Below are 140,224 nucleotides of genomic sequence, written 5' to 3'. Positions count from 1 at the left end.
TCTTGGTGGCCTTAAATACTCCTCACTGGCTAATGACTCACACCTGGCAGCCCTCGAGTCATTAGAGGCAGGGGTGTCAAATTTACGGCCCGCGGGCCGGAACCGGCCCCCAAGGAGGTTCGATCAGGCCCGCAGGATCATTTGAAAGTGGAAAAAATGCATCAAAGACATGGAATTCATATTTTGAATTCGCTGCAATTCACGGATTATCCGCTAAGGGGCGCACTCTTTCCATCAGAGTAGAAGACAAGCTGCATCACTGAGACAGAAACTTTCTTCATTACACATTTCAAATCACTCTCCTTAGTTTGTAAAGTGCACGCAAAGATTACATTTTGATTTTATATGCGTATGTGTAAGTGGTTTAAAAATTCCTTTCATTAAAAGTCTCTTTTAATCTTAAAGTGCATGACTATATTTTTCAGTACCAATTCAAGTTTTGTGCCTTTGTACAATCAGTGGGATCCGTTGCAATGCCTATTTGTGAATGATAAAAGTCAATTGCACATTTATCTAAGGAAATATGACGTGTTTCATGAAAGGATAGTTCATTCCATTTCCATATTTTCCTAATGTTCTTGTGCTTCTTTACACCAAAACAAAGGAAAGACATGATATTTGGGTTATTTATAGCAGAGCATGGTATCATTTTAATGGTCCGGCCCACTTGACATCTCCCTAGGCCGCCGTATGTGGCCCACCATGCCAAATGACTTTGACAGCCCTGCATTAGAGGCAGGACCTGTGGTTGGGTGGCGGGCGCAACCAGCCACCAATCTCGTCTGGGGCCTGACACACATGTTTATGAACACATTGCTCGGGACATCCTAGCTGTCTTGGAGTAAAACTGCAGCACATTTTCAAAATAAAGGGCTGGCGGAAAAGTTAGACACGGAGCAAAAATGTTCCACTTGGAGCAGGTGCAGGATTGCCTGCGGTTACCGTCGAACGAAACGTCGAGGGTTAGTAGTGTTTTTAGTTGTCATTTGTCTGAATGTGGGAACCCTGCTTGATGCCATCTTGTGGATTGTTGACAAACCATCTGTTGGGACCACGTCATAGGTGCAGACCCGCTTGGCAAAAAAAATACAACACCAGTCGGTGCTGGAGCGTACGGTCATGCAACTACATGACCAGCTAACGTCGACCGTGGGCGTCCGCTTGGAGCAGGTGCAGGATTGCCTGCGGTTACCGTCGAACGAAACGTCGAGGGTTAGTAGTGTTTTTAGTTGTCATTTGTCTGAATGTGGGAACCCTGCTTGATTGATGACCTACTATGGACTGGAAAAATGACGCCATCTGACGTTCTCAGGTTCGCAGGATGGTGACCACGTTGCAGCGCAGGTTTGCTGCTCTCCACGCCAGCCACAAGACGGAACTCAGGTTCTTGTTTAAGGAATTTAATCCAAACAGTGATGCGACAACATCAGTCAATGTCGACCGTGGGCGTCCGTTTGGAGCAGGTGCTGGATTGCCTGCGGTTACCGTCGAACAAAACGTCTAGGGTTAGTAGTGTTTTTAGTTGTCATTTGTCTGAATGTGGGAACCCTGCTTGATGCCATCTTGTGGATTGTTGACAAACCATCTGTTGGGACCACGTCATAGGTGCAGACCCGCTTGAAGGAGCCAATCCGGCACCAGTCGGTGGTGCAGCGTACGGTCATGCAACTACATGACCAGCTAACGTCGACCGTGGGCGTCCGCTTGGAGCAGGTGCAGGATTGCCTGCGGTTACCGTCGAACGAAACGTCGAGGGTTAGTAGTGTTTTTAGTTGTCATTTGTCTGAATGTGGGAACCCTGCTTGATTGATGACCTACTATGGACTGGAAAAATGACGCCATCTGACGTTCAGGTTCGCAGGATGGTGACCACGTTGCAGCGCAGGTTTGCTGCTCTCCACGCCAGCCACAAGACGGAACTCAGGTTCTTGTTTAAGGAATTTAATCCAAACAGTGATGCGACAACATCAGTCAATGTCGACCGTGGGCGTCCGTTTGGAGCAGGTGCTGGATTGCCTGCGGTTACCGTCGAACAAAACGTCTAGGGTTAGTAGTGTTTTTAGTTGTCATTTGTCTGAATGTGGGAACCCTGCTTGATGCCATCTTGTGGATTGTTGACAAACCATCTGTTGGGACCACGTCATAGGTGCAGACCCGCTTGGAGGAGCCAATCCGGCACCAGTCGGTGGTGCAGCGTACGGTGATGCAACAACATCACCAGCTAACGGAGACCGTGGGCGTCCGCTTAGAGCAGGTGCAGGATTGCCTGCGGTTACCGTCGAACGAAACGTCGAGGGTTAGTAGTGGTTTTAGTTGTCATTTGTCTGAATGTGGGAACCCTGCTTGATTGATGACCTACTATGGACTGGAAAAATGACGCCATCTGACGTTCTCAGGCTCACAAGATGGTGGCGAAGTTGCAGCGCCAGTTTGCTACTCTGAAAAACAGGCAGAAGACGGAACTCCGGTCATTGTTTGAGGAACAATAACCTAAAATCCAAACTGGCGCACACGGGCGGAGGAGGTATGTCGTCGAGCATTAGAATTCGAATCCACTGGCTTAGACCTTCATTTCAAAGTCAAGTTGCGAAACCACTTCCGGATCCAATTCATCAAACATGGCTGAAAGTGCAAGATAGCCAGCCTCTCTGAACACAGCTCTGCATCAAACCAATCGAGCCAGGAGTGGAGTGGAGTGGAGTGTTGTGTTATGTCCGGTTGTTCTGGTGTTGCAATAAACTACACATGTGTGACCTCGGGTCATTTCCTGAAGCGCTGATGAAGTGTTTTGGGAAATGTGGGAGCGAACAGAGTTCCAGCAAGTCCAGGTACCCTAGGTTCTCCTCCTTTTGTTTCATCTCCTAAGGAATGTGCACCCCAACTAGTCTTTTTCTCTTTTGTTTTCTTCCGCAGGCATTACTTGCTGCTGTCGTCCGACTCTCCCTCGCTGGACGGCTCAGCCGAATTGAGCATAGTGGAGACCAACGAGTTTGCCATCGTCACCATAATGTCATTGCCGCTCACACGGGCCCCGGTCGAGCAAGTCCACGAAGATTACGTGGGGGACTTCGTGACTTTGCTCCAGGTGATGAGTGATTCAACTGTCTCATCCTCTTTTGGCTCATGCGGGCGGGGGGCAACAGCATCTGCATTGTACCACATGTTTATCAACATTGTTCTTTTTGGTTAAAAGGATCACTTTGTGACATTAGTGGATGTGACGGATCATTCGTTCATGTTTTCCTGCCGTCTTTGCCAAGAGGACTTCCCGAGGTCTGTCTGGGAAGAATTGACCAGCATTGCATTCCATTCCATTCCATTCAGTGTGTCATTTTAAAACACCTTGATTTGATTTTTGTGTGCAGTTTCAAAGCGAGGTATCTCCTTCATGCTCAATTCGGCTCATTTCCTGAAGCACTGATGAATGCTTTTGGGAAATGTAGGAGCGAGCAGAGTTCCAGCGAGTCCAGGTACCCTAGCTTCTCCTCCTTTTGTTTCATCTCCTAAGGAATGTGCACCCCAACAAGTCTTTTTCTCTTTCGTTTTGTTCCGCAGGTATGACTTGGTGCTGTCATCCGACTCTCCCTCGCTGGACGGCTCAGCCCAATTGAGCCTAATGATGACCAACTAGGTTGCCATTGTCACCATATTGTCATTGCCGCTCACACGGGCCCCGGTCGAGCAAGTCCACGAAGATTACGTGGGGGACTTTGTGACTTTGCTCCAGGTGATGCGTGATTCAACTGTCTCATCCTCTTTTGGCTCATGCGGGCGGGTGGGCAACAGCACCTGCATTGTACCACATGTTCATTAACATTGTTCTTTTTGGTTAAAGGATCTCATTGTGACATTGGTGGATGTGACGGATCATTCGTTCATGTTTTCCTGCTGTCTTTGCCAAGAGGACTCCCGAGGTCTGTCTGGGAAGAATTGACCAGCATTGCATTCCATTCCATTCAGTGTGTCATTTTAAAACACCTTGATTTGATTTTTGTGTGCAGTTTAAAAGCGAGGTATGGCCTTCAAGCTCAATTCGAGTCATTTCCTGAAGCCCTGATCAAGTATTTTGAGAAATGTGGGAGCGCGCAGAGTTCCAGCGAGTCCAGGTACCCTAGGTTCTCCTCCTTTTGTTTCATCTCCTAAGGAATGTGCACCCCAACAAGTCTTTTTCTCTTTTGTTTTCTTCCGCAGGTATGACTTGGTGCTCTCGTCCGACTCTCCCTCGCTGGACGGCTCAGCCCAATTGAGCATAGTGGAGACCGACGAGTTGTTCTGCATCACCAAATTATCTTTGACGCTCACACGGGCCACGGTCGAGCAGGTCAATAAATACGTGGGGGACCTCGTGACTTTGCTCCAGGTGATGCGTGATTCAACTTTCTCATCCTCTTTTGGCTCATGCAGGCGGGCGGGCAACAGCACCTGCATTGTACCACATTGTTATGATCGGGGGTCACGTTCCTCCGAAGTCCAAGCATGGCGACCACCTGCGAGTCACCTTGCCGCTGCCCTCGTTGTCTTTCTAGTTGGCTGTCGATCCGGATGGCCAATTCCACGAGCGCGTCGAGGGACCCTGGTTCCTCTCGGATCGCCAGCTCCTCCCGCATCTCCACATTCAGCCGTCGTGGAGGGAGGGCGGAGTCATTAAAGGCACTCTTGGCGGCTAAGATGCGGAATTCGACCCAGTCTTTTGCCACGCTCCGGACGCCTTGTCTGAGAGCTCTTAAGCGCCCACCGGCTGGTCGAAGATCTTTCGCATCTCTGCGGTCAATAAGTCGTAGGAGGTACAAATGCGGGAGCCCCTCTCCCATTCGGCGCTCGCCCAGGCTAGGGCCTCATCACGAAGGCAGCCGATCAGGTAAGCGATCTTGGCTCGGTCCGAGGTGTGGGTGAGGCTCGGTTGTTCAAACACCAACTGCCATTGAACCAGGAAGCGCCGGCATGCGCCGAGATCTCCACCGTAGGGGGGCCTTAGGTCCCTGTTGCGGCGATATCGGTGTTACCAGGGGAGCGGCTGGGGTTAGCTGTGCACTTGGTGAATGAGGCAAAGAATTGAGTAGTGCTCGTATGTCATCCAGGGGTCTCAGCCATGCTCGATACCTTAGAACAGAGGTACGCAATAGCTTGGGTATGCTGTTCCACCACCTGCCAAATTGGGTCGGAGGGGGCCTGGCCTGCGCCCGCGGGGTCCATGTTAGAGGATCGTGCTGTTTTGATTGGGGGTGGAAGAGCCCAAAGCAGGCGAGGGCTGGGAGTCTGCTTCTCCAATCTTGATTAGAATGATCCAAGTGAAAGGCCAGGCACCAGAGGGGATGGCGTCGGGATGGCGTCGGCGTGTCGTTAGGCGTATCCGTGGTCGTGGAGGCCGAGCGTAGTCGGAATCCTGGGAGCAAAACAAGAGGTCTTAAATCAACAAAGGCAGGCGAGAAAATACAAGCAGGTACGTACCTCACTGTGAGCAGATCAGACGATCCCGCAGTGTGGTCCTGTTCTTGGTGGCCTTAAATACTCCTCACTGGCTAATGACTCACACCTGGCAGCCCTCGAGTCATTAGAGGCAGGGGTGTCAAATTTACGGCCCGCGGGCCGGAACCGGCCCCCAAGGAGGTTCGATCAGGCCCGCAGGATCATTTGAAAGTGGAAAAAATGCATCAAAGACATGGAATTCATATTTTGAATTCGCTGCAATTCACGGATTATCCGCTAAGGGGCGCACTCTTTCCATCAGAGTAGAAGACAAGCTGCATCACTGAGACAGAAACTTTCTTCATTACACATTTCAAATCACTCTCCTTAGTTTGTAAAGTGCACGCAAAGATTACATTTTGATTTTATATGCGTATGTGTAAGTGGTTTAAAAATTCCTTTCATTAAAAGTCTCTTTTAATCTTAAAGTGCATGACTATATTTTTCAGTACCAATTCAAGTTTTGTGCCTTTGTACAATCAGTGGGATCCGTTGCAATGCCTATTTGTGAATGATAAAAGTCAATTGCACATTTATCTAAGGAAATATGACGTGTTTCATGAAAGGATAGTTCATTCCATTTCCATATTTTCCTAATGTTCTTGTGCTTCTTTACACCAAAACAAAGGAAAGACATGATATTTGGGTTATTTATAGCAGAGCATGGTATCATTTTAATGGTCCGGCCCACTTGACATCTCCCTAGGCCGCCGTATGTGGCCCACCATGCCAAATGACTTTGACAGCCCTGCATTAGAGGCAGGACCTGTGGTTGGGTGGCGGGCGCAACCAGCCACCAATCTCGTCTGGGGCCTGACACACATGTTTATGAACACATTGCTCGGGACATCCTAGCTGTCTTGGAGTAAAACTGCAGCACATTTTCAAAATAAGGGCTGGCGGAAAAGTTAGACACGGAGCAAAAATGTTCCACTTGGAGCAGGTGCAGGATTGCCTGCGGTTACCGTCGAACGAAACGTCGAGGGTTAGTAGTGTTTTTAGTTGTCATTTGTCTGAATGTGGGAACCCTGCTTGATGCTATCTTGTGGATTGTTGACAAACCATCTGTTGGGACCACGTCATAGGTGCAGACCCGCTTGGCAAAAAAAATACAACACCAGTCGGTGCTGGAGCGTACGGTCATGCAACTACATGACCAGCTAACGTCGACCGTGGGCGTCCGCTTGGAGCAGGTGCAGGATTGCCTGCGGTTACCGTCGAACGAAACGTCGAGGGTTAGTAGTGTTTTTAGTTGTCATTTGTCTGAATGTGGGAACCCTGCTTGATTGATGACCTACTATGGACTGGAAAAATGACGCCATCTGACGTTCTCAGGTTCGCAGGATGGTGACCACGTTGCAGCGCAGGTTTGCTGCTCTCCACGCCAGCCACAAGACGGAACTCAGGTTCTTGTTTAAGGAATTTAATCCAAACAGTGATGCGACAACATCAGTCAATGTCGACCGTGGGCGTCCGTTTGGAGCAGGTGCTGGATTGCCTGCGGTTACCGTCGAACAAAACGTCTAGGGTTAGTAGTGTTTTTAGTTGTCATTTGTCTGAATGTGGGAACCCTGCTTGATGCCATCTTGTGGATTGTTGACAAACCATCTGTTGGGACCACGTCATAGGTGCAGACCCGCTTGAAGGAGCCAATCCGGCACCAGTCGGTGGTGCAGCGTACGGTCATGCAACTACATGACCAGCTAACGTCGACCGTGGGCGTCCGCTTGGAGCAGGTGCAGGATTGCCTGCGGTTACCGTCGAACGAAACGTCGAGGGTTAGTAGTGTTTTTAGTTGTCATTTGTCTGAATGTGGGAACCCTGCTTGATTGATGACCTACTATGGACTGGAAAAATGACGCCATCTGACGTTCTCAGGTTCGCAGGATGGTGACCACGTTGCAGCGCAGGTTTGCTGCTCTCCACGCCAGCCACAAGACGGAACTCAGGTTCTTGTTTAAGGAATTTAATCCAAACAGTGATGCGACAACATCAGTCAATGTCGACCGTGGGCGTCCGTTTGGAGCAGGTGCTGGATTGCCTGCGGTTACCGTCGAACAAAACGTCTAGGGTTAGTAGTGTTTTTAGTTGTCATTTGTCTGAATGTGGGAACCCTGCTTGATGCCATCTTGTGGATTGTTGACAAACCATCTGTTGGGACCACGTCATAGGTGCAGACCCGCTTGGAGGAGCCAATCCGGCACCAGTCGGTGGTGCAGCGTACGGTGATGCAACAACATCACCAGCTAACGGAGACCGTGGGCGTCCGCTTAGAGCAGGTGCAGGATTGCCTGCGGTTACCGTCGAACGAAACGTCGAGGGTTAGTAGTGGTTTTAGTTGTCATTTGTCTGAATGTGGGAACCCTGCTTGATTGATGACCTACTATGGACTGGAAAAATGACGCCATCTGACGTTCTCAGGCTCACAAGATGGTGGCGAAGTTGCAGCGCCAGTTTGCTACTCTGAAAAACAGGCAGAAGACGGAACTCCGGTCATTGTTTGAGGAACAATAACCTAAAATCCAAACTGGCGCACACGGGCGGAGGAGGTATGTCGTCGAGCATTAGAATTCGAATCCACTGGCTTAGACCTTCATTTCAAAGTCAAGTTGCGAAACCACTTCCGGATCCAATTCATCAAACATGGCTGAAAGTGCAAGATAGCCAGCCTCTCTGAACACAGCTCTGCATCAAACCAATCGAGCCAGGAGTGGAGTGGAGTGGAGTGTTGTGTTATGTCCGGTTGTTCTGGTGTTGCAATAAACTACACATGTGTGACCTCGGGTCATTTCCTGAAGCACTGATGAATGCTTTTGGGAAATGTAGGAGCGAGCAGAGTTCCAGCGAGTCCAGGTACCCTAGCTTCTCCTCCTTTTGTTTCATCTCCTAAGGAATGTGCACCCCAACAAGTCTTTTTCTCTTTCGTTTTGTTCCGCAGGTATGACTTGGTGCTGTCATCTGACTCTCCCTCGCTGGACGGCTCAGCCCAATTGAGCATGGTGGCGACCGACGAGGTTGCCATCGTCACCATAATGTCATTGCCGCTCACACGGGCCCCGGTCGAGCAAGTCCACGAAGATTACCTGGGGGACTTCGTGACTTTGCTCCAGGTGATGCGTGATTCAACTGTCTCATCCTCTTTTGGCTCATGCGGGCGGGGGGCAACAGCACCTGCATTGGACCACATGTTCATTAACATTGTTCTTTTTGCTTTAAGGATCTCATTGTTAAATTAGACGATGACATGGATCATTCGTTCATGTTTTCCTGCCGTCTTTGCCAAGAGGACTTCCCGAGGTCTGTCTGGGAAGAATTGACCAGCATTGCATTCCATTCCATTCAGTGTGTCATTTTAAAACACCTTGATTTGATTTTTGTGTGCAGTTTCAAAGCGAGGTATCTCCTTCATGCTCAATTCGGCTCATTTCCTGAAGCACTGATGAATGCTTTTGGGAAATGTAGGAGCGAGCAGAGTTCCAGCGAGTCCAGGTACCCTAGCTTCTCCTCCTTTTGTTTCATCTCCTAAGGAATGTGCACCCCAACAAGTCTTTTTCTCTTTCGTTTTGTTCCGCAGGTATGACTTGGTGCTGTCATCCGACTCTCCCTCGCTGGACGGCTCAGCCCAATTGAGCCTAATGATGACCAACGAGGTTGCCATCGTCACCATATTGTCATTGCCGCTCACACGGGCCCCGGTCGAGCAAGTCCACGAAGATTACGTGGGGGACTTTGTGACTTTGCTCCAGGTGATGCGTGATTCAACTGTCTCATCCTCTTTTGGCTCATGCGGGCGGGTGGGCAACAGCACCTGCATTGTACCACATGTTCATTAACATTGTTCTTTTTGGTTAAAGGATCTCATTGTGACATTGGTGGATGTGACGGATCATTCGTTCATGTTTTCCTGCTGTCTTTGCCAAGAGGACTCCCGAGGTCTGTCTGGGAAGAATTGACCAGCATTGCATTCCATTCCATTCAGTGTGTCATTTTAAAACACCTTGATTTGATTTTTGTGTGCAGTTTAAAAGCGAGGTATGGCCTTCAAGCTCAATTCGAGTCATTTCCTGAAGCCCTGATCAAGTATTTTGAGAAATGTGGGAGCGCGCAGAGTTCCAGCGAGTCCAGGTACCCTAGGTTCTCCTCCTTTTGTTTCATCTCCTAAGGAATGTGCACCCCAACAAGTCTTTTTCTCTTTTGTTTTCTTCCGCAGGTATGACTTGGTGCTCTCGTCCGACTCTCCCTCGCTGGACGGCTCAGCCCAATTGAGCATAGTGGAGACCGACGAGTTGTTCTGCATCACCAAATTATCTTTGACGCTCACACGGGCCACGGTCGAGCAGGTCAATAAATACGTGGGGGACCTCGTGACTTTGCTCCAGGTGATGCGTGATTCAACTGTCTCATCCTCTTTTGGCTCATGCAGGCGGGCGGGCAACAGCACCTGCATTGTACCACATTGTTATGATCGGGGGTCACGTTCCTCCGAAGTCCAAGCATGGCGACCACCTGCGAGTCACCTTGCCGCTGCCCTCGTTGTCTTTCTAGTTGGCTGTCGATCCGGATGGCCAATTCCACGAGCGCGTCGAGGGACCCTGGTTCCTCTCGGATCGCCAGCTCCTCCCGCATCTCCACATTCAGCCGTCGTGGAGGGAGGGCGGAGTCATTAAAGGCACTCTCGGCGGCTAAGATGCGGAATTCGACCCAGTCTTTTGCCACGCTCCGGACGCCTTGTCTGAGAGCTCTTAAGCGCCCACCGGCTGGTCGAAGATCTTTCGCATCTCTGCGGTCAATAAGTCGTAGGAGGTACAAATGCGGGAGCCCCTCTCCCATTCGGCGCTCGCCCAGGCTAGGGCCTCATCACGAAGGCAGCCGATCAGGTAAGCGATCTTGGCTCGGTCCGAGGTGTGGGTGAGGCTCGGTTGTTCAAACACCAACTGCCATTGAACCAGGAAGCGCCGGCATGCGCCGAGATCTCCACCGTAGGGGGGCCTTAGGTCCCTGTTGCGGCGATATCGGTGTTACCAGGGGAGCGGCTGGGGTTAGCTGTGCACTTGGTGAATGAGGCAAAGAATTGAGTAGTGCTCGTATGTCATCCAGGGGTCTCAGCCATGCTCGATACCTTAGAACAGAGGTACGCAATAGCTTGGGTATGCTGTTCCACCACCTGCCAAATTGGGTCGGAGGGGGCCTGGCCTGCGCCCGCGGGGTCCATGTTAGAGGATCGTGCTGTTTTGATTGGGGGTGGAAGAGCCCAAAGCAGGCGAGGGCTGGGAGTCTGCTTCTCCAATCTTGATTAGAATGATCCAAGTGAAAGGCCAGGCACCAGAGGGGATGGCGTCGGGATGGCGTCGGCGTGTCGTTAGGCGTATCCGTGGTCGTGGAGGCCGAGCGTAGTCGGAATCCTGGGAGCAAAACAAGAGGTCTTAAATCAACAAAGGCAGGCGAGAAAATACAAGCAGGTACGTACCTCACTGTGAGCAGATCAGACGATCCCGCAGTGTGGTCCTGTTCTTGGTGGCCTTAAATACTCCTCACTGGCTAATGACTCACACCTGGCAGCCCTCGAGTCATTAGAGGCAGGGGTGTCAAATTTACGGCCCGCGGGCCGGAACCGGCCCCCAAGGAGGTTCGATCAGGCCCGCAGGATCATTTGAAAGTGGAAAAAATGCATCAAAGACATGGAATTCATATTTTGAATTCGCTGCAATTCACGGATTATCCGCTAAGAGGCGCACTCTTTCCATCAGAGTAGAAGACAAGCTGCATCACTGAGACAGAAACTTTCTTCATTACACATTTCAAATCACTCTCCTTAGTTTGTAAAGTGCACGCAAAGATTACATTTTGATTTTATATGCGTATGTGTAAGTGGTTTAAAAATTCCTTTCATTAAAAGTCTCTTTTAATCTTAAAGTGCATGACTATATTTTTCAGTACCAATTCAAGTTTTGTGCCTTTGTACAATCAGTGGGATCCGTTGCAATGCCTATTTGTGAATGATAAAAGTCAATTGCACATTTATCTAAGGAAATATGACGTGTTTCATGAAAGGATAGTTCATTCCATTTCCATATTTTCCTAATGTTCTTGTGCTTCTTTACACCAAAACAAAGGAAAGACATGATATTTGGGTTATTTATAGCAGAGCATGGTATCATTTTAATGGTCCGGCCCACTTGACATCTCCCTAGGCCGCCGTATGTGGCCCACCATGCCAAATGACTTTGACAGCCCTGCATTAGAGGCAGGACCTGTGGTTGGGTGGCGGGCGCAACCAGCCACCAATCTCGTCTGGGGCCTGACACACATGTTTATGAACACATTGCTCGGGACATCCTAGCTGTCTTGGAGTAAAACTGCAGCACATTTTCAAAATAAGGGCTGGCGGAAAAGTTAGACACGGAGCAAAAATGTTCCACTTGGAGCAGGTGCAGGATTGCCTGCGGTTACCGTCGAACGAAACGTCGAGGGTTAGTAGTGTTTTTAGTTGTCATTTGTCTGAATGTGGGAACCCTGCTTGATGCCATCTTGTGGATTGTTGACAAACCATCTGTTGGGACCACGTCATAGGTGCAGACCCGCTTGGCAAAAAAAATACAACACCAGTCGGTGCTGGAGCGTACGGTCATGCAACTACATGACCAGCTAACGTCGACCGTGGGCGTCCGCTTGGAGCAGGTGCAGGATTGCCTGCGGTTACCGTCGAACGAAACGTCGAGGGTTAGTAGTGTTTTTAGTTGTCATTTGTCTGAATGTGGGAACCCTGCTTGATTGATGACCTACTATGGACTGGAAAAATGACGCCATCTGACGTTCTCAGGTTCGCAGGATGGTGACCACGTTGCAGCGCAGGTTTGCTGCTCTCCACGCCAGCCACAAGACGGAACTCAGGTTCTTGTTTAAGGAATTTAATCCAAACAGTGATGCGACAACATCAGTCAATGTCGACCGTGGGCGTCCGTTTGGAGCAGGTGCTGGATTGCCTGCGGTTACCGTCGAACAAAACGTCTAGGGTTAGTAGTGTTTTTAGTTGTCATTTGTCTGAATGTGGGAACCCTGCTTGATGCCATCTTGTGGATTGTTGACAAACCATCTGTTGGGACCACGTCATAGGTGCAGACCCGCTTGAAGGAGCCAATCCGGCACCAGTCGGTGGTGCAGCGTACGGTCATGCAACTACATGACCAGCTAACGTCGACCGTGGGCGTCCGCTTGGAGCAGGTGCAGGATTGCCTGCGGTTACCGTCGAACGAAACGTCGAGGGTTAGTAGTGTTTTTAGTTGTCATTTGTCTGAATGTGGGAACCCTGCTTGATTGATGACCTACTATGGACTGGAAAAATGACGCCATCTGACGTTCTCAGGTTCGCAGGATGGTGACCACGTTGCAGCGCAGGTTTGCTGCTCTCCACGCCAGCCACAAGACGGAACTCAGGTTCTTGTTTAAGGAATTTAATCCAAACAGTGATGCGACAACATCAGTCAATGTCGACCGTGGGCGTCCGTTTGGAGCAGGTGCTGGATTGCCTGCGGTTACCGTCGAACAAAACGTCTAGGGTTAGTAGTGTTTTTAGTTGTCATTTGTCTGAATGTGGGAACCCTGCTTGATGCCATCTTGTGGATTGTTGACAAACCATCTGTTGGGACCACGTCATAGGTGCAGACCCGCTTGGAGGAGCCAATCCGGCACCAGTCGGTGGTGCAGCGTACGGTGATGCAACAACATCACCAGCTAACGGAGACCGTGGGCGTCCGCTTAGAGCAGGTGCAGGATTGCCTGCGGTTACCGTCGAACGAAACGTCGAGGGTTAGTAGTGGTTTTAGTTGTCATTTGTCTGAATGTGGGAACCCTGCTTGATTGATGACCTACTATGGACTGGAAAAATGACGCCATCTGACGTTCTCAGGCTCACAAGATGGTGGCGAAGTTGCAGCGCCAGTTTGCTACTCTGAAAAACAGGCAGAAGACGGAACTCCGGTCATTGTTTGAGGAACAATAACCTAAAATCCAAACTGGCGCACACGGGCGGAGGAGGTATGTCGTCGAGCATTAGAATTCGAATCCACTGGCTTAGACCTTCATTTCAAAGTCAAGTTGCGAAACCACTTCCGGATCCAATTCATCAAACATGGCTGAAAGTGCAAGATAGCCAGCCTCTCTGAACACAGCTCTGCATCAAACCAATCGAGCCAGGAGTGGAGTGGAGTGTTGTGTTATGTCCGGTTGTTCTGGTGTTGCAATAAACTACACATGTGTGACCTCGGGTCATTTCCTGAAGCGCTGATGAAGTGTTTTGGGAAATGTGGGAGCGAACAGAGTTCCAGCAAGTCCAGGTACCCTAGGTTCTCCTCCTTTTGTTTCATCTCCTAAGGAATGTGCACCCCAACTAGTCTTTTTCTCTTTTGTTTTCTTCCGCAGGCATTACTTGCTGCTGTCGTCCGACTCTCCCTCGCTGGACGGCTCAGCCGAATTGAGCATAGTGGAGACCAACGAGTTTGCCATCGTCACCATAATGTCATTGCCGCTCACACGGGCCCCGGTCGAGCAAGTCCACGAAGATTACGTGGGGGACTTCGTGACTTTGCTCCAGGTGATGAGTGATTCAACTGTCTCATCCTCTTTTGGCTCATGCGGGCGGGGGGCAACAGCATCTGCATTGTACCACATGTTTATCAACATTGTTCTTTTTGGTTAAAAGGATCACGTTGTGACATTAGTGGATGTGACGGATCATTCGTTCATGTTTTCCTGCCGTCTTTGCCAAGAGGACTTCCCGAGGTCTGTCTGGGAAGAATTGACCAGCATTGCATTCCATTCCATTCCATTCAGTGTGTCATTTTAAAACACCTTGATTTGATTTTTGTGTGCAGTTTCAAAGCGAGGTATCTCCTTCATGCTCAATTCGGCTCATTTCCTGAAGCACTGATGAATGCTTTTGGGAAATGTAGGAGCGAGCAGAGTTCCAGCGAGTCCAGGTACCCTAGCTTCTCCTCCTTTTGTTTCATCTCCTAAGGAATGTGCACCCCAACAAGTCTTTTTCTCTTTCGTTTTGTTCCGCAGGTATGACTTGGTGCTGTCATCTGACTCTCCCTCGCTGGACGGCTCAGCCCAATTGAGCATGGTGGCGACCGACGAGGTTGCCATCGTCACCATAATGTCATTGCCGCTCACACGGGCCCCGGTCGAGCAAGTCCACGAAGATTACCTGGGGGACTTCGTGACTTTGCTCCAGGTGATGCGTGATTCAACTGTCTCATCCTCTTTTGGCTCATGCGGGCGGGGGGCAACAGCACCTGCATTGGACCACATGTTCATTAACATTGTTCTTTTTGCTTTAAGGATCTCATTGTTAAATTAGACGATGACATGGATCATTCGTTCATGTTTTCCTGCCGTCTTTGCCAAGAGGACTTCCCGAGGTCTGTCTGGGAAGAATTGACCAGCATTGCATTCCATTCCATTCAGTGTGTCATTTTAAAACACCTTGATTTGATTTTTGTGTGCAGTTTCAAAGCGAGGTATCTCCTTCATGCTCAATTCGGCTCATTTCCTGAAGCACTGATGAATGCTTTTGGGAAATGTAGGAGCGAGCAGAGTTCCAGCGAGTCCAGGTACCCTAGCTTCTCCTCCTTTTGTTTCATCTCCTAAGGAATGTGCACCCCAACAAGTCTTTTTCTCTTTCGTTTTGTTCCGCAGGTATGACTTGGTGCTGTCATCCGACTCTCCCTCGCTGGACGGCTCAGCCCAATTGAGCCTAATGATGACCAACGAGGTTGCCATCGTCACCATATTGTCATTGCCGCTCACACGGGCCCCGGTCGAGCAAGTCCACGAAGATTACGTGGGGGACTTTGTGACTTTGCTCCAGGTGATGCGTGATTCAACTGTCTCATCCTCTTTTGGCTCATGCGGGCGGGTGGGCAACAGCACCTGCATTGTACCACATGTTCATTAACATTGTTCTTTTTGGTTAAAGGATCTCATTGTGACATTGGTGGATGTGACGGATCATTCGTTCATGTTTTCCTGCTGTCTTTGCCAAGAGGACTCCCGAGGTCTGTCTGGGAAGAATTGACCAGCATTGCATTCCATTCCATTCAGTGTGTCATTTTAAAACACCTTGATTTGATTTTTGTGTGCAGTTTAAAAGCGAGGTATGGCCTTCAAGCTCAATTCGAGTCATTTCCTGAAGCCCTGATCAAGTATTTTGAGAAATGTGGGAGCGCGCAGAGTTCCAGCGAGTCCAGGTACCCTAGGTTCTCCTCCTTTTGTTTCATCTCCTAAGGAATGTGCACCCCAACAAGTCTTTTTCTCTTTTGTTTTCTTCCGCAGGTATGACTTGGTGCTCTCGTCCGACTCTCCCTCGCTGGACGGCTCAGCCCAATTGAGCATAGTGGAGACCGACGAGTTGTTCTGCATCACCAAATTATCTTTGACGCTCACACGGGCCACGGTCGAGCAGGTCAATAAATACGTGGGGGACCTCGTGACTTTGCTCCAGGTGATGCGTGATTCAACTGTCTCATCCTCTTTTGGCTCATGCAGGCGGGCGGGCAACAGCACCTGCATTGTACCACATTGTTATGATCGGGGGTCACGTTCCTCCGAAGTCCAAGCATGGCGACCACCTGCGAGTCACCTTGCCGCTGCCCTCGTTGTCTTTCTAGTTGGCTGTCGATCCGGATGGCCAATTCCACGAGCGCGTCGAGGGACCCTGGTTCCTCTCGGATCGCCAGCTCCTCCCGCATCTCCACATTCAGCCGTCGTGGAGGGAGGGCGGAGTCATTAAAGGCACTCTCGGCGGCTAAGATGCGGAATTCGACCCAGTCTTTTGCCACGCTCCGGACGCCTTGTCTGAGAGCTCTTAAGCGCCCACCGGCTGGTCGAAGATCTTTCGCATCTCTGCGGTCAATAAGTCGTAGGAGGTACAAATGCGGGAGCCCCTCTCCCATTCGGCGCTCGCCCAGGCTAGGGCCTCATCACGAAGGCAGCCGATCAGGTAAGCGATCTTGGCTCGGTCCGAGGTGTGGGTGAGGCTCGGTTGTTCAAACACCAACTGCCATTGAACCAGGAAGCGCCGGCATGCGCCGAGATCTCCACCGTAGGGGGGCCTTAGGTCCCTGTTGCGGCGATATCGGTGTTACCAGGGGAGCGGCTGGGGTTAGCTGTGCACTTGGTGAATGAGGCAAAGAATTGAGTAGTGCTCGTATGTCATCCAGGGGTCTCAGCCATGCTCGATACCTTAGAACAGAGGTACGCAATAGCTTGGGTATGCTGTTCCACCACCTGCCAAATTGGGTCGGAAGGGGCCTGGCCTGCGCCCGCGGGGTCCATGTTAGAGGATCGTGCTGTTTTGATTGGGGGTGGAAGAGCCCAAAGCAGGCGAGGGCTGGGAGTCTGCTTCTCCAATCTTGATTAGAATGATCCAAGTGAAAGGCCAGGCACCAGAGGGGATGGCGTGGGGATGGCGTCGGGATGGCGTCGGCGTGTCGTTAGGCGTATCCGTGGTCGTGGAGGCCGAGCGTAGTCGGAATCCTGGGAGCAAAACAAGAGGTCTTAAATCAACAAAGGCAGGCGAGAAAATACAAGCAGGTACGTACCTCACTGTGAGCAGATCAGACGATCCCGCAGTGTGGTCCTGTTCTTGGTGGCCTTAAATACTCCTCACTGGCTAATGACTCACACCTGGCAGCCCTCGAGTCATTAGAGGCAGGGGTGTCAAATTTACGGCCCGCGGGCCGGAACCGGCCCCCAAGGAGGTTCGATCAGGCCCGCAGGATCATTTGAAAGTGGAAAAAATGCATCAAAGACATGGAATTCATATTTTGAATTCGCTGCAATTCACGGATTATCCGCTAAGGGGCGCACTCTTTCCATCAGAGTAGAAGACAAGCTGCATCACTGAGACAGAAACTTTCTTCATTACACATTTCAAATCACTCTCCTTAGTTTGTAAAGTGCACGCAAAGATTACATTTTGATTTTATATGCGTATGTGTAAGTGGTTTAAAAATTCCTTTCATTAAAAGTCTCTTTTAATCTTAAAGTGCATGACTATATTTTTCAGTACCAATTCAAGTTTTGTGCCTTTGTACAATCAGTGGGATCCGTTGCAATGCCTATTTGTGAATGATAAAAGTCAATTGCACATTTATCTAAGGAAATATGACGTGTTTCATGAAAGGATAGTTCATTCCATTTCCATATTTTCCTAATGTTCTTGTGCTTCTTTACACCAAAACAAAGGAAAGACATGATATTTGGGTTATTTATAGCAGAGCATGGTATCATTTTAATGGTCCGGCCCACTTGACATCTCCCTAGGCCGCCGTATGTGGCCCACCATGCCAAATGACTTTGACAGCCCTGCATTAGAGGCAGGACCTGTGGTTGGGTGGCGGGCGCAACCAGCCACCAATCTCGTCTGGGGCCTGACACACATGTTTATGAACACATTGCTCGGGACATCCTAGCTGTCTTGGAGTAAAACTGCAGCACATTTTCAAAATAAGGGCTGGCGGAAAAGTTAGACACGGAGCAAAAATGTTCCACTTGGAGCAGGTGCAGGATTGCCTGCGGTTACCGTCGAACGAAACGTCGAGGGTTAGTAGTGTTTTTAGTTGTCATTTGTCTGAATGTGGGAACCCTGCTTGATGCTATCTTGTGGATTGTTGACAAACCATCTGTTGGGACCACGTCATAGGTGCAGACCCGCTTGGCAAAAAAAATACAACACCAGTCGGTGCTGGAGCGTACGGTCATGCAACTACATGACCAGCTAACGTCGACCGTGGGCGTCCGCTTGGAGCAGGTGCAGGATTGCCTGCGGTTACCGTCGAACGAAACGTCGAGGGTTAGTAGTGTTTTTAGTTGTCATTTGTCTGAATGTGGGAACCCTGCTTGATTGATGACCTACTATGGACTGGAAAAATGACGCCATCTGACGTTCTCAGGTTCGCAGGATGGTGACCACGTTGCAGCGCAGGTTTGCTGCTCTCCACGCCAGCCACAAGACGGAACTCAGGTTCTTGTTTAAGGAATTTAATCCAAACAGTGATGCGACAACATCAGTCAATGTCGACCGTGGGCGTCCGTTTGGAGCAGGTGCTGGATTGCCTGCGGTTACCGTCGAACAAAACGTCTAGGGTTAGTAGTGTTTTTAGTTGTCATTTGTCTGAATGTGGGAACCCTGCTTGATGCCATCTTGTGGATTGTTGACAAACCATCTGTTGGGACCACGTCATAGGTGCAGACCCGCTTGGAGGAGCCAATCCGGCACCAGTCGGTGGTGCAGCGTACGGTGATGCAACAACATCACCAGCTAACGGAGACCGTGGGCGTCCGCTTAGAGCAGGTGCAGGATTGCCTGCGGTTACCGTCGAACGAAACGTCGAGGGTTAGTAGTGGTTTTAGTTGTCATTTGTCTGAATGTGGGAACCCTGCTTGATTGATGACCTACTATGGACTGGAAAAATGACGCCATCTGACGTTCTCAGGCTCACAAGATGGTGGCGAAGTTGCAGCGCCAGTTTGCTACTCTGAAAAACAGGCAGAAGACGGAACTCCGGTCATTGTTTGAGGAACAATAACCTAAAATCCAAACTGGCGCACACGGGCGGAGGAGGTATGTCGTCGAGCATTAGAATTCGAATCCACTGGCTTAGACCTTCATTTCAAAGTCAAGTTGCGAAACCACTTCCGGATCCAATTCATCAAACATGGCTGAAAGTGCAAGATAGCCAGCCTCTCTGAACACAGCTCTGCATCAAACCAATCGAGCCAGGAGTGGAGTGGAGTGGAGTGTTGTGTTATGTCCGGTTGTTCTGGTGTTGCAATAAACTACGCATGTGTGACCTCGGGTCATTTCCTGAAGCGCTGATGAAGTGTTTTGGGAAATGTGGGAGCGAACAGAGTTCCAGCAAGTCCAGGTACCCTAGGTTCTCCTCCTTTTGTTTCATCTCCTAAGGAATGTGCACCCCAACTAGTCTTTTTCTCTTTTGTTTTCTTCCGCAGGCATTACTTGCTGCTGTCGTCCGACTCTCCCTCGCTGGACGGCTCAGCCGAATTGAGCATAGTGGAGACCAACGAGTTTGCCATCGTCACCATAATGTCATTGCCGCTCACACGGGCCCCGGTCGAGCAAGTCCACGAAGATTACGTGGGGGACTTCGTGACTTTGCTCCAGGTGATGAGTGATTCAACTGTCTCATCCTCTTTTGGCTCATGCGGGCGGGGGGCAACAGCATCTGCATTGTACCACATGTTTATCAACATTGTTCTTTTTGGTTAAAAGGATCACGTTGTGACATTAGTGGATGTGACGGATCATTCGTTCATGTTTTCCTGCCGTCTTTGCCAAGAGGACTTCCCGAGGTCTGTCTGGGAAGAATTGACCAGCATTGCATTCCATTCCATTCAGTGTGTCATTTTAAAACACCTTGATTTGATTTTTGTGTGCAGTTTCAAAGCGAGGTATCTCCTTCATGCTCAATTCGGCTCATTTCCTGAAGCACTGATGAATGCTTTTGGGAAATGTAGGAGCGAGCAGAGTTCCAGCGAGTCCAGGTACCCTAGCTTCTCCTCCTTTTGTTTCATCTCCTAAGGAATGTGCACCCCAACAAGTCTTTTTCTCTTTCGTTTTGTTCCGCAGGTATGACTTGGTGCTGTCATCCGACTCTCCCTAGCTGGACGGCTCAGCCCAATTGAGCCTAATGATGACCAACGAGGTTGCCATCGTCACCATATTGTCATTGCCGCTCACACGGGCCCCGGTCGAGCAAGTCCACGAAGATTACGTGGGGGACTTTGTGACTTTGCTCCAGGTGATGCGTGATTCAACTGTCTCATCCTCTTTTGGCTCATGCGGGCGGGTGGGCAACAGCACCTGCATTGTACCACATGTTCATTAACATTGTTCTTTTTGGTTAAAGGATCTCATTGTGACATTGGTGGATGTGACGGATCATTCGTTCATGTTTTCCTGCTGTCTTTGCCAAGAGGACTCCCGAGGTCTGTCTGGGAAGAATTGACCAGCATTGCATTCCATTCCATTCAGTGTGTCATTTTAAAACACCTTGATTTGATTTTTGTGTGCAGTTTAAAAGCGAGGTATGGCCTTCAAGCTCAATTCGAGTCATTTCCTGAAGCCCTGATCAAGTATTTTGAGGAATGTGGGAGCGCGCAGAGTTCCAGCGAGTCCAGGTACCCTAGGTTCTCCTCCTTTTGTTTCATCTCCTAAGGAATGTGCACCCCAACAAGTCTTTTTCTCTTTTGTTTTCTTCCGCAGGTATGACTTGGTGCTCTCGTCCGACTCTCCCTCGCTGGACGGCTCAGCCCAATTGAGCATAGTGGAGACCGACGAGTTGTTCTGCATCACCAAATTATCTTTGACGCTCACACGGGCCACGGTCGAGCAGGTCAATAAATACGTGGGGGACCTCGTGACTTTGCTCCAGGTGATGCGTGATTCAACTGTCTCATCCTCTTTTGGCTCATGCAGGCGGGCGGGCAACAGCACCTGCATTGTACCACATTGTTATGATCGGGGGTCACGTTCCTCCGAAGTCCAAGCATGGCGACCACCTGCGAGTCACCTTGCCGCTGCCCTCGTTGTCTTTCTAGTTGGCTGTCGATCCGGATGGCCAATTCCACGAGCGCGTCGAGGGACCCTGGTTCCTCTCGGATCGCCAGCTCCTCCCGCATCTCCACATTCAGCCGTCGTGGAGGGAGGGCGGAGTCATTAAAGGCACTCTTGGCGGCTAAGATGCGGAATTCGACCCAGTCTTTTGCCACGCTCCGGACGCCTTGTCTGAGAGCTCTTAAGCGCCCACCGGCTGGTCGAAGATCTTTCGCATCTCTGCGGTCAATAAGTCGTAGGAGGTACAAATGCGGGAGCCCCTCTCCCATTCGGCGCTCGCCCAGGCTAGGGCCTCATCACGAAGGCAGCCGATCAGGTAAGCGATCTTGGCTCGGTCCGAGGTGTGGGTGAGGCTCGGTTGTTCAAACACCAACTGCCATTGAACCAGGAAGCGCCGGCATGCGCCGAGATCTCCACCGTAGGGGGGCCTTAGGTCCCTGTTGCGGCGATATCGGTGTTACCAGGGGAGCGGCTGGGGTTAGCTGTGCACTTGGTGAATGAGGCAAAGAATTGAGTAGTGCTCGTATGTCATCCAGGGGTCTCAGCCATGCTCGATACCTTAGAACAGAGGTACGCAATAGCTTGGGTATGCTGTTCCACCACCTGCCAAATTGGGTCGGAGGGGGCCTGGCCTGCGCCCGCGGGGTCCATGTTAGAGGATCGTGCTGTTTTGATTGGGGGTGGAAGAGCCCAAAGCAGGCGAGGGCTGGGAGTCTGCTTCTCCAATCTTGATTAGAATGATCCAAGTGAAAGGCCAGGCACCAGAGGGGATGGCGTCGGGATGGCGTCGGCGTGTCGTTAGGCGTATCCGTGGTCGTGGAGGCCGAGCGTAGTCGGAATCCTGGGAGCAAAACAAGAGGTCTTAAATCAACGAAGGCAGGCGAGAAAATACAAGCAGGTACGTACCTCACTGTGAGCAGATCAGACGATCCCGCAGTGTGGTCCTGTTCTTGGTGGCCTTAAATACTCCTCACTGGCTAATGACTCACACCTGGCAGCCCTCGAGTCATTAGAGGCAGGGGTGTCAAATTTACGGCCCGCGGGCCGGAACCGGCCCCCAAGGAGGTTCGATCAGGCCCGCAGGATCATTTGAAAGTGGAAAAAATGCATCAAAGACATGGAATTCATATTTTGAATTCGCTGCAATTCACGGATTATCCGCTAAGGGGCGCACTCTTTCCATCAGAGTAGAAGACAAGCTGCATCACTGAGACAGAAACTTTCTTCATTACACATTTCAAATCACTCTCCTTAGTTTGTAAAGTGCACGCAAAGATTACATTTTGATTTTATATGCGTATGTGTAAGTGGTTTAAAAATTCCTTTCATTAAAAGTCTCTTTTAATCTTAAAGTGCATGACTATATTTTTCAGTACCAATTCAAGTTTTGTGCCTTTGTACAATCAGTGGGATCCGTTGCAATGCCTATTTGTGAATGATAAAAGTCAATTGCACATTTATCTAAGGAAATATGACGTGTTTCATGAAAGGATAGTTCATTCCATTTCCATATTTTCCTAATGTTCTTGTGCTTCTTTACACCAAAACAAAGGAAAGACATGATATTTGGGTTATTTATAGCAGAGCATGGTATCATTTTAATGGTCCGGCCCACTTGACATCTCCCTAGGCCGCCGTATGTGGCCCACCATGCCAAATGACTTTGACAGCCCTGCATTAGAGGCAGGACCTGTGGTTGGGTGGCGGGCGCAACCAGCCACCAATCTCGTCTGGGGCCTGACACACATGTTTATGAACACATTGCTCGGGACATCCTAGCTGTCTTGGAGTAAAACTGCAGCACATTTTCAAAATAAGGGCTGGCGGAAAAGTTAGACACGGAGCAAAAATGTTCCACTTGGAGCAGGTGCAGGATTGCCTGCGGTTACCGTCGAACGAAACGTCGAGGGTTAGTAGTGTTTTTAGTTGTCATTTGTCTGAATGTGGGAACCCTGCTTGATGCCATCTTGTGGATTGTTGACAAACCATCTGTTGGGACCACGTCATAGGTGCAGACCCGCTTGGCAAAAAAAATACAACACCAGTCGGTGCTGGAGCGTACGGTCATGCAACTACATGACCAGCTAACGTCGACCGTGGGCGTCCGCTTGGAGCAGGTGCAGGATTGCCTGCGGTTACCGTCGAACGAAACGTCGAGGGTTAGTAGTGTTTTTAGTTGTCATTTGTCTGAATGTGGGAACCCTGCTTGATTGATGACCTACTATGGACTGGAAAAATGACGCCATCTGACGTTCTCAGGTTCGCAGGATGGTGACCACGTTGCAGCGCAGGTTTGCTGCTCTCCACGCCAGCCACAAGACGGAACTCAGGTTCTTGTTTAAGGAATTTAATCCAAACAGTGATGCGACAACATCAGTCAATGTCGACCGTGGGCGTCCGTTTGGAGCAGGTGCTGGATTGCCTGCGGTTACCGTCGAACAAAACGTCTAGGGTTAGTAGTGTTTTTAGTTGTCATTTGTCTGAATGTGGGAACCCTGCTTGATGCCATCTTGTGGATTGTTGACAAACCATCTGTTGGGACCACGTCATAGGTGCAGACCCGCTTGAAGGAGCCAATCCGGCACCAGTCGGTGGTGCAGCGTACGGTCATGCAACTACATGACCAGCTAACGTCGACCGTGGGCGTCCGCTTGGAGCAGGTGCAGGATTGCCTGCGGTTACCGTCGAACGAAACGTCGAGGGTTAGTAGTGTTTTTAGTTGTCATTTGTCTGAATGTGGGAACCCTGCTTGATTGATGACCTACTATGGACTGGAAAAATGACGCCATCTGACATTCTCAGGTTCGCAGGATGGTGACCACGTTGCAGCGCAGGTTTGCTGCTCTCCACGCCAGCCACAAGACGGAACTCAGGTTCTTGTTTAAGGAATTTAATCCAAACAGTGATGCGACAACATCAGTCAATGTCGACCGTGGGCGTCCGTTTGGAGCAGGTGCTGGATTGCCTGCGGTTACCGTCGAACAAAACGTCTAGGGTTAGTAGTGTTTTTAGTTGTCATTTGTCTGAATGTGGGAACCCTGCTTGATGCCATCTTGTGGATTGTTGACAAACCATCTGTTGGGACCACGTCATAGGTGCAGACCCGCTTGGAGGAGCCAATCCGGCACCAGTCGGTGGTGCAGCGTACGGTGATGCAACAACATCACCAGCTAACGGAGACCGTGGGCGTCCGCTTAGAGCAGGTGCAGGATTGCCTGCGGTTACCGTCGAACGAAACGTCGAGGGTTAGTAGTGGTTTTAGTTGTCATTTGTCTGAATGTGGGAACCCTGCTTGATTGATGACCTACTATGGACTGGAAAAATGACGCCATCTGACGTTCTCAGGCTCACAAGATGGTGGCGAAGTTGCAGCGCCAGTTTGCTACTCTGAAAAACAGGCAGAAGACGGAACTCCGGTCATTGTTTGAGGAACAATAACCTAAAATCCAAACTGGCGCACACGGGCGGAGGAGGTATGTCGTCGAGCATTAGAATTCGAATCCACTGGCTTAGACCTTCATTTCAAAGTCAAGTTGCGAAACCACTTCCGGATCCAATTCATCAAACATGGCTGAAAGTGCAAGATAGCCAGCCTCTCTGAACACAGCTCTGCATCAAACCAATCGAGCCAGGAGTGGAGTGGAGTGGAGTGTTGTGTTATGTCCGGTTGTTCTGGTGTTGCAATAAACTACACATGTGTGACCTCGGGTCATTTCCTGAAGCGCTGATGAAGTGTTTTGGGAAATGTGGGAGCGAACAGAGTTCCAGCAAGTCCAGGTACCCTAGGTTCTCCTCCTTTTGTTTCATCTCCTAAGGAATGTGCACCCCAACTAGTCTTTTTCTCTTTTGTTTTCTTCCGCAGGCATTACTTGCTGCTGTCGTCCGACTCTCCCTCGCTGGACGGCTCAGCCGAATTGAGCATAGTGGAGACCAACGAGTTTGCCATCGTCACCATAATGTCATTGCCGCTCACACGGGCCCCGGTCGAGCAAGTCCACGAAGATTACGTGGGGGACTTCGTGACTTTGCTCCAGGTGATGAGTGATTCAACTGTCTCATCCTCTTTTGGCTCATGCGGGCGGGGGGCAACAGCATCTGCATTGTACCACATGTTTATCAACATTGTTCTTTTTGGTTAAAAGGATCACGTTGTGACATTAGTGGATGTGACGGATCATTCGTTCATGTTTTCCTGCCGTCTTTGCCAAGAGGACTTCCCGAGGTCTGTCTGGGAAGAATTGACCAGCATTGCATTCCATTCCATTCCATTCAGTGTGTCATTTTAAAACACCTTGATTTGATTTTTGTGTGCAGTTTCAAAGCGAGGTATCTCCTTCATGCTCAATTCGGCTCATTTCCTGAAGCACTGATGAATGCTTTTGGGAAATGTAGGAGCGAGCAGAGTTCCAGCGAGTCCAGGTACCCTAGCTTCTCCTCCTTTTGTTTCATCTCCTAAGGAATGTGCACCCCAACAAGTCTTTTTCTCTTTCGTTTTGTTCCGCAGGTATGACTTGGTGCTGTCATCTGACTCTCCCTCGCTGGACGGCTCAGCCCAATTGAGCATGGTGGCGACCGACGAGGTTGCCATCGTCACCATAATGTCATTGCCGCTCACACGGGCCCCGGTCGAGCAAGTCCACGAAGATTACCTGGGGGACTTCGTGACTTTGCTCCAGGTGATGCGTGATTCAACTGTCTCATCCTCTTTTGGCTCATGCGGGCGGGGGGCAACAGCACCTGCATTGGACCACATGTTCATTAACATTGTTCTTTTTGCTTTAAGGATCTCATTGTTAAATTAGACGATGACATGGATCATTCGTTCATGTTTTCCTGCCGTCTTTGCCAAGAGGACTTCCCGAGGTCTGTCTGGGAAGAATTGACCAGCATTGCATTCCATTCCATTCAGTGTGTCATTTTAAAACACCTTGATTTGATTTTTGTGTGCAGTTTCAAAGCGAGGTATCTCCTTCATGCTCAATTCGGCTCATTTCCTGAAGCACTGATGAATGCTTTTGGGAAATGTAGGAGCGAGCAGAGTTCCAGCGAGTCCAGGTACCCTAGCTTCTCCTCCTTTTGTTTCATCTCCTAAGGAATGTGCACCCCAACAAGTCTTTTTCTCTTTCGTTTTGTTCCGCAGGTATGACTTGGTGCTGTCATCCGACTCTCCCTCGCTGGACGGCTCAGCCCAATTGAGCCTAATGATGACCAACGAGGTTGCCATCGTCACCATATTGTCATTGCCGCTCACACGGGCCCCGGTCGAGCAAGTCCACGAAGATTACGTGGGGGACTTTGTGACTTTGCTCCAGGTGATGCGTGATTCAACTGTCTCATCCTCTTTTGGCTCATGCGGGCGGGTGGGCAACAGCACCTGCATTGTACCACATGTTCATTAACATTGTTCTTTTTGGTTAAAGGATCTCATTGTGACATTGGTGGATGTGACGGATCATTCGTTCATGTTTTCCTGCTGTCTTTGCCAAGAGGACTCCCGAGGTCTGTCTGGGAAGAATTGACCAGCATTGCATTCCATTCCATTCAGTGTGTCATTTTAAAACACCTTGATTTGATTTTTGTGTGCAGTTTAAAAGCGAGGTATGGCCTTCAAGCTCAATTCGAGTCATTTCCTGAAGCCCTGATCAAGTATTTTGAGAAATGTGGGAGCGCGCAGAGTTCCAGCGAGTCCAGGTACCCTAGGTTCTCCTCCTTTTGTTTCATCTCCTAAGGAATGTGCACCCCAACAAGTCTTTTTCTCTTTTGTTTTCTTCCGCAGGTATGACTTGGTGCTCTCGTCCGACTCTCCCTCGCTGGACGGCTCAGCCCAATTGAGCATAGTGGAGACCGACGAGTTGTTCTGCATCACCAAATTATCTTTGACGCTCACACGGGCCACGGTCGAGCAGGTCAATAAATACGTGGGGGACCTCGTGACTTTGCTCCAGGTGATGCGTGATTCAACTGTCTCATCCTCTTTTGGCTCATGCAGGCGGGCGGGCAACAGCACCTGCATTGTACCACATTGTTATGATCGGGGGTCACGTTCCTCCGAAGTCCAAGCATGGCGACCACCTGCGAGTCACCTTGCCGCTGCCCTCGTTGTCTTTCTAGTTGGCTGTCGATCCGGATGGCCAATTCCACGAGCGCGTCGAGGGACCCTGGTTCCTCTCGGATCGCCAGCTCCTCCCGCATCTCCACATTCAGCCGTCGTGGAGGGAGGGCGGAGTCATTAAAGGCACTCTCGGCGGCTAAGATGCGGAATTCGACCCAGTCTTTTGCCACGCTCCGGACGCCTTGTCTGAGAGCTCTTAAGCGCCCACCGGCTGGTCGAAGATCTTTCGCATCTCTGCGGTCAATAAGTCGTAGGAGGTACAAATGCGGGAGCCCCTCTCCCATTCGGCGCTCGCCCAGGCTAGGGCCTCATCACGAAGGCAGCCGATCAGGTAAGCGATCTTGGCTCGGTCCGAGGTGTGGGTGAGGCTCGGTTGTTCAAACACCAACTGCCATTGAACCAGGAAGCGCCGGCATGCGCCGAGATCTCCACCGTAGGGGGGCCTTAGGTCCCTGTTGCGGCGATATCGGTGTTACCAGGGGAGCGGCTGGGGTTAGCTGTGCACTTGGTGAATGAGGCAAAGAATTGAGTAGTGCTCGTATGTCATCCAGGGGTCTCAGCCATGCTCGATACCTTAGAACAGAGGTACGCAATAGCTTGGGTATGCTGTTCCACCACCTGCCAAATTGGGTCGGAGGGGGCCTGGCCTGCGCCCGCGGGGTCCATGTTAGAGGATCGTGCTGTTTTGATTGGGGGTGGAAGAGCCCAAAGCAGGCGAGGGCTGGGAGTCTGCTTCTCCAATCTTGATTAGAATGATCCAAGTGAAAGGCCAGGCACCAGAGGGGATGGCGTGGGGATGGCGTCGGGATGGCGTCGGCGTGTCGTTAGGCGTATCCGTGGTCGTGGAGGCCGAGCGTAGTCGGAATCCTGGGAGCAAAACAAGAGGTCTTAAATCAACGAAGGCAGGCGAGAAAATACAAGCAGGTACGTACCTCACTGTGAGCAGATCAGACGATCCCGCAGTGTGGTCCTGTTCTTGGTGGCCTTAAATACTCCTCACTGGCTAATGACTCACACCTGGCAGCCCTCGAGTCATTAGAGGCAGGGGTGTCAAATTTACGGCCCGCGGGCCGGAACCGGCCCCCAAGGAGGTTCGATCAGGCCCGCAGGATCATTTGAAAGTGGAAAAAATGCATCAAAGACATGGAATTCATATTTTGAATTCGCTGCAATTCACGGATTATCCGCTAAGGGGCGCACTCTTTCCATCAGAGTAGAAGACAAGCTGCATCACTGAGACAGAAACTTTCTTCATTACACATTTCAAATCACTCTCCTTAGTTTGTAAAGTGCACGCAAAGATTACATTTTGATTTTATATGCGTATGTGTAAGTGGTTTAAAAATTCCTTTCATTAAAAGTCTCTTTTAATCTTAAAGTGCATGACTATATTTTTCAGTACCAATTCAAGTTTTGTGCCTTTGTACAATCAGTGGGATCCGTTGCAATGCCTATTTGTGAATGATAAAAGTCAATTGCACATTTATCTAAGGAAATATGACGTGTTTCATGAAAGGATAGTTCATTCCATTTCCATATTTTCCTAATGTTCTTGTGCTTCTTTACACCAAAACAAAGGAAAGACATGATATTTGGGTTATTTATAGCAGAGCATGGTATCATTTTAATGGTCCGGCCCACTTGACATCTCCCTAGGCCGCCGTATGTGGCCCACCATGCCAAATGACTTTGACAGCCCTGCATTAGAGGCAGGACCTGTGGTTGGGTGGCGGGCGCAACCAGCCACCAATCTCGTCTGGGGCCTGACACACATGTTTATGAACACATTGCTCGGGACATCCTAGCTGTCTTGGAGTAAAACTGCAGCACATTTTCAAAATAAAGGGCTGGCGGAAAAGTTAGACACGGAGCAAAAATGTTCCACTTGGAGCAGGTGCAGGATTGCCTGCGGTTACCGTCGAACGAAACGTCGAGGGTTAGTAGTGTTTTTAGTTGTCATTTGTCTGAATGTGGGAACCCTGCTTGATGCCATCTTGTGGATTGTTGACAAACCATCTGTTGGGACCACGTCATAGGTGCAGACCCGCTTGGCAAAAAAAATACAACACCAGTCGGTGCTGGAGCGTACGGTCATGCAACTACATGACCAGCTAACGTCGACCGTGGGCGTCCGCTTGGAGCAGGTGCAGGATTGCCTGCGGTTACCGTCGAACGAAACGTCGAGGGTTAGTAGTGTTTTTAGTTGTCATTTGTCTGAATGTGGGAACCCTGCTTGATTGATGACCTACTATGGACTGGAAAAATGACGCCATCTGACGTTCTCAGGTTCGCAGGATGGTGACCACGTTGCAGCGCAGGTTTGCTGCTCTCCACGCCAGCCACAAGACGGAACTCAGGTTCTTGTTTAAGGAATTTAATCCAAACAGTGATGCGACAACATCAGTCAATGTCGACCGTGGGCGTCCGTTTGGAGCAGGTGCTGGATTGCCTGCGGTTACCGTCGAACAAAACGTCTAGGGTTAGTAGTGTTTTTAGTTGTCATTTGTCTGAATGTGGGAACCCTGCTTGATGCCATCTTGTGGATTGTTGACAAACCATCTGTTGGGACCACGTCATAGGTGCAGACCCGCTTGAAGGAGCCAATCCGGCACCAGTCGGTGGTGCAGCGTACGGTCATGCAACTACATGACCAGCTAACGTCGACCGTGGGCGTCCGCTTGGAGCAGGTGCAGGATTGCCTGCGGTTACCGTCGAACGAAACGTCGAGGGTTAGTAGTGTTTTTAGTTGTCATTTGTCTGAATGTGGGAACCCTGCTTGATTGATGACCTACTATGGACTGGAAAAATGACGCCATCTGACGTTCTCAGGTTCGCAGGATGGTGACCACGTTGCAGCGCAGGTTTGCTGCTCTCCACGCCAGCCACAAGACGGAACTCAGGTTCTTGTTTAAGGAATTTAATCCAAACAGTGATGCGACAACATCAGTCAATGTCGACCGTGGGCGTCCGTTTGGAGCAGGTGCTGGATTGCCTGCGGTTACCGTCGAACAAAACGTCTAGGGTTAGTAGTGTTTTTAGTTGTCATTTGTCTGAATGTGGGAACCCTGCTTGATGCCATCTTGTGGATTGTTGACAAACCATCTGTTGGGACCACGTCATAGGTGCAGACCCGCTTGAAGGAGCCAATCCGGCACCAGTCGGTGGTGCAGCGTACGGTCATGCAACTACATGACCAGCTAACGTCGACCGTGGGCGTCCGCTTGGAGCAGGTGCAGGATTGCCTGCGGTTACCGTCGAACGAAACGTCGAGGGTTAGTAGTGTTTTTAGTTGTCATTTGTCTGAATGTGGGAACCCTGCTTGATTGATGACCTACTATGGACTGGAAAAATGACGCCATCTGACGTTCTCAGGTTCGCAGGATGGTGACCACGTTGCAGCGCAGGTTTGCTGCTCTCCACGCCAGCCACAAGACGGAACTCAGGTTCTTGTTTAAGGAATTTAATCCAAACAGTGATGCGACAACATCAGTCAATGTCGACCGTGGGCGTCCGTTTGGAGCAGGTGCTGGATTGCCTGCGGTTACCGTCGAACAAAACGTCTAGGGTTAGTAGTGTTTTTAGTTGTCATTTGTCTGAATGTGGGAACCCTGCTTGATGCCATCTTGTGGATTGTTGACAAACCATCTGTTGGGACCACGTCATAGGTGCAGACCCGCTTGGAGGAGCCAATCCGGCACCAGTCGGTGGTGCAGCGTACGGTGATGCAACAACATCACCAGCTAACGGAGACCGTGGGCGTCCGCTTAGAGCAGGTGCAGGATTGCCTGCGGTTACCGTCGAACGAAACGTCGAGGGTTAGTAGTGGTTTTAGTTGTCATTTGTCTGAATGTGGGAACCCTGCTTGATTGATGACCTACTATGGACTGGAAAAATGACGCCATCTGACGTTCTCAGGCTCACAAGATGGTGGCGAAGTTGCAGCGCCAGTTTGCTACTCTGAAAAACAGGCAGAAGACGGAACTCCGGTCATTGTTTGAGGAACAATAACCTAAAATCCAAACTGGCGCACACGGGCGGAGGAGGTATGTCGTCTAGCATTAGAATTCGAATCCACTGGCTTAGACCTTCATTTCAAAGTCAAGTTGCGAAACCACTTCCGGATCCAATTCATCAAACATGGCTGAAAGTGCAAGATAGCCAGCCTCTCTGAACACAGCTCTGCATCAAACCAATCGAGCCAGGAGTGGAGTGGAGTGGAGTGTTGTGTTGTGTCCGGTTGTTCTGGTGTTGCAATAAACTACACATGTGTGACCTCGGGTCATTTCCTGAAGCGCTGATGAAGTGTTTTGGGAAATGTGGGAGCGAACAGAGTTCCAGCAAGTCCAGGTACCCTAGGTTCTCCTCCTTTTGTTTCATCTCCTAAGGAATGTGCACCCCAACTAGTCTTTTTCTCTTTTGTTTTCTTCCGCAGGCATTACTTGCTGCTGTCGTCCGACTCTCCCTCGCTGGACGGCTCAGCCGAATTGAGCATAGTGGAGACCAACGAGTTTGCCATCGTCACCATAATGTCATTGCCGCTCACACGGGCCCCGGTCGAGCAAGTCCACGAAGATTACGTGGGGGACTTCGTGACTTTGCTCCAGGTGATGAGTGATTCAACTGTCTCATCCTCTTTTGGCTCATGCGGGCGGGGGGCAACAGCATCTGCATTGTACCACATGTTTATCAACATTGTTCTTTTTGGTTAAAAGGATCACGTTGTGACATTAGTGGATGTGACGGATCATTCGTTCATGTTTTCCTGCCGTCTTTGCCAAGAGGACTTCCCGAGGTCTGTCTGGGAAGAATTGACCAGCATTGCATTCCATTCCATTCCATTCAGTGTGTCATTTTAAAACACCTTGATTTGATTTTTGTGTGCAGTTTCAAAGCGAGGTATCTCCTTCATGCTCAATTCGGCTCATTTCCTGAAGCACTGATGAATGCTTTTGGGAAATGTAGGAGCGAGCAGAGTTCCAGCGAGTCCAGGTACCCTAGCTTCTCCTCCTTTTGTTTCATCTCCTAAGGAATGTGCACCCCAACAAGTCTTTTTCTCTTTCGTTTTGTTCCGCAGGTATGACTTGGTGCTGTCATCCGACTCTCCCTCGCTGGACGGCTCAGCCGAATTGAGCATAGTGGAGACCAACGAGTTTGCCATCGTCACCATAATGTCATTGCCGCTCACACGGGCCCCGGTCGAGCAAGTCCACGAAGATTACGTGGGGGACTTCGTGACTTTGCTCCAGGTGATGAGTGATTCAACTGTCTCATCCTCTTTTGGCTCATGCGGGCGGGGGGCAACAGCATCTGCATTGTACCACATGTTTATCAACATTGTTCTTTTTGGTTAAAAGGATCACGTTGTGACATTAGTGGATGTGACGGATCATTCGTTCATGTTTTCCTGCCGTCTTTGCCAAGAGGACTTCCCGAGGTCTGTCTGGGAAGAATTGACCAGCATTGCATTCCATTCCATTCAGTGTGTCATTTTAAAACACCTTGATTTGATTTTTGTGTGCAGTTTCAAAGCGAGGTATCTCCTTCATGCTCAATTCGGCTCATTTCCTGAAGCACTGATGAATGCTTTTGGGAAATGTAGGAGCGAGCAGAGTTCCAGCGAGTCCAGGTACCCTAGCTTCTCCTCCTTTTGTTTCATCTCCTAAGGAATGTGCACCCCAACAAGTCTTTTTCTCTTTCGTTTTGTTCCGCAGGTATGACTTGGTGCTGTCATCCGACTCTCCCTCGCTGGACGGCTCAGCCCAATTGAGCCTAATGATGACCAACGAGGTTGCCATCGTCACCATATTGTCATTGCCGCTCACACGGGCCCCGGTCGAGCAAGTCCACGAAGATTACGTGGGGGACTTTGTGACTTTGCTCCAGGTGATGCGTGATTCAACTGTCTCATCCTCTTTTGGCTCATGCGGGCGGGTGGGCAACAGCACCTGCATTGTACCACATGTTCATTAACATTGTTCTTTTTGGTTAAAGGATCTCATTGTGACATTGGTGGATGTGACGGATCATTCGTTCATGTTTTCCTGCTGTCTTTGCCAAGAGGACTCCCGAGGTCTGTCTGGGAAGAATTGACCAGCATTGCATTCCATTCCATTCAGTGTGTCATTTTAAAACACCTTGATTTGATTTTTGTGTGCAGTTTAAAAGCGAGGTATGGCCTTCAAGCTCAATTCGAGTCATTTCCTGAAGCCCTGATCAAGTATTTTGAGAAATGTGGGAGCGCGCAGAGTTCCAGCGAGTCCAGGTACCCTAGGTTCTCCTCCTTTTGTTTCATCTCCTAAGGAATGTGCACCCCAACAAGTCTTTTTCTCTTTTGTTTTCTTCCGCAGGTATGACTTGGTGCTCTCGTCCGACTCTCCCTCGCTGGACGGCTCAGCCCAATTGAGCATAGTGGAGACCGACGAGTTGTTCTGCATCACCAAATTATCTTTGACGCTCACACGGGCCACGGTCGAGCAGGTCAATAAATACGTGGGGGACCTCGTGACTTTGCTCCAGGTGATGCGTGATTCAACTGTCTCATCCTCTTTTGGCTCATGCAGGCGGGCGGGCAACAGCACCTGCATTGTACCACATTGTTATGATCGGGGGTCACGTTCCTCCGAAGTCCAAGCATGGCGACCACCTGCGAGTCACCTTGCCGCTGCCCTCGTTGTCTTTCTAGTTGGCTGTCGATCCGGATGGCCAATTCCACGAGCGCGTCGAGGGACCCTGGTTCCTCTCGGATCGCCAGCTCCTCCCGCATCTCCACATTCAGCCGTCGTGGAGGGAGGGCGGAGTCATTAAAGGCACTCTCGGCGGCTAAGATGCGGAATTCGACCCAGTCTTTTGCCACGCTCCGGACGCCTTGTCTGAGAGCTCTTAAGCGCCCACCGGCTGGTCGAAGATCTTTCGCATCTCTGCGGTCAATAAGTCGTAGGAGGTACAAATGCGGGAGCCCCTCTCCCATTCGGCGCTCGCCCAGGCTAGGGCCTCATCACGAAGGCAGCCGATCAGGTAAGCGATCTTGGCTCGGTCCGAGGTGTGGGTGAGGCTCGGTTGTTCAAACACCAACTGCCATTGAACCAGGAAGCGCCGGCATGCGCCGAGATCTCCACCGTAGGGGGGCCTTAGGTCCCTGTTGCGGCGATATCGGTGTTACCAGGGGAGCGGCTGGGGTTAGCTGTGCACTTGGTGAATGAGGCAAAGAATTGAGTAGTGCTCGTATGTCATCCAGGGGTCTCAGCCATGCTCGATACCTTAGAACAGAGGTACGCAATAGCTTGGGTATGCTGTTCCACCACCTGCCAAATTGGGTCGGAGGGGGCCTGGCCTGCGCCCGCGGGGTCCATGTTAGAGGATCGTGCTGTTTTGATTGGGGGTGGAAGAGCCCAAAGCAGGCGAGGGCTGGGAGTCTGCTTCTCCAATCTTGATTAGAATGATCCAAGTGAAAGGCCAGGCACCAGAGGGGATGGCGTGGGGATGGCGTCGGGATGGCGTCGGCGTGTCGTTAGGCGTATCCGTGGTCGTGGAGGCCGAGCGTAGTCGGAATCCTGGGAGCAAAACAAGAGGTCTTAAATCAACGAAGGCAGGCGAGAAAATACAAGCAGGTACGTACCTCACTGTGAGCAGATCAGACGATCCCGCAGTGTGGTCCTGTTCTTGGTGGCCTTAAATACTCCTCACTGGCTAATGACTCACACCTGGCAGCCCTCGAGTCATTAGAGGCAGGGGTGTCAAATTTACGGCCCGCGGGCCGGAACCGGCCCCCAAGGAGGTTCGATCAGGCCCGCAGGATCATTTGAAAGTGGAAAAAATGCATCAAAGACATGGAATTCATATTTTGAATTCGCTGCAATTCACGGATTATCCGCTAAGGGGCGCACTCTTTCCATCAGAGTAGAAGACAAGCTGCATCACTGAGACAGAAACTTTCTTCATTACACATTTCAAATCACTCTCCTTAGTTTGTAAAGTGCACGCAAAGATTACATTTTGATTTTATATGCGTATGTGTAAGTGGTTTAAAAATTCCTTTCATTAAAAGTCTCTTTTAATCTTAAAGTGCATGACTATATTTTTCAGTACCAATTCAAGTTTTGTGCCTTTGTACAATCAGTGGGATCCGTTGCAATGCCTATTTGTGAATGATAAAAGTCAATTGCACATTTATCTAAGGAAATATGAGATGTTTCATGAAAGGATAGTTCATTCCATTTCCATATTTTCCTAATGTTCTTGTGCTTCTTTACACCAAAACAAAGGAAAGACATGATATTTGGGTTATTTATAGCAGAGCATGGTATCATTTTAATGGTCCGGCCCACTTGACATCTCCCTAGGCCGCCGTATGTGGCCCACCATGCCAAATGACTTTGACAGCCCTGCATTAGAGGCAGGACCTGTGGTTGGGTGGCGGGCGCAACCAGCCACCAATCTCGTCTGGGGCCTGACACACATGTTTATGAACACATTGCTCGGGACATCCTAGCTGTCTTGGAGTAAAACTGCAGCACATTTTCAAAATAAGGGCTGGCGGAAAAGTTAGACACGGAGCAAAAATGTTCCACTGTGAGAGTGAAAGATCCACACCACAACAGACCGACACACACAAAAAACACACAAATAAAACCACATTATTCACCTTGACTACTGTCTATGTACATTGCTTACTGACACTGTCTATATTTCTATAGTGAAAAGGGCAGTAGTGACTGACGCGCGGGTGCATGTCAGGCTCAAAGCCTGACACCATTAGCAATCGACAATCATGTTTTTGTCTGCTACCAGTGACCGACCGAGACTATCCGGATCAGAGCCAAACTTTCTTCAGGTTTAGCGTTATCAAGGTAGTGTTTTAGTCGTGCCTTGTCTTTCTTGTCATTTGGATTCTTCTTATTATTATTATCATTAATGTTGTAATAACAATAAAATCGGATTATTATCAATGCTTTTCTCAATTGTTGTCTTTTTTATGGTACAAATAAATACATAGTATTATTGTGTATTACTTTTTCAATGTCATTTGACTAAATTGCAAGATCAATCATCCATTCTGGTTAGTCGTAGTGATACATTGTGAACTTGTTTGCAAACTCCCAACAAAACCGCTAGGAGGAGACAAAGAAGAGAAACACGAAGAAGAAGAAGAAGAAGAAGAAGAAGAAGAAGAAGAAGAAGAAGAAGAAGAAGAAGAAGAAGAAGACGAAGAAGAAGTGGAAGCGCTTAAATTTCAACTGGCATTTCTCACGTGGACCTTGGACGAGTCACACATTTTTCCCGCAATGGCGTCAAGTCAGGAGCAGTCCACAAAAGTTATGGAAGTCACCGTTAGGTCTCAAGGCTGCAACGACAGGTAATCGGAAAAAAAAGCATACTTGTTGAGGTCCTTATTGTTGTTTTAGCAAAGATAGTCAAGTTTTGACCTGTCAATTTAGTCCCCGGGGCTATTTTACCGTTAAGAATTCTGTGTCTAAGTAATGGCGGTGACTATTCCCCGCATACCTGTCAACTTATACGTTTTCCCCTTATTTTATACGTTTTTTGATCATTTCAAATTGTGTACGCCGTATAACAACTTTTGTACGGGATTTTTTTTTAAGTACGTTTTTTGTAAAACGGATCTCGTTTGACGCATTTCGGCTGTAATCCGGATCGTCTCGGTCACTGGTAGCAGACGAAAACGCCATCGTCAACTGCTAATATTGTCATGCTTTAAGCATGATATGCACACACGCATTCCCCTTTCACACGAAACAGGAAATGATGAAATCATTTCCTGTTTCGTTATTTAAGGAGCTATGGGTCCGAATACATTCACGGTCGCGTCACGACAACGCGGCGCGACCATAACACTTTTACGTGCACCCTAGTATGTGAGTAAATATGTGCCGCGTTGCATTTGTACGCTTTTCTATTGCTTAATACGGGGGATTCCAATCATTAATAATAATAATAATCATAATAATAATCGGCCATAGGCCATGTCGTCATTACCACAACACAAAAGCCTACTTGTCATCACACGCAGAAACTCGGTAACCTTTCAATTTCTTGGACTATTTAACCGTTAAGAATTCTTTGTCTAGTCTAATTCTAGTCAAAGGTATTAGTAGACAACAAAATACTGACACATTTAACATTTGTGGCTGGTCAATTCGATGCCAATTTCAAAATGTCTACATGTCTGCAGAAGTTGCTTGTATCAACCCTGAAAACAGTCCTTTATACTTACAGAACAAAACAACTCCGCATCACCATGGGACTTCAGCCGAGCACAAGTGATCCTCAAAAACACGTGAGTACAGCATTTTTTTTTCAAATCTATCAAAAATCCTGTGCTTTACTGTCTTCATGTTAAATAAAAGTGCCATGAGAAAAGTCTTCATTGTTGAGAATGAGTGACATTGCAACCTCAATTTAAACCATCGATGTCTTGTGGCCAAATTTGTGTTACACATGGAAATAGCATGTACAGACGCTCCCCTACTTACGAACGAAGGAGTTAGGTTCCGAGCGGTTGTTCATAAGTTGAAATAGTTGGTAAGTTGATTCAGTGCTATATTTTGTATTATCATTTATCTTTAAGGCCGATATAAGTATATTGAAGGTAAATATAAGTGCATTTGTATGTTTAAGGCTTGTATAAGTAACACGCATTGGTTTGTACTGAAAAAAAAAACATTTAATAAAATGAAGAGAATATGTACACTACTGTATAGAGAGAAATGTATGTATTAGAAAGTGGCCGAAAGAAGCGAGCTAACGACGATTGCACCGTTTTCTTCTTTTTTTCATCATAAATGATGCGGTAGCACTGTATGGCATCATTCAATTGATTTGCAAACTTTGTGCAACGTTCAATATTTGGGTCCTGCTGCTCCATCTTTCTGTTTATAAATGGTACTGACGGTCGGTGGAACGATTCAAGTTGTATTCCCGTGCAACGCTCACCACTTTCTCACGCGCATCAAGCTTCGTTATTATTGCCACTGGTTTCAAATGAAATGGCTTGCATCTCCTTCACTAGAAGCCTTTCGCTTTTCACCAACCATATTGAATAATGGCTGCACGAGATATTTCATGATAAAAATGAAAAAGGTTCTTTGCGCACTGGAGATATGTCACGCACTTGCGCAACTTGCGCACTGCAACGAACTGGGCAGAGGAAGGTGGATGCTGGGTGAGCCGAGCGCTCTCAGCGCCAGGCGTCGTCGGTATTAGCGGCGGAAAGAAGCACTACTCGGAAAAAGGCGCGCAATACAAAATCGAAGTGACTCACATTTTTCGACATAAACGCAATTTGCAGACATGTTCGTATGTACCGTTGTTCGTAAGTCGAATGTTCGTAAGTAGGGGAGCGTCTGTACTGTATCATTATTATTTATTTTTAATCATTACTCAAACATTTTGCAAATAAAATTAGAATTCTTCTTGGACATAAAATGTGTGTTGGCTTTCTGGGAGTGGTAAGCAATGTGTCTATTGATTGACCTTTTCTTTTTGCTTTAAGGATCTCCTTGTTACATTAGCCGATGACACGGATCGTTCTTTCCTGTTTGCCTGCCGTCTTTGCCAAGAGGACTTCCCGAGGTCTGTCTGGGAAGAATTGACCAGCATTGCATTCCATTCAGTGTGTCATTTTAAAACACCTTGATTTTATTTTTGTGTGCAGTTTGAAAGAGAGGTATGGCCTTCATGCGCAATTCGGCTCATTTCCTGAAGCGCTGATGAAGGCTTTTGGGAAATGTGGGAGCAAACAGAGTTCCAGCGAGTCCAGGTACCCTAGCTTCTCCTCCTTTTGTTTCATCTCCTAAGGAATGTGCACCCCAACAAGTATTTTTCTCTTTCGTTTTGTTCCGCAGGTATGAGTTGGTGCTGTCGTCCGACTCTCCCTCGCTGGACGGCTCGGCTGAATTGAGCCTAATGAAGACCGACGAGTTTGCCAGCGGCACCATATTGTCATTGCCGTTCACACGGGCCAAGGTCGAGGAGGTCAAAGAAGAATATGTGGGCGACCTTGTGACTTTGCTCCAGGTGATGCTTGATTCAACTGTCTCATCCTCTTTTGGCTCATGCGGGCGGGCGGGCAACAGCACCTGCATTGGACCACATGTTCATGAACACATTGCTCGGGACACCCTAGCTGGCTTGGAGTGAAACTGCAGCACATTTTCAAAATAAGGGCTGGCGTTTTTTACAAATAACGGCCCTTTTTTAAAAACCATTTTTTTCTCGCACAAAAGTTGTTATACGGCGTACACCATTTAAAATGATTACAAAAGGTATAAAACACTGGGAAAATGTATCACTTGACATGTATGATGTTGTCTTTATGTCACAGGCAGAAACAGAAAGGCTGCAGGTTCAATTGGCGAAGACACAGGAGGATTTAGAACAGGTGGGTTTTTATGTCCACTGTCAAGATACCAAATTGGAATGAACCTTTAACATTGCCCAGAGAAGATGAGGATGAGATTTTGTTTCTAGTCCATGTCCTAATGTGCCATTAGATGCTTTCTGAGAAGACCGAAGAGTTGGCGCTTCTGCGCTCGGAATCGAGAAGTCAAACCAGTTCGCTATCGCTAGTCTTAGACGTGCAGTTTTAGCACCTATCCCTAATTCCTTAACTCCGTCTGGTCCCGTCGAACAAACTCAGACAGTAAACCTTTTGTTCATTGTCATCGAGTTAACAACCATAGTTTTACTCCTACAGTGGTAATACTATATCCAAATGAAACAGCTACAACAAAATGAATGAATCAAATGTCCTATTGGTCATTAGCGAGCCGTCCATCATTGCGACGAGCTGCGGACTAAATTTGAGCACTCGGCTGTGGTAAGGCCCTGCTCGATGCCGTCTTGTGGATTGCTGACAAACCATCTGTTGGGACCACGTCATAGGTGCAGACCCGCTTGGAGGAGCGAATCCAGCACCAGTCGGTGGTGCAGCGTACGGTGATGCGACAACATCACCAGCTAACGTCGACCGTGGGCGTCCGCTTAGAGCACGTGCTGGATTGCCTGCGGTTACCGTCTCACGAAACGTCGTGGGTTAGTAGTGTTTTTAGTTGTCATTTGTCTGAATGTGGGAACCCTGCTTGATTGATGACCTACTATGGACTGGAAAAATGACGCCATCTGACGTTCTCAGGTTCGCAGGATGGTGTTGACGTTGAAACGCAGGTTTACTGCTGTCCACTCCAGGCAGAAGACGGAGCTCAGGTTATTGTTTCAGGAACAATAACCTAAAATCCAAACTGGCGCACACGGACGGAGGAGGAGGTATGTCATCGAGCATTAGAATTCGAATCCACTGGCTTAGACCTTCATTTCAAATTCAACAAGTTGCCAAACCACTTCCGCCGGATCCAATTCATTTCATAACCAGTGCTAGCTACCTCTGTACTTTTTGTATACGACGACAATGCCCTTGTTTTATCGAGTCAAATACTCATGTGATTGGACACCGCTTGATTGGACGCCTGGCGCCAAAGTCAGTTCAGTTGAGTAGCGAGCGACTTACGACTTCATCTGAAGTCTTCCAACGGCCATGTTGGATGGGGCAACGTTCCCATTCATGAAATTGCATCAAAATCTGCTTCAATCAATCAAACTCAAACTCATTTCTCAACCGCTGTTGGCGTGGGACGTCCAATTTGGAGTCAGATGCTTGCCCGTTTTGGATGATTTTAGTCTGTTTTTCTTTCTTTTCTTTTTTTTCTTCCGCAGACGAATGGCAGCTGATCTTCGGCGACCCCACCAAGTTCGGCTTGGGTCTCTTCTCGGTTTGCTTCGACGTGCTCTTTGTGGTTCAGCATTACTGCCTGTACCGCTCGCCTTACCAGGAGATCCGACAGTGCCGGTGAAGCCCCGCCCCCTGACCTCCTCGCATTTGAAGGCTAAAAAAAAAAACTTGATTTTTCTATTTCCTCCTGCACGTATGTAGCCACGCACATTCTGTAAATACACTGAAAAATGAATCAAATCGGTAATGGGAATGAACTTTTTTTTTGGTGTGGATTCTGAAGAATTGCTCCCCTTTATGAAATAAATATGATTATGAGATAAATTGGCCATTCCTTGCCAAAAACGTGGTTTTCCCCCTTCCCCGTTTTTCTTTCGAACATGAAAAATGTTTTCTCCAGAAAAGTGTCAACAACAAACCACCGTCGAGCCGTCAATCAAAACACGTCCACCTAATGCTGGCACTTCCGGTGCTCATCCGTTAGAGGGCGCTACAGGACCCGTTTGGCCTCTTCTTCCTCCTCCTGATGATGATGATGATGATGATGATGATGATGATGATGATGATGAGAAGGAGGGGGCGGTGTCAAACGCTCTTCTTGCACTTCAAGCAGGACAAAGCCCGCTCGTCGTCAATCCCTCGACTGGTCGCTCACGTGGATCGTCATGCTTGGTCTCGTCTGCGTCATTTTCTCAGGTGACTTTATTTTTTTTGCCTTCGTGTTTACATTTTTAAATGACACCGAATCAGGGCTTTTTCCTTCTTCCTTTTTATCCTTTCAAAAATGTACTTGACGCAATTATTATTGGCAGAAGGATTCCTCTCAGGAAAAAAAAAAAAAAAAACAATTCTAAAGACTCATTTGACAGCCAGAGACGTCCAAGCCATCGGGCGTGGGCGGGCGGCGGGGAATAAATGGCATGTTTATAAAACCGGCCACCCTCCCCCGTTCGATATGAAGAAACATTTCTGGCGCCCTACCTAGTAAATGCCCTCCGGTCGGCCATCTTGGTAGGGGCGACGTTCCCATGCATTGTCATTCAAATCAAGTCATAACAAGCTTCTTTGATGCGGTTAGAGGGTGCTAGACTCCCGATCCAATTGACGTGGGAGGGCAAAAACAATGTTCGTTTGCTGCAGCAAGGGGGCCACACAAACTGAGCCAGAATGGCCACAAGGGGGCAGCATACCACACGAGCTGGGCCAAAATGGCCACAAGGGGGCAGCAAGGTGACTACACAAGCTAAGCCAAAATGTCCACAAGGGGGTGGTGAGGTGACCACATGAGCTAAGCCAAAATGACCACAACGGGGCAGCCAGGGGACGACACGCGCTGAGCCAAAATGGCCACAAAGGGACCACACGAGCTGAGAAAAAATGGCCACAAATGGACCATATGAGCTGAGCCAAAATGGCCACAAGAGGGAAGCAAGGTGACTACACGAAATGAGCCAAAGTGGCCAGAAGAGAGCAGCAAGGGGACCACACGAGCTGAGCCAAAATGGCCGCAAGGGAACCATACAAGCTGAGCCATAATGGCAACAAGGGGGCAGCAAAGGGACCACACGAGCTGAGTCAAAATGGCCGCAAAGAACCATATGAGTTGAGCCAAAATGGCCACAAGGGGGAAGGGGACCACACGAGCGGAGCCAAAATGGCCACACGGGGGCAGCAAAGGGACCATACGAGCTGAGCCAAAATGGCCACAAGGGGGCAGCAGGGCAACATTAATCAATTAGAAGAACTTTACTTTTGACAACTTGAAAGATGGCGTCCACACGTTGGATTCTGGGATACGCAATGCATTCTGGGATATGTGATGCATTCTGGGATATGTGATGCATTCTGGGATGCCAAATTGGCCGCAAGGGAACCATACAAGCTGGGCCAAATGGCCACAAGGGGACCACACGAGCTGTGCCAAAATGGCCGCAAGGGAACCATACGACTTGAGCCAAAATGGCCGCAAAGAAACCATACGACTTGAGCCAAAATGGCTGCAAGGAAACCATACGAGCTGAGCCAAAATGGCCACAAGACCACACAAGCCTAGCCAAAATGGCCGCAAGAAATCCATACGAGTTGAGCCAAAATGGCCGCAAGGAAACCATACGTACGAGCTGAGCCAAAATGGCGACAAGACTACACAAGGGGGCAGCCAGGGGACCACACGAGCCGAGCCAAAATGGCCACAAGACTACACAAGGGGGCAGCCTGGGGGCCACACGAGCCGAGCCAAAATGGCCACAAAGGGACCAAGCGCTGAGCCAAAATGGCCACAAAGGGACCAAGCGCTGAGCCAAAATGGCCACAAGAGGGAAATAAGGTAACCACACGAACTTAGCCAAATATGCCGCAAGGGAACCATACAAGCTGAGCCAAATGGCCACAAGGGGACCACACAAGCTGTGCCAAAATGGCCGCAAGGGAACCATACGACTTGAGCCAAAATGGCCGCAAGGAAACCATACGACTTGAGCCAAAATGCCCGCAAGGAAACCATACGAACTGAGCCAAAATGGCCACAAGACCACACAAGCCTAGCCAAAATGGCCACAAGACCACACAAGCCTAGCCATAATGGCCGCAAGAAAACCATACGAGTTGAGCCAAAATGGCCGCAAGGAAACCATACGTACGAGCTGAGCCAAAATGGCCACAAGACCACACGAGCCTAGCCAAAATGGCCACAAGGAGGCAGCCAGGGGACCACACGAGCCGAGCCAAAATGGCCACAAAGGGACCAAGCGCTGAGCAAAAATGGCTACAAAGGGACCAAGCACTGAGCTAAAATGGCCACAAATGGACCACATGAGTTGAGACAAAATGGCCACAAAGGGACCACAAGAGCAGGGCCAAAATGGCCACAAGAGGGAAGCAAGGTGACCACACGAACTAAGCCAAAGTGGCCAGAAAGGGACAGCAAGGGGACCACACAAGCTGAGCTAAAATGGCCACAAAGGAACTCTATAATTGAGCCAAAATGGCCACAAGAGGGAAATAAGGTAACCACACGAACTGAGCCAAAATGGCCACAGCGGGACCACACGGGCTGAGCCAAAATGGCCACAAGGGGGGGGGGGGTAGCCACACGAACTTAGCCAAATTGGCCGCAAGGGAACCATACGAGCTGAGCCAAATGGCCACAAGGGGACCATACGTCTTGAGCCAAAATGGCCGCAAGGGAACCATACGACTTGAGCCAAAATGGCCGCAAGGAAACCATACGACTTGAGCCAAAATGCCCGCAAGGAAACCATTCGAGCTGAGCCAAAATGGCCGCAAGACCACACGAGCCTAGCCAAAATGGCCACAAGGGGGTAGAAAGGGGACCACAAGAGCGGAGCCAAAATTGCCACAAGGGAACTATACGAGCGGAGCCAAAATGGCCACAAGGGGACCACACGAGCTGAGCCAAAATGGCTACAAGGGGACCACACGAGTTGAGCCAAAATGGCCACAAGAGGGAAATAAGGTGACCACACAAACTGAGCCAAAATGGCCACAAGGGGACCACACGAGCTAAGCCAAAATGGCCACAAGGGGGAAAAATGTGAGCACATGAACTGAGCCAAAATGGCCGCAAAGGGAAGCAAGGTGACCACACAAACTGAGCCAAAATTGCCACAAGGGGGAAATAAGGTGACCACGATTTGAGCCAAAGTGGCCGCAAGGGGAGCACACAAACAGAGCCAAAATGGCCACAAGGGGGAAGAAAGGTGACCACACGAACTGAGCCAAAATGGCGGCAAAGGGACCACACGAGCTGAACCAAAATTGCCAGGAGTTGAGCCAGAATGGCAACAAGAGGGCCACAAGTGGAACACACGAGCTGAACCAAAATTGCCAGGAGTTGAGCCAGAATGGCAACAAGAGGGCCACAAGTGGAACACACGAGCTTAGCCAAAATGGCCGCAAGGGAACCACACGAGGGTTAACCCTTACCCTAACACTAATCAATTACTATGAAGACCCGAATAATAGTAGGCACTGGAATAATAGTAGGGAGTGGAAAATTCCAAATGAATTAATAATAGTAGGCACCGGAATAATAGTAGGCAGTGGAAAATTTCAAAAATAATGAATATTAGTAGGCACGAGATAATTAGTGTCTAAACAGATTCAATGCATAGAATTAAAGCTATGATGGAATATTTATTATAAAATCATAACAAGGACAATATTATTATTTTAATCAACAGTTTACTAGTAGCATGAAACAAAATAATATGTTTAAATTCCACAATTAGCTACAAATTAAAGTCATGATGATCGATTACATACTATGCGCACACGCATTCCCCTTTCACACGAAACAGGAAATGATTAAATCATTTCCTGTTTCGTTATTTAAGCAACTATGAGTCATAGCGCTTGGGTTCGAATACATTCACGGTCGCGTCACGACAACGCGGCGCGACCATAACACTTTTACGTGCACCCTATGTGAGTAAATATGTGCCGCGTTGCATTTGTACGGTTTTCTATTGCTTAATACGGGGAATTCCAATCATTAATACGGGGAGGAATTGGCCCAGGTTGACAGGTATGACATTGTAATTATGTATATTGCAACTCTACCAGTGGCAATTGCACGTTCTTACTAGTACTAGTACGTTAGTAAAAACAGCACGTGTGCTTTACACGTAGAAAGTTAATGACATAGAACAATGTTGCTGCTGCACAGACTTAATTGAGGCAAAAATTAATAATCGTAGGCACCCGAATAAGAATCGTAGGCATGCGAAAATTTGAGTTGAAAAAATAATCGTAGGCATACGATTATTCGGGTCTTCATATTACAAGAAGTAACTTACTTTTGACGACTTCAACGATGGCATCCACACGTTGCATTGTGGGATACATTATGCATTCTTTGATATGTGATGCATTCTGGGAGTGCATGTCGTCACACGTCGTCAGTTGGACCCATAGGTGACGTGATTAAGGGTCGGTAGAAGAACCTGTAAACAAACCGTGTTTACCATCCTATTTAGAGCTGCGGTACTTTTTACTTTGAAAAAATTACAAGGCACACCAACATTTGAAAATCTTACAAATTAAAATTAACAATGTCACTCTTTAAACCTTTATCAACAAGAATTAAATAAACCCTCCAAAAAATATTTCAAATTCAAATGTTCACAGTGAGCATTGTCACAAAAAGTTGCACCCAATACCACGACAAGGGACCTGTGCCTAAATAGCCACAAGGTGGCAGCAAGAGACCATATGACCTTAGCCTAAATGGCCAATGGCAATAAATATACTGCAATAATTTTCTACCAATTATTTATTGCGGACCGCTGTGAAGGACTTATCGCCTATCCTAACCCTACCAACCCCATGATCAGATAGTAACAGGCACTAAACTTCAGTAAGAGATTTCAAATATGGCTCAAACTTTTAAGTTACTTTTTATAATAAATAATTCATAACAGCACCTAATACCACGACAAGGAAAAACAGCAACCAAACGAAATGTCTTTGAAAGGACACCTACGTCTAATATGAGTGAATAAAACATCTAATATTCGCCACTTTGAACACATGAATTTGCATTAGACGACAGCTTGAGACGAATTCAAAGATGGGGTCCACACGTGAGGTTGATTAAGGGACTGCCGAAGCACCTGTAGACTTAACAGCTTTTTTCCATAACTATTTGAACTGCGGTAGTTTTTACTTTGAAAAAAATTACAGGTGACACTGACCATAGTCGCAAAAAGTTGTACCCAATACCACAAGGAAAAAGACCAACCAAACAAAACGGAATTTCTTTAAAACGTCTAATATAAGTAAATAAACGAGCCAATAGTCGCCACTTTGAACAAAACTTGAGTCTTACGGGGTTTGGAACGTTAACATTTATTTCAACAATTTCGACGAAGGGTCACAATGAATAGTTATAATAAACTAGTTTCAGCAAAATACTATCGCCAAATAAGCGTGCAAGAATACGCCAAAACGGAGAAAAACAATCAATTACAAGACACTTACATTCTGCGACTGCTAGAGACGGCGTTCGACTTGTAAAATGGCGTCCCCCACGTGGCGGCTTGCCTTTGTTCGACAAGGAAACGCACAACGCGCATGCGCGGGCAAAAAGAGGGCTTTCTGGGTAATGAAATATACTTGTGCACACAACACCGCCCAATTTTACTTCTATTAAACACATGTTATCACTATTAAAACACTAGATATGTGTTACTTTGTTAATAGATGGCGAATTAGAAGAAATAAAACTTTTTTTTCCAATCCGATATCCTGTTTTTGGTGTTTTTTCAGAGAGTGGGAAAGAATTAACTCCCCCCTCTCTCTGTCCGTCTCTCTATCGCTTCCCCCTTCGAAATCCGTATAATTTTAGTACTATTAAAGACATTTTAGTAATATTAAACCACTAGTTATGTGTTTCTTTGTTGATAGATGGCGAATTAAAAACATTTTTTTCCAATACAATATCCTGTTTTTGGTGTTTTTTCAGAGGGTTGGAACGAATTAACTTTTTTTTAATTGTCGCCACTTTGAACAATACTTAAGTCTCACGCGGACGTCCGGAATGCTAACATTTAATTTGACGTCAATCACGCCTATAAAAAAGTTTCAGGTTAAAATGCTGCTAAAGCCGAATGAACGTCCCACAAAACGCAAAAAAAGAGAGAGAAAAATCAATTGCAAGGAGAAAATGACCATACTTCAAAGCCAAACGCTGACCAGACATGGAGGCCATGTCGTCAATACATTAACTACTAGAGCCATGACTAGGGCAACATTGCAACTGCGGCGCACGTACAACACAAAGATAAAAATAGCCAACTTTAGAGTTATTATGAATGGAATGTACTCACGTTCTTTCACTGACGCACAGTCCACATTCTCGCGACATACAGGAAGCTTATTGCGTTCACCTTAAAAATACTCCGTTTTTCAAAATAAAAATACTTTTATGCGGTTGTTTAATTTCTCGCCAGATTTGAGACAGGTTCACAGTTGTACGCCGTAGGGGCTTTATCTTAAATTTAACGTGCAAATAGTATCACAACATTGCCCCTCTTAAACAAGTATAATTACGATGTTTAGCGATACCATTTAATGAGATATCTTCCCCACATCCATCAGAAATCTAAACTCGCGCTAACATAACACACATTCCCCTCTGCGGTGTATGAACAGATGTTTGGTTGGTGATCTGCCTCCTACTAGCTGACTGAGGAAAGGTAAGTGGAAGACAGTGAGAGGTAAGCGAGAGGTAAGCGACCTGTATCCTCAATAATAATAATAATAATAATAATAATCGGACATAGGCCCTGTCGTCATTATCACAACCCAGCAGCAGATTGAAGAGGATAGTCCAAGGTGGGCTACAACAGCCCACAACAACAGCGGAATGACAAATTACAAGTCCGTAACTTACACTTATTAGGTCTTTTGCCGATTAAACGTAGCTTATGGAGAAGCACCATCAATTTCGTCACACGCAGTTTCTGCGTGTGATGACAAGTAGGCTTTTGTGTTGTGATAATGACGACAGGGCCTATGTCCGATTATCTATATATTCTCAATTTTGATGACGTGCACCAAAAAGGTATCAGACTTTAAATACGATCCGTACATTTTGGTTGCTTGTTTATAAATTGAAGAGTTCAAAAATTGTGTTGACAGTAACACACTTCAACATCGCGGTAAAAATAAAAAATAAAATTAAAAAGACGTTTTGTTAACTCTCTCTTTCTCTCTCTCTCAGACCAAAGTGGGCATTAATTTGAATATTGGGGGGGGGGGGGGATCAGATACAAAGGAATTTTCATATAAGGATTTTTTTAAAGCTTGCTCGTCTTTTAATTAACTTGATTTAGTACTTAGGTTTTGAGCTCTTTCAGGTTTCTTGGACAGCTAGGAAGAAGGAATTATGGGTCTCAAGATAAGTGTGGAATGTATATAACGTATACAAGACTTGGGTGATATAATATACAAAGTACATGTTCAGTGTAAGTGATGTGAAAGGTTTGCAGACTGGTGATTATATATATATATATATATATATATATATATATATATATATATATATATATGTGTGTGTGTGTGTGTGTGTGTGTGTGACATACTAGTGTTTGATTTATTAATGGTTGAATGTTGAGAATGCACAACGAGTTTGGATTGAATGTGTGTATCGGTGTTCGATTGTTGATCCTTGGATCCACATGGCAAGTGTGGGGCATGTTAAAGAAGATCGGTATTCGATTATTGATGTCTTAGCAAATAGCTTGAGGCCTCCCACTTCAAATGAATTTGGACGTCTACCAATGATAAACACACTGGTGGGAAGGTCCACCTTGGCCAGAGGGTGGAAAAAATGGATTTTTTTAAATCTCATTGTCTACAAGAGGTCCAATCCATTTCAAATGGGAGGCATTGGTGGGCGCTGACAGACATTTCACTGTGGTGTTTGCATGTTCTCCCCGGCCCTCCCTGTGTGGCTTTTTTCTGGGTATCCTGCAGATATTCAGCGCGGCTAGGCTAACTCGCTAACATCTGTCTGTGGCCAAGAGGACGAAGAGGGTGACGAGAGCCGCCCGCCCGCCGTCTGCTCCGCCCTTCAGCCCCGCCCGCCCACAATGACCCCCCAATACCCCTCAAAATGCATTCATCATTTCATAGTATCAGTCATTCCAAAAATTCGGCCTGTATATCATCAAATGTACGTTACGATATGGTTTCATTGGACAATGATGCAATGTTAGTCCATTTTCCACAATTTGATTCAAATCAGGGGCCAGGCAGACCAAAAGTACATCTCCATTTGAACATTTATTTCGAATTTTACTACACTTCATTTCAAACAGAAAAACATGTGTTTCATTGTCCTCATTTTTTGACCCATTCTGTCTGTATACACATTTAACACAACCAGTGTCATTTCCCCTGTAAAAATAAAAAAACTATAAATACCATTGGAAAAATATGAGGAACTTTGGTGCTGGATTTAGATGCTTTTGTGGAGCTCAAAATGAAGGTTTTTGTTTTGGAATCAGTTCGAGAATATTCTTCAAAAAACTTTCTTCAGGTTTAGCGTTATCAAGATAGTGTTTTAGTGGTGCCTTGTCTTTCTTGTCATTTGGATTCTTATTATTATCACCATTAATGTTGTAATAACAATTAAATCGGATTATTATCAATGCTTTTCTCAATTGTTGTCTTTTTTATGGTACAAATAAAATTATATTATGTATTACTTTTTTTAAATGTCATTTGACTAAATTGCAAGATCAATCATCCATCCTGGTTAGTCGTAGTGATACATTGTGAAGTATGTTGCTTTATTAATAATAATTAAAAAAAAAAAATAACATAAATAAAATAATAATAAAAAAATAAATGAAACATGACACATATCACATAACTTCACACCTTCTTCACACAGTCGAGGACACTGTTTGCGTTGCTGCGGCACACTGCTAGAGAGATGCGCTGTAACAGCCATTGACATTCGCGTGGCTCATTTGAAACAGCCACGAAGTTGTTTGCAAACTGCCAACAAAACCGCTAGGAGAAGACGAAGAAGAAGTGGAAGCGTTTAAATTTCGACCGGCAATCCTCACGTGGACCTTGGACGAGTCACGGATATTTCCCGCAATGGCTTCAAGGCAGGAGCAGTCAACAAAAGTTATGGAAGTCACCGTTATGCTTCAAGGCAGCAGCAGCAGCAGCAGCAGCAGTCTTGGACGTTGCCCAGAGAGGATGAGGATGAGATTTTGTTTCTAGTCCATGTCCTAATGTGCCATTAGATGCTTTCTGAGAAGACCGAAGAGTTGGCGCGTCAAACCCTAACCCTATCGCAGCTGCAGATGAAGTTTGAGCACTCGGCTGCGACTTGGACCATGGAGGTCGCCGTCATGTGTGAGCAGCTCATCAAGGCGGTGAACGTAACCATGGACCCGGAATCCAGTCCAATATAATCGGCTGGAGGCCCTAAAGTTTTTTTGAAGAGTTTCAAGAGTAGAGCGTAAGATGGTGCAACAACAAGGACAGTTAATGTCGACCGTGGCTGAGGTAAGGCCCTGCTCGATGCCATCTTGTGGATTGCTGACAAACCATCTGTTGGGACCACGTCATAGGTGCAGACCCGCTTGGCAAAGAAAATTGAACACCAGTCGGTGCTGGAGCGTACGGTGATGCAACTACATCACCAGCTAACGGAGACCGTGGGCGTCCGCTTAGAGCAGGTGCAGGATTGCCTGCGGTTACCGTCTCACGAAACGTCGAGGGTTAGTAGTGTTTTTAGTTGTCATTTGTCTGAATGTGGGAACCCTGCTTGATGCCATCTTGTGGATTGTTGACAAACCATCTGTTGGGACCACGTCATAGGTGCAGACCCGCTTGAAGGAGCCAATCCGGCACCAGTCGGTGGTGTAGCGTACGGTCATGCAACTACATGACCAGCTAACGTCGACCGTGGGCGTCCGCTTGGAGCAGGTGCAGGATTGCCTGCGGTTACCGTCGAACGAAACGTCGAGGGTTAGTAGTGTTTTTAGTTGTCATTTGTCTGAATGTGGGAACCCTGCTTGATGCCATCTTGTGGATTGTTGACAAACCATCTGTTGGGACCACGTCATAGGTGCAGACCCGCTTGAAGGAGCCAATCCGGCACCAGTCGGTGGTGCAGCGTACGGTCATGCAACTACATGACCAGCTAACGTCGACCGTGGGCGTCCGCTTGGAGCAGGTGCAGGATTGCCTGCGGTTACCGTCGAACGAAACGTCGAGGGTTAGTAGTGTTTTTAGTTGTCATTTGTCTGAATGTGGGAACCCTGCTTGATGCCATCTTGTGGATTGTTGACAAACCATCTGTTGGGACCACGTCATAGGTGCAGACCCGCTTGAAGGAGCCAATCCGGCACCAGTCGGTGGTGCAGCGTACGGTCATGCAACTACATGACCAGCTAACGTCGACCGTGGGCGTCCGCTTGGAGCAGGTGCAGGATTGCCTGCGGTTACCGTCGAACGAAACGTCGAGGGTTAGTAGTGTTTTTAGTTGTCATTTGTCTGAATGTGGGAACCCTGCTTGATGCCATCTTGTGGATTGTTGACAAACCATCTGTTGGGACCACGTCATAGGTGCAGACCCGCTTGGCAAAAAAAATACAACACCAGTCGGTGCTGGAGCGTACGGTCATGCAACTACATGACCAGCTAACGTCGACCGTGGGCGTCCGCTTGGAGCAGGTGCAGGATTGCCTGCGGTTACCGTCGAACGAAACGTCGAGGGTTAGTAGTGTTTTTAGTTGTCATTTGTCTGAATGTGGGAACCCTGCTTGATGCCATCTTGTGGATTGTTGACAAACCATCTGTTGGGACCACGTCATAGGTGCAGACCCGCTTGAAGGAGCCAATCCGGCACCAGTCGGTGGTGCAGCGTACGGTCATGCAACTACATGACCAGCTAACGTCGACCGTGGGCGTCCGCTTGGAGCAGGTGCAGGATTGCCTGCGGTTACCGTCGAACGAAACGTCGAGGGTTAGTAGTGTTTTTAGTTGTCATTTGTCTGAATGTGGGAACCCTGCTTGATGCCATCTTGTGGATTGTTGACAAACCATCTGTTGGGACCACGTCATAGGTGCAGACCCGCTTGGCAAAAAAAATACAACACCAGTCGGTGCTGGAGCGTACGGTCATGCAACTACATGACCAGCTAACGTCGACCGTGGGCGTCCGCTTGGAGCAGGTGCAGGATTGCCTGCGGTTACCGTCGAACGAAACGTCGAGGGTTAGTAGTGTTTTTAGTTGTCATTTGTCTGAATGTGGGAACCCTGCTTGATGCCATCTTGTGGATTGTTGACAAACCATCTGTTGGGACCACGTCATAGGTGCAGACCCGCTTGAAGGAGCCAATCCGGCACCAGTCGGTGGTGCAGCGTACGGTCATGCAACTACATGACCAGCTAACGTCGACCGTGGGCGTCCGCTTGGAGCAGGTGCAGGATTGCCTGCGGTTACCGTCGAACGAAACGTCGAGGGTTAGTAGTGTTTTTAGTTGTCATTTGTCTGAATGTGGGAACCCTGCTTGATGCCATCTTGTGGATTGTTGACAAACCATCTGTTGGGACCACGTCATAGGTGCAGACCCGCTTGAAGGAGCCAATCCGGCACCAGTCGGTGGTGCAGCGTACGGTCATGCAACTACATGACCAGCTAACGTCGACCGTGGGCGTCCGCTTGGAGCAGGTGCAGGATTGCCTGCGGTTATCGTCGAACGAAACGTCGAGGGTTAGTAGTGTTTTTAGTTGTCATTTGTCTGAATGTGGGAACCCTGCTTGATGCCATCTTGTGGATTGTTGACAAACCATCTGTTGGGACCACGTCATAGGTGCAGACCCGCTTGGCAAAAAAAATACAACACCAGTCGGTGCTGGAGCGTACGGTCATGCAACTACATGACCAGCTAACGTCGACCGTGGGCGTCCGCTTGGAGCAGGTGCAGGATTGCCTGCGGTTACCGTCGAACGAAACGTCGAGGGTTAGTAGTGTTTTTAGTTGTCATTTGTCTGAATGTGGGAACCCTGCTTGATGCCATCTTGTGGATTGTTGACAAACCATCTGTTGGGACCACGTCATAGGTGCAGACCCGCTTGAAGGAGCCAATCCGGCACCAGTCGGTGGTGCAGCGTACGGTCATGCAACTACATGACCAGCTAACGTCGACCGTGGGCGTCCGCTTGGAGCAGGTGCAGGATTGCCTGCGGTTACCGTCGAACGAAACGTCGAGGGTTAGTAGTGTTTTTAGTTGTCATTTGTCTGAATGTGGGAACCCTGCTTGATGCCATCTTGTGGATTGTTGACAAACCATCTGTTGGGACCACGTCATAGGTGCAGACCCGCTTGAAGGAGCCAATCCGGCACCAGTCGGTGGTGCAGCGTACGGTCATGCAACTACATGACCAGCTAACGTCGACCGTGGGCGTCCGCTTGGAGCAGGTGCAGGATTGCCTGCGGTTACCGTCGAACGAAACGTCGAGGGTTAGTAGTGTTTTTAGTTGTCATTTGTCTGAATGTGGGAACCCTGCTTGATGCCATCTTGTGGATTGTTGACAAACCATCTGTTGGGACCACGTCATAGGTGCAGACCCGCTTGGCAAAAAAAATACAACACCAGTCGGTGCTGGAGCGTACGGTCATGCAACTACATGACCAGCTAACGTCGACCGTGGGCGTCCGCTTGGAGCAGGTGCAGGATTGCCTGCGGTTACCGTCGAACGAAACGTCGAGGGTTAGTAGTGTTTTTAGTTGTCATTTGTCTGAATGTGGGAACCCTGCTTGATTGATGACCTACTATGGACTGGAAAAATGACGCCATCTGACGTTCTCAGGTTCGCAGGATGGTGACCACGTTGCAGCGCAGGTTTGCTGCTCTCCACGCCAGCCACAAGACGGAACTCAGGTTCTTGTTTAAGGAATTTAATCCAAACAGTGATGCGACAACATCAGTCAATGTCGACCGTGGGCGTCCGTTTGGAGCAGGTGCTGGATTGCCTGCGGTTACCGTCGAACAAAACGTCTAGGGTTAGTAGTGTTTTTAGTTGTCATTTGTCTGAATGTGGGAACCCTGCTTGATGCCATCTTGTGGATTGTTGACAAACCATCTGTTGGGACCACGTCATAGGTGCAGACCCGCTTGGCAAAAAAAATACAACACCAGTCGGTGCTGGAGCGTACGGTCATGCAACTACATGACCAGCTAACGTCGACCGTGGGCGTCCGCTTGGAGCAGGTGCAGGATTGCCTGCGGTTACCGTCGAACGAAACGTCGAGGGTTAGTAGTGTTTTTAGTTGTCATTTGTCTGAATGTGGGAACCCTGCTTGATGCCATCTTGTGGATTGTTGACAAACCATCTGTTGGGACCACGTCATAGGTGCAGACCCGCTTGAAGGAGCCAATCCGGCACCAGTCGGTGGTGCAGCGTACGGTCATGCAACTACATGACCAGCTAACGTCGACCGTGGGCGTCCGCTTGGAGCAGGTGCAGGATTGCCTGCGGTTACCGTCGAACGAAACGTCGAGGGTTAGTAGTGTTTTTAGTTGTCATTTGTCTGAATGTGGGAACCCTGCTTGATGCCATCTTGTGGATTGTTGACAAACCATCTGTTGGGACCACGTCATAGGTGCAGACCCGCTTGAAGGAGCCAATCCGGCACCAGTCGGTGGTGCAGCGTACGGTCATGCAACTACATGACCAGCTAACGTCGACCGTGGGCGTCCGCTTGGAGCAGGTGCAGGATTGCCTGCGGTTATCGTCGAACGAAACGTCGAGGGTTAGTAGTGTTTTTAGTTGTCATTTGTCTGAATGTGGGAACCCTGCTTGATGCCATCTTGTGGATTGTTGACAAACCATCTGTTGGGACCACGTCATAGGTGCAGACCCGCTTGGCAAAAAAAATACAACACCAGTCGGTGCTGGAGCGTACGGTCATGCAACTACATGACCAGCTAACGTCGACCGTGGGCGTCCGCTTGGAGCAGGTGCAGGATTGCCTGCGGTTACCGTCGAACGAAACGTCGAGGGTTAGTAGTGTTTTTAGTTGTCATTTGTCTGAATGTGGGAACCCTGCTTGATGCCATCTTGTGGATTGTTGACAAACCATCTGTTGGGACCACGTCATAGGTGCAGACCCGCTTGAAGGAGCCAATCCGGCACCAGTCGGTGGTGCAGCGTACGGTCATGCAACTACATGACCAGCTAACGTCGACCGTGGGCGTCCGCTTGGAGCAGGTGCAGGATTGCCTGCGGTTACCGTCGAACGAAACGTCGAGGGTTAGTAGTGTTTTTAGTTGTCATTTGTCTGAATGTGGGAACCCTGCTTGATGCCATCTTGTGGATTGTTGACAAACCATCTGTTGGGACCACGTCATAGGTGCAGACCCGCTTGAAGGAGCCAATCCGGCACCAGTCGGTGGTGCAGCGTACGGTCATGCAACTACATGACCAGCTAACGTCGACCGTGGGCGTCCGCTTGGAGCAGGTGCAGGATTGCCTGCGGTTACCGTCGAACGAAACGTCGAGGGTTAGTAGTGTTTTTAGTTGTCATTTGTCTGAATGTGGGAACCCTGCTTGATGCCATCTTGTGGATTGTTGACAAACCATCTGTTGGGACCACGTCATAGGTGCAGACCCGCTTGGCAAAAAAAATACAACACCAGTCGGTGCTGGAGCGTACGGTCATGCAACTACATGACCAGCTAACGTCGACCGTGGGCGTCCGCTTGGAGCAGGTGCAGGATTGCCTGCGGTTACCGTCGAACGAAACGTCGAGGGTTAGTAGTGTTTTTAGTTGTCATTTGTCTGAATGTGGGAACCCTGCTTGATTGATGACCTACTATGGACTGGAAAAATGACGCCATCTGACGTTCTCAGGTTCGCAGGATGGTGACCACGTTGCAGCGCAGGTTTGCTGCTCTCCACGCCAGCCACAAGACGGAACTCAGGTTCTTGTTTAAGGAATTTAATCCAAACAGTGATGCGACAACATCAGTCAATGTCGACCGTGGGCGTCCGTTTGGAGCAGGTGCTGGATTGCCTGCGGTTACCGTCGAACAAAACGTCTAGGGTTAGTAGTGTTTTTAGTTGTCATTTGTCTGAATGTGGGAACCCTGCTTGATGCCATCTTGTGGATTGTTGACAAACCATCTGTTGGGACCACGTCATAGGTGCAGACCCGCTTGAAGGAGCCAATCCGGCACCAGTCGGTGGTGCAGCGTACGGTCATGCAACTACATGACCAGCTAACGTCGACCGTGGGAGTCCGCTTGGAGCAGGTGCAGGATTGCCTGCGGTTACCGTCGAACGAAACGTCGAGGGTTAGTAGTGTTTTTAGTTGTCATTTGTCTGAATGTGGGAACCCTGCTTGATGCCATCTTGTGGATTGTTGACAAACCATCTGTTGGGACCACGTCATAGGTGCAGACCCGCTTGAAGGAGCCAATCCGGCACCAGTCGGTGGTGCAGCGTACGGTCATGCAACTACATGACCAGCTAACGTCGACCGTGGGCGTCCGCTTGGAGCAGGTGCAGGATTGCCTGCGGTTACCGTCGAACGAAACGTCGAGGGTTAGTAGTGTTTTTAGTTGTCATTTGTCTGAATGTGGGAACCCTGCTTGATGCCATCTTGTGGATTGTTGACAAACCATCTGTTGGGACCACGTCATAGGTGCAGACCCGCTTGGCAAAAAAAATACAACACCAGTCGGTGCTGGAGCGTACGGTCATGCAACTACATGACCAGCTAACGTCGACCGTGGGCGTCCGCTTGGAGCAGGTGCAGGATTGCCTGCGGTTACCGTCGAACGAAACGTCGAGGGTTAGTAGTGTTTTTAGTTGTCATTTGTCTGAATGTGGGAACCCTGCTTGATGCCATCTTGTGGATTGTTGACAAACCATCTGTTGGGACCACGTCATAGGTGCAGACCCGCTTGAAGGAGCCAATCCGGCACCAGTCGGTGGTGCAGCGTACGGTCATGCAACTACATGACCAGCTAACGTCGACCGTGGGCGTCCGCTTGGAGCAGGTGCAGGATTGCCTGCGGTTACCGTCGAACGAAACGTCGAGGGTTAGTAGTGTTTTTAGTTGTCATTTGTCTGAATGTGGGAACCCTGCTTGATGCCATCTTGTGGATTGTTGACAAACCATCTGTTGGGACCACGTCATAGGTGCAGACCCGCTTGGCAAAAAAAATACAACACCAGTCGGTGCTGGAGCGTACGGTCATGCAACTACATGACCAGCTAACGTCGACCGTGGGCGTCCGCTTGGAGCAGGTGCAGGATTGCCTGCGGTTACCGTCGAACGAAACGTCGAGGGTTAGCAGTGTTTTTAGTTGTCATTTGTCTGAATGTGGGAACCCTGCTTGATTGATGACCTACTATGGACTGGAAAAATGACGCCATCTGACGTTCTCAGGTTCGCAGGATGGTGACCACGTTGCAGCGCAGGTTTGCTGCTCTCCACGCCAGCCACAAGACGGAACTCAGGTTTTTGTTTAAGGAATTTAATCCAAACAGTGATGCGACAACATCAGTCAATGTCGACCGTGGGGGTCCGTTTGGAGCAGGTGCTGGATTGCCTGCGGTTACCGTCGAACAAAACGTCTAGGGTTAGTAGTGTTTTTAGTTGTCATTTGTCTGAATGTGGGAACCCTGCTTGATGCCATCTTGTGGATTGTTGACAAACCATCTGTTGGGACCACGTCATAGGTGCAGACCCGCTTGGAGGAGCCAATCCGGCACCAGTCGGTGGTGCAGCGTACGGTCATGCAACTACATGACCAGCTAACGTCGACCGTGGGCGTCCGCTTGGAGCAGGTGCAGGATTGCCTGCGGTTACCGTCGAACGAAACGTCGAGGGTTAGTAGTGTTTTTAGTTGTCATTTGTCTGAATGTGGGAACCCTGCTTGATGCCATCTTGTGGATTGTTGACAAACCATCTGTTGGGACCACGTCATAGGTGCAGACCCGCTTGAAGGAGCCAATCCGGCACCAGTAGGTGGTGCAGCGTACGGTCATGCAACTACATGACCAGCTAACGTCGACCGTGGGCGTCCGCTTGGAGCAGGTGCAGGATTGCCTGCGGTTATCGTCGAACGAAACGTCGAGGGTTAGTAGTGTTTTTAGTTGTCATTTGTCTGAATGTGGGAACCCTGCTTGATGCCATCTTGTGGATTGTTGACAAACCATCTGTTGGGACCACGTCATAGGTGCAGACCCGCTTGGCAAAAAAAATACAACACCAGTCGGTGCTGGAGCGTACGGTCATGCAACTACATGACCAGCTAACGTCGACCGTGGGCGTCCGCTTGGAGCAGGTGCAGGATTGCCTGCGGTTACCGTCGAACGAAACGTCGAGGGTTAGTAGTGTTTTTAGTTGTCATTTGTCTGAATGTGGGAACCCTGCTTGATGCCATCTTGTGGATTGTTGACAAACCATCTGTTGGGACCACGTCATAGGTGCAGACCCGCTTGAAGGAGCCAATCCGGCACCAGTCGGTGGTGCAGCGTACGGTCATGCAACTACATGACCAGCTAACGTCGACCGTGGGCGTCCGCTTGGAGCAGGTGCAGGATTGCCTGCGGTTACCGTCGAACGAAACGTCGAGGGTTAGTAGTGTTTTTAGTTGTCATTTGTCTGAATGTGGGAACCCTGCTTGATGCCATCTTGTGGATTGTTGACAAACCATCTGTTGGGACCACGTCATAGGTGCAGACCCGCTTGAAGGAGCCAATCCGGCACCAGTCGGTGGTGCAGCGTACGGTCATGCAACTACATGACCAGCTAACGTCGACCGTGGGCGTCCGCTTGGAGCAGGTGCAGGATTGCCTGCGGTTACCGTCGAACGAAACGTCGAGGGTTAGTAGTGTTTTTAGTTGTCATTTGTCTGAATGTGGGAACCCTGCTTGATGCCATCTTGTGGATTGTTGACAAACCATCTGTTGGGACCACGTCATAGGTGCAGACCCGCTTGGCAAAAAAAATACAACACCAGTCGGTGCTGGAGCGTACGGTCATGCAACTACATGACCAGCTAACGTCGACCGTGGGCGTCCGCTTGGAGCAGGTGCAGGATTGCCTGCGGTTACCGTCGAACGAAACGTCGAGGGTTAGTAGTGTTTTTAGTTGTCATTTGTCTGAATGTGGGAACCCTGCTTGATTGATGACCTACTATGGACTGGAAAAATGACGCCATCTGACGTTCTCAGGTTCGCAGGATGGTGACCACGTTGCAGCGCAGGTTTGCTGCTCTCCACGCCAGCCACAAGACGGAACTCAGGTTCTTGTTTAAGGAATTTAATCCAAACAGTGATGCGACAACATCAGTCAATGTCGACCGTGGGCGTCCGTTTGGAGCAGGTGCTGGATTGCCTGCGGTTACCGTCGAACAAAACGTCTAGGGTTAGTAGTGTTTTTAGTTGTCATTTGTCTGAATGTGGGAACCCTGCTTGATGCCATCTTGTGGATTGTTGACAAACCATCTGTTGGGACCACGTCATAGGTGCAGACCCGCTTGAAGGAGCCAATCCGGCACCAGTCGGTGGTGCAGCGTACGGTCATGCAACTACATGACCAGCTAACGTCGACCGTGGGAGTCCGCTTGGAGCAGGTGCAGGATTGCCTGCGGTTACCGTCGAACGAAACGTCGAGGGTTAGTAGTGTTTTTAGTTGTCATTTGTCTGAATGTGGGAACCCTGCTTGATGCCATCTTGTGGATTGTTGACAAACCATCTGTTGGGACCACGTCATAGGTGCAGACCCGCTTGAAGGAGCCAATCCGGCACCAGTCGGTGGTGCAGCGTACGGTCATGCAACTACATGACCAGCTAACGTCGACCGTGGGCGTCCGCTTGGAGCAGGTGCAGGATTGCCTGCGGTTACCGTCGAACGAAACGTCGAGGGTTAGTAGTGTTTTTAGTTGTCATTTGTCTGAATGTGGGAACCCTGCTTGATGCCATCTTGTGGATTGTTGACAAACCATCTGTTGGGACCACGTCATAGGTGCAGACCCGCTTGGCAAAAAAAATACAACACCAGTCGGTGCTGGAGCGTACGGTCATGCAACTACATGACCAGCTAACGTCGACCGTGGGCGTCCGCTTGGAGCAGGTGCAGGATTGCCTGCGGTTACCGTCGAACGAAACGTCGAGGGTTAGTAGTGTTTTTAGTTGTCATTTGTCTGAATGTGGGAACCCTGCTTGATGCCATCTTGTGGATTGTTGACAAACCATCTGTTGGGACCACGTCATAGGTGCAGACCCGCTTGAAGGAGCCAATCCGGCACCAGTCGGTGGTGCAGCGTACGGTCATGCAACTACATGACCAGCTAACGTCGACCGTGGGCGTCCGCTTGGAGCAGGTGCAGGATTGCCTGCGGTTACCGTCGAACGAAACGTCGAGGGTTAGTAGTGTTTTTAGTTGTCATTTGTCTGAATGTGGGAACCCTGCTTGATGCCATCTTGTGGATTGTTGACAAACCATCTGTTGGGACCACGTCATAGGTGCAGACCCGCTTGGCAAAAAAAATACAACACCAGTCGGTGCTGGAGCGTACGGTCATGCAACTACATGACCAGCTAACGTCGACCGTGGGCGTCCGCTTGGAGCAGGTGCAGGATTGCCTGCGGTTACCGTCGAACGAAACGTCGAGGGTTAGCAGTGTTTTTAGTTGTCATTTGTCTGAATGTGGGAACCCTGCTTGATTGATGACCTACTATGGACTGGAAAAATGACGCCATCTGACGTTCTCAGGTTCGCAGGATGGTGACCACGTTGCAGCGCAGGTTTGCTGCTCTCCACGCCAGCCACAAGACGGAACTCAGGTTTTTGTTTAAGGAATTTAATCCAAACAGTGATGCGACAACATCAGTCAATGTCGACCGTGGGGGTCCGTTTGGAGCAGGTGCTGGATTGCCTGCGGTTACCGTCGAACAAAACGTCTAGGGTTAGTAGTGTTTTTAGTTGTCATTTGTCTGAATGTGGGAACCCTGCTTGATGCCATCTTGTGGATTGTTGACAAACCATCTGTTGGGACCACGTCATAGGTGCAGACCCGCTTGGAGGAGCCAATCCGGCACCAGTCGGTGGTGCAGCGTACGGTGATGCAACAACATCACCAGCTAACGGAGACCGTGGGCGTCCGCTTAGAGCAGGTGCAGGATTGCCTGCGGTTACCGTCGAACGAAACGTCGAGGGTTAGTAGTGGTTTTAGTTGTCATTTGTCTGAATGTGGGAACCCTGCTTGATTGATGACCTACTATGGACTGGAAAAATGACGCCATCTGACGTTCTCAGGCTCACAAGATGGTGGCGAAGTTGCAGCGCCAGTTTGCTACTCTGAAAAACAGGCAGAAGACGGAACTCCGGTCATTGTTTGAGGAACAATAACCTAAAATCCAAACTGGCGCACACGGGCGGAGGAGGTATGTCGTCGAGCATTAGAATTCGAATCCACTGGCTTAGACCTTCATTTCAAAGTCAAGTTGCGAAACCACTTCCGGATCCAATTCATCAAACATGGCTGAAAGTGCAAGATAGCCAGCCTCTCTGAACACAGCTCTGCATCAAACCAATCGAGCCAGGAGTGGAGTGGAGTGGAGTGTTGTGTTATGTCCGGTTGTTCTGGTGTTGCAATAAACTACACATGTGTGACCTCGGGTCATTTCCTGAAGCGCTGATGAAGTGTTTTGGGAAATGTGGGAGCGAACAGAGTTCCAGCAAGTCCAGGTACCCTAGGTTCTCCTCCTTTTGTTTCATCTCCTAAGGAATGTGCACCCCAACTAGTCTTTTTCTCATTTGTTTTCTTCCGCAGGCATTACTTGCTGCTGTCGTCCGACTCTCCCTCGCTGGACGGCTCAGCCGAATTGAGCATAGTGGAGACCAACGAGTTTGCCATCGTCACCATAATGTCATTGCCGCTCACACGGGCCCCGGTCGAGCAAGTCCACGAAGATTACGTGGGGGACTTCGTGACTTTGCTCCAGGTGATGAGTGATTCAACTGTCTCATCCTCTTTTGGCTCATGCGGGCGGGGGGCAACAGCATCTGCATTGTACCACATGTTTATCAACATTGTTCTTTTTGGTTAAAAGGATCACGTTGTGACATTAGTGGATGTGACGGATCATTCGTTCATGTTTTCCTGCCGTCTTTGCCAAGAGGACTTCCCGAGGTCTGTCTGGGAAGAATTGACCAGCATTGCATTCCATTCCATTCCATTCAGTGTGTCATTTTAAAACACCTTGATTTGATTTTTGTGTGCAGTTTCAAAGCGAGGTATCTCCTTCATGCTCAATTCGGCTCATTTCCTGAAGCACTGATGAATGCTTTTGGGAAATGTAGGAGCGAGCAGAGTTCCAGCGAGTCCAGGTACCCTAGCTTCTCCTCCTTTTGTTTCATCTCCTAAGGAATGTGCACCCCAACAAGTCTTTTTCTCTTTCGTTTTGTTCCGCAGGTATGACTTGGTGCTGTCATCTGACTCTCCCTCGCTGGACGGCTCAGCCCAATTGAGCATGGTGGCGACCGACGAGGTTGCCATCGTCACCATAATGTCATTGCCGCTCACACGGGCCCCGGTCGAGCAAGTCCACGAAGATTACCTGGGGGACTTCGTGACTTTGCTCCAGGTGATGCGTGATTCAACTGTCTCATCCTCTTTTGGCTCATGCGGGCGGGGGGCAACAGCACCTGCATTGGACCACATGTTCATTAACATTGTTCTTTTTGCTTTAAGGATCTCATTGTTAAATTAGACGATGACATGGATCATTCGTTCATGTTTTCCTGCCGTCTTTGCCAAGAGGACTTCCCGAGGTCTGTCTGGGAAGAATTGACCAGCATTGCATTCCATTCCATTCAGTGTGTCATTTTAAAACACCTTGATTTGATTTTTGTGTGCAGTTTCAAAGCGAGGTATCTCCTTCATGCTCAATTCGGCTCATTTCCTGAAGCACTGATGAATGCTTTTGGGAAATGTAGGAGCGAGCAGAGTTCCAGCGAGTCCAGGTACCCTAGCTTCTCCTCCTTTTGTTTCATCTCCTAAGGAATGTGCACCCCAACAAGTCTTTTTCTCTTTCGTTTTGTTCCGCAGGTATGACTTGGTGCTGTCATCCGACTCTCCCTCGCTGGACGGCTCAGCCCAATTGAGCCTAATGATGACCAACGAGGTTGCCATCGTCACCATATTGTCATTGCCGCTCACACGGGCCCCGGTCGAGCAAGTCCACGAAGATTACGTGGGGGACTTTGTGACTTTGCTCCAGGTGATGCGTGATTCAACTGTCTCATCCTCTTTTGGCTCATGCGGGCGGGTGGGCAACAGCACCTGCATTGTACCACATGTTCATTAACATTGTTCTTTTTGGTTAAAGGATCTCATTGTGACATTGGTGGATGTGACGGATCATTCGTTCATGTTTTCCTGCTGTCTTTGCCAAGAGGACTCCCGAGGTCTGTCTGGGAAGAATTGACCAGCATTGCATTCCATTCCATTCCATTCCATTCAGTGTGTCATTTTAAAACACCTTGATTTGATTTTTGTGTGCAGTTTAAAAGCGAGGTATGGCCTTCAAGCTCAATTCGAGTCATTTCCTGAAGCCCTGATCAAGTATTTTGAGAAATGTGGGAGCGCGCAGAGTTCCAGCGAGTCCAGGTACCCTAGGTTCTCCTCCTTTTGTTTCATCTCCTAAGGAATGTGCACCCCAACAAGTCTTTTTCTCTTTTGTTTTCTTCCGCAGGTATGACTTGGTGCTCTCGTCCGACTCTCCCTCGCTGGACGGCTCAGCCCAATTGAGCATAGTGGAGACCGACGAGTTGTTCTGCATCACCAAATTATCTTTGACGCTCACACGGGCCACGGTCGAGCAGGTCAATAAATACGTGGGGGACCTCGTGACTTTGCTCCAGGTGATGCGTGATTCAACTGTCTCATCCTCTTTTGGCTCATGCAGGCGGGCGGGCAACAGCACCTGCATTGTACCACATTGTTATGATCGGGGGTCACGTTCCTCCGAAGTCCAAGCATGGCGACCACCTGCGAGTCACCTTGCCGCTGCCCTCGTTGTCTTTCTAGTTGGCTGTCGATCCGGATGGCCAATTCCACGAGCGCGTCGAGGGACCCTGGTTCCTCTCGGATCGCCAGCTCCTCCCGCATCTCCACATTCAGCCGTCGTGGAGGGAGGGCGGAGTCATTAAAGGCACTCTCGGCGGCTAAGATGCGGAATTCGACCCAGTCTTTTGCCACGCTCCGGACGCCTTGTCTGAGAGCTCTTAAGCGCCCACCGGCTGGTCGAAGATCTTTCGCATCTCTGCGGTCAATAAGTCGTAGGAGGTACAAATGCGGGAGCCCCTCTCCCATTCGGCGCTCGCCCAGGCTAGGGCCTCATCACGAAGGCAGCCGATCAGGTAAGCGATCTTGGCTCGGTCCGAGGTGTGGGTGAGGCTCGGTTGTTCAAACACCAACTGCCATTGAACCAGGAAGCGCCGGCATGCGCCGAGATCTCCACCGTAGGGGGGCCTTAGGTCCCTGTTGCGGCGATATCGGTGTTACCAGGGGAGCGGCTGGGGTTAGCTGTGCACTTGGTGAATGAGGCAAAGAATTGAGTAGTGCTCGTATGTCATCCAGGGGTCTCAGCCATGCTCGATACCTTAGAACAGAGGTACGCAATAGCTTGGGTATGCTGTTCCACCACCTGCCAAATTGGGTCGGGGGGGGCCTGGCCTGCGCCCGCGGGGTCCATGTTAGAGGATCGTGCTGTTTTGATTGGGGGTGGAAGAGCCCAAAGCAGGCGAGGGCTGGGAGTCTGCTTCTCCAATCTTGATTAGAATGATCCAAGTGAAAGGCCAGGCACCAGAGGGGATGGCGTGGGGATGGCGTCGGGATGGCGTCGGCGTGTCGTTAGGCGTATCCGTGGTCGTGGAGGCCGAGCGTAGTCGGAATCCTGGGAGCAAAACAAGAGGTCTTAAATCAACGAAGGCAGGCGAGAAAATACAAGCAGGTACGTACCTCACTGTGAGCAGATCAGACGATCCCGCAGTGTGGTCCTGTTCTTGGTGGCCTTAAATACTCCTCACTGGCTAATGACTCACACCTGGCAGCCCTCGAGTCATTAGAGGCAGGGGTGTCAAATTTACGGCCCGCGGGCCGGAACCGGCCCCCAAGGAGGTTCGATCAGGCCCGCAGGATCATTTGAAAGTGGAAAAAATGCATCAAAGACATGGAATTCATATTTTGAATTCGCTGCAATTCACGGATTATCCGCTAAGGGGCGCACTCTTTCCATCAGAGTAGAAGACAAGCTGCATCACTGAGACAGAAACTTTCTTCATTACACATTTCAAATCACTCTCCTTAGTTTGTAAAGTGCACGCAAAGATTACATTTTGATTTTATATGCGTATGTGTAAGTGGTTTAAAAATTCCTTTCATTAAAAGTCTCTTTTAATCTTAAAGTGCATGACTATATTTTTCAGTACCAATTCAAGTTTTGTGCCTTTGTACAATCAGTGGGATCCGTTGCAATGCCTATTTGTGAATGATAAAAGTCAATTGCACATTTATCTAAGGAAATATGAGGTGTTTCATGAAAGGATAGTTCATTCCATTTCCATATTTTCCTAATGTTCTTGTGCTTCTTTACACCAAAACAAAGGAAAGACATGATATTTGGGTTATTTATAGCAGAGCATGGTATCATTTTAATGGTCCGGCCCACTTGACATCTCCCTAGGCCGCCGTATGTGGCCCACCATGCCAAATGACTTTGACAGCCCTGCATTAGAGGCAGGACCTGTGGTTGGGTGGCGGGCGCAACCAGCCACCAATCTCGTCTGGGGCCTGACACACATGTTTATGAACACATTGCTCGGGACATCCTAGCTGTCTTGGAGTAAAACTGCAGCACATTTTCAAAATAAGGGCTGGCGGAAAAGTTAGACACGGAGCAAAAATGTTCCACTGTGAGAGTGAAAGATCCACACCACAACAGACCGACACACACAAAAAACACACAAATAAAACCACATTATTCACCTTGACTACTGTCTATGTACATTGCTTACTGACACTGTCTATATTTCTATAGTGAAAAGGGCAGTAGTGACTGACGCGCGGGTGCATGTCAGGCTCAAAGCCTGACACCATTAGCAATCGACAATCATGTTTTTGTCTGCTACCAGTGACCGACCGAGACTATCCGGATCAGAGCCAAACTTTCTTCAGGTTTAGCGTTATCAAGGTAGTGTTTTAGTCGTGCCTTGTCTTTCTTGTCATTTGGATTCTTCTTATTATTATTATCATTAATGTTGTAATAACAATAAAATCGGATTATTATCAATGCTTTTCTCAATTGTTGTCTTTTTTATGGTACAAATAAATACATAGTATTATTGTGTATTACTTTTTCAATGTCATTTGACTAAATTGCAAGATCAATCATCCATTCTGGTTAGTCGTAGTGATACATTGTGAACTTGTTTGCAAACTCCCAACAAAACCGCTAGGAGGAGACAAAGAAGAGAAACACGAAGAAGAAGAAGAAGAAGAAGAAGAAGAAGACGAAGAAGAAGTGGAAGCGCTTAAATTTCAACTGGCATTTCTCACGTGGACCTTGGACGAGTCACACATTTTTCCCGCAATGGCGTCAAGTCAGGAGCAGTCCACAAAAGTTATGGAAGTCACCGTTAGGTCTCAAGGCTGCAACGACAGGTAATCGGAAAAAAAAGCATACTTGTTGAGGTCCTTATTGTTGTTTTAGCAAAGATAGTCAAGTTTTGACCTGTCAATTTAGTCCCCGGGGCTATTTTACCGTTAAGAATTCTGTGTCTAAGTAATGGCGGTGACTATTCCCCGCATACCTGTCAACTTATACGTTTTCCCCTTATTTTATACGTTTTTTGATCATTTCAAATTGTGTACGCCGTATAACAACTTTTGTACGGGATTTTTTTTTAAGTACGTTTTTTGTAAAACGGATCTCGTTTGACGCATTTCGGCTGTAATCCGGATCGTCTCGGTCACTGGTAGCAGACGAAAACGCCATCGTCAACTGCTAATATTGTCATGCTTTAAGCATGATATGCGCACACGCATTCCCCTTTCACACGAAACAGGAAATGATTAAATCATTTCCTGTTTCGTTATTTAAGGAGCTATGGGTCCGAATACATTCACGGTCGCGTCACGACAACGCGGCGCGACCATAACACTTTTACGTGCACCCTAGTATGTGAGTAAATATGTGCCGCGTTGCATTTGTACGCTTTTCTATTGCTTAATACGGGGGATTCCAATCATTAATAATAATAATAATCATAATAATAATCGGCCATAGGCCATGTCGTCATTACCACAACACAAAAGCCTACTTGTCATCACACGCAGAAACTCGGTAACCTTTCAATTTCTTGGACTATTTAACCGTTAAGAATTCTGTGTCTAGTCTAATTCTAGTCAAAGGTATTAGTAGACAACAAAATACTGACACATTTAACATTTGTGGCTGGTCAATTCGATGCCAATTTCAAAATGTCTACATGTCTGCAGAAGTTGCTTGTATCAACCCTGAAAACAGTCCTTTATACTTACAGAACAAAACACCTCCGCATCACCATGGGATGGCGTCGGCGTGTCGTTAGGCGTATCCGTGGTCGTGGAGGCCGAGCGTAGTCGGAATCCTGGGAGCAAAACAAGAGGTCTTAAATCAACGAAGGCAGGCGAGAAAATACAAGCAGGTACGTACCTCACTGTGAGCAGATCAGACGATCCCGCAGTGTGGTGCAGAAGTTGCTTGTATCAACCCTGAAAACAGTCCTTTATACTTACAGAACAAAACACCTCCGCATCACCATGGGACTTCAGCCGAGCACAAGTGATCCTCAAAAACACGTGAGTACAGCATTTTTTTTTCAAATCTATCAAAAATCCTGTGCTTTACTGTCTTCATGTTAAATAAAAGTGCCATGAGAAAAGTCTTCATTGTTGAGAATGAGTGACATTGCAACCTCAATTTAAACCATCGATGTCTTGTGGCCAAATTTGTGTTACACATGGAAATAGCATGTACAGACGCTCCCCTACTTACGAACGAAGGAGTTAGGTTCCGAGCGGTTGTTCATAAGTTGAAATAGTTGGTAAGTTGATTCAGTGCTATATTTTGTATTATCATTTATCTTTAAGGCCGATATAAGTATATTGAAGGTAAATATAAGTGCATTTGTATGTTTAAGGCTTGTATAAGTAACACGCATTGGTTTGTACTGAAAAAAAAAAATTTAATAAAATGAAGAGAATATGTACACTACTGTATAGAGAGAGAAATGTATGTATTAGAAAGTGGCCGAAAGAAGCGAGCTAACGACGATTGCACCATTTTCTTCTTTTTTTCATCATAAATGATGCGGTAGCACTGTATGGCATCATTCAATTGATTTGCAAACTTTGTGCAACGTTCAATATTTGGGTCCTGCTGCTCCATCTTTCTGTTTATAAATGGTACTGACGGTCGGTGGAACGATTCAAGTTGTATTCCCGTGCAACGCTCACCACTTTCTCACGCGCATCAAGCTTCGTTATTATTGCCACTGGTTTCAAATGAAATGGCTTGCATCTTCTTCACTAGAAGCCTTTCGCTTTTCACCAACCATATTGAATAATGGCTGCACGAGATATTTCATGATAAAAATGAAAAAGGTTCTTTGCGCACTGGAGATATGTCACGCACTTGCGCAACTTGCGCACTGCAACGAACTGGGCAGAGGAAGGTGGATGCTGGGTGAGCCGAGCGCTCTCAGCGCCAGGCGTCGTCGGTATTAGCGGCGGAAAGAAGCACTACTCGGAAAAAGGCGCGCAATACAAAATCGAAGTGACTCACATTTTTCGACATAAACGCAATTTGCAGACATGTTCGTATGTACCGTTGTTCGTAAGTCGAATGTTCGTAAGTAGGGGAGCGTCTGTACTGTATCATTATTATTTATTTTTAATCATTACTCAAACATTTTGCAAATAAAATTAGAATTCTTCTTGGACATAAAATGTGTGTTGGCTTTCTGGGAGTGGTAAGCAATGTGTCTATTGATTGACCTTTTCTTTTTGCTTTAAGGATCTCCTTGTTACATTAGCCGATGACACGGATCGTTCTTTCCTGTTTGCCTGCCGTCTTTGCCAAGAGGACTTCCCGAGGTCTGTCTGGGAAGAATTGACCAGCATTGCATTCCATTCAGTGTGTCATTTTAAAACACCTTGATTTTATTTTTGTGTGCAGTTTGAAAGAGAGGTATGGCCTTCATGCGCAATTCGGCTCATTTCCTGAAGCGCTGATGAAGGCTTTTGGGAAATGTGGGAGCAAACAGAGTTCCAGCGAGTCCAGGTACCCTAGCTTCTCCTCCTTTTGTTTCATCTCCTAAGGAATGTGCACCCCAACAAGTATTTTTCTCTTTCGTTTTGTTCCGCAGGTATGAGTTGGTGCTGTCGTCCGACTCTCCCTCGCTGGACGGCTCGGCTGAATTGAGCCTAATGAAGACCGACGAGTTTGCCAGCGGCACCATATTGTCATTGCCGTTCACACGGGCCAAGGTCGAGGAGGTCAAAGAAGAATATGTGGGCGACCTTGTGACTTTGCTCCAGGTGATGCTTGATTCAACTGTCTCATCCTCTTTTGGCTCATGCGGGCGGGCGGGCAACAGCACCTGCATTGGACCACATGTTCATGAACACATTGCTCGGGACACCCTAGCTGGCTTGGAGTGAAACTGCAGCACATTTTCAAAATAAGGGCTGGCGTTTTTTACAAATAACGGCCCTTTTTTAAAAACCATTTTTTTCTCGCACAAAAGTTGTTATACGGCGTACACCATTTAAAATGATTACAAAAGGTATAAAACACTGGGAAAATGTATCACTTGACATGTATGATGTTGTCTTTATGTCACAGGCAGAAACAGAAAGGCTGCAGGTTCAATTGGCGAAGACACAGGAGGATTTAGAACAGGTGGGTTTTTATGTCCACTGTCAAGATACCAAATTGGAATGAACCTTTAACATTGCCCAGAGAAGATGAGGATGAGATTTTGTTTCTAGTCCATGTCCTAATGTGCCATTAGATGCTTTCTGAGAAGACCGAAGAGTTGGCGCTTCTGCGCTCGGAATCGAGAAGTCAAACCAGTTCGCTATCGCTAGTCTTAGACGTGCAGTTTTAGCACCTATCCCTAATTCCTTAACTCTGTCTGGTCCCGTCGAACAAACTCAGACAGTAAACCTTTTGTTCATTGTCATCGAGTTAACAACCATAGTTTTACTCCTACAGTGGTAATACTATATCCAAATGAAACAGCTACAACAAAATGAATGAGTCAAATGTCCTATTGGTCATTAGCGAGCCGTCCGTCATTGCGACGAGCTGCGGACTAAATTTGAGCACTCGGCTGTGGTAAGGCCCTGCTCGATGCCGTCTTGTGGATTGCTGACAAACCATCTGTTGGGACCACGTCATAGGTGCAGACCCGCTTGGAGGAGCGAATCCAGCACCAGTCGGTGGTGCAGCGTACGGTGATGCGACAACATCACCAGCTAACGTCGACCGTGGGCGTCCGCTTAGAGCACGTGCTGGATTGCCTGCGGTTACCGTCTCACGAAACGTCGTGGGTTAGTAGTGTTTTTAGTTGTCATTTGTCTGAATGTGGGAACCCTGCTTGATTGATGACCTACTATGGACTGGAAAAATGACGCCATCTGACGTTCTCAGGTTCGCAGGATGGTGTTGACGTTGAAGCGCAGGTTTACTGCTGTCCACTCCAGGCAGAAGACGGAGCTCAGGTTATTGTTTCAGGAACAATAACCTAAAATCCAAACTGGCGCACACGGACGGAGGAGGAGGTATGTCATCGAGCATTAGAATTCGAATCCACTGGCTTAGACCTTCATTTCAAATTCAACAAGTTGCCAAACCACTTCCGCCGGATCCAATTCATTTCATAACCAGTGCTAGCTACCTCTGTACTTTTTGTATACGACGACAATGCCCTTGTTTTATCGAGTCAAATACTCATGTGATTGGACACCGCTTGATTGGACGCCTGGCGCCAAAGTCAGTTCAGTTGAGTAGCGAGCGACTTACGACTTCATCTGAAGTCTTCCAACGGCCATGTTGGATGGGGCAACGTTCCCATTCATGAAATTGCATCAAAATCTGCTTCAATCAATCAAACTCAAACTCATTTCTCAACCGCTGTTGGCGTGGGACGTCCAATTTGGAGTCAGATGCTTGCCCGTTTTGGATGATTTTAGTCTGTTTTTCTTTCTTTTCTTTTTTTTCTTCCGCAGACGAATGGCAGCTGATCTTCGGCGACCCCACCAAGTTCGGCTTGGGTCTCTTCTCGGTTTGCTTCGACGTGCTCTTTGTGGTTCAGCATTACTGCCTGTACCGCTCGCCTTACCAGGAGATCCGACAGTGCCGGTGAAGCCCCGCCCCCTGACCTCCTCGCATTTGAAGGCTCAAAAAAAAACTTGATTTTTCTATTTCCTCCTGCACGTATGTAGCCACGCACATTCTGTAAATACACTGAAAAATGAATCAAATCGGTAATGGGAATGAACTTTTTTTTTGGTGTGGATTCTGAAGAATTGCTCCCCTTTATGAAATAAATATGATTATGAGATAAATTGGCCATTCCTTGCCAAAAACGTGGTTTTCCCCCTTCCCCGTTTTTCTTTCGAACATGAAAAATGTTTTCTCCAGAAAAGTGTCAACAACAAACCACCGTCGAGCCGTCAATCAAAACACGTCCACCTAATGCTGGCACTTCCGGTGCTCATCTGTTAGAGGGCGCTACAGGACCCGTTTGGCCTCTTCTTCCTCCTCCTGATGATGATGATGATGATGATGATGATGATGATGATGATGATGATGATGATGATGATGATGATGAGAAGGAGGGGGCGGTGTCAAACGCTCTTCTTGCACTTCAAGCAGGACAAAGCCCGCTCGTCGTCAATCCCTCGACTGGTCGCTCACGTGGATCGTCATGCTTGGTCTCGTCTGCGTCATTTTCTCAGGTGACTTTATTTTTTTTGCCTTCTTGTTTACATTTTTAAATGACACCGAATCAGGGCTTTTTCCTTCTTCCTTTTTATCCTTTCAAAAATGTACTTGACGCAATTATTATTGGCAGAAGGATTCCTCTCAGAAAAAAACAAAAACAAAACAATTCTAAAGACTCATTTGACAGCCAGAGACGTCCAAGCCATCGGGCGTGGGCGGGCGGCGGGGAATAAATGACATGTTTATAAAACCGGCCACCCTCCCCCGTTCGATATGAAGAAACATTTCTTGCGCCCTACCTAGTAAATGCCCTCCGGTCGGCCATCTTGGTAGGGGCGACGTTCCCATGCATTGTCATTCAAATCAAGTCATAACAAGCTTCTTTGATGCGGTTAGAGGGTGCTAGACTCCCGATCCAATTGACGTGGGAGGGCAAAAACAATGTTCGTTTGCTGCCGGCCTCCCACTTCAAATGAATTTGGACGTCTACCAATGATAAACACACTGGTGGGAAGGTCCACCTTGGCCAGAGGGTGGAAAAAATGGATTTTTTTAAATCTCATTGTCTACAAGAGGTCCAATCCATTTCAAATGGGAGGCATTGGTGGGCGCTGACAGACATTTCGCTGTGGTGTTTGCATGTTCTCCCCGGCCCTCCCTGTGTGGCTTTTTTCTGGGTATCCTGCAGATATTCAGCGCGGCTAGGCTAACTCGCTAACATCTGTCTGTGGCCAAGAGGACGAAGAGGGTGACGAGAGCCGCCCGCCCGCCGTCTGCTCCGCCCTTCAGCCCCGCCCGCCCACAATGACCCCCCAATACCCCTCAAAATGCATTCATCATTTCATAGTATCAGTCATTCCAAAAATTCGGCCTGTATATCATCAAATGTACGTTACGATATGGTTTCATTGGACAATGATGCAATGTTAGTCCATTTTCCACAATTTGATTCAAATCAGGGGCCAGGCAGACCAAAAGTACATCTCCATTTGAACATTTATTTCGAATTTTACTACACTTCATTTCAAACAGAAAAACATGTGTTTCATTGTCCTCATTTTTTGACCCATTCTGTCTGTATACACATTTAACACAACCAGTGTCATTTCCCCTGTAAAAATAAAAAAACTATAAATACCATTGGAAAAATATGAGGAACTTTGGTGCTGGATTTAGATGCTTTTGTGGAGCTCAAAATGAAGGTTTTTGTTTTGGAATCAGTTCGAGAATATTCTTCAAAAAACTTTCTTCAGGTTTAGCGTTATCAAGATAGTGTTTTAGTGGTGCCTTGTCTTTCTTGTCATTTGGATTCTTATTATTATCACCATTAATGTTGTAATAACAATTAAATCGGATTATTATCAATGCTTTTCTCAATTGTTGTCTTTTTTATGGTACAAATAAAATTATATTATGTATTACTTTTTTTAAATGTCATTTGACTAAATTGCAAGATCAATCATCCATCCTGGTTAGTCGTAGTGATACATTGTGAAGTATGTTGCTTTATTAATAATAATTAAAAAAAAAAAATAACATAAATAAAATAATAATAAAAAAATAAATGAAACATGACACATATCACATAACTTCACACCTTCTTCACACAGTCGAGGACACTGTTTGCGTTGCTGCGGCACACTGCTAGAGAGATGCGCTGTAACAGCCATTGACATTCGCGTGGCTCATTTGAAACAGCCACGAAGTTGTTTGCAAACTGCCAACAAAACCGCTAGGAGAAGACGAAGAAGAAGTGGAAGCGTTTAAATTTCGACCGGCAATCCTCACGTGGACCTTGGACGAGTCACGGATATTTCCCGCAATGGCTTCAAGGCAGGAGCAGTCAACAAAAGTTATGGAAGTCACCGTTATGCTTCAAGGCAGCAGCAGCAGCAGCAGCAGCAGCAGCAGTCTTGGACGTTGCCCAGAGAGGATGAGGATGAGATTTTGTTTCTAGTCCATGTCCTAATGTGCCATTAGATGCTTTCTGAGAAGACCGAAGAGTTGGCGCGTCAAACCCTAACCCTATCGCAGCTGCAGATGAAGTTTGAGCACTCGGCTGCGACTTGGACCATGGAGGTCGCCGTCATGTGTGAGCAGCTCATCAAGGCGGTGAACGTAACCATGGACCCGGAATCCAGTCCAATATAATCGGCTGGAGGCCCTAAAGTTTTTTTGAAGAGTTTCAAGAGTAGAGCGTAAGATGGTGCAACAACAAGGACAGTTAATGTCGACCGTGGCTGAGGTAAGGCCCTGCTCGATGCCATCTTGTGGATTGCTGACAAACCATCTGTTGGGACCACGTCATAGGTGCAGACCCGCTTGGCAAAGAAAATTGAACACCAGTCAGTGCTGGAGCGTACGGTGATGCAACTACATCACCAGCTAACGGAGACCGTGGGCGTCCGCTTAGAGCAGGTGCAGGATTGCCTGCGGTTACCGTCTCACGAAACATCGAGGGTTAGTAGTGTTTTTAGTTGTCATTTGTCTGAATGTGGGAACCCTGCTTGATGCCATCTTGTGGATTGTTGACAAACCATCTGTTGGGACCACGTCATAGGTGCAGACCCGCTTGAAGGAGCCAATCCGGCACCAGTCGGTGGTGCAGCGTACGGTCATGCAACTACATGACCAGCTAACGTCGACCGTGGGCGTCCGCTTGGAGCAGGTGCAGGATTGCCTGCGGTTACCGTCGAACGAAACGTCGAGGGTTAGTAGTGTTTTTAGTTGTCATTTGTCTGAATGTGGGAACCCTGCTTGATGCCATCTTGTGGATTGTTGACAAACCATCTGTTGGGACCACGTCATAGGTGCAGACCCGCTTGAAGGAGCCAATCCGGCACCAGTCGGTGGTGCAGCGTACGGTCATGCAACTACATGACCAGCTAACGTCGACCGTGGGCGTCCGCTTGGAGCAGGTGCAGGATTGCCTGCGGTTACCGTCGAACGAAACGTCGAGGGTTAGTAGTGTTTTTAGTTGTCATTTGTCTGAATGTGGGAACCCTGCTTGATGCCATCTTGTGGATTGTTGACAAACCATCTGTTGGGACCACGTCATAGGTGCAGACCCGCTTGGCAAAAAAAATACAACACCAGTCGGTGCTGGAGCGTACGGTCATGCAACTACATGACCAGCTAACGTCGACCGTGGGCGTCCGCTTGGAGTAGGTGCAGGATTGCCTGCGGTTACCGTCGAACGAAACGTCGAGGGTTAGTAGTGTTTTTAGTTGTCATTTGTCTGAATGTGGGAACCCTGCTTGATGCCATCTTGTGGATTGTTGACAAACCATCTGTTGGGACCACGTCATACGTGCAGAGCCGCTTGGCAAAAAAAATACAACACCAGTCGGTGCTGGAGCGTACGGTCATGCAACTACATGACCAGCTAACGTCGACCGTGGGCGTCCGCTTGGAGCAGGTGCAGGATTGCCTGCGGTTACCGTCGAACGAAACGTCGAGGGTTAGTAGTGTTTTTAGTTGTCATTTGTCTGAATGTGGGAACCCTGCTTGATTGATGACCTACTATGGACTGGAAAAATGACGCCATCTGACGTTCTCAGGTTCGCAGGATGGTGACCACGTTGCAGCGCAGGTTTGCTGCTCTCCACGCCAGCCACAAGACGTAACTCAGGTTCTTGTTTAAGGAATTTAATCCAAACAGTGATGCGACAACATCAGTCAATGTCGATCGTGGGCGTCCGTTTGGAGCAGGTGCTGGATTGCCTGCGGTTACCGTCGAACAAAACGTCTAGGGTTAGTAGTGTTTTTAGTTGTCATTTGTCTGAATGTGGGAACCCTGCTTGATGCCATCTTGTGGATTGTTGACAAACCATCTGTTGGGACCACGTCATAGGTGCAGACCCGCTTGAAGGAGCCAATCCGGCACCAGTCGGTGGTGCAGCGTACGGTCATGCAACTACATGACCAGCTAACGTCGACCGTGGGCGTCCGCTTGGAGCAGGTGCAGGATTGCCTGCGGTTACCGTCGAACGAAACGTCGAGGGTTAGTAGTGTTTTTAGTTGTCATTTGTCTGAATGTGGGAACCCTGCTTGATGCCATCTTGTGGATTGTTGACAAACCATCTGTTGGGACCACGTCATAGGTGCAGACCCGCTTGGCAAAAAAAATACAACACCAGTCGGTGCTGGAGCGTACGGTCATGCAACTACATGACCAGCTAACGTCGACCGTGGGCGTCCGCTTGGAGCAGGTGCAGGATTGCCTGCGGTTACCGTCGAACGAAACGTCGAGGGTTAGCAGTGTTTTTAGTTGTCATTTGTCTGAATGTGGGAACCCTGCTTGATTGATGACCTACTATGGACTGGAAAAATGACGCCATCTGACGTTCTCAGGTTCGCAGGATGGTGACCACGTTGCAGCGCAGGTTTGCTGCTCTCCACGCCAGCCACAAGACGGAACTCAGGTTTTTGTTTAAGGAATTTAATCCAAACAGTGATGCGACAACATCAGTCAATGTCGACCGTGGGCGTCCGTTTGGAGCAGGTGCTGGATTGCCTGCGGTTACCGTCGAACAAAACGTCTAGGGTTAGTAGTGTTTTTAGTTGTCATTTGTCTGAATGTGGGAACCCTGCTTGATGCCATCTTGTGGATTGTTGACAAACCATCTGTTGGGACCACGTCATAGGTGCAGACCCGCTTGGAGGAGCCAATCCGGCACCAGTCGGTGGTGCAGCGTACGGTGATGCAACAACATCACCAGCTAACGGAGACCGTGGGCGTCCGCTTAGAGCAGGTGCAGGATTGCCTGCGGTTACCGTCGAACGAAACGTCGAGGGTTAGTAGTGGTTTTAGTTGTCATTTGTCTGAATGTGGGAACCCTGCTTGATTGATGACCTACTATGGACTGGAAAAATGACGCCATCTGACGTTCTCAGGCTCACAAGATGGTGGCGAAGTTGCAGCGCCAGTTTGCTACTCTGAAAAACAGGCAGAAGACGGAACTCCGGTCATTGTTTGAGGAACAATAACCTAAAATCCAAACTGGCGCACACGGGCGGAGGAGGTATGTCGTCGAGCATTAGAATTCGAATCCACTGGCTTAGACCTTCATTTCAAAGTCAAGTTGCGAAACCACTTCCGGATCCAATTCATCAAACATGGCTGAAAGTGCAAGATAGCCAGCCTCTCTGAACACAGCTCTGCATCAAACCAATCGAGCCAGGAGTGGAGTGGAGTGGAGTGTTGTGTTATGTCCGGTTGTTCTGGTGTTGCAATAAACTACACATGTGTGACCTCGGGTCATTTCCTGAAGCGCTGATGAAGTGTTTTGGGAAATGTGGGAGCGAACAGAGTTCCAGCAAGTCCAGGTACCCTAGGTTCTCCTCCTTTTGTTTCATCTCCTAAGGAATGTGCACCCCAACTAGTCTTTTTCTCATTTGTTTTCTTCCGCAGGCATTACTTGCTGCTGTCGTCCGACTCTCCCTCGCTGGACGGCTCAGCCGAATTGAGCATAGTGGAGACCAACGAGTTTGCCATCGTCACCATAATGTCATTGCCGCTCACACGGGCCCCGGTCGAGCAAGTCCACGAAGATTACGTGGGGGACTTCGTGACTTTGCTCCAGGTGATGAGTGATTCAACTGTCTCATCCTCTTTTGGCTCATGCGGGCGGGGGGCAACAGCATCTGCATTGTACCACATGTTTATCAACATTGTTCTTTTTGGTTAAAAGGATCACGTTGTGACATTAGTGGATGTGACGGATCATTCGTTCATGTTTTCCTGCCGTCTTTGCCAAGAGGACTTCCCGAGGTCTGTCTGGGAAGAATTGACCAGCATTGCATTCCATTCCATTCCATTCAGTGTGTCATTTTAAAACACCTTGATTTGATTTTTGTGTGCAGTTTCAAAGCGAGGTATCTCCTTCATGCTCAATTCGGCTCATTTCCTGAAGCACTGATGAATGCTTTTGGGAAATGTAGGAGCGAGCAGAGTTCCAGCGAGTCCAGGTACCCTAGCTTCTCCTCCTTTTGTTTCATCTCCTAAGGAATGTGCACCCCAACAAGTCTTTTTCTCTTTCGTTTTGTTCCGCAGGTATGACTTGGTGCTGTCATCTGACTCTCCCTCGCTGGACGGCTCAGCCCAATTGAGCATGGTGGCGACCGACGAGGTTGCCATCGTCACCATAATGTCATTGCCGCTCACACGGGCCCCGGTCGAGCAAGTCCACGAAGATTACCTGGGGGACTTCGTGACTTTGCTCCAGGTGATGCGTGATTCAACTGTCTCATCCTCTTTTGGCTCATGCGGGCGGGGGGCAACAGCACCTGCATTGGACCACATGTTCATTAACATTGTTCTTTTTGCTTTAAGGATCTCATTGTTAAATTAGACGATGACATGGATCATTCGTTCATGTTTTCCTGCCGTCTTTGCCAAGAGGACTTCCCGAGGTCTGTCTGGGAAGAATTGACCAGCATTGCATTCCATTCCATTCAGTGTGTCATTTTAAAACACCTTGATTTGATTTTTGTGTGCAGTTTCAAAGCGAGGTATCTCCTTCATGCTCAATTCGGCTCATTTCCTGAAGCACTGATGAATGCTTTTGGGAAATGTAGGAGCGAGCAGAGTTCCAGCGAGTCCAGGTACCCTAGCTTCTCCTCCTTTTGTTTCATCTCCTAAGGAATGTGCACCCCAACAAGTCTTTTTCTCTTTCGTTTTGTTCCGCAGGTATGACTTGGTGCTGTCATCCGACTCTCCCTCGCTGGACGGCTCAGCCCAATTGAGCCTAATGATGACCAACGAGGTTGCCATCGTCACCATATTGTCATTGCCGCTCACACGGGCCCCGGTCGAGCAAGTCCACGAAGATTACGTGGGGGACTTTGTGACTTTGCTCCAGGTGATGCGTGATTCAACTGTCTCATCCTCTTTTGGCTCATGCGGGCGGGTGGGCAACAGCACCTGCATTGTACCACATGTTCATTAACATTGTTCTTTTTGGTTAAAGGATCTCATTGTGACATTGGTGGATGTGACGGATCATTCGTTCATGTTTTCCTGCTGTCTTTGCCAAGAGGACTCCCGAGGTCTGTCTGGGAAGAATTGACCAGCATTGCATTCCATTCCATTCCATTCCATTCAGTGTGTCATTTTAAAACACCTTGATTTGATTTTTGTGTGCAGTTTAAAAGCGAGGTATGGCCTTCAAGCTCAATTCGAGTCATTTCCTGAAGCCCTGATCAAGTATTTTGAGAAATGTGGGAGCGCGCAGAGTTCCAGCGAGTCCAGGTACCCTAGGTTCTCCTCCTTTTGTTTCATCTCCTAAGGAATGTGCACCCCAACAAGTCTTTTTCTCTTTTGTTTTCTTCCGCAGGTATGACTTGGTGCTCTCGTCCGACTCTCCCTCGCTGGACGGCTCAGCCCAATTGAGCATAGTGGAGACCGACGAGTTGTTCTGCATCACCAAATTATCTTTGACGCTCACACGGGCCACGGTCGAGCAGGTCAATAAATACGTGGGGGACCTCGTGACTTTGCTCCAGGTGATGCGTGATTCAACTGTCTCATCCTCTTTTGGCTCATGCAGGCGGGCGGGCAACAGCACCTGCATTGTACCACATTGTTATGATCGGGGGTCACGTTCCTCCGAAGTCCAAGCATGGCGACCACCTGCGAGTCACCTTGCCGCTGCCCTCGTTGTCTTTCTAGTTGGCTGTCGATCCGGATGGCCAATTCCACGAGCGCGTCGAGGGACCCTGGTTCCTCTCGGATCGCCAGCTCCTCCCGCATCTCCACATTCAGCCGTCGTGGAGGGAGGGCGGAGTCATTAAAGGCACTCTCGGCGGCTAAGATGCGGAATTCGACCCAGTCTTTTGCCACGCTCCGGACGCCTTGTCTGAGAGCTCTTAAGCGCCCACCGGCTGGTCGAAGATCTTTCGCATCTCTGCGGTCAATAAGTCGTAGGAGGTACAAATGCGGGAGCCCCTCTCCCATTCGGCGCTCGCCCAGGCTAGGGCCTCATCACGAAGGCAGCCGATCAGGTAAGCGATCTTGGCTCGGTCCGAGGTGTGGGTGAGGCTCGGTTGTTCAAACACCAACTGCCATTGAACCAGGAAGCGCCGGCATGCGCCGAGATCTCCACCGTAGGGGGGCCTTAGGTCCCTGTTGCGGCGATATCGGTGTTACCAGGGGAGCGGCTGGGGTTAGCTGTGCACTTGGTGAATGAGGCAAAGAATTGAGTAGTGCTCGTATGTCATCCAGGGGTCTCAGCCATGCTCGATACCTTAGAACAGAGGTACGCAATAGCTTGGGTATGCTGTTCCACCACCTGCCAAATTGGGTCGGGGGGGGCCTGGCCTGCGCCCGCGGGGTCCATGTTAGAGGATCGTGCTGTTTTGATTGGGGGTGGAAGAGCCCAAAGCAGGCGAGGGCTGGGAGTCTGCTTCTCCAATCTTGATTAGAATGATCCAAGTGAAAGGCCAGGCACCAGAGGGGATGGCGTGGGGATGGCGTCGGGATGGCGTCGGCGTGTCGTTAGGCGTATCCGTGGTCGTGGAGGCCGAGCGTAGTCGGAATCCTGGGAGCAAAACAAGAGGTCTTAAATCAACGAAGGCAGGCGAGAAAATACAAGCAGGTACGTACCTCACTGTGAGCAGATCAGACGATCCCGCAGTGTGGTCCTGTTCTTGGTGGCCTTAAATACTCCTCACTGGCTAATGACTCACACCTGGCAGCCCTCGAGTCATTAGAGGCAGGGGTGTCAAATTTACGGCCCGCGGGCCGGAACCGGCCCCCAAGGAGGTTCGATCAGGCCCGCAGGATCATTTGAAAGTGGAAAAAATGCATCAAAGACATGGAATTCATATTTTGAATTCGCTGCAATTCACGGATTATCCGCTAAGGGGCGCACTCTTTCCATCAGAGTAGAAGACAAGCTGCATCACTGAGACAGAAACTTTCTTCATTACACATTTCAAATCACTCTCCTTAGTTTGTAAAGTGCACGCAAAGATTACATTTTGATTTTATATGCGTATGTGTAAGTGGTTTAAAAATTCCTTTCATTAAAAGTCTCTTTTAATCTTAAAGTGCATGACTATATTTTTCAGTACCAATTCAAGTTTTGTGCCTTTGTACAATCAGTGGGATCCGTTGCAATGCCTATTTGTGAATGATAAAAGTCAATTGCACATTTATCTAAGGAAATATGAGGTGTTTCATGAAAGGATAGTTCATTCCATTTCCATATTTTCCTAATGTTCTTGTGCTTCTTTACACCAAAACAAAGGAAAGACATGATATTTGGGTTATTTATAGCAGAGCATGGTATCATTTTAATGGTCCGGCCCACTTGACATCTCCCTAGGCCGCCGTATGTGGCCCACCATGCCAAATGACTTTGACAGCCCTGCATTAGAGGCAGGACCTGTGGTTGGGTGGCGGGCGCAACCAGCCACCAATCTCGTCTGGGGCCTGACACACATGTTTATGAACACATTGCTCGGGACATCCTAGCTGTCTTGGAGTAAAACTGCAGCACATTTTCAAAATAAGGGCTGGCGGAAAAGTTAGACACGGAGCAAAAATGTTCCACTGTGAGAGTGAAAGATCCACACCACAACAGACCGACACACACAAAAAACACACAAATAAAACCACATTATTCACCTTGACTACTGTCTATGTACATTGCTTACTGACACTGTCTATATTTCTATAGTGAAAAGGGCAGTAGTGACTGACGCGCGGGTGCATGTCAGGCTCAAAGCCTGACACCATTAGCAATCGACAATCATGTTTTTGTCTGCTACCAGTGACCGACCGAGACTATCCGGATCAGAGCCAAACTTTCTTCAGGTTTAGCGTTATCAAGGTAGTGTTTTAGTCGTGCCTTGTCTTTCTTGTCATTTGGATTCTTCTTATTATTATTATCATTAATGTTGTAATAACAATAAAATCGGATTATTATCAATGCTTTTCTCAATTGTTGTCTTTTTTATGGTACAAATAAATACATAGTATTATTGTGTATTACTTTTTCAATGTCATTTGACTAAATTGCAAGATCAATCATCCATTCTGGTTAGTCGTAGTGATACATTGTGAACTTGTTTGCAAACTCCCAACAAAACCGCTAGGAGGAGACAAAGAAGAGAAACACGAAGAAGAAGAAGAAGAAGAAGAAGAAGAAGACGAAGAAGAAGTGGAAGCGCTTAAATTTCAACTGGCATTTCTCACGTGGACCTTGGACGAGTCACACATTTTTCCCGCAATGGCGTCAAGTCAGGAGCAGTCCACAAAAGTTATGGAAGTCACCGTTAGGTCTCAAGGCTGCAACGACAGGTAATCGGAAAAAAAAAGCATACTTGTTGAGGTCCTTATTGTTGTTTTAGCAAAGATAGTCAAGTTTTGACCTGTCAATTTAGTCCCCGGGGCTATTTTACCGTTAAGAATTCTGTGTCTAAGTAATGGCGGTGACTATTCCCCGCATACCTGTCAACTTATACGTTTTCCCCTTATTTTATACGTTTTTTGATCATTTCAAATTGTGTACGCCGTATAACAACTTTTGTACGGGATTTTTTTTTAAGTACGTTTTTTGTAAAACGGATCTCGTTTGACGCATTTCGGCTGTAATCCGGATCGTCTCGGTCACTGGTAGCAGACGAAAACGCCATCGTCAACTGCTAATATTGTCATGCTTTAAGCATGATATGCGCACACGCATTCCCCTTTCACACGAAACAGGAAATGATTAAATCATTTCCTGTTTCGTTATTTAAGGAGCTATGGGTCCGAATACATTCACGGTCGCGTCACGACAACGCGGCGCGACCATAACACTTTTACGTGCACCCTAGTATGTGAGTAAATATGTGCCGCGTTGCATTTGTACGCTTTTCTATTGCTTAATACGGGGGATTCCAATCATTAATAATAATAATAATCATAATAATAATCGGCCATAGGCCATGTCGTCATTACCACAACACAAAAGCCTACTTGTCATCACACGCAGAAACTCGGTAACCTTTCAATTTCTTGGACTATTTAACCGTTAAGAATTCTGTGTCTAGTCTAATTCTAGTCAAAGGTATTAGTAGACAACAAAATACTGACACATTTAACATTTGTGGCTGGTCAATTCGATGCCAATTTCAAAATGTCTACATGTCTGCAGAAGTTGCTTGTATCAACCCTGAAAACAGTCCTTTATACTTACAGAACAAAACACCTCCGCATCACCATGGGACTTCAGCCGAGCACAAGTGATCCTCAAAAACACGTGAGTACAGCATTTTTTTTTCAAATCTATCAAAAATCCTGTGCTTTACTGTCTTCATGTTAAATAAAAGTGCCATGAGAAAAGTCTTCATTGTTGAGAATGAGTGACATTGCAACCTCAATTTAAACCATCGATGTCTTGTGGCCAAATTTGTGTTACACATGGAAATAGCATGTACAGACGCTCCCCTACTTACGAACGAAGGAGTTAGGTTCCGAGCGGTTGTTCATAAGTTGAAATAGTTGGTAAGTTGATTCAGTGCTATATTTTGTATTATCATTTATCTTTAAGGCCGATATAAGTATATTGAAGGTAAATATAAGTGCATTTGTATGTTTAAGGCTTGTATAAGTAACACGCATTGGTTTGTACTGAAAAAAAATTTTTTTAATAAAATGAAGAGAATATGTACACTACTGTATAGAGAGAGAAATGTATGTATTAGAAAGTGGCCGAAAGAAGCGAGCTAACGACGATTGCACCATTTTCTTCTTTTTTTCATCATAAATGATGCGGTAGCACTGTATGGCATCATTCAATTGATTTGCAAACTTTGTGCAACGTTCAATATTTGGGTCCTGCTGCTCCATCTTTCTGTTTATAAATGGTACTGACGGTCGGTGGAACGATTCAAGTTGTATTCCCGTGCAACGCTCACCACTTTCTCACGCGCATCAAGCTTCGTTATTATTGCCACTGGTTTCAAATGAAATGGCTTGCATCTCCTTCACTAGAAGCCTTTCGCTTTTCACCAACCATATTGAATAATGGCTGCACGAGATATTTCATGATAAAAATGAAAAAGGTTCTTTGCGCACTGGAGATATGTCACGCACTTGCGCAACTTGCGCACTGCAACGAACTGGGCAGAGGAAGGTGGATGCTGGGTGAGCCGAGCGCTCTCAGCGCCAGGCGTCGTCGGTATTAGCGGCGGAAAGAAGCACTACTCGGAAAAAGGCGCGCAATACAAAATCGAAGTGACTCACATTTTTCGACATAAACGCAATTTGCAGACATGTTCGTATGTACCGTTGTTCGTAAGTCGAATGTTCGTAAGTAGGGGAGCGTCTGTACTGTATCATTATTATTTATTTTTAATCATTACTCAAACATTTTGCAAATAAAATTAGAATTCTTCTTGGACATAAAATGTGTGTTGGCTTTCTGGGAGTGGTAAGCAATGTGTCTATTGATTGACCTTTTCTTTTTGCTTTAAGGATCTCCTTGTTACATTAGCCGATGACACGGATCGTTCTTTCCTGTTTGCCTGCCGTCTTTGCCAAGAGGACTTCCCGAGGTCTGTCTGGGAAGAATTGACCAGCATTGCATTCCATTCAGTGTGTCATTTTAAAACACCTTGATTTTATTTTTGTGTGCAGTTTGAAAGAGAGGTATGGCCTTCATGCGCAATTCGGCTCATTTCCTGAAGCGCTGATGAAGGCTTTTGGGAAATGTGGGAGCAAACAGAGTTCCAGCGAGTCCAGGTACCCTAGCTTCTCCTCCTTTTGTTTCATCTCCTAAGGAATGTGCACCCCAACAAGTATTTTTCTCTTTCATTTTGTTCCGCAGGTATGAGTTGGTGCTGTCGTCCGACTCTCCCTCGCTGGACGGCTCGGCTGAATTGAGCCTAATGAAGACCGACGAGTTTGCCAGCGGCACCATATTGTCATTGCCGTTCACACGGGCCAAGGTCGAGGAGGTCAAAGAAGAATATGTGGGCGACCTTGTGACTTTGCTCCAGGTGATGCTTGATTCAACTGTCTCATCCTCTTTTGGCTCATGCGGGCGGGCGGGCAACAGCACCTGCATTGGACCACATGTTCATGAACACATTGCTCGGGACACCCTAGCTGGCTTGGAGTGAAACTGCAGCACATTTTCAAAATAAGGGCTGGCGTTTTTTACAAATAACGGCCCTTTTTTAAAAACCATTTTTTTCTCGCACAAAAGTTGTTATACGGCGTACACCATTTAAAATGATTACAAAAGGTATAAAACACTGGGAAAATGTATCACTTGACATGTATGATGTTGTCTTTATGTCACAGGCAGAAACAGAAAGGCTGCAGGTTCAATTGGCGAAGACACAGGAGGATTTAGAACAGGTGGGTTTTTATGTCCACTGTCAAGATACCAAATTGGAATGAACCTTTAACATTGCCCAGAGAAGATGAGGATGAGATTTTGTTTCTAGTCCATGTCCTAATGTGCCATTAGATGCTTTCTGAGAAGACCGAAGAGTTGGCGCTTCTGCGCTCGGAATCGAGAAGTCAAACCAGTTCGCTATCGCTAGTCTTAGACGTGCAGTTTTAGCACCTATCCCTAATTCCTTAACTCTGTCTGGTCCCGTCGAACAAACTCAGACAGTAAACCTTTTGTTCATTGTCATCGAGTTAACAACCATAGTTTTACTCCTACAGTGGTAATACTATATCCAAATGAAACAGCTACAACAAAATGAATGAGTCAAATGTCCTATTGGTCATTAGCGAGCCGTCCGTCATTGCGACGAGCTGCGGACTAAATTTGAGCACTCGGCTGTGGTAAGGCCCTGCTCGATGCCGTCTTGTGGATTGCTGACAAACCATCTGTTGGGACCACGTCATAGGTGCAGACCCGCTTGGAGGAGCGAATCCAGCACCAGTCGGTGGTGCAGCGTACGGTGATGCGACAACATCACCAGCTAACGTCGACCGTGGGCGTCCGCTTAGAGCACGTGCTGGATTGCCTGCGGTTACCGTCTCACGAAACGTCGTGGGTTAGTAGTGTTTTTAGTTGTCATTTGTCTGAATGTGGGAACCCTGCTTGATTGATGACCTACTATGGACTGGAAAAATGACGCCATCTGACGTTCTCAGGTTCGCAGGATGGTGTTGACGTTGAAGCGCAGGTTTACTGCTGTCCACTCCAGGCAGAAGACGGAGCTCAGGTTATTGTTTCAGGAACAATAACCTAAAATCCAAACTGGCGCACACGGACGGAGGAGGAGGTATGTCATCGAGCATTAGAATTCGAATCCACTGGCTTAGACCTTCATTTCAAATTCAACAAGTTGCCAAACCACTTCCGCCGGATCCAATTCATTTCATAACCAGTGCTAGCTACCTCTGTACTTTTTGTATACGACGACAATGCCCTTGTTTTATCGAGTCAAATACTCATGTGATTGGACACCGCTTGATTGGACGCCTGGCGCCAAAGTCAGTTCAGTTGAGTAGCGAGCGACTTACGACTTCATCTGAAGTCTTCCAACGGCCATGTTGGATGGGGCAACGTTCCCATTCATGAAATTGCATCAAAATCTGCTTCAATCAATCAAACTCAAACTCATTTCTCAACCGCTGTTGGCGTGGGACGTCCAATTTGGAGTCAGATGCTTGCCCGTTTTGGATGATTTTAGTCTGTTTTTCTTTCTTTTCTTTTTTTTCTTCCGCAGACGAATGGCAGCTGATCTTCGGCGACCCCACCAAGTTCGGCTTGGGTCTCTTCTCGGTTTGCTTCGACGTGCTCTTTGTGGTTCAGCATTACTGCCTGTACCGCTCGCCTTACCAGGAGATCCGACAGTGCCGGTGAAGCCCCGCCCCCTGACCTCCTCGCATTTGAAGGCTCAAAAAAAAACTTGATTTTTCTATTTCCTCCTGCACGTATGTAGCCACGCACATTCTGTAAATACACTGAAAAATGAATCAAATCGGTAATGGGAATGAACTTTTTTTTTGGTGTGGATTCTGAAGAATTGCTCCCCTTTATGAAATAAATATGATTATGAGATAAATTGGCCATTCCTTGCCAAAAACGTGGTTTTCCCCCTTCCCCGTTTTTCTTTCGAACATGAAAAATGTTTTCTCCAGAAAAGTGTCAACAACAAACCACCGTCGAGCCGTCAATCAAAACACGTCCACCTAATGCTGGCACTTCCGGTGCTCATCCGTTAGAGGGCGCTACAGGACCCGTTTGGCCTCTTCTTCCTCCTCCTGATGATGATGATGATGATGATGATGATGATGATGATGATGATGATGATGATGATGATGATGATGAGAAGGAGGGGGCGGTGTCAAACGCTCTTCTTGCACTTCAAGCAGGACAAAGCCCGCTCGTCGTCAATCCCTCGACTGGTCGCTCACGTGGATCGTCATGCTTGGTCTCGTCTGCGTCATTTTCTCAGGTGACTTTATTTTTTTTGCCTTCTTGTTTACATTTTTAAATGACACCGAATCAGGGCTTTTTCCTTCTTCCTTTTTATCCTTTCAAAAATGTACTTGACGCAATTATTATTGGCAGAAGGATTCCTCTCAGAAAAAAACAAAAACAAAACAATTCTAAAGACTCATTTGACAGCCAGAGACGTCCAAGCCATCGGGCGTGGGCGGGCGGCGGGGAATAAATGACATGTTTATAAAACCGGCCACCCTCCCCCGTTCGATATGAAGAAACATTTCTTGCGCCCTACCTAGTAAATGCCCTCCGGTCGGCCATCTTGGTAGGGGCGACGTTCCCATGCATTGTCATTCAAATCAAGTCATAACAAGCTTCTTTGATGCGGTTAGAGGGTGCTAGACTCCCGATCCAATTGACGTGGGAGGGCAAAAACAATGTTCGTTTGCTGCCGGCCTCCCACTTCAAATGAATTTGGACGTCTACCAATGATAAACACACTGGTGGGAAGGTCCACCTTGGCCAGAGGGTGGAAAAAATGGATTTTTTTAAATCTCATTGTCTACAAGAGGTCCAATCCATTTCAAATGGGAGGCATTGGTGGGCGCTGACAGACATTTCGCTGTGGTGTTTGCATGTTCTCCCCGGCCCTCCCTGTGTGGCTTTTTTCTGGGTATCCTGCAGATATTCAGCGCGGCTAGGCTAACTCGCTAACATCTGTCTGTGGCCAAGAGGACGAAGAGGGTGACGAGAGCCGCCCGCCCGCCGTCTGCTCCGCCCTTCAGCCCCGCCCGCCCACAATGACCCCCCAATACCCCTCAAAATGCATTCATCATTTCATAGTATCAGTCATTCCAAAAATTCGGCCTGTATATCATCAAATGTACGTTACGATATGGTTTCATTGGACAATGATGCAATGTTAGTCCATTTTCCACAATTTGATTCAAATCAGGGGCCAGGCAGACCAAAAGTACATCTCCATTTGAACATTTATTTCGAATTTTACTACACTTCATTTCAAACAGAAAAACATGTGTTTCATTGTCCTCATTTTTTGACCCATTCTGTCTGTATACACATTTAACACAACCAGTGTCATTTCCCCTGTAAAAATAAAAAAACTATAAATACCATTGGAAAAATATGAGGAACTTTGGTGCTGGATTTAGATGCTTTTGTGGAGCTCAAAATGAAGGTTTTTGTTTTGGAATCAGTTCGAGAATATTCTTCAAAAAACTTTCTTCAGGTTTAGCGTTATCAAGATAGTGTTTTAGTGGTGCCTTGTCTTTCTTGTCATTTGGATTCTTATTATTATCACCATTAATGTTGTAATAACAATTAAATCGGATTATTATCAATGCTTTTCTCAATTGTTGTCTTTTTTATGGTACAAATAAAATTATATTATGTATTACTTTTTTTAAATGTCATTTGACTAAATTGCAAGATCAATCATCCATCCTGGTTAGTCGTAGTGATACATTGTGAAGTATGTTGCTTTATTAATAATAATTAAAAAAAAAAAATAACATAAATAAAATAATAATAAAAAAATAAATGAAACATGACACATATCACATAACTTCACACCTTCTTCACACAGTCGAGGACACTGTTTGCGTTGCTGCGGCACACTGCTAGAGAGATGCGCTGTAACAGCCATTGACATTCGCGTGGCTCATTTGAAACAGCCACGAAGTTGTTTGCAAACTGCCAACAAAACCGCTAGGAGAAGACGAAGAAGAAGTGGAAGCGTTTAAATTTCGACCGGCAATCCTCACGTGGACCTTGGACGAGTCACGGATATTTCCCGCAATGGCTTCAAGGCAGGAGCAGTCAACAAAAGTTATGGAAGTCACCGTTATGCTTCAAGGCAGCAGCAGCAGCAGCAGCAGCAGCAGCAGTCTTGGACGTTGCCCAGAGAGGATGAGGATGAGATTTTGTTTCTAGTCCATGTCCTAATGTGCCATTAGATGCTTTCTGAGAAGACCGAAGAGTTGGCGCGTCAAACCCTAACCCTATCGCAGCTGCAGATGAAGTTTGAGCACTCGGCTGCGACTTGGACCATGGAGGTCGCCGTCATGTGTGAGCAGCTCATCAAGGCGGTGAACGTAACCATGGACCCGGAATCCAGTCCAATATAATCGGCTGGAGGCCCTAAAGTTTTTTTGAAGAGTTTCAAGAGTAGAGCGTAAGATGGTGCAACAACAAGGACAGTTAATGTCGACCGTGGCTGAGGTAAGGCCCTGCTCGATGCCATCTTGTGGATTGCTGACAAACCATCTGTTGGGACCACGTCATAGGTGCAGACCCGCTTGGCAAAGAAAATTGAACACCAGTCGGTGCTGGAGCGTACGGTGATGCAACTACATCACCAGCTAACGGAGACCGTGGGCGTCCGCTTAGAGCAGGTGCAGGATTGCCTGCGGTTACCGTCTCACGAAACATCGAGGGTTAGTAGTGTTTTTAGTTGTCATTTGTCTGAATGTGGGAACCCTGCTTGATGCCATCTTGTGGATTGTTGACAAACCATCTGTTGGGACCACGTCATAGGTGCAGACCCGCTTGAAGGAGCCAATCCGGCACCAGTCGGTGGTGCAGCGTACGGTCATGCAACTACATGACCAGCTAACGTCGACCGTGGGCGTCCGCTTGGAGCAGGTGCAGGATTGCCTGCGGTTACCGTCGAACGAAACGTCGAGGGTTAGTAGTGTTTTTAGTTGTCATTTGTCTGAATGTGGGAACCCTGCTTGATGCCATCTTGTGGATTGTTGACAAACCATCTGTTGGGACCACGTCATAGGTGCAGACCCGCTTGAAGGAGCCAATCCGGCACCAGTCGGTGGTGCAGCGTACGGTCATGCAACTACATGACCAGCTAACGTCGACCGTGGGCGTCCGCTTGGAGCAGGTGCAGGATTGCCTGCGGTTACCGTCGAACGAAACGTCGAGGGTTAGTAGTGTTTTTAGTTGTCATTTGTCTGAATGTGGGAACCCTGCTTGATGCCATCTTGTGGATTGTTGACAAACCATCTGTTGGGACCACGTCATAGGTGCAGACCCGCTTGGCAAAAAAAATACAACACCAGTCGGTGCTGGAGCGTACGGTCATGCAACTACATGACCAGCTAACGTCGACCGTGGGCGTCCGCTTGGAGTAGGTGCAGGATTGCCTGCGGTTACCGTCGAATGAAACGTCGAGGGTTAGTAGTGTTTTTAGTTGTCATTTGTCTGAATGTGGGAACCCTGCTTGATGCCATCTTGTGGATTGTTGACAAACCATCTGTTGGGACCACGTCATACGTGCAGAGCCGCTTGGCAAAAAAAATACAACACCAGTCGGTGCTGGAGCGTACGGTCATGCAACTACATGACCAGCTAACGTCGACCGTGGGCGTCCGCTTGGAGCAGGTGCAGGATTGCCTGCGGTTACCGTCGAACGAAACGTCGAGGGTTAGTAGTGTTTTTAGTTGTCATTTGTCTGAATGTGGGAACCCTGCTTGATTGATGACCTACTATGGACTGGAAAAATGACGCCATCTGACGTTCTCAGGTTCGCAGGATGGTGACCACGTTGCAGCGCAGGTTTGCTGCTCTCCACGCCAGCCACAAGACGTAACTCAGGTTCTTGTTTAAGGAATTTAATCCAAACAGTGATGCGACAACATCAGTCAATGTCGATCGTGGGCGTCCGTTTGGAGCAGGTGCTGGATTGCCTGCGGTTACCGTCGAACAAAACGTCTAGGGTTAGTAGTGTTTTTAGTTGTCATTTGTCTGAATGTGGGAACCCTGCTTGATGCCATCTTGTGGATTGTTGACAAACCATCTGTTGGGACCACGTCATAGGTGCAGACCCGCTTGAAGGAGCCAATCCGGCACCAGTCGGTGGTGCAGCGTACGGTCATGCAACTACATGACCAGCTAACGTCGACCGTGGGCGTCCGCTTGGAGCAGGTGCAGGATTGCCTGCGGTTACCGTCGAACGAAACGTCGAGGGTTAGTAGTGTTTTTAGTTGTCATTTGTCTGAATGTGGGAACCCTGCTTGATGCCATCTTGTGGATTGTTGACAAACCATCTGTTGGGACCACGTCATAGGTGCAGACCCGCTTGGAGGAGCCAATCCGGCACCAGTCGGTGGTGCAGCGTACGGTGATGCAACAACATCACCAGCTAACGGAGACCGTGGGCGTCCGCTTAGAGCAGGTGCAGGATTGCCTGCGGTTACCGTCGAACGAAACGTCGAGGGTTAGTAGTGGTTTTAGTTGTCATTTGTCTGAATGTGGGAACCCTGCTTGATTGATGACCTACTATGGACTGGAAAAATGACGCCATCTGACGTTCTCAGGCTCACAAGATGGTGGCGAAGTTGCAGCGCCAGTTTGCTACTCTGAAAAACAGGCAGAAGACGGAACTCCGGTCATTGTTTGAGGAACAATAACCTAAAATCCAAACTGGCGCACACGGGCGGAGGAGGTATGTCGTCGAGCATTAGAATTCGAATCCACTGGCTTAGACCTTCATTTCAAAGTCAAGTTGCGAAACCACTTCCGGATCCAATTCATCAAACATGGCTGAAAGTGCAAGATAGCCAGCCTCTCTGAACACAGCTCTGCATCAAACCAATCGAGCCAGGAGTGGAGTGGAGTGGAGTGTTGTGTTATGTCCGGTTGTTCTGGTGTTGCAATAAACTACACATGTGTGACCTCGGGTCATTTCCTGAAGCGCTGATGAAGTGTTTTGGGAAATGTGGGAGCGAACAGAGTTCCAGCAAGTCCAGGTACCCTAGGTTCTCCTCCTTTTGTTTCATCTCCTAAGGAATGTGCACCCCAACTAGTCTTTTTCTCTTTTGTTTTCTTCCGCAGGCATTACTTGCTGCTGTCGTCCGACTCTCCCTCGCTGGACGGCTCAGCCGAATTGAGCATAGTGGAGACCAACGAGTTTGCCATCGTCACCATAATGTCATTGCCGCTCACACGGGCCCCGGTCGAGCAAGTCCACGAAGATTACGTGGGGGACTTCGTGACTTTGCTCCAGGTGATGAGTGATTCAACTGTCTCATCCTCTTTTGGCTCATGCGGGCGGGGGGCAACAGCATCTGCATTGTACCACATGTTTATCAACATTGTTCTTTTTGGTTAAAAGGATCACGTTGTGACATTAGTGGATGTGACGGATCATTCGTTCATGTTTTCCTGCAGTCTTTGCCAAGAGGACTTCCCGAGGTCTGTCTGGGAAGAATTGACCAGCATTGCATTCCATTCCATTCCATTCAGTGTGTCATTTTAAAACACCTTGATTTGATTTTTGTGTGCAGTTTCAAAGCGAGGTATCTCCTTCATGCTCAATTCGGCTCATTTCCTGAAGCACTGATGAATGCTTTTGGGAAATGTAGGAGCGAGCAGAGTTCCAGCGAGTCCAGGTACCCTAGCTTCTCCTCCTTTTGTTTCATCTCCTAAGGAATGTGCACCCCAACAAGTCTTTTTCTCTTTCGTTTTGTTCCGCAGGTATGACTTGGTGCTGTCATCTGACTCTCCCTCGCTGGACGGCTCAGCCCAATTGAGCATGGTGGCGACCGACGAGGTTGCCATCGTCACCATAATGTCATTGCCGCTCACACGGGCCCCGGTCGAGCAAGTCCACGAAGATTACCTGGGGGACTTCGTGACTTTGCTCCAGGTGATGCGTGATTCAACTGTCTCATCCTCTTTTGGCTCATGCGGGCGGGGGGCAACAGCACCTGCATTGGACCACATGTTCATTAACATTGTTCTTTTTGCTTTAAGGATCTCATTGTTAAATTAGACGATGACATGGATCATTCGTTCATGTTTTCCTGCCATCTTTGCCAAGAGGACTTCCCGAGGTCTGTCTGGGAAGAATTGACCAGCATTGCATTCCATTCCATTCAGTGTGTCATTTTAAAACACCTTGATTTGATTTTTGTGTGCAGTTTCAAAGCGAGGTATCTCCTTCATGCTCAATTCGGCTCATTTCCTGAAGCACTGATGAATGCTTTTGGGAAATGTAGGAGCGAGCAGAGTTCCAGCGAGTCCAGGTACCCTAGCTTCTCCTCCTTTTGTTTCATCTCCTAAGGAATGTGCACCCCAACAAGTCTTTTTCTCTTTCGTTTTGTTCCGCAGGTATGACTTGGTGCTGTCATCTGACTCTCCCTCGCTGGACGGCTCAGCCCAATTGAGCATGGTGGCGACCGACGAGGTTGCCATCGTCACCATAATGTCATTGCCGCTCACACGGGCCCCGGTCGAGCAAGTCCACGAAGATTACCTGGGGGACTTCGTGACTTTGCTCCAGGTGATGCGTGATTCAACTGTCTCATCCTCTTTTGGCTCATGCGGGCGGGGGGCAACAGCACCTGCATTGGACCACATGTTCATTAACATTGTTCTTTTTGCTTTAAGGATCTCATTGTTAAATTAGACGATGACATGGATCATTCGTTCATGTTTTCCTGCCGTCTTTGCCAAGAGGACTTCCCGAGGTCTGTCTGGGAAGAATTGAGCAGCATTGCATTCCATTCCATTCAGTGTGTCATTTTAAAACACCTTGATTTGATTTTTGTGTGCAGTTTCAAAGCGAGGTATCTCCTTCATGCTCAATTCGGCTCATTTCCTGAAGCACTGATGAATGCTTTTGGGAAATGTAGGAGCGAGCAGAGTTCCAGCGAGTCCAGGTACCCTAGCTTCTCCTCCTTTTGTTTCATCTCCTAAGGAATGTGCACCCCAACAAGTCTTTTTCTCTTTCGTTTTGTTCCGCAGGTATGACTTGGTGCTGTCATCCGACTCTCCCTCGCTGGACGGCTCAGCCCAATTGAGCCTAATGATGACCAACGAGGTTGCCATTGTCACCATATTGTCATTGCCGCTCACACGGGCCCCGGTCGAGCAAGTCCACGAAGATTACGTGGGGGACTTTGTGACTTTGCTCCAGGTGATGCGTGATTCAACTGTCTCATCCTCTTTTGGCTCATGCGGGCGGGTGGGCAACAGCACCTGCATTGTACCACATGTTCATTAACATTGTTCTTTTTGGTTAAAGGATCTCATTGTGACATTGGTGGATGTGACGGATCATTCGTTCATGTTTTCCTGCTGTCTTTGCCAAGAGGACTCCCGAGGTCTGTCTGGGAAGAATTGACCAGCATTGCATTCCATTCCATTCCATTCCATTCCATTCCATTCCATTCCATTCAGTGTGTCATTTTAAAACACCTTGATTTGATTTTTGTGTGCAGTTTAAAAGCGAGGTATGGCCTTCAAGCTCAATTCGAGTCATTTCCTGAAGCCCTGATCAAGTATTTTGAGAAATGTGGGAGCGCGCAGAGTTCCAGCGAGTCCAGGTACCCTAGGTTCTCCTCCTTTTGTTTCATCTCCTAAGGAATGTGCACCCCAACAAGTATTTTTCTCTTTTGTTTTCTTCCGCAGGTATGACTTGGTGCTCTCGTCCGACTCTCCCTCGCTGGACGGCTCAGCCCAATTGAGCATAGTGGAGACCGACGAGTTGTTCTGCATCACCAAATTATCTTTGACGCTCACACGGGCCACGGTCGAGCAGGTCAATAAATACGTGGGGGACCTCGTGACTTTGCTCCAGGTGATGCGTGATTCAACTGTCTCATCCTCTTTTGGCTCATGCAGGCGGGCGGGCAACAGCACCTGCATTGTACCACATTGTTATGATCGGGGGTCACGTTCCTCCGAAGTCCAAGCATGGCGACCACCTGCGAGTCACCTTGCCGCTGCCCTCGTTGTCTTTCTAGTTGGCTGTCGATCCGGATGGCCAATTCCACGAGCGCGTCGAGGGACCCTGGTTCCTCTCGGATCGCCAGCTCCTCCAGCATCTCCACATTCAGCCGTCGTGGAGGGAGGGCGGAGTCATTAAAGGCACTCTCGGCGGCTAAGATGCGGAATTCGACCCAGTCTTTTGCCACGCTCCGGACGCCTTGTCTGAGAGCTCTTAAGCGCCCACCGGCTGGTCGAAGATCTTTCGCATCTCTGCGGTCAATAAGTCGTAGGAGGTACAAATGCGGGAGCCCCTCTCCCATTCGGCGCTCGCCCAGGCTAGGGCCTCATCACGAAGGCAGCCGATCAGGTAAGCGATCTTGGCTCGGTCCGAGGTGTGGGTGAGGCTCGGTTGTTCAAACACCAACTGCCATTGAACCAGGAAGCGCCGGCATGCGCCGAGATCTCCACCGTAGGGGGGCCTTAGGTCCCTGTTGCGGCGATATCGGTGTTACCAGGGGAGCGGCTGGGGTTAGCTGTGCACTTGGTGAATGAGGCAAAGAATTGAGTAGTGCTCGTATGTCATCCAGGGGTCTCAGCCATGCTCGATACCTTAGAACAGAGGTACGCAATAGCTTGGGTATGCTGTTCCACCACCTGCCAAATTGGGTCGGAGGGGGCCTGGCCTGCGCCCGCGGGGTCCATGTTAGAGGATCGTGCTGTTTTGATTGGGGGTGGAAGAGCCCAAAGCAGGCGAGGGCTGGGAGTCTGCTTCTCCAATCTTGATTAGAATGATCCAAGTGAAAGGCCAGGCACCAGAGGGGATGGCGTGGGGATGGCGTCGGGATGGCGTCGGCGTGTCGTTAGGCGTATCCGTGGTCGTGGAGGCCGAGCGTAGTCGGAATCCTGGGAGCAAAACAAGAGGTCTTAAATCAACGAAGGCAGGCGAGAAAATACAAGCAGGTACGTACCTCACTGTGAGCAGATCAGACGATCCCGCAGTGTGGTCCTGTTCTTGGTGGCCTTAAATACTCCTCACTGGCTAATGACTCACACCTGGCAGCCCTCGAGTCATTAGAGGCAGGGGTGTCAAATTTACGGCCCGCGGGCCGGAACCGGCCCCCAAGGAGGTTCGATCAGGCCCGCAGGATCATTTGAAAGTGGAAAAAATGCATCAAAGACATGGAATTCATATTTTGAATTCGCTGCAATTCACGGATTATCCGCTAAGGGGCGCACTCTTTCCATCAGAGTAGAAGACAAGCTGCATCACTGAGACAGAAACTTTCTTCATTACACATTTCAAATCACTCTCCTTAGTTTGTAAAGTGCACGCAAAGATTACATTTTGATTTTATATGCGTATGTGTAAGTGGTTTAAAAATTCCTTTCATTAAAAGTCTCTTTTAATCTTAAAGTGCATGACTATATTTTTCAGTACCAATTCAAGTTTTGTGCCTTTGTACAATCAGTGGGATCCGTTGCAATGCCTATTTGTGAATGATAAAAGTCAATTGCACATTTATCTAAGGAAATATGACGTGTTTCATGAAAGGATAGTTCATTCCATTTCCATATTTTCCTAATGTTCTTGTGCTTCTTTACACCAAAACAAAGGAAAGACATGATATTTGGGTTATTTATAGCAGAGCATGGTATCATTTTAATGGTCCGGCCCACTTGACATCTCCCTAGGCCGCCGTATGTGGCCCACCATGCCAAATGACTTTGACAGCCCTGCATTAGAGGCAGGACCTGTGGTTGGGTGGCGGGCGCAACCAGCCACCAATCTCGTCTGGGGCCTGACACACATGTTTATGAACACATTGCTCGGGACATCCTAGCTGTCTTGGAGTAAAACTGCAGCACATTTTCAAAATAAGGGCTGGCGGAAAAGTTAGACACGGAGCAAAAATGTTCCACTTGGAGCAGGTGCAGGATTGCCTGCGGTTACCGTCGAACGAAACGTCGAGGGTTAGTAGTGTTTTTAGTTGTCATTTGTCTGAATGTGGGAACCCTGCTTGATGCCATCTTGTGGATTGTTGACAAACCATCTGTTGGGACCACGTCATAGGTGCAGACCCGCTTGGCAAAAAAAATACAACACCAGTCGGTGCTGGAGCGTACGGTCATGCAACTACATGACCAGCTAACGTCGACCGTGGGCGTCCGCTTGGAGCAGGTGCAGGATTGCCTGTGGTTACCGTCGAACGAAACGTCGAGGGTTAGTAGTGTTTTTAGTTGTCATTTGTCTGAATGTGGGAACCCTGCTTGATGCCATCTTGTGGATTGTTGACAAACCATCTGTTGGGACCACGTCATAGGTGCAGACCCGCTTGAAGGAGCCAATCCGGCACCAGTCGGTGGTGCAGCGTACGGTCATGCAACTACATGACCAGCTAACGTCGACCGTGGGCGTCCGCTTGGAGCAGGTGCAGGATTGCCTGCGGTTACCGTCGAACGAAACGTCGAGGGTTAGTAGTGTTTTTAGTTGTCATTTGTCTGAATGTGGGAACCCTGCTTGATGCCATCTTGTGGATTGTTGACAAACCATCTGTTGGGACCACGTCATAGGTGCAGACCCGCTTGAAGGAGCCAATCCGGCACCAGTCGGTGGTGCAGCGTACGGTCATGCAACTACATGACCAGCTAACGTCGACCGTGGGCGTCCGCTTGGAGCAGGTGCAGGATTGCCTGCGGTTACCGTCGAACGAAACGTCGAGGGTTAGTAGTGTTTTTAGTTGTCATTTGTCTGAATGTGGGAACCCTGCTTGATGCCATCTTGTGGATTGTTGACAAACCATCTGTTGGGACCACGTCATAGGTGCAGACCCGCTTGAAGGAGCCAATCCGGCACCAGTCGGTGGTGCAGCGTACGGTCATGCAACTACATGACCAGCTAACGTCGACCGTGGGCGTCCGCTTGGAGCAGGTGCAGGATTGCCTGCGGTTACCGTCGAACGAAACGTCGAGGGTTAGTAGTGTTTTTAGTTGTCATTTGTCTGAATGTGGGAACCCTGCTTGATGCCATCTTGTGGATTGTTGACAAACCATCTGTTGGGACCACGTCATAGGTGCAGACCCGCTTGGCAAAAAAAATACAACACCAGTCGGTGCTGGAGCGTACGGTCATGCAACTACATGACCAGCTAACGTCGACCGTGGGCGTCCGCTTGGAGCAGGTGCAGGATTGCCTGCGGTTACCGTCGAACGAAACGTCGAGGGTTAGTAGTGTTTTTAGTTGTCATTTGTCTGAATGTGGGAACCCTGCTTGATTGATGACCTACTATGGACTGGAAAAATGACGCCATCTGACGTTCTCAGGTTCGCAGGATGGTGACCACGTTGCAGCGCAGGTTTGCTGCTCTCCACGCCAGCCACAAGACGGAACTCAGGTTCTTGTTTAAGGAATTTAATCCAAACAGTGATGCGACAACATCAGTCAATGTCGACCGTGGGCGTCCGTTTGGAGCAGGTGCTGGATTGCCTGCGGTTACCGTCGAACAAAACGTCTAGGGTTAGTAGTGTTTTTAGTTGTCATTTGTCTGAATGTGGGAACCCTGCTTGATGCCATCTTGTGGATTGTTGACAAACCATCTGTTGGGACCACGTCATAGGTGCAGACCCGCTTGGAGGAGCCAATCCGGCACCAGTCGGTGGTGCAGCGTACGGTGATGCAACAACATCACCAGCTAACGGAGACCGTGGGCGTCCGCTTAGAGCAGGTGCAGGATTGCCTGCGGTTACCGTCGAACGAAACGTCGAGGGTTAGTAGTGGTTTTAGTTGTCATTTGTCTGAATGTGGGAACCCTGCTTGATTGATGACCTACTATGGACTGGAAAAATGACGCCATCTGACGTTCTCAGGCTCACAAGATGGTGGCGAAGTTGCAGCGCCAGTTTGCTACTCTGAAAAACAGGCAGAAGACGGAACTCCGGTCATTGTTTGAGGAACAATAACCTAAAATCCAAACTGGCGCACACGGGCGGAGGAGGTATGTCGTCGAGCATTAGAATTCGAATCCACTGGCTTAGACCTTCATTTCAAAGTCAAGTTGCGAAACCACTTCCGGATCCAATTCATCAAACATGGCTGAAAGTGCAAGATAGCCAGCCTCTCTGAACACAGCTCTGCATCAAACCAATCGAGCCAGGAGTGGAGTGGAGTGGAGTGTTGTGTTATGTCCGGTTGTTCTGGTGTTGCAATAAACTACACATGTGTGACCTCGGGTCATTTCCTGAAGCGCTGATGAAGTGTTTTGGGAAATGTGGGAGCGAACAGAGTTCCAGCAAGTCCAGGTACCCTAGGTTCTCCTCCTTTTGTTTCATCTCCTAAGGAATGTGCACCCCAACTAGTCTTTTTCTCTTTTGTTTTCTTCCGCAGGCATTACTTGCTGCTGTCGTCCGACTCTCCCTCGCTGGACGGCTCAGCCGAATTGAGCATAGTGGAGACCAACGAGTTTGCCATCGTCACCATAATGTCATTGCCGCTCACACGGGCCCCGGTCGAGCAAGTCCACGAAGATTACGTGGGGGACTTCGTGACTTTGCTCCAGGTGATGAGTGATTCAACTGTCTCATCCTCTTTTGGCTCATGCGGGCGGGGGGCAACAGCATCTGCATTGTACCACATGTTTATCAACATTGTTCTTTTTGGTTAAAAGGATCACGTTGTGACATTAGTGGATGTGACGGATCATTCGTTCATGTTTTCCTGCCGTCTTTGCCAAGAGGACTTCCCGAGGTCTGTCTGGGAAGAATTGACCAGCATTGCATTCCATTCCATTCCATTCCATTCAGTGTGTCATTTTAAAACACCTTGATTTTATTTTTGTGTGCAGTTTAAAAGCGAGGTATGGCCTTCAAGCTCAATTCGAGTCATTTCCTGAAGCCCTGATCAAGTATTTTGAGAAATGTGGGAGCGCGCAGAGTTCCAGCGAGTCCAGGTACCCTAGGTTCTCCTCCTTTTGTTTCATCTCCTAAGGAATGTGCACCCCAACAAGTCTTTTTCTCTTTTGTTTTCTTCCGCAGGTATGACTTGGTGCTCTCGTCCGACTCTCCCTCGCTGGACGGCTCAGCCGAATTGAGCATAGTGGAGACCGACGAGTTGTTCTGCATCACCAAATTATCTTTGACGCTCACACGGGCCACGGTCGAGCAGGTCAATAAATACGTGGGGGACCTCGTGACTTTGCTCCAGGTGATGCGTGATTCAACTGTCTCATCCTCTTTTGGCTCATGCAGGCGGGCGGGCAACAGCACCTGCATTGTACCACATTGTTATGATCGGGGGTCACGTTCCTCCGAAGTCCAAGCATGGCGACCACCTGCGAGTCACCTTGCCGCTGCCCTCGTTGTCTTTCTAGTTGGCTGTCGATCCGGATGGCCAATTCCACGAGCGCGTCGAGGGACCCTGGTTCCTCTCGGATCGCCAGCTCCTCCCGCATCTCCACATTCAGCCGTCGTGGAGGGAGGGCGGAGTCATTAAAGGCACTCTCGGCGGCTAAGATGCGGAATTCGACCCAGTCTTTTGCCACGCTCCGGACGCCTTGTCTGAGAGCTCTTAAGCGCCCACCGGCTGGTCGAAGATCTTTCGCATCTCTGCGGTCAATAAGTCGTAGGAGGTACAAATGCGGGAGCCCCTCTCCCATTCGGCGCTCGCCCAGGCTAGGGCCTCATCACGAAGGCAGCCGATCAGGTAAGCGATCTTGGCTCGGTCCGAGGTGTGGGTGAGGCTCGGTTGTTCAAACACCAACTGCCATTGAACCAGGAAGCGCCGGCATGCGCCGAGATCTCCACCGTAGGGGGGCCTTAGGTCCCTGTTGCGGCGATATCGGTGTTACCAGGGGAGCGGCTGGGGTTAGCTGTGCACTTGGTGAATGAGGCAAAGAATTGAGTAGTGCTCGTATGTCATCCAGGGGTCTCAGCCATGCTCGATACCTTAGAACAGAGGTACGCAATAGCTTGGGTATGCTGTTCCACCACCTGCCAAATTGGGTCGGAGGGGGCCTGGCCTGCGCCCGCGGGGTCCATGTTAGAGGATCGTGCTGTTTTGATTGGGGTGGAAGAGCCCAAAGCAGGCGAGGGCTGGGAGTCTGCTTCTCCAATCTTGATTAGAATGATCCAAGTGAAAGGCCAGGCACCAGAGGGGATGGCGTGGGGATGGCGTCGGGATGGCGTCGGCGTGTCGTTAGGCGTATCCGTGGTCGTGGAGGCCGAGCGTAGTCGGAATCCTGGGAGCAAAACAAGAGGTCTTAAATCAACGAAGGCAGGCGAGAAAATACAAGCAGGTACGTACCTCACTGTGAGCAGATCAGACGATCCCGCAGTGTGGTCCTGTTCTTGGTGGCTTTAAATACTCCTCACTGGCTAATGACTCACACCTGGCAGCCCTCGAGTCATTAGAGGCAGGGGTGTCAAATTTACGGCCCGCGGGCCGGAACCGGCCCCCAAGGAGGTTCGATCAGGCCCGCAGGATCATTTGAAAGTGGAAAAAATGCATCAAAGACATGGAATTCATATTTTGAATTCGCTGCAATTCACGGATTATCCGCTAAGGGGCGCACTCTTTCCATCAGAGTAGAAGACAAGCTGCATCACTGAGACAGAAACTTTCTTCATTACACATTTCAAATCACTCTCCTTAGTTTGTAAAGTGCACGCAAAGATTACATTTTGATTTTATATGCGTATGTGTAAGTGGTTTAAAAATTCCTTTCATTAAAAGTCTCTTTTAATCTTAAAGTGCATGACTATATTTTTCAGTACCAATTCAAGTTTTGTGCCTTTGTACAATCAGTGGGATCCGTTGCAATGCCTATTTGTGAATGATAAAAGTCAATTGCACATTTATCTAAGGAAATATGAGGTGTTTCATGAAAGGATAGTTCATTCCATTTCAATATTTTCCTAATGTTCTTGTGCTTCTTTACACCAAAACAAAGGAAAGACATGATATTTGGGTTATTTATAGCAGAGCATGGTATCATTTTAATGGTCCGGCCCACTTGACATCTCCCTAGGCCGCCGTATGTGGCCCACCATGCCAAATGACTTTGACAGCCCTGCATTAGAGGCAGGACCTGTGGTTGGGTGGCGGGCGCAACCAGCCACCAATCTCGTCTGGGGCCTGACACACATGTTTATGAACACATTGCTCGGGACATCCTAGCTGTCTTGGAGTAAAACTGCAGCACATTTTCAAAATAAGGGCTGGCGGAAAAGTTAGACACGGAGCAAAAATGTTCCACTGTGAGAGTGAAAGATCCACACCACAACAGACCGACACACACAAAAAACACACAAATAAAACCACATTATTCACCTTGACTACTGTCTATGTACATTGCTTACTGACACTGTCTATATTTCTATAGTGAAAAGGGCAGTAGTGACTGACGCGCGGGTGCATGTCAGGCTCAAAGCCTGACACCATTAGCAATCGACAATCATGTTTTTGTCTGCTACCAGTGACCGACCGAGACTATCCGGATCAGAGCCAAACTTTCTTCAGGTTTAGCGTTATCAAGGTAGTGTTTTAGTCGTGCCTTGTCTTTCTTGTCATTTGGATTCTTCTTATTATTATTATCATTAATGTTGTAATAACAATAAAATCGGATTATTATCAATGCTTTTCTCAATTGTTGTCTTTTTTATGGTACAAATAAATACATAGTATTATTGTGTATTACTTTTTCAATGTCATTTGACTAAATTGCAAGATCAATCATCCATTCTGGTTAGTCGTAGTGATACATTGTGAACTTGTTTGCAAATTGCCAACAAAACCGCTAGGAGGAGACAAAGAAGAGAAACACGAAGAAGAAGAAGAAGAAGAAGAAGACGACGAAGAAGAAGTGGAAGCGTATAAATTTCCCCGGCAATCTTCGCGATAAGTCTCGCTATCTATCGCCATGCCGTTGAGACAGACTGAAGTTTTTGAAGTCACTGTTAAGTGTGAAGGCTCCAACGACAGGTAATCTGAGAAAAAGCCTACTTTTTGAGGTCCTTATTGTTGTTTTAGCAAAGATAGTCAAGTTTTGACCTGTCAATTTAGTCCCCGGGGCTATTTTAAAGTTAAGAATTCTGTGTCTAAGTAATGGCGGTGACTATTCCCCGCATACCTGTCAACTTATACGTTTTCCCCTTATTTTATACGTTTTTTGATCATTTCAAATTGTGTACGCCGTATAACAACTTTTGTACGGGATTTTTTTTAAGTACGTTTTTTGTAAAACGGATCTCGTTTGACGCATTTCGGCTGTAATCCGGTTCAAATAGTCCCTTGGGCTATTTAACCGTTAAGAATTCTGTGTCTAGTCTAATTCTAGTCCAAGGTATTAGTAGAGTACACAAAATACTGACACATTTAACATTTGTGGCTGGTCAATTCGATGCCAATTTCAAAATACGTACTACATGTCTGCAGAAGTTCCCCATCTTGTGGAAGACTTTCTGTGTGTGGTTCCAGTTTTTGTCCAACTTTACAACGTCTTTTTGAGTCTATCCGTTTTTGCTACAGAAACTCGCAGCTCGTTTTTGTGTTTTTGCTGCTTTTTTGTCATAATGATTTGGTGATTCTTAATGATCCCATTGACTTTGATTTGCTTTGTGCTTTGTGCTTTGTGCTTTTGCTTTGTTGTTCTGCGGCCTTTGACTGTACTGTCTAACTTCTAACTATGCTAACTTTTCTTGCTACTGTCACAATGAAATTTCCCGAATACAGGATGAATAAAGTTATCCAATCCAATCCAATCCAATGTAAAACTACACTATATGACATCTTGATATAATGTATAATAGGAATAATATTATTTAGATTATTTTCTAGATTGCAGAGCACTATTTAATTTTTAAGCCAACAATCTATTTACATCTTAGTAGAGAGAAATTATTCCTGTATCCACCCTGAAAACAGTCTTTTATACTTACAGAAAAAAAAACCTCCGCATCACCATGGGACTTCAGCTGGGCTACAGGACATGCGTGAGTACAGCATTTTTTTGAAATCTATCAAAAATCCTGTGCTTTACTGTCTTCATGTTAAATAAAAGTGCCATGAGAAAAGTCTTCATTGTTGAGAATGAGTGACATTGCAACCTCAATTTCAACCATTGATGTCTTGTTGCCAAATTTATGTTACATATGGAAATACCATATGGGTCCTGCTGCTCCATCTTTCTGTTTAGAAATGGTACTGACGGTCGGTGGAACGATTCAAGTTGTATTCCCGTGCAACGCTCACCACTTTCTCACGCGCATCAAGCTTCGTAATTATTGCCACTGGTTTCAAATGAAATGGCTTGCCTCTTCCTTGCATCTCCTTCACTAGAAGCCTTTCGCTTTTCACCAACCATATTGAATAATGGCTGCACGAGATATTTCATGATAAAAATGAAAAAGGTTCTTTGCGCACTGGAGATACGTCACGCACTTGCGCAACTTACGCACTGCAACGAACTGGGCAGAGGAAGGTGGATGCTGGGTGAGCCGAGCGCTCTCAGCGCCAGGCGTCGTCGGTATTAGCGGCGGAAAGAAGCACTACTCGGAAAAAGGCGCGCAATACAAAATCGAAGTGACTCACATTTTTCGACATAAACGCAATTTGCAGACATGTTCGTATGTACCGTTGTTCGTAAGTCGAATGTTCGTAAGTAGGGGAGCGTCTGTACTGTATCATTATTATTTATTTTTAATCATTACTCAAACATTTTGCAAATAAAATTAGAATTCTTCTTGGACATAAAATGTGTCTTGGCTTTCTGGGAGTGGTAAGCAATGTGTCTATTGATTGACCTTTTCTTTTTGCTTTAAGGATCTCGTTGTGACCTTTGCGGATGTGACGGATCATTCGTTCATGTTTTCCTGCTGTCTTTGCCAAGAGGACTTCCTGAGGTCTGTCTGGGAAGAATTGACCAGCATTGCATTCCATTCCATTCAGTGTGTCATTTTAAAACACCTTGATTTTATTTTTGTGTGCAGTTTGAAAGAGAGGTATGGCATTCTAGCTCAATGCGGCTCATTTCCTGAAGCGCTGATGCAGTATTTTGGGAAATGTGGGAGCGACCAGAGTTCCAGCAAGTCCAGGTACCCTAGGTTCTCCTCCTTTTGTTTCATCTCCTAAGGAATGTGCACCCCAACAAGTCTTTTTCTCTTTTGTTTTCTTCCGCAGGCATTACTTGCTGCTCTCCTCCGACTCTCCCTCGCTGGACGGCTCAGCCGAATTGAGCCTAATGAAGACCAACGAGTTGGCCAGCGTCACCATATTTTCTTTGACGCTCACACGGGCCACGGTCGAGCAGGTCAAAAAATACCTGAGGAACCGTGTGACTTTGCTCCAGGTGATGCGTGATTCAACTGTCTCATCCTCTTTTGGCTCATGCGGGCGGGCGGGCAACAGCACCTGCATTGGACCACATGTTCATGAACACATTGCTCGGGACACCCTAGCTGGCTTGGAGTGAAACTGCAGCACATTTTCAAAATAAGGGCTGGCGTTTTTTACAAATAACGGCCCATTTTTAAAAACCATTTTTTTCTCGTACAAAAGTTGTTATACGGCGTACACCATTTAAAATGATTACAAAAGGTATAAAACACTGGGAAAAAGTATCACTTGACATGTATGATGTTGTCTTTATGTCACAGGCGCAAAAAGAAAGCCTGGAGCTGCAATTGGACAAGACTAAAGCGGATTTAGAACAGGTGGGTGTTTATGTCCACTGTCAAGATACCAAATTGGAATGAACCTTTAACATTGCCCAGAGAGGATGAGATTTTGTTTCTAGTCCATGTCCTAATGTGCCATTAGATGCTTTCTGAGAAGACCGAAGAGTTGGCGCGTCTGCGCTGGGAATCGAGAAGTCAAACCAGTTGGCTATCGCTAGTCTTAGACGTGCAGTTTTAGCACCTATCCCTAATTCCTTAACTCCGTCTGGTCCCGTCGAACAAACTCAGACAGTAGACCTTTTGTTCATTGTCATCGAGTTAACAACCATAGTTTTACTCCTACAGTGGTAATACTATTTCCAAATGAAACAGCTACAACAAAATGAATGAGTCAAATGTCCTATTGGTCATTAGCGAGCCGTCCGTCATTGCGACGAGCTGCGGACTAAATTTGAGCACTCGGCTGTGGTAAGGCCCTGCTCGATGCCATCTTGTGGATTGCTGACAAACCTTCTGTTGGGACCACGTCATAGGCGCAGAGCTGCTTGCAGCAGCAAACTCAGCACCGGTCGGAGGTGGAGCAGGCAATGGACACCGTGGACCAGCGTCTCAGACAGGCGCTGCAATGCCTGGGATTATCATTTCACGATCTGGGGAAGGTTAGTAGAGTTTTTAGTTGTCATTTGTCTGAATGTGGGAACCCTGCTTGATTGATGACCTACTATGGACTGGAAAAATGACGCCATCTGACGTTCTCAGGCTCACAAGATGGTGGCGAAGTTGCAGCGCCAGTTTGCTACTCTGAAAAACAGGCAGAAGACGGAACTCCGGTCATTGTTTGAGGAACAATAACCTAAAATCCAAACTGGCGCACACGGACGGAGGAGGTATGTCGTCGAAGAATTCGAATCCACTGGCTTAGACCTTCATTTCAAATTCAAGTTGCCAAACCACTTCCGCCGGATCCAATTCATTTCATAACCAGTGCTAGCTACCTCTGTACTTTTTGTATACGACGACAATGCCCTTGTTTTATCGATGTGGCAAATGAGATGAGAAATGATGAGCGCAAAAAATAACCTCTTAACAATGTACGACATTTATAAAACATGAGCGTATTTTCCAGGCTCATACTCCAGTGCGACTTATGTTTTTCTCTCTGACCACCAAAAGCCTGTGTTTTTTTTTAGGCTGTATTCTGGTTATCTGAAAAACTGTTAAGTTGACACCGATGCCTAATTAACCTCTTGTTTGGATTTGGGTTAGTTCTTGGTTTCTAATCCAATCAAATATTGCCCTCCCAAAAATGCGACTTAATACACCATTGCGATTTATACATTTTTATTTTGTCTTCAGTGTGTTTTCTTTGGCCGGTCGGTGCGACTTATATTCAGGTGCCCTGGAAAAATACGGAAATGTTAGTTTTAGTGAATGCACTACTGTTGATTTATTGCAACCTATGTGCACGAAAATGACAGTGAGAGACATCAAAGTGGTTATGCGCAATCATTTGATGTGATGTTTGGCAGTACGACATAGCTATTGTTAGACTTCAAATTGCAATTTGAGGAATATTGGTAGCGGTCACGTTGCACTTTGGTTTGTGTGCAGGAATGCCAGGAGCGGCCCGTTTGTCCCTCCTGACATGCCGTCAGAGAGAGCAGCTGCTGCGGTCAATCAGCTGATTGCTTCCTGTTTTGCCTGTTGATTTGTACATCCCAGTTGGTTTATTAAAGATGTTGTTTGAAGCTAACTGCCCCGATTAACCTCCTGCTTCCCGCACCTGGGTCCTAACCCATTCCCGATCGTAACAGCAGGAATGCCAGCGCGGCGAGCGGGAGGAAACGTCACTGAAGTGCAAGATTGCCTCTCTGAACACGGCCCTGCACCAAATGGAGCAGCAAACAAATCGAGCCAGGGAGGCCCAGAGGTGAAGAATATGACATATTTTACTCCTTCATTTTATTGTAGCTGTTTCATTTTGATATAGTGCCACTGTAGGATTAAAACTATTGTTCTCAACTCAATTACAATTTCTACTTCAAGGTGTGGTCCAGGTGTCAAGTGGTCCAGGTGAAACTATGTCTTAAAAACGACATAGTATAGTAAGGCTTTTTTTCTTAAAAAACTACATAGTATAGTAAGGCTTTTTTTCTTAAAAAACTACATAGTATAGTAAGGCTTTTTTCGTGAAAAACTACATAGTATAGTAAGGCTTTTTTTCTTAAAAAACGACATAGTATAGTAAGGGTTTTTTCTTAAAAAAACGACATAGTATAGTATGGCTTTTTTTCTTAAAAAATGACATAGTATAGTAAGCCTTTTTTAAAGAAAAAAGAATGACATAGTATAGTAAGGCTTTTTTTCTTAAAAAACGACATAGTATAGTAAGGCTTTTTTTCGTGAAAAACTACATAGTATAGTAAGGCTTTTTAAATTAAAAAACGACATAGTATAATAAGGCTTTTTTAAATTAAAAAAACGACATAGTATACTAAGGCTTTTTTTCTTTAAAAAAACGACATAGTATAATAAGGCTTTTTTAAATTAAAAAAACTACATAGTATAGTAAGGCTTTTTTATTAAAAAAAACGGCATAGTATAGTAAGGCTTTTTTTAAAAAAACAACATTGTATAGTAAGGCTTTTTTCTTTAAAAAACGGCATAGTATAGTAAGGCTTTTTAAATTAAAAAACGACAGGATAGTAAGGCTTTTTTCTTTAAAAAAACGACATAGTATAGTAAGGCTTTTTAAATTAAAAAATGACATAGTATAGTAAGGCTTTTTTATTAAAAAAAACGGCATAGTATAGTAAGGCTTTTTTTAAAAAAACAACATTGTATAGTAAGGCTTTTTTCTTTAAAAAACGGCATAGTATAGTAAGGCTTTTTAAATTAAAAAACGACAGGATAGTAAGGCTTTTTTCTTTAAAAAAACGACATAGTATAGTAAGGCTTTTTAAATTAAAAAATGACATAGTATAGTAAGGCTTTTTTCTTTAAAAAAACTACATAGTATAGTAAGGCTTTTTAAATTAAAAAATGACATAGTATAGTAAGGCTTTTTACTTTAAAAAAACGACATAGTATAGTAAGGCTTTTTTCTTTAAAAAACACATAGTATAGTAAGGCTTTTTTCGTAAAAAACGACATAGTATAGTAAGGCTTTTAAAAAAAAAAACGACATAGTATAGTAAGGCTTTTTAAATTAAAAAACGACATAGTAAAGCAAGGCTTTTTAAATTAAAAAACGACATAGTATAGTAAGGCTTTTTTAATTAAAAAATGACAGTATAGTAAGGCTTTTTTTCTTATAAAATGACATAGTATAGTAAGGCTTTTTTCTTTAAAAAACGGCATAGTATACTAAGGCTTTTTTCTTTAAAAAACGACATAGTATAGTAAGGCTTTTTTTTAAAAACGACATAGTATAGTAAGGCTTTATTTATTAAAAAACGACATAGTATAGTAAGGCTTTTTTATTAAAAAAACGGCATAGTATACTAAGTCTTTTTTCTTTAAAAAACGACATAGTATAGTAAGGCTTTTTTTTTAAAAACGACATAGTATAGTAAGGCTTTTTAAATTAAAAAACGACAGTATAGTAAGGCTTTTTTCTTAAAAAAAACGACATAGTATAGTAAGGCTTTTTTTCATAAAAAACGACATAGTATAGTAAGGCTTTTCTCATGAAAAACGACATAGTGTAAAGTAAGGCTTTTTTGTAAAAACGACTATGTATAGTAAGGCTTTTTTTCTTAAAAAACGACATAGTATAGTAAGGCTTTTTTCTTAAAAAAACGACATAGTATAGTATGGCTTTTTTTCTTAAAAAAACGACATAGTATAGTAAGGCTTTTTTATTAAAAAAACGACATAGTATACTAAGGCTTTTTTTCTTTAAAAAACCAACATAGTATAATAAGGCTTTTTTAAATTAAAAAAACGACATAGTATAGTAAGGCTTTTTTATTTAAAAAATGGCATAGTATAGTAAGGCTTTTTTTTTAAAAAACGACATAGTATAGTAAGATTTTTTTCTTTAAAAAAACGACATAGTATAGTAAGGCTTTTTAAATAAAAAAAACGACATAGTATAGTAAGGCTTTTTTAATTAAAAAAGGACATAGTAAAGTAAGGCTTTTTTTCTTAAAAAACGACATAGTATAGTAAGGCTTTTTTTATTAAAAAACGACATGGTATAGTAAGGCTTTTTATTAAAGAACGACATAGTATAGTAAGGCTTTTTTCTTAAAAAAAACGACATACTATAGTATGGCTTTTTTCTTTAAAAAAAAAACGACATAGTATAGTAAGGCTTTTTAAATTAAAAAACGACATAGTATAGTAAGGCTTTTTTATTTAAAAAACGGCATAGAATAGTAAGGCTTTTTTCTTAAAAAACGACATAATATAGTAAGGCTTTTTTCTTAAAAAAACGACATAGTATAGTAAGGCTTTTTTCTTAAAAAAACGACATAGTATAGTAAGGCTTTTTTTATTAAAAAACGACATAGTATAGTAAGGCTTTTTTCTTAAAAAACGACATAGTATAGTAAGGCTTTTCTATTAAAAAACGACATAGTATAGTAAGGCTTTTTTTCTTAAAAAACGACATAGTATAGTAAGGCTTTTTCATTAAAAAACGACAAAGTATAGTAAGGCTTTTTTCTTAAAAAAACGACATAGTATAGTAAGGCTTTTTAAATTAAAAAACGACATAGTATAGTAAGGCTTTTTTCTTAAAAAACGACATAGTATAGTAAGGCTTTTTTATTTAAAAAACGGCATAGTATAGTAAGGCTTTTTTCTTAAAAAAACGACTTAGTATAGTAAGGCTTTTCTATTAAAAAACGACATAGCAGAGTAAGGCTTTTTTTCTTAAAAAACGACATAGTATAGTAAGGCTTTTTTCTTAAAAAAACGACATAGTATAGTAAGGCTTTTCTATTAAAAAACGACCATGCATCATAGTAAGGCTTTTTTTCTTAAAAAACGACATAGTATAGTAAGGCTTTTTTTCTTAAAAAAACGACATAGTATAGTAAGGCTTTTTTATTAAAAAACGGCATAGTATACTAAGGCTTTTTTTCGTGAAAAACGACATAGTATAGTAAGGCTTTTTTATTAAAAAAACGACATAGTATAGTAAGGCTTTTCTATTAAAAAACAACATAGTATAGTAAGGCTTTTTTCGTAAAAAACGACGTAGTATAGTAAGGCTTTTTAAAAAAAAACGACATAGTATAGTAAGGCTTTTTAAATTAAAAAACGACATAGTATAGCAAGGCTTTTTAAATTAAAAAACGACATAGTATAGCAAGGCTTTTTAAATTAAAAAACGACAGGCTTTTTAAATTAAAAAATGACAGTATAGTAAGGCTTTTTTTCTTTAAAAAATGACATAGTATAGTAAGGCTTTTTTTTAAAAAACGACATAGTATAGTAAGGCTTTTTTAATTAAAAAACGACATAGTATAGTAAGGCTTTTTTATTAAAAAAACGGCATAGTATACTAAGGCTTTTTTCTTTAAAAAACGACATAGTATAGTAAGGCTTTTTTTCTTAAAAAACGACATAGTATAGTAAGGCTTTTTTCTTAAAAAAACGACATAGTATAGTATGGCTTTTTTTCTTAAAAAAACGACATAGTATAGTAAGGCTTTTTTATTAAAAAAACGACATAGTATACTAAGGCTTTTTTTCTTTAAAAAACCAACATAGTATAATAAGGCTTTTTTAAATTAAAAAAACGACATAGTATAGTAAGGCTTTTTTATTTAAAAAATGGCATAGTATAGTAAGGCTTTTTTTTTAAAAAACGACATAGTATAGTAAGATTTTTTTCTTTAAAAAAACGACATAGTATAGTAAGGCTTTTTAAATAAAAAAAACGACATAGTATAGTAAGGCTTTTTTAATTAAAAAAGGACATAGTAAAGTAAGGCTTTTTTTCTTAAAAAACGACATAGTATAGTAAGGCTTTTTTTATTAAAAAACGACATGGTATAGTAAGGCTTTTTATTAAAGAACGACATAGTATAGTAAGGCTTTTTTCTTAAAAAAAACGACATACTATAGTATGGCTTTTTTCTTTAAAAAAAAAACGACATAGTATAGTAAGGCTTTTTAAATTAAAAAACGACATAGTATAGTAAGGCTTTTTTATTTAAAAAACGGCATAGAATAGTAAGGCTTTTTTCTTAAAAAACGACATAATATAGTAAGGCTTTTTTCTTAAAAAAACGACATAGTATAGTAAGGCTTTTTTCTTAAAAAAACGACATAGTATAGTAAGGCTTTTTTTATTAAAAAACGACATAGTATAGTAAGGCTTTTTTCTTAAAAAACGACATAGTATAGTAAGGCTTTTCTATTAAAAAACGACATAGTATAGTAAGGCTTTTTTTCTTAAAAAACGACATAGTATAGTAAGGCTTTTTCATTAAAAAACGACAAAGTATAGTAAGGCTTTTTTCTTAAAAAAACGACATAGTATAGTAAGGCTTTTTAAATTAAAAAACGACATAGTATAGTAAGGCTTTTTTCTTAAAAAACGACATAGTATAGTAAGGCTTTTTTATTTAAAAAACGGCATAGTATAGTAAGGCTTTTTTCTTAAAAAAACGACTTAGTATAGTAAGGCTTTTCTATTAAAAAACGACATAGCAGAGTAAGGCTTTTTTTCTTAAAAAACGACATAGTATAGTAAGGCTTTTTTCTTAAAAAAACGACATAGTATAGTAAGGCTTTTCTATTAAAAAACGACCATGCATCATAGTAAGGCTTTTTTTCTTAAAAAACGACATAGTATAGTAAGGCTTTTTTTCTTAAAAAAACGACATAGTATAGTAAGGCTTTTTTATTAAAAAACGGCATAGTATACTAAGGCTTTTTTTCGTGAAAAACGACATAGTATAGTAAGGCTTTTTTATTAAAAAAACGACATAGTATAGTAAGGCTTTTCTATTAAAAAACAACATAGTATAGTAAGGCTTTTTTCGTAAAAAACGACGTAGTATAGTAAGGCTTTTTAAAAAAAAACGACATAGTATAGTAAGGCTTTTTAAATTAAAAAACGACATAGTATAGCAAGGCTTTTTAAATTAAAAAACGACATAGTATAGCAAGGCTTTTTAAATTAAAAAACGACAGGCTTTTTAAATTAAAAAATGACAGTATAGTAAGGCTTTTTTTCTTAAAAAATGACATAGTATAGTAAGGCTTTTTTCTTTAAAAAATGACATAGTATAGTAAGGCTTTTTTTTAAAAAACGACATAGTATAGTAAGGCTTTTTTAATTAAAAAACGACATAGTATAGTAAGGCTTTTTTATTAAAAAAACGGCATAGTATACTAAGGCTTTTTTCTTTAAAAAACGACATAGTATAGTAAGGCTTTTTTTAAAAAAACGACATAGTATAGTAAGGCTTTTTTCTTTAAAAAACGGCATAGTATAGTAAGGCTTTTTAAATTATAAAACGACATAGTATAGTAAGGCTTTTCTCATGAAAAACGACATAGTATAGTAAGGCTTTTTTGTAAAAACGACCATGTATAGTAAGGCTTTTTTTCTTAAAAAACGACATAGTATAGTAAGGCTTTTTTTCTTAAAAAACGACATAGTATAGTAAGGCTTTTTTCTTAAAAAAACGACATAGTATAGTATGGCTTTTTTTCTTAAAAAAACGAAATAGTATAGTATGGCTTTTTTTCTTAAAAAAACAAAATAGTATAGTAAGGCTTTATTAAAAAACGGCATAGTATACTAAGGCTTTTTTTCGTGAAAAACGACATTGTATAGTAAGGCTTTTTTAATAAAAAACGACATAGTATAGTAAGGCTTTTTTATTAAAAAAAACGACATAGTATAGTAAGGCTTTTTTATTAAAGAAAACGACATAGTATACTAAGGCTTTTTTTCTTTAAAAAACAACATAGTATAATAAGGCTTTTTTAAATAAAAAAAACGACATAGTATAGTAAGGCTTTTTTATTAAAAAAACGGCATAGTATAGTAAGGCTTTTTTTTAAAAAACGACATAGTATAGTAAGGCTTTTTTCTTTTAAAAAACGACATAATATAGTAAGGCTTTTTTCGTAAAAAAACGAAATAGTATAGTAAGATTTTTTTCTTTAAAAAAACGACATAGTATCGTAAGGCTTTTTAAATAAAAAAAACGACATAGTATAGTAAGGCTTTTTTAATTAAAAAAGGACATAGTATAGTAAGGCTTTTTTTCTTAAAAAACGACATAGTATAGTAAGGCTTTTTAAATTAAAAAACGACATAGTATAGCAAGGACATAGTATAGTAAGGCTTTTTCATTAAAAAACGACATAGTATAGTAAGGCTTTTTAAATTAAAAAAGCGACATAGTATAGTAAGGCTTTAGTTCTTAAAAAACGACATAGTATAGTAAGGCTTTTTTCTTTAAAAAACGACATAGTATAGTAAGGCTTTTTAAATTAAAAAACGACATAGTATAGTAAGGCTTTTTAAATTAAAAAACGACATAGTATAGTAAGGCTTTTTAAATTAAAAAACGACATAGTATAGTGAGGCTTTTTAAATTAAAAAATGACATAGTAATGTAAGGCTTTTTTAATTAAAAAAACGACATAGTATAGTAAGGCTTTTTTAAAAAAAACGACATAGTATAGTAAGGCTTTTTTAATTAAAAAACGACATAGTTTAGTAAGGCTTTTTTAATTAAAAAATGACATAGTATAGTAAGGCTTTTTTCTTTAAAAAACGACATAGTATAGTAAGGCTTTTTTTTTTAAAAACGACATAGTATAGTAAGGCTTTTTTAATTAAAAAACGATATAGTTTAGTAAGGCTTTTTTAATTAAAAAATGACATAGTATAGTAAGGCTTTTTTCTTAAAAAACGACATAGTATAGTCAGGCTTTTTTCTTTAAAAAACGACATAGTATAGTAAGGCTTTTTTCTTAAAAAACAACATAGTATAGTAAGGCTTTTTTCTTTAAAAAAACGACATAGTATAGTAAGGCTTTTTTCTTAAAAAACAACATAGTATAGTAAGGCTTTTTAAATTAAAAAACGACAGTATAGTAAGGCTTTTTTTCAAAAAACGACATAGTATAGCAAGGCTTTTTTTCTTAAAAAATGACATAGTATAGTAAGGCTTTTTTATTAAAAAAAACGGCATAGTATAGTAAGTCTTTTTTTCTTAAAAAACGACAGTATAGTTAGGCTTTTTTCTTAAAAAAACAACATAGTATAGTAAGGCTTTTTCATTAAAAAACGACATAGTATAGTAAGGCTTTTTTCTTAAAAAAACGACATAGTATAGTAAGGCTTTTTTCTTAAAAAAACGACATAGTATAGTAAGGCTTTTTTCGTGAAAAAACGACATAGTATAGTAAGGGTTTTTTAATTAAAAAACGACATAGTATAGTAAGGCTATTTTAATTAAAAACTACATAGTATAGTAAGGCTTTTTAAATTAAAAAACGACATAGTATAGTAAGGCTTTTTTTAATTAAAAAAACGACATAGTATAGTAAGGCTTTTTTTTTTTAAATGACATAGTATAGTAAGGCTTTTTTAATTAAAAAACGACATAGTATAGTAAAGCTTTTTTAATTAAAAAATGACATAGTATAGTAAGGCTTTTTTCTTAAAAAACGACATAGTATAGTCAGGCTTTTTTCTTTAAAAAACGACATAGTATAGTCAGGCTTTTTTCTTAAAAAACAACATAGTATAGTAAGGCTTTTTAAATTAAAAAACGACATAGTATAGTAAGGCTTTTTTATTTAAAAAAACGGCATAGTATAGTAAGGCTTTTTTCTTTAAAAAACGACATAGTATAGTAAGGCTTTTTTCTTAAAAAACGACATAGTATAGTAAGGCTTTTTTTATTAAAAAACGACATAGTATAGTAAGGCTTTTTTAATTAAAAAATGACATAGTATAGTAAGGCTTTTTTCTTAAAAAACGACATAGTATAGTCAGGCTTTTTTATTTAAAAAACGACATAGTATAGTAAGGCTTTTATTAAAGAACGACATAGTATAGTAAGGCTTTTTTCTTTAAAAAAACGACATACTATAGTATGGCTTTTTTTCTTAAAAAACGACATAGTATAGCAAGGCTTTTTTTCTTTAAAAAAACGACATAGTATAGTAAGGCTTTTTAAATAAAAAAAACGACATAGTATAGTAAGGCTTTTTTAATTAAAAAAGGACATAGTATAGTAAGGCTTTTTTTCTTAAAAAACGACATAGTATAGTAAGGCTTTTTTCTTTAAAAAACGGCATAGTATAGTAAGGCTTTTTTCTTAAAAAACGACATAGTATAGTAAGGCTTTTTTCTTTAAAAAAAACGACATAGTATAGTAAGGCTTTTTTAATTAAAAAACGACATAGTATAGTAAGGCTTTTTTAATTAAAAAACGACATAGTATAGTAAGGCTTTTTTAATTAAAAAACGACATAGTATAGTAAGGCTTTTTAAATTAAAAAATGACATAGTATAGTAAGGCTTTTTTAATTAAAAAAATGACATAGTATAGTAAGGCTTTTTTTTAAAAAAACGACATAGTAATAAGTAGGGATATGTAACAATGTAGAATTAAAATAATTGGTGGGATTGGCAATATGATGTCTAATAGGTTAAAGGCCCAGCGGCGCTTAATGGAAAAGCGGTGACGAGAGGCAAAATCGAACATGACTTCAGGTAAGTGGGTAAGTAAATAAAAAGGAGACGAAACAATGTAGAGTTTAAATAACAGGGGGTGGGCAAGTCTGATGCCCAATAGTGTAATGGCTAGTGGCGTTTAATGGAAAAGCGACGACTAGTGGCAAAATGAAACATAATGTAAGCAACAAAAACAGTAGGGGTTTTGTATTAACGTAGAGTAAAATAATTGGGGGGTCTGGCAATATGATGCCTAATAGTGTAATGGCCGAGCGACGTTTAATGGAAAAGCGGTGACTAATGGCAAAATTGAACATAATATAAGTAAACAAATAGGTAGGGATATGTAACAATGTAGAATTAAAATAATTGGTGGGATTGGCAATATGATGCCTAATAGTGTAATGGCTGAGTGACGTTTAATGGTAATAGCGCTGACTAGTGGCAAAAATCAAACATAGCGTAAGTAAACAAATAAGCAAGGGTATGTAACAACGTAGAGTTCAATAATGGGTGGGAGTGGCAATACGATGCCTAATAGTGTAATTGCTGAGCGACGCTTAATGGAAATAGTGGCGACTAGTGGCAAAATTGAACATAATATAAGTAAACAAATAAGTAGGGATATGTAACAATGTAGAATTAAAATAATTGGTGGGATTGGCAATATGATGCCTAATAGTGTAATTGCTTAGCGACGCTTGATGGAAATAGCGGCGACTAGTGGCAAAAGTTAACATAACATAAGCAAACAAATAAGTAGGGGTATGCAATAACGTAGAGTTTAAAGAACTGGTGGGATTGGCAATATGATGCCTAACAGTGTAATAGCTGAGCGACGTTTTATGGAAATAGCGGCGACTAGTGGCAAAACTGAACATAACCTCAACTAAATAAACAAGTAGGGGCATGCGATAATGTAGAGTAAAATAGCAAAGGGGGGGTGGTGATAAACGTGGGGACGCTTAACAGAAAAGTGACGACTAATGGTTAAAATAGAACTGAAATAGACTAAGCTAGTTAATAGGGGCATGTAATAGCGTAGAGTTAAACAATAAGGGGGGGTCTGGCAATATGGTGCCTGACAGTGTTTATGCGACGGCCAATAATATAATCAATGAGCGGCGCTTAATGGAAAAGCGGCGACTAGTGACTAATAGAAAAAGTACTCAATGAAACATTAAATAGGGGCATGTAGTATTATGTCTAATTGAACATGAGCAGCATATTCACAGTATGCTGACAATAAAGTAGGATAGGTCAGTCGGATACAAATGGAGCATGCAATACGGGACTAATACCCAATGATAAGACAACCCTCGCTTGGTTCCTGAGTGGGGGCATGGTGTCTGGTTCTAGTGCCTTCGGAGATAAAATTGAGCTTAGGGCTCGCGATCTGTTGGTACTGGTTCATGTGGCCATGTCGCTGTTTCAGACAATGTGGTAGCCTTGAGCGGGGACAGGCTCCTGCTATATGGCGGCTCAGGTGCCTAACCTGGCGGGTACGGTGACTCTCCTCTAACCGCCCAAGAAACTCGAGGAGCACGACTAGTGGGGTCTGCATCCGTTCATCAAGTTCACTTGGATAGACGCCAGTTGCCTGGCACTTCGGGCACGGGGACCTCGTCAACTCGTACAGGATAGCGACTGGCGGTGAGTCGCGACTCTCTAAAGTAGCCAAATGCCTCGTCATCTAATTAGTGACGCGCATGAATGGATGAACGAGATTCCCACTGTCCCTACCCGCCCTCTAGCGAAACCACAGCCAAGGGAACGGGCTTGGCGGAATCAGCGGGGAAAGAAGACCCTGTTGAGCTTGACTCTAGTCTGGCACTGTGAAGAGACATGAGGGGTGTAGAATAAGTGGAAGGGGTTCCCTACACCGGTTTGGTCCGGAGGCGTCACCCTCCGGGGGACCGTCGAAGGCCTTACGGTGGGACCTCCGCCTGTGAAATACCACTACCCTTATCGTTTTTCCACTTACTCGGTGGAGCGGGAGGCGAGCCCATCGAAAGTTGGCTCTCGGTTCTGGTGCCAAGCGTGAATACCCCCGCGTCCCGAACGTTTTCCCCGGGCGTCAATCCTTACCGCGTCTCCAGCTTCCGACCGACGTCGCTCCGGCGGCTAGGGAGGTTCTGGGCGGCGTTGGTGGGAGCCCGGGCGTACGGGCCGGGGCACGCAACCCGCTCATCCTGCAATCGGGCAGGAGGATGAAGTTAAGGCGGCCCCTGCCCGGAGGATGAGCTAAACACTTGGGCAAAAAACGCTGAATTTTTTTTAAAAAAAAAATTGTGCTATTTTATATATCTATTTTATTTTTTTATGTCAGGAGTGTAGTATGAGCTTTCTCCCCCCGGGAAAGTGTCTCAAATTCGGGTAAGTGTGTTAGAACTGATCCGTTTGGGTGTTGGGTGTTATGTTTACCCAGCAATAGTGTCTCATCTCAGCGTTTTTTGAGTGTGCAGCTCATCCTCCGAGCAGTTGTCGCCTTAACCTCATCCTCCTGCCCGATTGAAGGAGGATGGGTTTAAGGCTGCCGCTGTCCGGAGGATGAGCTGCACACTTGGGCAAAAAACGCTGAATTTTTTTTTTCAATTTTTGGGGGGGGGGTTGTTTTATATCTATTATTATTATTTTTGAAGTTGTTAAAAATAAACAGGCCAAAATGTTAAAAATCAACCCAGTGAAAGTGTTTGAAAAGCAGGGTAAAAGTTTTGCAAAATACTGATGAAAATGTTTTAATTGTACCCAGGAATAGCGTTCTTAAAGCCCCCTTAAAGTTTTGAAAAAGATCGGTAAAGTTGTTTTAAATAAACAGGCCAAAATGTTAAAAATCAACCCAGTGAAAGTGTTTGAAAAGCCCCCTTAAAGTTTTGAAAAAGATCGGTAAAGTTGTTTTAAATAAACAGGCCAAAATGTTAAAAATCAACCCAGTGAAAGTGCTTGAAAAGCCGGCAAGAAATGTCGAAAAAGACCGATGAAAAAGTTTAAATTGTACCCAGGAAAAAGGTGCCCTTTTCAGGACCGCACCTGACCCGAGTGCAGTACCGAAGTTTGTCCGCCAGACGGCGAAAAGGAGCAAGGTCATCAACCAGGCCGGGTAAACGGCGGGAGTAACTATGACTCTTGTTAAAAATAAACAGGCCAAAATGTTTAAAATCAACCCAGGGAAAGTGTTTGAAAAGCAGGGTAAAAGTTTTGCAAAATACTGATGAAAATGTTTTAATTGTACCCAGGAATAGCGTTCGTAAAGCCCCCTTAAAGTTTTGTAAAACATGGGTAAAGTTGTTAAAATAAACAGGCCAAAATGTTTAAAATCAACCCAGGGAAAGTGTTTGAAAAGCCCGCAGAAAGTTTTGTGAAACATGGGTAAAGTTATTAAAAATAAACAGGCCAAAATGTTAAAAATCAACCCAGTGAAAGTGTTTGAAAAGCCCCCTTAAAGTTTTGTGAAACATGGGTAAAGTTGTTAAAAATAAACGGGCCAAAATGTTAAAAATGAACCCAGTGAAAGTGTTTGAAAAGCCCCCTTAAAGTTTTGAAAAAGATCGGTAAAGTTGTTTTAAATAAACAGGCCAAAATGTTAAAAATCAACCCAGTGAAAGTGTTTGAAAAGCCCCCTTAAAGTTTTGAAAAAGATCGGTAAAGTTGTTTTAAATAAACAGGCCAAAATGTTAAAAATCAACCCAGTGAAAGTGCTTGAAAAGCCGGCAAGAAATGTCGAAAAAGACCGATGAAAAAGTTTAAATTGTACCCAGGAAAAAGGTGCCCTTTTCAGGACCGCACCTGACCCGAGTGCAGTACCGAAGTTTGTCCGCCAGACGGCGAAAAGGAGCAAGGTCATCAACCAGGCCGGGTAAACGGCGGGAGTAACTATGACTCTTGTTAAAAATAAACAGGCCAAAATGTTTAAAATCAACCCAGGGAAAGTGTTTGAAAAGCAGGGTAAAAGTTTTGCAAAATACTGATGAAAATGTTTTATTTGTACCCAGGAATAGCGTTCTTAAAGCCCCCTTAAAGTTTTGTAAAACATGGGTAAAGTTGTTAAAATAAACAGGCCAAAATGTTTAAAATCAACCCAGGGAAAGTGTTTGAAAAGCCCGCAGAAAGTTTTGTGAAACATGGGTAAAGTTATTAAAAATAAACAGGCCAAAATGTTAAAAATCAACCCAGGGAAAGTGTTTGAAAAGCCCCCTTAAAGTTTTGTGAAACATGGGTAAAGTTGTTAAAAATAAACGGGCCAAAATGTTAAAAATGAACCCAGTGAAAGTGTTTGAAAAGCCCCCTTAAAGTTTTGAAAAAGATCGGTAAAGTTGTTTTAAATAAACAGGCCAAAATGTTAAAAATCAACCCAGTGAAAGTGCTTGAAAAGCCGGCAAGAAATGTCGAAAAAGACCGATGAAAAAGTTTAAATTGTACCCAGGAAAAAGGTGCCCTTTTCAGGACCGCACCTGACCCGAGTGCAGTACCGAAGTTTGTCCGCCAGACCGCGAAAAGGAGCAAGGTCATCAACCAGGCCGGGTAAACGGCGGGAGTAACTATGACTCTCCTAAGGGAGAATGAAGAACAATAGAATGAAGTGGACTCATGGTTGTCAGGGGACTGTGAGGGTGTGGTCTCGGTCGAATTCGGTATGGAGGGTGATTCAGGCTTATGGGAAGAAGCATCAGACCACGGTCTGGAGGAATCTGAAGTCCGTGCAGATGAATCATGGGTTACGTCCCCCCTGCCTGCCTTTCCGTCGAGCCATTGCCAACAAAATAGAATGGAACATTCTGATGGCATGTGCGCCATAAGCACACAATGTGGCCGGAAGGCCCGGGAATGAATAAAAGGGGGCATGGTAGTTATGTTTAAAAACAAACAATTGGAGATTGTGACCCACCATCGGAGGGCCCTGCCAGCCTGGTATTGCACCTGTGTTTGGGCAGAAGGTTCCTTCGGCCTGTGGGTCCAAGAAAAACATTAGAGGTGCAGCACGCACCTACTAAACGGAACACGCGGGATAATATAGGTGACCACATAAAATGGAAATCTGACTTCGTGACCCACCTTAGGAGGGCCCCAGCCAGCCTGGTATTGTACTAGCGTTTGGGTGGACGGCTCCTTCGACCTGTGGGCACGAGAAAACGATAGGGGTGCGGTCCGTGCCCAATAATAAGAATAAAAATGAACAACATGCAGGGAGGTTCGATCCTGTTAGGGCCGTAATGATGCAGCGGTTCGGATGTCAAGTGTAACATGTGCGGAATATGTACGTAGCATTGATAATGGTGAGTGGAAATTTGGTGAGGCGGCAACACGTATTGGTACTAATAACAGTATGCAGGAGCGGGGGGCATCAGGGGACAATGCTATTGTCAACCTGGTATAGTCATTACCTAGGACAGCATTGCTATATGGGAGTAGGTGATCCTGACGGTATAATGGAAGTTATGAGGGCCATGTGATTGCGATGGGCGGCTAGATACAAGGGCTGAGGTATAACAATAAAGATAAGGTTGGGGTGAAAAGTGTATAATTAGTATATGGTGAAGTTACAATTAGATAGGGCTGAATAATTGAAGCGGACGAGTAAAACATGTATTAATGAGAGCAACAGCAGCATAATGTTTCATTAAGGAGCGAATTGTACCGATACTGAAGGGGGTATGCAGGGGAGGAGAGGATTAGGGGTATTGTGAATAGATAATGAGGCAGACTTGGTTAAGAGTTTTATAGCAAATAATAAGAATTAAGGCAGCATATTTGATGTGTAAAATAACTGAAACAGTGTAATATAATAGTGTTGTCTTGACTGGCTGTGATAGGAGTTGAATAATAGCAAAAGTTGAAAGTACCATTAGTTAGGAAGGTATCGCAAGCAGGTAAGGTAAGAGGTGGCGGGGCGGCTGACGCCAATAAAAGGTGGTAACTTGATCGAGTTATTCAGCCCCAAGATGGACGGGAACTAGAATGGATAGGGACCACGTGGCGGAGGACAACAATGGCGGCGCGGGGCAAGGAGAGACGAGAGGAAGAACCAGCAAGAGACAAGAGGAAACGCGAAGGGGAAGATTACGGAAAAGACGAAGAAGGAAGGAGCGGACCCCGGTGCTCCTGCCACATGAGGCTTCGAGTGGTGAGGGAGAAACACCAGGAGAAGGGCCCAGCACTAGTGTAGATAGAGGGGATGCTATTGTTACACCCTGCATTCGATCTTGACACACAGGGGGAAATAATCAGAACAGTGAGATGTTGTTGTTAGTTCAATCCAACTTTTACTGTAATGAATTAACACAAAAACCCATAACATACAATTAAACCCATATATATACATTATCAACACGTTAGAACCCAAAACATAATGTACAATTACACCTATATATATATAAATATATATTATCAACACTTTAGAAACCAAAACACAATGCACACACACACTCGTTCAACACACGGTCATAACTTGTTATATCTTTTCCTTTTACAACTTCTAGTAGTCCTACTATTATTCAACAGGGTAAACAATGCAATATCAATAATATAAAATCCTTTCTATGACCGTTATAGACACTGTCAACGATAATGGTGGCCGAAGGTAGCGTGCTAAATGCTATTCCATGTGCGTGACCCGAGACTCTCACATTCACGCCCGTAATTCAAAAGTAAATAAACATTAATAACCATTATCTCTTTTCTCACACGCTAAACAGTGTATATTACAAACCCCAAACTCAAACAGCCTTTACAACAAACAGCATACCTTGACACACAGGGGGAAATAATCAGAACAGTGAGATGTTGTTGTTAGTTCAATCCAACTTTTACTGTAATGATTCAGCACACCTCCCGTGCCTCAAGCTATTTGCTAAGACATCAATAATCGAATACCGATCTTCTTTAACATGCCCCACACTTGCCATGTGGATCAAAGGATCAACAATCGAACACCGATACACACATTCAATCCAAACCCATTGTGCATTCTCAACATTCAATCATTAATAAATCAAACACTCTAGTATGTCACACTAATAGATCAAACACTCTAGTATGTCACACTCTCCCCCACAAAAACAAATGTCGTCCCGACATCAGTATATTCCAAATATCTTCCCCTTGTTGGTTGTAATGCTGAACAGTCTAGCGAACTTGTCATTTCACATCCTCTTCTGTAAGCTGATACTCATGAAAACTCCAGGCGGCAAGGGCCACAGTTCAAATATAATCCACAACTCGTACGGTCCACGTTCACTGGATGGAAACTGTAATCACAGTCGTAACAGTCCATGTTCGCATAATACATGCCACCCTTGTAGGCTCAAGCCTGTTGGAGTCCATACATAAAGGGTGGTTGAATGTAATATGGCTGCAGGTGTACTAACCAAGGAACCACTCCTGGTGCAGGGTAAGCAGGTAGCAGCTGATGTGGTGACTGGGTACTATAACAGGAGGGGACACCAAGCTGATCATAGGTCATTCGTCGTGGTGGATGTCTCTCCCTTCTTGGCCGTTCATAAGTCATCGCCTCAAGCTCATTCACAGTGGTTGGCGGAGAGGTCTCTGATAAATGATCATCACGAGGATCTTCAACAGCCAGATTTGTTCCCTCACCAGGCAGGTCCTCCCGCTGATAGTCATCTTCTCGTTGTACTGGTCCGGAAGCAGGGCCCTTCACTCCGAGTCTCTGATTCGCTGGCAGTGGCCTGTGCTCAGACTCCATCCCTTGGGCATCTCTCTCATTTAGCACCTGGAGGGGCTCGTAGTGAAAGTCATCTTCGTAACCACTGTCTTGGTCTGTCTCTTGAAGATGAGATACCGGCTGCTGTTTATTTCTCTCCATACTCTTGTCAATTTTTCCTCCTTCTGGTGTCAGGTTTTTTATCAGGATGCGCTCTCCTGGTTGTAGCACGGAGCTCCTCACTTTGGTGTCATAGTGCTTTTTACCTCGTTCTGCAGCTTTTCGTACACTCACGGTGGCAATGGTGTACGCCTCCTCCATCCCTTGTCTCCCTTTCTCCACTTTGGCCTTGTATAACTCCAGCTTGTCAGCTTTGATTGCGCGTTCTCTCAGCGCATCCAGTTCATCACGATAGGCGCGGGCTGCACGGGCGTCTACGAGCAGCTTCAAATTCTCCTGCTGGAGCCTCTTTATTTCTTCCTCCATGTTTTCCTGCTGGTGTCTGTTGTCTAGCAGTTATCTATTCCTCTCTTCTAGCTCTTGTCTAAGTCGTCTGATCTTTGCCTTTGAATCGGTAGGTTCCACCATCAGGTGTTGCTGAGTTCCCACCTGCTGCTGTTGCATGCTGGGAGGATTGACGATGGCCAGTGGACTGGGTGTGCCACAAAGCACACGAACCACACCTTCCCTTTCCTGAGTTAGCTCTGCTATTGTCTCTTCTTTTAATGGTCTGCCTCCTCGGATTTTACATCCAGCTTGGAAATGTTCTCCACTCCCACACCGATAACAATGTGTGCACTTCACATCTCGCCCTCCCTGCTGACAAGCAAAACACCTTCTTGGGACATAAGCAGGGCGGCTAGTGTTCCAGGGGGGTGCTGGGGGCTTGCTGTAGTAATTTTGTTTTGCAAAAGGTGGCTGGGGCTCCCTAACTGGTCTTCTAACTGAAGGTGGGAGGTAGGACTGAGGCTGAAACATAGCCTGCTGTAGTGTCTCTCTGATCTGAGCTATCTCTGCACTGAGATCTTTAAGAGAAGCAACACTTGCCTTAAGTTCAGTCAACTCCGCTCGTACCTCACGGGACACTTTTGGTTTTTCTTCTCCAGGGCAATTGGTAGGTCGTAGTTCTTCTGAGTGCACCTTGCTAATATGTGTCGCTGCCTGTGGGGTACTAAACTTCTTTTTATTTCTCCTTTCTGTTTCATTAGCACAGGCTACATTTAACCGCTCTAGCAAAAGCTCATCTGAAGTCTTACAGTTCAGCAAGAGAGGCTGCATATCTACTCTAACACTGTCACTCTGGAGACCAGTGAGTATCGTGTGCAAGCACATACGCTGGACTAAACTTGGGTCATACTGGAGTCCTGATTCTGATTCTCGAGATGCAAACAGTACCTTCTGTTTAAGAACTAAGACTCGCATTAAGAAACTTTGAGGAGTCTCTTTGATATGCTGCACTTCTGAAGCTAACTGCACATAGAGGTCGGTAGCACTCCTTTCCTGAAAATGAGCGCGTAGGATGCGTTTGAGTGTGGGAAGAGTGAGGTTAGGTTTCTCTTCCAAATAATTACGTAGCTGCAAACTGGGGGAGATAGCTCTGATAACTGCATCAATAATTTCCACATCTAGGTAACCCCTATTCAGTCCATTTTCAATTTGATGAACAAGGCTGGAGAATGTCAGCTTGTCCCTTTGGCCTGGTTCACCTGTCTGGCCAGCAATTTTGAAGTCCTTGCGCCAGTATGAGCTTGGCTGGGGCTGGGGAGACACACCCCCTTGAGGGTCCGCAGCATCTGGTAGCTGGGGCAAAGTTATTGGAGTCTCTTCCAATCTTGATCCTTGCTTTTCGTTTTCATCTATTTTGACTTCATGCTTCATATCTGATATTTTATCTTTCAGTTTCAACAATTCGGACATGCCTTCATCCTGCAGTTCCCCTAGTTCTTCTCTTTCTAGGTACTTCACAATGTGAGCCACTAATGATAGACGCGATTTCCGTTTAACACTTCTTAATATGTTAAGAAAATCACATATTTCCAGTAGGTTATTTTCCGTCAGGTTGTTCAATGTTCCTACCACCTCTTCGAGTAACTGTTCCATTTTGTTGACGATCTAGGAGCTCTGTTGACTGTACAGGAGTGAACTCTGAACTGGCACGTCTTTACTGTCCATCTGATGATCTCGTAGGCCTCAGATGACAAGTACTCAACCGCCAACTTCCAGTTCTTCTTAAACAGCAACACCTCCTCTCACTGCCATCGGCCTGGTTTGTGGGGGGATTTAGCTGGCTCAGAATTCAGTGAGCAGGTCTTGGACACTGGACATCTGAACAGCAATCCCAGCGGTGCCTCCAAAATGTTACACCCTGCATTCGATCTTGACACACAGGGGGAAATAATCAGAACAGTGAGATGTTGTTGTTAGTTCAATCCAACTTTTACTGTAATGATTCAGCACACCTCCCGTGCCTCAAGCTATTTGCTAAGACATCAATAATCGAATACCGATCTTCTTTAACATGCCCCACACTTGCCATGTGGATCAAAGGATCAACAATCGAACACCGATACACACATTCAATCCAAACCCGTTGTGCATTCTCAACATTCAATCATTAATAAATCAAACACTCTAGTATGTCACACTAATAGATCAAACACTCTAGTATGTCACACTATGCAAGTAGCACACATGGATAGTGAGGGGAATAGTCTAGTTTTGGACTCGCCAAGCTTACAAGGGACTAGTGTGAGTATGAGCCAAGAGGGAAGCGTTGAAGGAGGGGTGAGTGAACAACCAACCACTCCACTAACAAGCACCAATGTTGGCCAAGTAAGGCAGAGTTACGAGGTAAGACTTCCGATACAATACCCCCGTTGTCCGGTGTGTAGCAAGAAAGCAAGAGGGGTTGTTGCCTTGAGTAAGCACGTGGAGGGGTATCATGGTGGTAGTGTAGTGTTGTACTTGTGTAAGGAATGCGGTAAAAGTGATACTAACTGCCATGCCATTGCGTGTCACGTACCTAAATGTAAGGGGAAAACAGCTATCCAAGCTGTTCAAGGGGCGTTTAGTTGTGAGGTTTGTAATGTAAGGTTTGGAACTAAGGTGGGGGTATCGCAGCACATGAGGCATGCGCATGCTGCTGAGTGGAATAAGGAGAAGATAGGCAGGTAAGGGTCGCCCGACGTTGGTGGGCGCAATTCGAAGTTGTGGAGTGTAGGTGAATGTGAAAAACTTGCTAACCTAATGGTAGGGAAAGTTGAATGCCGTGGGACTTACAGGAAAGTTGCTGTTGAACTAGGGAGTGTGAAAACTACTGAGCAAGTTAGGACAAAGTGGCGCAACATAAGGGGGAGGGTAGGTGTGAAAAACCCTACTTCTCGAGTGGGCAATCTCAGCGGGGGAGTTCATTAGATCTCCCTACATTGCCTGTGGAATGCAAGGTCACGAGACAGGATGTGGGGGTTGATGTGTGGGGGGTTGCAAGATTTCACTGTGTGCAGGTACCAATAAGACGAAGGCAGTTGCTGGAATGGAAAAATACAACTGGGTGGAACCGCGAGGAGATTCTTCAAGAAAGAAAGACCAATGGCCAGGAGGCCTTTGTGTTGTGTCATTTGCATATTGTGGACTATAAACTAAGTTCCTGGGCGACTCGGAGGAAGAAGAACTACGACGACTGGGGGCAACATTCGTCTGCTTGGACGGACTGAGAGGGGCCTGAACCACAGACTTATGTCTTAGATTTGTGTGTTAGAAATAAATCCACCCGTGTGTGAAAATGTCGGCTTCCTAATATCTCTATATTGCAGAACGAGCGCGCAAATTGTTGGATGAGTGAAAGTCGGGTAAGGTCATAAATTGGAGTCAGGAGCCCCGCTTCACTGGGATGATTTGTGGGCTCAGCAGGGGTGCAATGAACCAAACACAAGATTAAAACGTCCCAGTCTTCAAGGCCAAATAGGAAAATAAATCCGATAGCGTCTCTGGTATTGTTCAGAGGGCCGGTCCAAATGTGCCGGCGGGCCGCATCCCAAAAAAAAAATAAAAAAATAAAAAAATAAAAAAAAAATAAAATAAAATAAAACGATAGCGTCTCTGGTATTGTTCAGAGGGCCGGTCCAAATGTGCCGGCGGGCCGTATCCGGCCCGCGGGCCGTAGTTTGGTGACCCCTGCTTTAAATGGTTAAAATGTGCAGAAAAGTGTTTCCAAAAGCGTAGTGATCGTTTTTAAACCATGAAATACAAATACTGGAGCTTTTCAGACATTAATATCGGGCACTGGGTGTGATTTTCCCGGGAGGAAGACAACCATTAACGTCGGCGCGACGACGACCATTCGCCAAAGGGCCAAAAAATCACTAAAATGGGTTAAAATCAGCACTTATGGATGAAATAGAATTACTGGAGCTTATCAGACATGACTACCGGGCTCTGGGGGTGATTTTCCCGGGGAAAAGACAGCGATAAAGGTCGGCGCGACGAAATACGACGACATACGACCATTCTCAAAAGTGCCTAAAATGAACTAAAATCAGCACTAGTTGATGAAATACAAATCCTGGAGCTTATCAGACATGACTACCGGGCTCTGGGGGTGATTTTCCCGGGGGGAAGACAGCCATAAACGTGGGCGCGACCAAATATGACGACGTGCGACCATTCTCAAAAGTGCCCAAATTAACTAAAATCAGCACTTGTTCATGAAATACAAATACTGGAGCTTATCAGACATGACTACCGGGCTCTGGGGGTGATTTTCCAGGGGGAAAGACAGCCATAAACGTCGGCGCGACCAAATACGACGACGTGCGACCATTCTCAAAAGTGCCAAAAATGAACTAAAATCAGCACTTATGGATGAAATAGAGTTACTGGAGCTTATCAGACATGACTACCAGGCTCTGGGGGTGATTTTCCTGGGGAAAAGACAGCCATAAACGTCGGCGCGACCAAATACGACGACATACGACCATTCTCAAAAGTGACAAAACTGAACTAAAATGGGTTTTAAATCAGCACTCATCGATGAAATACAAATATTATATCTTTAATACAAATACTACACCTTTTTAAACATTAAAACCCGGCCCAGGAGGGTGATTTCCCCGAAGAAATGACACTTTTGACCCGGCAATTTGACCCCAATTGCAGTACCAAAGTTTGTCCACAGTGTAGCAGAGTTCTGCGGGTTCCATAGCGGCCCAGTGCGTCAAATTCTGTATAAAAAGCAGGATAGTTCGGTTCTGGGGGGTTATTTTCCACGGAAAAAGTGCCTAAAATGTGGGTGCATGTATTATACACGATTTGGTGTCAAAATAAACGCTCCAGTTTACCCAGGAAGAGTGTCCCAAATGCGGGTTGACTGTAATAGACCAACGTGCATGTATAAAAAGCATGTCGACTTCGTTCTGGGGGCTTATTTTCACTCAGGAATAGTTTCTAAAATAAGGGGACCTTTATTAGAGTAGAGTGGGTGTGTAAAAAGCGTTTCTTTTCAGCCCAAAAGGTGTTTTTAAACGCTAAAAGTGCATAGGCTTACGGGAGCTTGAACGGTCGCAGTACTAAAGTTTGTCCACAGTGTGGCAGAGTTTTTCGGGTTCCATAGAGGCCCAGTGCGTCAAAGTTTGTATAAAAAGCAGGATATTTCGGTTCTGGGGGGTTATTTTCCCCGGAAAAAGTGCATAAATTCTGGGTGCATGTATTATTGACGATTTGGTATCAAAATAAATGCTCCAGGGAGGTTCTGGTGCCAAGTTTACCCAGGAAGAGTGTCCCAAATGCGGGTTGACTGTAATAGACCAACGTGCATGTATAAAAAGCATGTCGACTTCGTTCTGGGGGCTTATTTTCACTCGGGAATAGTTTCTAAAATAAGGGGACCTTTAATAGAGTAGAGTAGGTGTGTAAAAAGCGTTTCTTTTCAGCCCAAAAGGTGTTTTTAAACGCTAAAAGTGCATAGGCTTACGGGAGCTTGAATGGTCGCAGTACCAGAGTTTGTCCACAGTGTGGCAGAGTTCTGCGGATTCCATAGCGTCCCAGTGCGTACTGGTTTGTATAAAAAAGTATCCCAGTTCGGTTCTGGGGGGTTATTTTCCCCGGAAAAAGTGCCTAAAATGTGGGTGCATGTATTATTGATGATTTTGTGTAAAATTATTCTTCCAGGGAGGTTCTGGGGGGATGTTTAGACAGAAATAGTGCCCAAAACAGGGGTAAATTTCGTTTCAAAGAGTGGTTGCATTGGAACTGGGATTGTTCAGTTATGGTTGGTATTTCAAACTGGGAATGGTGTCTGATATGCGGGTAGATGTATTATTGACTGATTTGTATAAAATTAGTCTTCCAGTGAGGTTGTGAAGTAAAGTTTAGCCACAATCTGTGTGCATAATATGGGCACTTTTATGACAAAGAGTGCTTGTATTAGAACTGGTCCTGGGTGGTTCTGGTGTGTCCATTTACCCAGGAATGGTGTCTCATTTGTGGGTAGATTTATATTTGACCATTTTGTGTAAAATTAGTCTTCCAGGGAGGTTCTGGGGGGATGTTAGGCCAGAAATAGAGCCCAAATTGTGGTAAATTTCGTTAAAAAGAGTGGTTGTGTTGGAACTGGTCTTGGGTGGTTCTGGTCTGTATCTTAACCCAGAAATTGTGTCTCATATGTGGGTAGATGTATATTGACCATTTTCTATAAAATAATCTTCCAGGGAGGTTGTGAAGTAAAGTTATGCCACAATCTGTGTGTCATACTTGGGCACTTTTATGACAACGAGTGCTTGTATCGGAACTGGTCCTGAGCGGTTCTGGTTGGTCCATTTACCCAGGAATTGTGTCTCATTTGTGGGTAGATGTATAATTCACAATTTTGTATAAAATTAGTCTTCCAGGGAGGTTCTGGGGGGATGTTAGGCAAGAAATAGTGCCCAAAATGAGGGAAAATTCGTTAAAAAGAGTGGTTGTGTTGGAACTGGTCCTGGGTGGTTCTGGTTGGTCCATTTACCCAGAAATTTTGTCTCATATGTGGGTAGATGTTTATTGACCATTTTGTATAAAATAATCTTCCAGGGTGGTTGTGAAGTAAAGTTATGCCACAATCTGTGTACCTAATATGGGCACTTTTATGACAACGAGTGCTTGTATTGGAACTGGTCCTGGGTGGTTCTGGTTGGTGTATTTACCCAGAAATTGTGTCTCTTTTGTGGGTAGATGTATAATTCATCATTTTGTATAAAATTAGTCTTCCAGGGAGGTTCTGGGGGGATGTTAAGCCAGAATAAGTGCCCAAAATGGGGTAATTTTCGTTAAAAATAGTGGTTGCATTGGAACTGGTCTTGGGTGGTTCTGGTTGGTCCATTTACCCAGAAATTTTGTCTCATATGTGGGTAGATGTATATTGACCATTTTGTGTAAAATAATCTTCCAGGGTGGTTGTGAAGTAAAGTTATGCCACAATCAGTGTGCCTAATATGGGCACTTTTATGACAACGAGTGCTTGTATTGGAACTGGTCCTGAGCGGTTCTGGTTGGTCCATTTACCCAGGAATTGTGTCTCATTTGTGGGTAGATGTATAATTCATCATTTTGTGTAAAATTAGTCTTCCAGGGAGGTTCTGGGGGGATGTTAAGCCAGAAATAGTGCCCAAAATGGGGTAAATTTCGTTAAAAATAGTGGTTGCATTGGAACTGGTCCTGGGTGGTTCTGGTTGGTCCATTTACCCTGAAATTGTGTCTCATATGTGGGTAGATGTTTATTGACCATTTTGTATAAAATAATCTTCCAGGGTGGTTGTGAAGTAAAGTTATGCCACAATCTGTGTGCCTAATATGGGCACTTTTATGACAACGAGTGCTTGTGTTTGAACTGGTCCTGGGTGGTTCTGGTTGGTCCATTTACCCAGGAATTGTGTCTCATTTGTGGGTAGATGTATAATTCACAATTTTGTATAAAATTAGTCTTCCAGGGAGGTTCTGGAGGGATGTTAGGCCAGAATAAGTGCCCAAAATGGGGTAAATTTCGTTAAAAATAGTGCTTGCCTTGGAACTGGTCCTGGGTGGTTCTGGTTGGTCCATTTACCCTGAAATTTTGTCTCATATGTGGGTAGATGTATTTTGACCATTTTGTATAAAATAATCTTCCAGGGTGGTTGTGAAGTAAAGTTATGCCACAATCTGTGTGCCTAATATGGGCACTTTTATGACAAGCAGTCTCCCGCCCATGTACTAACCAGGCCCAACCCTGCTTAGCTTCCAAGATCAGACGAGATCGGGCGTTTTCAGGGTAGTATGGCCGTGAGCAACATTGTCGCTGAACAAATCCCCTTTGGAAATCCGAACGGTCCATAGTCTTGCATGTGGATCGTGTATTTGGATATTTGGATCCGGTGTGGAGGGTGAGTGGTGCTCTTTGGAGAACCCTTCGTTAAAGGAGTCGACTTTGTTGCCGCTTGCTCTTCTTTTGCTTTATTACTTCTACAACTACGGGAATGAAGATTATCAGAAGGAGAGCTTCAATAAAATGTTGTGAGATGTGCAGAGGAGGGAAGTCTTTCATGATTTAGGAGGTCAAAAGGAGATGAACATCCATGAAATGTCGAAAATGGTTTTGACAAGATGCTTACAGCACCTGGTATTCCCAAGCAGTCTCCCATGCAGGTACTAACCAGGCCCGACCCTAATAAGCTTCCGAGATCAGACGAGAACGGGTGTTTTCAGGGTAGTATGGCCGTGAGCAACATTGTAGCTGAATAAATCCCCTTTGGAAATCCGAACGGTCCATAGTCTTGCATGTGGATCGTGTATTTGGATATTTGGATCGGGTGTGGAGGGTGAGGGGTCCTCTTTGGAGAACCCTTCGTTAAAGGAGTCCACTTTGTTGCCGCTTGCTCTTCTTTTGCTTTATTATTTCTACAACTACGGGAATGAAGATTATCAGAAGGAGAGCTTCAATAAAATGTTGTGAGATGTGCAGAGGAGGGAAGTCTTTCATGATTTAGGAGGTCAAAAGGAGATGAACATCCATGAAATGTCGAAAAAGGTTTTGACAAGATGCTTACAGCACCTGGTATTCCCAAGCGGTCTCCCAACCAGGTACTAACCAGGCCCAAACCTGCTTAGCTTCCAAGATCAGACGAGATTGGGCGTTTTCAGGGAAGTATGGCCGTGAGCAACATTGTCGCTGAACAAATCCCCTTTGGAAATCCAAACGGTCCATAGTCTTGCATGTGGATCGTGTATTTGGATATTTGGATCCGGTGTGGAGGGTGAGGGGTCCTCTTTGGAGAACCCTTCGTTAAAGGAGTCGACTTTGTTGCCGCTTGCTCTTCTTTTGCTTTATTACTTCTACAACTACGGGAATGAAGATTATCAGAAGGAGAGCTTCAATAAAATGTGAGATGTGTAGAGTAGGGAATTCTTTCATGATTGAGGATGTCAAAAGGAGATGAACATCCATGAAATGTCGAAAATGGTTTTGACAAGATGCTTACAGCACCTGGTATTCCCAAGCAGTCTCCCATCCAGGTACTAACCAGGCCCAACCCTGCTTAGCTTCAGAGATCAGACGAGAACGGTGTTTTCAGGGTAGTATGGCCGTGAGCAATATTGTAGCTGAATAAATCCCCTTTGGAAAGCCGAACGGTCCATAGTCTTGCATGTGGATCGTGTATTTGGATATTTGGATCGGGTGTGGAGGGTGAGGGGTCCTCTTTGGAGAACCCTTCGTTAAAGGAGTCGACTTTGTTGCCGCTTGCTCTTCTTTTGCTTTATTATTTCTACAACTACGGGAATGAAGATTATCAGAAGGAGAGCTTCAATAAAATGTTGTGAGATGTGCAGAGGAGGGAAGTCTTTCATGATTTAGGAGGTCAAAAGGAGATGAACATCCATGAAATGTCGAAAATGGTTTTGACAAGATGCTTACAGCACCTGGTATTCCCAAGCGGTCTCCCACCCAGGTACTAACCAGGCCCAACCCTGCTTAGCTTCCAAGATCAGACGAGATCGGGCGTTTTCAGGGTAGTATGGCCGTGAGCGACATTGTCGCTGAACAAATCCCTTTTGGAAATCCGAACGGTCCGTAGTCTTGCATGTGGATCGTGTATTTGGATATTTGGATCCGGTGTGGAGGGTGAGTGGTCCTCTTTGGAGAACCCTTCGTTAAAGGAGTCGACTTTGTTGCCGCTTGCTCTTCTTTTGCTTTATTACTTCTACAACTACGGGAATGAAGATTATCAGAAGGAGAGCTTCAATAAAATGTTGTGAGATGTGCAGAGTAGGGAAGTCTTTCATGATTTAGGAGGTCAAAAGGAGATGAACATCCATGAAATGTCGAAAATGGTTTTGACAAGATGCTTACAGCACCTGGTATTCCCAAGCGGTCTCCCATTCAGGTACTAACCAGGCCCATCCCTGCTTAGCTTCCAAGATCAGACGAGATTGGGCGTTTTCAGGGTAGTATGGCCATGAGCAACATTGTCGCTGAACAAATCCCCTTTGGAAAGCCGAACGGTCCATAGTCTTGCATGTGGATCGTGTATTTGGATATTTGGATCCGGTGTGGAGGGTGAGTGGTCCTCTTTGGAGAACCCTTCGTTAAAGGAGTCGACTTTGTTACCGCTTGCTCTTCTTTTGCTTTATTACTTCTACAACTACGGGAATGAAGATTATCAGAAGGAGAGCTTCAATAAAATGTTGTGAGATGTGCAGAGGAGGGAAGTCTTTCATGATTTAGGAGGTCAAAAGGAGATGAACATCCATGAAATGTCGAAAATGGTTTTGACATGATGCTTACAGCACCTGGTATTCCCAAGCGGTCTCCCATCCAGGTACTAACCAGGCCCAATCCTGCTTAGCTTCCAAGATCTGACGAGATCGGGCGTTTTCAGGGTAGTATGGCCGTGAGCAACATTGTCGCTGAACAAATCCCCTTTGGAAATCCGAACGGTCCATAGTCTTGCATGTGGATCGTGTATTTGGATATTTGGATCCGGTGTGGAGGGTGAGTGGTGCTCTTTGGAGAACCCTTCGTTAAAGGAGTCGACTTTGTTGCCGCTTGCTCTTCTTTTGCTTTATTACTTCTACAACTACGGGAATGAAGATTATCAGAAGGAGAGCTTCAATAAAATGTTGTGAGATGTGCAGAGGAGGGAAGTCTTTCATGATTTAGGAGGTCAAAAGGAGATGAACATCCATGAAATGTCGAAAATGGTTTTGACAAGATGCTTACAGCACCTGGTATTTCCAAGCGGCCTCCCATCCAGGTACTAACCAGGCCGAACGCTGCTTAGCTTCCGAGATCAGACGAGATTGGGCGTTTTCAGGGTAGTATGGCCGTGAGCAACATTGTCGCTGAACAAATCCCCTTTGGAAATCCGTACGGTCCATAGTCTTGCATGTGGATCGTGTATTTGGATATTTCGATCCGGTGTGGAGGGTGAGGGGTCCTCTTTGGAGAACCCTTCGTTAAAGGAGTCGACTTTGTTGCCACTTGCTCTTCTTTTGCTTTATTACTTCTACAACTACGGGAATGAAGATTATCAGAAGGAGAGCTTCAATAAAATGTTGTGAGATGTGCAGAGGAGGGAAGTCTTTCATGATTTAGGAGGTCAAAAGGAGATGAACATCCATGAAATGTCGAAAATGGTTTTGACAAGATGCTTACAGCACCTGGTATTCCCAAGGGGTCTCCCATCCAGGTACTAACCAGACCCAACCCTGCTTAGCTTCCAAGATCAGACGAGATCGGGCGTTTTCAGGGTAGTATGGCCGTGAGCAACATTGTCGCTGAACAAATCCCCTTTGGAAATCCGAACGGTCCATAGTCTTGCATGTGGATCGTGTATTTGGATATTTGGATCCGGTGTGGAGGGTGAGGGGTCCTCTTTGGAGAACCCTTCGTTAAAGGAGTCGACTTTGTTGCCGCTTGCTCTTCTTTTGCTTTATTACTTCTACAACTACGGGAATGAAGATTATCAGAAGGAGAGCTTCAATAAAATGTTGTGAGATGTGCAGAGGAGGGAAGTCTTTCATGATTTAGGAGGTCAAAAGGAGATGAACATCCATGAAATGTCGAAAATGGTTTTGACAAGATGCTTACAGCACCTGGTATTCCCAAGCGGTCTCCCATCCAGGTACTAACCAGGCCGAACCCTGCTTAGCTTCCGAGATCAGACGAGATCGGGCGTTTTCAGGGTAGTATGGCCGTGAGCAACATTGTTGCTGAACAAATCCCCTTTGGAAATCCGAACGGTCCATAGTCTTGCATGTGGATCGTGTATTTGGATATTTGGATCGGGTGTGGAGGGTGAGGGGTCCTCTTTGGAGAACCCTTCGTTAAAGGAGTCGACTTTGTTGCCGCTTGCTCTTCTTTTGCTTTATTACTTCTACAACTACGGGAATGAAGATTATCAGAAGGAGAGCTTCAATAAAATGTTGTGAGATGTGCAGAGGAGGGAAGTCTTTCATGATTTAGGAGGTCAAAAGGAGATGAACATCCATGAAATGTCGAAAATGGTTTTGACAAGATGCTTACAGCACCTGGTATTCCCAAGCAGTCTCCCATCCAGGTACTAACCAGGCACAACCCTGCTTAGCTTCCGAGATCAGACGAGATCGGGCGTTTTCAGGGTAGTATGGCCGTGAGCAACATTGTCGCTGAACAAATCCCCTTTGGAAATCCAAACGGTCCATAGTCTTGCATGTGGATCGTGTATTTGGATATTTGGATCCGGTGTGGAGGGTGAGGGGTCCTCTTTGGAGAACCCTTCGTTAAAGGAGTCGACTTTGTTGCCGCTTGCTCTTCTTTTGCTTTATTACTTCTACAACTACGGGAATGAAGATTATCAGAAGGAGAGCTTCAATAAAATGTGAGATGTGTAGAGTAGGGAATTCTTTCATGATTGAGGATGTCAAAAGGAGATGAACATCCATGAAATGTCGAAAATGGTTTTGACAAGATGCTTACAGCACCTGGTATTCCCAAGCGGTCTCCCATCCAGGTACTAACCAGGCCCAACCCTGCTTAGCTTCAGAGATCAGACGAGAACGGTGTTTTCAGGGTAGTATGGCCGTGAGCAATATTGTAGCTGAATAAATCCCCTTTGGAAAGCCGAACGGTCCATAGTCTTGCATGTGGATCGTGTATTTGGATATTTGGATCGGGTGTGGAGGGTGAGGGGTCCTCTTTGGAGAACCCTTCGTTAAAGGAGTCGACTTTGTTGCCGCTTGCTCTTCTTTTGCTTTATTATTTCTACAACTACGGGAATGAAGATTATCAGAAGGAGAGCTTCAATAAAATGTTGTGAGATGTGCAGAGGAGGGAAGTCTTTCATGATTTAGGAGGTCAAAAGGAGATGAACATCCATGAAATGTCGAAAATGGTTTTGACAAGATGCTTACAGCACCTGGTATTCCCAAGCGGTCTCCCACCCAGGTACTAACCAGGCCCAACCCTGCTTAGCTTCCAAGATCAGACGAGATCGGGCGTTTTCAGGGTAGTATGGCCGTGAGCGACATTGTCGCTGAACAAATCCCTTTTGGAAATCCGAACGGTCCGTAGTCTTGCATGTGGATCGTGTATTTGGATATTTGGATCCGGTGTGGAGGGTGAGTGGTCCTCTTTGGAGAACCCTTCGTTAAAGGAGTCGACTTTGTTGCCGCTTGCTCTTCTTTTGCTTTATTACTTCTACAACTACGGGAATGAAGATTATCAGAAGGAGAGCTTCAATAAAATGTTGTGAGATGTGCAGAGTAGGGAAGTCTTTCATGATTTAGGAGGTCAAAAGGAGATGAACATCCATGAAATGTCGAAAATGGTTTTGACAAGATGCTTACAGCACCTGGTATTCCCAAGCGGTCTCCCATTCAGGTACTAACCAGGCCCATCCCTGCTTAGCTTCCAAGATCAGACGAGATTGGGCGTTTTCAGGGTAGTATGGCCATGAGCAACATTGTTGCTGAACAAATCCCCTTTGGAAAGCCGAACGGTCCATAGTCTTGCATGTGGATCGTGTATTTGGATATTTGGATCCGGTGTGGAGGGTGAGTGGTCCTCTTTGGAGAACCCTTCGTTAAAGGAGTCGACTTTGTTACCGCTTGCTCTTCTTTTGCTTTATTACTTCTACAACTACGGGAATGAAGATTATCAGAAGGAGAGCTTCAATAAAATGTTGTGAGATGTGCAGAGGAGGGAAGTCTTTCATGATTTAGGAGGTCAAAAGGAGATGAACATCCATGAAATGTCGAAAATGGTTTTGACATGATGCTTACAGCACCTGGTATTCCCAAGCGGTCTCCCATCCAGGTACTAACCAGGCCCAATCCTGCTTAGCTTCCAAGATCTGACGAGATCGGGCGTTTTCAGGGTAGTATGGCCGTGAGCAACATTGTCGCTGAACAAATCCCCTTTGGAAATCCGAACGGTCCATAGTCTTGCATGTGGATCGTGTATTTGGATATTTGGATCCGGTGTGGAGGGTGAGTGGTGCTCTTTGGAGAACCCTTCGTTAAAGGAGTCGACTTTGTTGCCGCTTGCTCTTCTTTTGCTTTATTACTTCTACAACTACGGGAATGAAGATTATCAGAAGGAGAGCTTCAATAAAATGTTGTGAGATGTGCAGAGGAGGGAAGTCTTTCATGATTTAGGAGGTCAAAAGGAGATGAACATCCATGAAATGTCGAAAATGGTTTTGACAAGATGCTTACAGCACCTGGTATTTCCAAGCGGCCTCCCATCCAGGTACTAACCAGGCCGAACGCTGCTTAGCTTCCGAGATCAGACGAGATTGGGCGTTTTCAGGGTAGTATGGCCGTGAGCAACATTGTCGCTGAACAAATCCCCTTTGGAAATCCGTACGGTCCATAGTCTTGCATGTGGATCGTGTATTTGGATATTTCGATCCGGTGTGGAGGGTGAGGGGTCCTCTTTGGAGAACCCTTCGTTAAAGGAGTCGACTTTGTTGCCACTTGCTCTTCTTTTGCTTTATTACTTCTACAACTACGGGAATGAAGATTATCAGAAGGAGAGCTTCAATAAAATGTTGTGAGATGTGCAGAGGAGGGAAGTCTTTCATGATTTAGGAGGTCAAAAGGAGATGAACATCCATGAAATGTCGAAAATGGTTTTGACAAGATGCTTACAGCACCTGGTATTCCCAAGGGGTCTCCCATCCAGGTACTAACCAGACCCAACCCTGCTTAGCTTCCAAGATCAGACGAGATCGGGCGTTTTCAGGGTAGTATGGCCGTGAGCAACATTGTCGCTGAACAAATCCCCTTTGGAAATCCGAACGGTCCATAGTCTTGCATGTGGATCGTGTATTTGGATATTTGGATCCGGTGTGGAGGGTGAGGGGTCCTCTTTGGAGAACCCTTCGTTAAAGGAGTCGACTTTGTTGCCGCTTGCTCTTCTTTTGCTTTATTACTTCTACAACTACGGGAATGAAGATTATCAGAAGGAGAGCTTCAATAAAATGTTGTGAGATGTGCAGAGGAGGGAAGTCTTTCATGATTTAGGAGGTCAAAAGGAGATGAACATCCATGAAATGTCGAAAA

At 46.0% G+C, this 140,224-nt stretch overlaps 4 protein-coding genes, 1 long non-coding RNA gene, 12 other non-coding genes and 4 pseudogenes across 37 annotated transcripts; 4 read left to right on the top strand and 17 right to left on the bottom strand.

Moving 5' to 3' along the window:
• Positions 1-33,586: 33,586 nt before the first annotated feature.
• On the top strand, positions 33,587-48,735 carry LOC144078788 (uncharacterized). Of its 4 annotated transcripts, none has more exons than XR_013301320.1 (12): positions 33,587-34,229; positions 36,327-36,567; positions 37,449-37,509; positions 38,725-38,804; positions 38,887-38,991; positions 39,077-39,248; positions 39,556-39,612; positions 40,116-40,265; positions 40,366-40,496; positions 40,944-41,076; positions 41,444-41,655; positions 48,133-48,735. XR_013301320.1 is itself a non-coding variant. In XM_077607149.1 (10 exons), exons 1-9 carry the CDS (start codon positions 33,848-33,850, stop codon positions 40,456-40,458), a joined length of 1,341 nt encoding a protein of 446 aa, XP_077463275.1. In that variant the 5' UTR covers positions 33,587-33,847; the 3' UTR covers positions 40,459-40,496; positions 40,944-41,283. The 4 variants fall into 4 exon arrangements, 2 of the variants coding, with proteins under 2 accessions (XP_077463275.1, XP_077463276.1); XR_013301319.1 differs by having other exon boundaries at positions 41,360-41,655; XM_077607149.1 differs by lacking the exons at positions 41,444-41,655; positions 48,133-48,735 and having other exon boundaries at positions 40,944-41,283.
• Positions 38,831-47,935, bottom strand: LOC144078789 (uncharacterized). Of its 2 annotated transcripts, none has more exons than XR_013301322.1 (3): positions 47,808-47,935; positions 45,777-45,923; positions 38,831-39,310 (listed from the first exon to the last, which is right to left on the bottom strand). It is a non-coding gene; the product is annotated as an uncharacterized LOC144078789 (long non-coding RNA). The 2 variants fall into 2 exon arrangements; XR_013301321.1 differs by lacking the exon at positions 47,808-47,935 and adding an exon at positions 46,960-47,067.
• Positions 48,736-64,260: 15,525 nt separating the features above from the next.
• Positions 64,261-78,729, top strand: LOC144079031 (uncharacterized). Of its 8 annotated transcripts, none has more exons than XR_013301391.1 (12): positions 64,261-64,897; positions 66,995-67,199; positions 68,318-68,378; positions 69,595-69,674; positions 69,757-69,861; positions 69,947-70,118; positions 70,426-70,482; positions 70,986-71,135; positions 71,236-71,366; positions 71,814-71,946; positions 72,313-72,545; positions 78,587-78,729. XR_013301391.1 is itself a non-coding variant. In XM_077607564.1 (10 exons), exons 1-9 carry the CDS (start codon positions 64,516-64,518, stop codon positions 71,326-71,328), a joined length of 1,305 nt encoding a protein of 434 aa, XP_077463690.1. In that variant the 5' UTR covers positions 64,261-64,515; the 3' UTR covers positions 71,329-71,366; positions 71,814-72,152. The 8 variants fall into 8 exon arrangements, 1 of the variants encoding a protein (XP_077463690.1); XR_013301387.1 differs by lacking the exon at positions 78,587-78,729 and adding an exon at positions 74,512-74,866; XR_013301389.1 differs by lacking the exon at positions 78,587-78,729 and adding an exon at positions 74,142-74,866.
• A 1,170-nt stretch (positions 78,730-79,899) lies between these two features.
• Positions 79,900-93,592, top strand: LOC144078771 (uncharacterized). Of its 8 annotated transcripts, none has more exons than XR_013301308.1 (12): positions 79,900-80,535; positions 82,633-82,837; positions 83,720-83,780; positions 84,998-85,077; positions 85,160-85,264; positions 85,350-85,521; positions 85,829-85,885; positions 86,389-86,538; positions 86,639-86,769; positions 87,217-87,349; positions 87,632-87,948; positions 93,447-93,592. XR_013301308.1 is itself a non-coding variant. In XM_077607111.1 (10 exons), exons 1-9 carry the CDS (start codon positions 80,154-80,156, stop codon positions 86,729-86,731), a joined length of 1,305 nt encoding a protein of 434 aa, XP_077463237.1. In that variant the 5' UTR covers positions 79,901-80,153; the 3' UTR covers positions 86,732-86,769; positions 87,217-87,555. The 8 variants fall into 8 exon arrangements, 1 of the variants encoding a protein (XP_077463237.1); XR_013301307.1 differs by lacking the exon at positions 93,447-93,592 and adding an exon at positions 89,545-90,387; XR_013301305.1 differs by lacking the exon at positions 93,447-93,592 and adding an exon at positions 89,915-90,383.
• Positions 93,593-100,772: 7,180 nt separating this feature from the next.
• LOC144078773 (spindle assembly abnormal protein 6 homolog) lies at positions 100,773-108,102 on the top strand. Of its 3 annotated transcripts, none has more exons than XM_077607112.1 (9): positions 100,773-101,379; positions 104,615-104,666; positions 105,496-105,575; positions 105,663-105,767; positions 105,853-106,021; positions 106,329-106,385; positions 106,883-107,008; positions 107,109-107,236; positions 107,961-108,102. In XM_077607112.1, the coding sequence occupies exons 1-8, from the start codon at positions 101,312-101,314 to the stop codon at positions 107,199-107,201; spliced, it is 750 nt and encodes a 249-aa protein (XP_077463238.1). In that variant the 5' UTR covers positions 100,773-101,311; the 3' UTR covers positions 107,202-107,236; positions 107,961-108,102. The 3 variants fall into 3 exon arrangements, with proteins under 3 accessions (XP_077463238.1, XP_077463240.1, XP_077463239.1); XM_077607113.1 differs by lacking the exon at positions 100,773-101,379 and adding an exon at positions 102,694-103,656; XM_077607114.1 differs by lacking the exons at positions 106,883-107,008; positions 107,109-107,236; positions 107,961-108,102 and adding an exon at positions 106,492-106,864.
• Positions 108,103-133,286: 25,184 nt separating this feature from the next.
• Positions 133,287-133,405, bottom strand: LOC144080776 (5S ribosomal RNA; annotated as a pseudogene).
• Positions 133,406-133,721: 316 nt separating this feature from the next.
• On the bottom strand, positions 133,722-133,840 carry LOC144080385 (5S ribosomal RNA). Its single transcript, XR_013302416.1, has one exon. It is a non-coding gene; the product is annotated as a 5S ribosomal RNA (ribosomal RNA).
• A 313-nt stretch (positions 133,841-134,153) lies between these two features.
• On the bottom strand, positions 134,154-134,271 carry LOC144080693 (5S ribosomal RNA; annotated as a pseudogene).
• A 316-nt stretch (positions 134,272-134,587) lies between these two features.
• On the bottom strand, positions 134,588-134,706 carry LOC144079617 (5S ribosomal RNA). The gene has a single exon (XR_013301674.1). It is a non-coding gene; the product is annotated as a 5S ribosomal RNA (ribosomal RNA).
• A 316-nt stretch (positions 134,707-135,022) lies between these two features.
• Positions 135,023-135,141, bottom strand: LOC144080047 (5S ribosomal RNA). Its single transcript, XR_013302089.1, has one exon. It is a non-coding gene; the product is annotated as a 5S ribosomal RNA (ribosomal RNA).
• Positions 135,142-135,457: 316 nt separating this feature from the next.
• On the bottom strand, positions 135,458-135,576 carry LOC144080054 (5S ribosomal RNA). Its single transcript, XR_013302095.1, has one exon. It is a non-coding gene; the product is annotated as a 5S ribosomal RNA (ribosomal RNA).
• A 316-nt stretch (positions 135,577-135,892) lies between these two features.
• On the bottom strand, positions 135,893-136,011 carry LOC144080768 (5S ribosomal RNA; annotated as a pseudogene).
• Positions 136,012-136,327: 316 nt separating this feature from the next.
• On the bottom strand, positions 136,328-136,446 carry LOC144079988 (5S ribosomal RNA). Its single transcript, XR_013302032.1, has one exon. It is a non-coding gene; the product is annotated as a 5S ribosomal RNA (ribosomal RNA).
• A 316-nt stretch (positions 136,447-136,762) lies between these two features.
• LOC144081198 (5S ribosomal RNA) lies at positions 136,763-136,881 on the bottom strand. Its single transcript, XR_013303029.1, has one exon. It is a non-coding gene; the product is annotated as a 5S ribosomal RNA (ribosomal RNA).
• A 316-nt stretch (positions 136,882-137,197) lies between these two features.
• Positions 137,198-137,316, bottom strand: LOC144080271 (5S ribosomal RNA). The gene has a single exon (XR_013302308.1). It is a non-coding gene; the product is annotated as a 5S ribosomal RNA (ribosomal RNA).
• A 313-nt stretch (positions 137,317-137,629) lies between these two features.
• Positions 137,630-137,747, bottom strand: LOC144080613 (5S ribosomal RNA). The gene has a single exon (XR_013302634.1). It is a non-coding gene; the product is annotated as a 5S ribosomal RNA (ribosomal RNA).
• Positions 137,748-138,063: 316 nt separating this feature from the next.
• LOC144079616 (5S ribosomal RNA) lies at positions 138,064-138,182 on the bottom strand. Its single transcript, XR_013301673.1, has one exon. It is a non-coding gene; the product is annotated as a 5S ribosomal RNA (ribosomal RNA).
• A 316-nt stretch (positions 138,183-138,498) lies between these two features.
• LOC144080046 (5S ribosomal RNA) lies at positions 138,499-138,617 on the bottom strand. The gene has a single exon (XR_013302088.1). It is a non-coding gene; the product is annotated as a 5S ribosomal RNA (ribosomal RNA).
• Positions 138,618-138,933: 316 nt separating this feature from the next.
• LOC144080053 (5S ribosomal RNA) lies at positions 138,934-139,052 on the bottom strand. Its single transcript, XR_013302094.1, has one exon. It is a non-coding gene; the product is annotated as a 5S ribosomal RNA (ribosomal RNA).
• Positions 139,053-139,368: 316 nt separating this feature from the next.
• LOC144080767 (5S ribosomal RNA) lies at positions 139,369-139,487 on the bottom strand (annotated as a pseudogene).
• Positions 139,488-139,803: 316 nt separating this feature from the next.
• Positions 139,804-139,922, bottom strand: LOC144079987 (5S ribosomal RNA). Its single transcript, XR_013302031.1, has one exon. It is a non-coding gene; the product is annotated as a 5S ribosomal RNA (ribosomal RNA).
• Positions 139,923-140,224: the final 302 nt, after the last annotated feature.

Source organism: Stigmatopora argus, chromosome 8 (genome assembly GCF_051989625.1).
Source record: "Stigmatopora argus isolate UIUO_Sarg chromosome 8, RoL_Sarg_1.0, whole genome shotgun sequence".
In the NCBI taxonomy this organism is placed as follows: Eukaryota; Metazoa; Chordata; class Actinopteri; order Syngnathiformes; family Syngnathidae; genus Stigmatopora; species Stigmatopora argus.
Note: the sequence above shows the minus strand (reverse complement) of the source record. Positions and strands in the feature narration are given on the sequence as shown.

Excerpts from the sequence above, each read along its gene's own strand:
- LOC144078788 (XM_077607149.1), top strand. The coding sequence starts at position 33,848 with ATGGCGACCACCTGCGAGTCACCTTGCCGCTGCCCTCGTTGTCTTTCT. Across the intron at positions 36,568-37,448 it reads TCTCAAGGCTGCAACGACAG|AACAAAACAACTCCGCATCA; the intron begins GTAATCGGAAAA and ends TTATACTTACAG. Across the intron at positions 37,510-38,724 it reads CAAGTGATCCTCAAAAACAC|GATCTCCTTGTTACATTAGC; the intron begins GTGAGTACAGCA and ends TTTTGCTTTAAG.
- LOC144079031 (XM_077607564.1), top strand. The coding sequence starts at position 64,516 with ATGGCGACCACCTGCGAGTCACCTTGCCGCTGCCCTCGTTGTCTTTCT. Across the intron at positions 68,379-69,594 it reads CAAGTGATCCTCAAAAACAC|GATCTCCTTGTTACATTAGC; the intron begins GTGAGTACAGCA and ends TTTTGCTTTAAG. Across the intron at positions 69,675-69,756 it reads TGCCAAGAGGACTTCCCGAG|TTTGAAAGAGAGGTATGGCC; the intron begins GTCTGTCTGGGA and ends TTTTGTGTGCAG.
- LOC144078771 (XM_077607111.1), top strand. The coding sequence starts at position 80,154 with ATGGCGACCACCTGCGAGTCACCTTGCCGCTGCCCTCGTTGTCTTTCT. Across the intron at positions 85,078-85,159 it reads TGCCAAGAGGACTTCCCGAG|TTTGAAAGAGAGGTATGGCC; the intron begins GTCTGTCTGGGA and ends TTTTGTGTGCAG. Across the intron at positions 85,265-85,349 it reads CAGAGTTCCAGCGAGTCCAG|GTATGAGTTGGTGCTGTCGT; the intron begins GTACCCTAGCTT and ends TTTGTTCCGCAG.
- LOC144078773 (XM_077607112.1), top strand. The coding sequence starts at position 101,312 with ATGCGGGAGCCCCTCTCCCATTCGGCGCTCGCCCAGGCTAGGGCCTCA. Across the intron at positions 104,667-105,495 it reads AGCTGGGCTACAGGACATGC|GATCTCGTTGTGACCTTTGC; the intron begins GTGAGTACAGCA and ends TTTTGCTTTAAG. Across the intron at positions 106,386-106,882 it reads CTAAAGCGGATTTAGAACAG|GCGCAGAGCTGCTTGCAGCA; the intron begins GTGGGTGTTTAT and ends ACCACGTCATAG.